Source organism: Corvus hawaiiensis, chromosome 1, assembly GCF_020740725.1.
Source record: "Corvus hawaiiensis isolate bCorHaw1 chromosome 1, bCorHaw1.pri.cur, whole genome shotgun sequence".
NCBI classification, from domain to species: Eukaryota; Metazoa; Chordata; class Aves; order Passeriformes; family Corvidae; genus Corvus; species Corvus hawaiiensis.
In genome coordinates, this window is record NC_063213.1 from 24,849,307 (window position 1) to 24,962,651 (window position 113,345).

General features: G+C 40.0%; 1 protein-coding gene and 1 long non-coding RNA gene across 9 annotated transcripts; one reads left to right on the forward strand and one right to left on the reverse strand.

The window, feature by feature from the left end:
- Nucleotides 1-4,746: 4,746 nt before the first annotated feature.
- Nucleotides 4,747-93,820, forward strand: NFX1 (nuclear transcription factor, X-box binding 1). 8 transcript variants are annotated; one of them, XM_048296887.1, is made up of 24 exons: nt 4,747-4,853; nt 14,399-15,448; nt 19,254-19,415; nt 43,531-43,608; nt 45,828-45,933; nt 49,480-49,551; nt 51,249-51,388; nt 52,346-52,445; nt 52,584-52,801; nt 53,563-53,660; nt 55,039-55,069; nt 56,221-56,303; nt 56,844-56,952; nt 62,140-62,259; nt 62,957-63,036; nt 63,371-63,601; nt 63,885-63,958; nt 66,545-66,646; nt 68,897-68,938; nt 69,319-69,417; nt 74,410-74,476; nt 81,362-81,507; nt 88,384-88,485; nt 89,980-93,820. In XM_048296887.1, the coding sequence occupies exons 1-24, from the start codon at nt 4,829-4,831 to the stop codon at nt 90,053-90,055; spliced, it is 3,411 nt and encodes a 1,136-aa protein (XP_048152844.1). In that variant the 5' UTR covers nt 4,747-4,828; the 3' UTR covers nt 90,056-93,820. The 8 variants fall into 8 exon arrangements, 7 of the variants coding, with proteins under 7 accessions (XP_048152844.1, XP_048152822.1, XP_048152834.1 ...); XM_048296865.1 differs by lacking the exon at nt 4,747-4,853 and adding an exon at nt 9,316-9,500; XR_007202217.1 differs by lacking the exons at nt 4,747-4,853; nt 81,362-81,507 and adding an exon at nt 9,316-9,500 and having other exon boundaries at nt 89,980-90,068.
- On the reverse strand, nt 83,869-88,384 carry LOC125322787. Its single transcript, XR_007202220.1, has 2 exons — nt 86,353-88,384; nt 83,869-83,979 (listed from the first exon to the last, which is right to left on the reverse strand). It is a non-coding gene; the product is annotated as an uncharacterized LOC125322787 (long non-coding RNA).
- Nucleotides 93,821-113,345: the final 19,525 nt, after the last annotated feature.

A 113,345-nucleotide genomic window follows, 5' to 3' on the forward strand; every position in this document is an offset into this window, starting at 1 on the left:
GAGGTGGTGCTTGCTGAAGGCTTCAAACCAAGGTGGAAGCTCTTGGGAGCCATGTGGGACTGGTCTGGTATCTCAGCAATGTGTAGAAAGGAACAGTTGCTGTAGGCCACCTATTTTTGTCTGGGTAAAAGGGCTATGTGGGGACTTCAGCACTTGTCTTCCATAAGCAGGAAAAATGCAGTTAGAACCTAGGACACCAGGACCAAAGGCAGGATCAGCTTGCGCTATGCACCTCAGAAATCAGAAGTGGGCACAGAATTTCAACATCTGAAAAGCCATGTCTGAGACTCCCATCTAGACTACTGCCTTTTTACTGACACTCAGATTTCTCAAACCAGACTGGCCATTCTGTCACTAGTACCACGTTATTAGTACCCTACCATTACGGTTTTCAGCTTCAAACTTGTTTGGTAGTTTAAGCACAGTTCAACTTCTTTTATTTTTACATTTTACTCTCTGCCACTGCTTCCTGGCCAGGACTCTAAATGATCTTTAATTCTATGTCACCTCTCAAAGTCCTTTCCCCATTCCTTTGTCCTCTGAGAATGAGGACCCAGGTTTGTGTATAATATTTATCAATTTATACACTGTCTTGGTGTTATCTCTACTTATTCTTTACTCCTTTCTTAGCAAAGTTTAATAATTTTGCTTTTTTCCACACTACTGAGCATAGATAAGACATTTTCATACAACTACCTGTCTTGTAACAGCTCAGGGCTCTTCCTTTTAAATGTGAAGGTAGGATGGTTTCTTCCCACATGCCCTGCTTTACACTGAGCTTCCCTAAATCCCATCTTTTTGCTCATGTACCCAGTATTCAAAGACTCTTCTGCTTACAGTTCTTCTCAGTCTGCTATTGCCTATATTTCCCTAAATAACACTGTACTGTCAGCAGACTCTGACACTGCCATTTCCAGATCCTTGAGAAATATGTTGCACAGATCAGGTTCCAAAACACTTCCTTGTGAGACTCTGTTGATGACCGCCTTTTCCTGTGAAAAAGGACTATTGACTGTCTTATTTCCTTTTATTCAGTTATTTACCCCTGCAATTATTTATTTCTTGGCAGTGTAAATTTTAAGAGCTTTTGATGACTGACCTCTCCAAATTCCTTCCAGAAATCCATGGTCAGTATTCCAGGATATATCTCCCTTAGCCATAAGGGATTAATAAATATTTCAGTAGGATTGTGAGGCAGTTCTTCCCTTTACAAAAGTCCTTATGACTCATCCCTATTACAACATCTTTATGCATATGCTCACCAATTTTAATCTATTTTACAGTTTCCACTAAATTGCCTGCTATGGACATCAGGACTGTACTTTTCAAGATATCTTATGGCATTCTTTTAAAATCAGCTTTCATGAGTCAGCTGTATCTGATACAACCCCGTCTTCTGCTACCAAATCAGTTTTATACTAGAGGTTTCTCAGGACAGTTTGTAGTTCACTCTTGAATTCTTTTAGAATTGCTGTTTATATACTGTCTGGTACTTGTGCTTTGTTATTAATAATTTTGCCTCTATGTTCCATAACCTATATGTTACATATGGAATCTTTCAAGACATAACCCCTAGTGAGTCCCCTCATAAAAAAAGAGCTGGCTTGGGAATCTCATCCATCTCTGCTGTAGTGAACACAGATGTAAAGAATTAATTTAGATTTTCTGTTATTTTCTTTGTATGCTCTTTTAAATTTCTTTCAATTTTCCTGGTGCTGCAGTCTGTCGGGCAGACAGCCAGTCTGAGCCCCTTCAGAGCCTGAAGTGTTTGAAAGGGGATTTATTATTAGATTTTATTCTTTAAGCAAGTTGTTCCTCAAATCCTTTTAAACTGTCTCATGGTACGGTTTACTTTTTATCTGTCACAAGTTTGGATTCTACTTTCAATTTTATGCCCAAATTTAGCTTTCGGAAGGATGCTTCTAAAAAGCTGACCCCAGCAACAGGCATTTTTTTAAAATGAAACCACATATTGGTGGATGACTTTTTTTTTTTTTTCCTTGTCCATAAGGGCTTTATGTAAGGAAGGAAAGAACAAAAGAGTGAGAGCATCACTGTGTGCTGCAATTGACTGTGCCTACAGCACCTTATAACCCCTCGCTTGCCTTCTAGAAGTGTACACAGTATTGTATTAAACTACTGCTCCTGGCTGCAGGGATTGTAAGCCCAATGGCATTTGGAAATACCTAGGACCAGCTTGTTTAAAAATCAGGAAGTCCAGGAAATACTTTGCACAAAAGGGTATTGTGTGTATGCAGGAGACTCATGCTGAACATCTAGACTTGCAGTTTATTGGCTGTAGTCCATTTCATCTTCCTCACCAGAATCTCCACATCATGACAACCTTGCTGTCTTCATGTCAAGGCATGTCCTGAGCAGTGACTGACCCCACCATGGGCTGACTGGTTCTTAGAAATGACTATACCATGATGCCAGTTCAGGAGTGAATGTGTTTCTGTTAGAGGTTTGTCCTCCTTGGCATGCATGCTGAAACAGACCTAGTCTAGGATTTCCCTTCCTTCTGCTTTCCTGCCTCATCTCCCCCTCTCCCTTGGAAGGCAAGGCTATTTACTGTCATCCCTGCTGCATATAGGAGAGACAACTGTAAGAGCCCTGAGTACATCTCTCCCATGTCCCTTCCCCCCACACCCTGGATGTTTGTCTGGATGAGCTCACACCAACTTCAAAGGGTGCCTGCCCCTTGTTCTTTCCCCCACTGCTTTAGAACACCTGCTCTTTTTCTTTCTGCCTGAACTATGTTGCACGTATGCTTGTGCTCTCTGATTTTTACCCACTGACTTGACTTTTGTCTTGAGCTGCACTGTCACTACAGGCTTGTATGGCAACCTGGCCTGCTGCCTGGACTGTTGGTGAACCTGCTTTGCTCTTCTTGCTCAAGCATTATAGAATTTGCTGACTCTTAGCTCCCAGCTCTACCTTCCACATGGAGCAGTCTGTCCCTGCTACATCCTGACAGTCGTATTGTTCAGATGAAAAGAAGCAGCCACTGAGCAAAGAAATGAGTCATAAATAGCAAAAGGATGGGAAGATAAATATTCAAGCGTGACAAAGTAGAAACAAAATAGATGTTTTACGAGATGGTGTAGGATACAGTGGGGAGATCCCTTCCACTATCCCTGAACAGAAAAGAAGAAATTATGAGAAAAGATAAAAAGGCTGTTTCGGCCAAAATAAAGAAGAAAAATAAAGTCACATGCCTGTAGAGAAATGCTGGGCAATTAAGTTAGGTTATCGGGAGTGGCTGGAATTGACCCAATGCAAATTTAAGACAGGAAAGGGGAAAAAAAAAAAGCAGAACTATTCAGATAAAAAGGGAAAAGGGAGAACAAAGGAAAACCTGTACAGACCTGATCATTAGCAATTATGCCGCAGAACATACATGAAAATCTCCTTAGTGCTTTCCAGGCAGTGACTGGTTTCTTGGTGATAACAAAAAAAAGAGTGTGAATACTGAAGTGGTAGTGGTGTGGTATTCATGAAAAGTGGTGTTGAAATTTTGTAGTAGTCCTATGTGAATATTATGGTCACATCTTTACAGTAGTGACAGAGAAGTCTGTGGGAACTAGAGGACTAAAGCAAGTTTCTTCACAGCAGCAGGAAAACCATACATCATCTCTGAAAGGATGCCACTGACACATACCTTTCTTTGCAACCTTAGACAATCACCATGTTCATATACAGCAAAGCACTTCAAACACACTCAAAATGCATGGCAAAACATGTACCATCTTCATAAGGCTGTTGCCATGCTGGTTTGCAAGCTTCCTTCGCAGCAATGGCAGGAGTCTGGGAGGCATTTCAGTAGCTGGTGTTTCTGCTATAAACCCACTTCTTCAAGGACTTTAAAGCCATGAACTTTGCCCACTATGAACAGTAGCACTATGAAGCAAGTGGAAATTTCACTAGGAGGGTGGGGTGTGGAGGTCAAAATGCAGACAGGCTGTGTGCAGCCATGCTCCTGAGGTGCCATTCTTCAGAGTTGCTGATGTTACGGAATTATGAACTTTCTCTGCAGTCTCTGTAAAGATCACCAGCTCTGTAAGGCCTCTGAGCTGTTCAGCAGATGTACCGTAACCATGGCACTACAAACCTCTGCAGGAAGGTGTGAATCATAAAATGGTTAAACACTGGTGCTGAAACCCGCAGTATGACGAATCATGCAGTTCTAAGGAGTATTTGTAGCTGGAGCATAAGATTTTTCTGCAGTACCAGCTGTAGTATGGAATTCTTGTGTGGGCTTTTTGTATGTCTCTGCCACCTCCTTCAAGCAGTGCTTGCAGGATGCAATAGATAGCCTGATGACACAACCCTGCTTTCTATCCTGTGCCTAGAGAAAGCACCTCTTTTATACATTGAGACAGAGGGACGAGCTGTCCTGTACCCACCCTCTTCCTGCTCTTGGCCCGCTCAGCCTGGCTCTGAAATGCTGGAGGCAAGCCGATTACCAAGAAGGTCAATTTACTGGCAGAGCTAGCATTTCTTTCTCGCTGTTAGCTTTTCTTTCTTCCAACTTTACAGCATCAAACAAGGCTCCCGATGTCCAGCTCCTTCCGGCGACTGGAGAAGCAGCGCTACTAGAAACGCAGCGCTACACAACCCAACGCTCCGGCCGCGCTCAGGAGCCCGCGCCCTCGCTGTCCCCCGCCCCCGGCTCCGCCCCTCCCGCCTCCTGTTGGGTTGCGCTCTCCCGCTCGCGGCTGCGGTGCGGCTGCGCGCGGAGAGACAGGCTCAGTTGGTGGCGCGTGCGCGAGTCTTGCGCGTGCGCGGCAGCTGGGACGCCGGACAGCGGAGTGTGGCTGGTGCTGGCATGGCGGAGGCGCGGCCCGGCGCAGGTGAGCGTGGCTGCCGCGCTGGGGGAGGGGGACTGAGGACGGGGAGCTACAGGATGGGGTGGGTGCAGTGAAGGGGAGGCGCAGTCATCACTCCCCAGCGATACGAGCAGGCAGAAAGTCGCACCGTGGCGGTCGCCGCCGAACGCTGGCTCGTCGTTGCGCGGGCTGCGGCACACCTGTTGCGGCTGCCCGGCCCCCGCCCGCCGCGACGTGGCGGCGCCTATGGCGCTCAAAATGGCTGGGCTCGCCTCTGCCGCAGGGCCCGCTAGGAAGAACTTTGCCCGAGGAGGAACGTGCGAGCCCCTGGTATGTGACAAACGAATGGTAACGCCAGAGAAAATAAATAAACAATATCTTGGTTACTGGAAAATCTGACTGCTCTCTGCCCACCCATGCCCTTGAAACCCAGGTTTCAGGCTGCCTGCACAGAGCAGTGACAATGACAACGTCTCAGGCCCACGAGCTACTGTAAAACCGTGGCTTTTTGAGGGGTCTCAGAGGGATCTCTGACTAGAAGTCTTGGACATGCAGGAGGTTACTGCTTAGAGCAGGTGCTACCTGCAGAGGGATCTAGGCAGGGGCTCACGGATGGAGAGCATCTTAGGTATACGACCTGGACAGGGATTGAGAGCAACATGCAAGAAAACACTTTTTCTTTTGTTTGTTTTGCCCTGCTTACTTGTATGATGCAGGTTCAGGTTAACTTTAGTGTTATTGGTTGTTGTTGCTGAGGAGTGAGGAGGAAACCTTTCAAGATCGGTATTTCAGCCTTGTGTTTAATGATTTGTCTTGTATTCCGGGTACTTAACAATAGAAGAACACTTACGTAATTATGTCATGAGTATGTGTCTAGAAATAACAGTGTTGCTGAGAGTAATTAATGACACTTAAGTTTTTTCATCAGGCCTCTTAATTTTATTGTAGTATAGGTAGACCTTCTCTGGTAATCAATGTCTTCATATTATTGAGGTCAACTGATGAGCTAACTAATTTCATTGTTCATAGAGTTGTTGGATTTCTGTCAGGGAGAATCCTGGACTTTTGTGTTTTGGGTAAAGAAGAAGGGATCATTCTCTACTTTTGCAGCCTCCTGATGTTAATTCAGATTAAGAATATCAACAGCCAATGTCCTTAATAGCATCCCCTGTTCTTGGCAGCCAGGCTATCATGATGGAAAAGTTATTTGAGTTCATTTTTTGGTGGTATGAGAATGGGTCCACAAACTGCCTTGTCAGAAGTGAAATGGCCTGAGACATAGCTTCAGTAAAGCTGGTGCAGTCAAATTTCTTCTTGTCTGTTTATCTTTCATGCTGTCAGGCTGCAGGTCAACTCTGATTGTGAAATCTTTTATACAGTATATGTGTATTGGAATAAAGAGTCTTAGGTGTACTGGGCTAGAAATTGCTTTACTGTAAAGCAGAAGATTAGTCTGGATGGGGCAGCATTTCTACACTTGCCTTACAATACTTAACACAGATATTGTTACTTGGCATTAAATTCTGGAGTTCATTCACTTTTGTGGTAACACTTACTGTTCTTTCAAGAAAAATCTCATAGGTAAGTTTTGAATTGTACCTGTGCAGTATTAGAATAGAAGCTGGGTTTTGCTCTGCAACTTCATGGACAGAGCAAGTGTCTGATTTTGAAAGCTTAAAATTGAAAGATGTTTCTGCTCTCAGAGTAGAACGGGGGGTCAAAGAGTGGCAGTTTTGGGTCACCGCAAATATGCTGCCCGTCCAGGATATTTTGTCAATAGTGAACAATTATTGTGACCCAGGAACTGATTATAAAAGAAAAAGGGGAAAAATATAAGCAGCAAGACAATTGTATAATAATTGTTCACATTGATGTATCTTTCTACTTTCTATCCCTGTGCACCTAGAAGGGACACGTGTATTATATTTAATAGCTCTTAATGGATTTTTTCCCATCTGTTGCTGTAATTGCTGTTGAATGTAGTTTTGTTTTTTTGCCATCACAATGACAGCTGCGTGTTATACATGGTGCAATGTATCATTAAGCTGAAGATAATCAGGGAATTGCTATAAAGTATTGAGTAGCCCACTGTAAGGGGGAAGAGGAAAGTGAAAACTTAAAATATATTTGTTTTTCTTAAGCAAAATCCATTCTGTAGTAGGTCCTTTTGTTAGGATGATGTAACTATTTATGACAAAATCCTACTTCCAGATTCTCTCCCATGTCGTCTTGAAATGGGATGATTAAAACTTCATGTTCCATTTAAAGCAGGGATGCACTGAATTGGACATAAAAGTGGACAATAGCATAAAAAGACAATAACACAGCACTGTGCACCAATATATACAGGGGACTAATTAGCTGGAAAATAGCTTTGCAGAAAAGGTGAGATGAGGCCACCCCTGCAGCACTGTGTCCAGTTCTGGGCTCCATGCATACAAGAAAGACATGTACCTACCGGACCGAGTCCAGGAAAGGGCCACAAAGACAATAAAGGAGTTGTAGCATCCCTCACATGAGGAGAGGTAGAGGGAGCTGGAACTGTTTAGTCGTAAGAAGTCTCAGAGTGATTTTAGTGCTGTGTACAAATACGAAAGGGTGGGAATAAAAAATACTGAACCAGAGTCTTCTTAGTGGTATTAAATTAAAGGACAAGTGGCTACAGGTACGTTCCAGCTGAACACAAGGAAAAGCCTTCTTACTGTGAGAATGGTAATACACCGGAACAGGTTGCTCAGAGAGGTCATGGCCTCTTTGTCCTTGGAGATACTCAAAACGCAGCTGGACACAGTTATGGGCAACTGACCCTTTTTGGGCAGGATTTTTGAACTAGATGATCTCTAGAAGTCTCAAAATGAGCCATTCTGTGATTCTATGGTAATGCTGATTTTGCATGTTATTTTCTAATTTAAATTTCTGGCAAGAGTTGTAGGAAGGGCGCATATCTTTTATTAGGTGAACTAATACAGTTGAAATTAACAATGAGTTTTGGGTATGCAGATTGTTTCACCTGGAAATGGGTTGCACTGCTTGAGTCCTTAAGCCTGAAACAATGTAACTCCTGTTTAGGAAGAAATTCCAACATTTTGTAAATCTGTGTCATTTTGAAAATGATAAAATGCTGTAGGTGATGTATAAAGTGATCAGAGAAGACAAAAAATACAAACTTGGTAGTCTGGTTTAAAGCTTCCAGTGCTTTGCAGAAAGCCTCAGATTTCCATAATGCACCATTCCTTTTTGGTTTGTTTTTGTTTCTTTGTGGTTTTTTTTCTTCTGGTTTTTTGGGTTGTTCTTCTTGTTGTACTGTTTAATACAGGCATTTTAAGACCTGCAAGGAGTGTCTTCCATGTAATTGCACTTTGTGTACAGCTGACTGAATCATCTCTTGTCTCGATATATGTAATGCTGACACAAAGAGATGGGTGTGTGCACATTCTACTGTCATCTATCTTTAGGTGAAAGAACAGGTTATTTGAATTGCTTTAAAACTGAAGATATCCATCCTGAAATTAGCTTTGTCTTATAGTGAGAGACAGTATATAAATAGAACATCTATTCATAGGCTATTCTGAGTTGAAAGGGACTCACAAGAGTCATTGGGTCAAATGCTTGACATCACACAGGGGAATCTAAAAGTTAAATCAGATATATAAGCACATTATTAAAACACTTCTTGAATACTGAAAAGCTTGGGGTCATGACCACTTCCCTTTAAAGCTTTTTCCAGTACTTGACCACCCTTTAATTGAAGGTTTTCCTGATACAATCCAATCTGACTTCTCTGTGACCAAGCTGTAAGCCATTCCATCGTGTCCTATCACTGGCCACTGGGGGGAAGAAATCAGCAACTCCCTCTCCACTTCCTCTCATGAGAAAACTGTAGGCAGCAAGAAGGTCACCCTTCATTCTCCTCCAAGCTCAACAAAGCTTGTATTTTCAGCTGCTCCTCATTATCCTTCAGTCCTTTCACCATCTTTGTTGCTTTCCTCTGGACACCTGATATTTTTATATCCTTCTTTCATTGTGGAGCCAAATACACAGTATTCAAGACACTACTTTTGCACACAGTCCAAGCAGTACTCAAGACACTATTTTTGCCTGGATTTATGGATATCTCATTAAAAGCAGTCAGTTAAAAGATATCTGAAGTCCATTCAGAAAGGTTGGTAATAATCAGTGTTGTTTGTTTCATTCCAGTTTTTTATTGATATGAAACTTCAGAAGGAAATCAGTTCTTCCTGTCTGGGAGATAAAGCTGAATTAATTTAAGAATAAAGAAGTACTAACTCTGATACCTAAGGGGCTATTCTATGGACTGTGTTATATTTTTTCTGATTGACTTCGTCAAGATATTTTTTTCTCTCTTATATTTGTTTTTAATTATGAACTTCACACTAATTAAAGTACATTATTTAATCTAATAAAAATCTAATTGAATGTAGCTTCCTGAAACTGTGAAACTGTTCTAAAATAAGTCACTTGGGCATAATGTCTTTAAGTGGCACCTTCAAATGTCATCCCTAAATGTATTCATAAAAAAAGTCACAGTTAGGTCACTTTGGAGTCTCTGCTCCAGGTTGAACAAATCCAAATCTCTTAGCCTTTCCTCACAGGTGATATGCTCCATCCTTCCATCCATCTTGGTGGCCTTCTCCAGACTCGCTTCAACAGGTCAGTGTCCTTCATGTGCTGGGGACCTCATAGCTGGATGCAGCACTCCAGGTGTGGAGTACTCAGAGCAGAGTAGACGGGATGAATCAACTCATTTGACCTGCTGGCCTTACTACTTTTAATGCAGCCCAGGATACAGTTGGGCTGTGAACACATGTTGGCAGGTCATGTCCAGCCTCTCCTTCACCAGCACCCCCAAGTCCTTCTCAGCAGGGCTGCTCTTGATCTGTTCATTCCCCAGCCTTTACTGATAACTGGGGATTGCCCTGACCCAGGTGCAGCACTTTGTGCTTTTGTCATGTTGAACCTCATGAGATTCCTGTGGGCCCACTTCTCAAGCTTGTCCAGGTCGCTTGGGATGTGTCCTGGGTTGCAGTGTATTCTATTACTATCCTCATGAGCTGTTGAAATCAGGCGGGGCAGTGTTTCCTTGCCTCCTCCCCACAGACTATCTTTCTGTTAATGGCCCATCATTGTCCTGCCGCATGACTCAGAGATAACTCCCTCCGGACTATCTTCTGTTAATGAGCCTAATCAACACTTGGCCTCATGACTCATCACCCCATTGTGAGATGCTCCACCCAGAGGGAGGAACCAAGCATCCCATTGTGGATATAATCTGAAACTCTGAACACCAGAGACAACCCCTTTTCCACTGGATTTCCAGAGGACAGGAGCTACACAGCCACCACTGGACTTTCTGAGGAAGAGCAGACCCTTTTTCTACAGGATCACTGCTTCAGAGGACTGCAGCCACCATTTTACCAGACTGCTACCACCACCCTGCCTAACAGGGACTCAGGTTGTATCTTGACTCTGTCAGTTTGAAACAGTGTTTTCTTTTAGTTTGGTTTTTTTTTTCCTTTTCTTTAATTTCCCCATTAAATTGTTATTCTGACTTGGTGTCTCCCACTGGTTTGTTTTTCAAACTAGTACATATTTTGGCATCCAGTCCTTCAGGGGCGTAAATTGCGTCACTCACCTTGGTGGCATTTGCAAATTTGCTGAGGGTACAATGTATCCCTTTGACTGTATAATTAATGAAGATATTAAATAACAGTGGTTGCAATACAGACCCCTGAGGGACACCACTTGTCACTGATGTCCATCAGGACTCTGAGCCTTTGGCCACTACTCTTTGGATGTGACTTTTCAACCAATTTCTTACCCGCCTAATAGTCCACCCAGCTCTCTGATTTAGAGAGCAGGATGTTGAGGGTGACCATGTCAAAGTCTTTACCGAAGTCCAGGTAAATAATATCTGCAGCCTTTCCCTTGTCCCCTTACGTAGTCACTCCATCATAGAAAGCCACTAGGTTGGTCGGGTGGAACTTGTCCTTGGTGAAGCTGTGCTGGCTGTCCCACATCACCTCCTTGTCCTCCATGTGCCTTAGCATAACTTCTAGAAGGGTCCGTTTCATGATGTTCTCAGATACAGAGGTGAGACAATATAGAAGTTGTATCTGAAGGTACTATGGTTTTCTATGTATTTTAATAGAAATACAGGCTGGAATTTAGCTTTGGAGGATCCCTTTTACTTTGAATTTTTGTATATGATTGTGTAAGCATGTCAGAGAGAATTTCAGCCGATGTTAGCTCCTTATTATTACACTTGGACTTTTATTTTGCAGTTTCTTGTCTTGGGAGACAGATCAGTTAGTAAAATTTACCACTCTGGAATTTTCTTCATCATGTAGAAGCTGACAGCAAGAATAGGAATCTTATTGATGTAAAAAGTCCTGTTGAATTATTCATATTTTGGAGGTGCTCTTAAATATCCAAGTTCTGTTTTTTCATTTTTTTCTTCATTCTTAATAGATTATTTGGAAAATGCTTTCAAAATATTACTTCCACAGTTACATCTCAAATCCTGGTTACACTTCTTGGAGGCCATATTCAAAGGTCAATCTGACTGTAATTCATCCATTCATTTTATGTACCGCATCTTATAACCAAAGAAACAGTGGTCTTTAAAAATAGACTATACTTTTTAGAGGCAAGCTGTGTGAGTTTTGCAAAACCTGTTTTTACTAAATTTTAGCTGTTCATCTGACTTCAAGTTTTAGAATATACAAAAGAAAACTTAAAACAGCTAATAAAATGGGTTGTTTCAAATAAGGTTTACGTGTAATTATAGGATTGCATTCTGTTTTCCAATCAAAATGTGTGAAACTTAAGTAGTCTATATTGAATGACCGCTGTTTACGTTATCATGTAAAATCATGGTTTATGATTGTACTGCTCTTTATTAGTGATAGAAAATAAACTGGCAAAATGCTGGGAAAACTGAAAGTGTTGTAGAAAGTAAAATGGACAACTTTACATTTGCAGTTCTTTGCACAGGGATACATATGCTGAAAAAAATAGAATGTTTGCAGTCCAGATTCTTTCATATGGATAAGTCTAATGTTGGTACTTACTAGGGTCTGCAGTCCTAATGATAGAATAGTTCAACTGGAAGGGACCTACAATGGTCATTGAATCCAGACCTGACCACAAATTGAAGCATATTAAGAGTGTTGTCCAATTGCCTCTTGGACACTGGCAGACATGGGGTATTGACCACCTGTCTGAAAAGCCTGTTCCAGGTTTTGACCACACTCTCAGCAAAGAAATACCTCCTTCACCTTGAGTCTGAACACCTCCCCACCCCCCCTGTGCCCCCCCCTCCTTGGGGGACACAGCTTTGAACCATTCCCACATGTCCTGGTACTGGGAAGAAGAGATCAGCACCTGCCTCTCTACTTCTTTTTCTCTTGAGTTAAGATTGATTCTTAACTCAGTCTTGCGCTGTTTTGAAGACCAGACTTCTATCTGGTCTTCTCATTCTGTTGTCTCAAAATCAGGTTAGTATTTCAGTTTAAAAAAACACAAACTATTTGTATTTGCCATTTGTATCTAGTTTATTTATAGCATATAATACTGTATAGAGTAGCACATAATATATAATATACTGTATTAATAATATATACTATCTTGTAATGTAACATTGTAATAATATATATGGATATAGCAAATATAGATAATAGTAAGTTATATACTATATAGATAATAGTAAATTATGTATATTATATAGATAATATATAATATAGTTTTTGCAAAGACAAAAAACCCCAAAGTGATTTCAACTGCTCTTTAAAAGCTGAAGTATGAATTAGGTTATGTGGTTAAAACATCCTTAAATGTAATTTTAAATTCTTAATTTTTATTAAGGTTAAAGCTTCACTTCCACAAAGTCATGTATTTTTTTCTTTGGCCAGCAACTTTCACATAGCAGCTATGACCATTCCTAGAGGTTTAAAAAACACGTATTTCATTTGAAAGCAAATTTAATTCGCTGGGGAAAAAAAGTATGTTAATGCCTTGAAATATTCTGGTTTCTTCTTCCCTTGAAAATGTTAATTTCCAATCTTTATTGAAAAAATAGTTAGTAGTTTGGGGACCTAGATAACATTAGTCTTTTGGAGAGTCTCTTGGCCTATGTACTAGTTTGAAAACAAACCAGTGGGAGACACCAAGTCAGAATAACAATTTAATGGAAATTAAAGAAAAGGGAAAAAAAACTAAAAGAAAACACTGTTTCAAACTGACAGAGTCAAGATACAACCTGAGTCCCTGTTAGGCAGGGTGGTGGTAGCAGTCTGGTAAAATGGTGGCTGCAGTCCTCTGAAGCAGTGATCCTGTAGAAAAAGGGTCTGCTCTTCCTCAGAAAGTCCAGTGGTGGCTGTGTAGCTCCTGTCCTCTGGAAATCCAGTGGAAAAGGGGTTGTCTCTGGTGTTCAGAGTTTCAGATTATATCCACAATGGGATGCTTGGTTCCTCCCTCTGGGTGGAGCATCTCACAATGGGGTGATGAGTCATGAGGCCAGGTGTTGATTAGGCTCATTAACAGAAGATAGTCCGGAGGGAGTTATCTCTGAGTCATGCGGCAGGACAATGATGGGCCATTAACAGCAAGATAGTCTGTGGGGAGGAGGCAAGGAAACACTGCCCCACCTGATTTCAACAGCTCATGAGGATGGTAATAGAATACACTGCAACCCAGGACAGCCTATGTCACGGCCTAAGTGCTTGATTATTGTTTTGAAATGTTGTGAACCAGGAATAAACTGCACTCGGCCCTACCATGTGAGGTAACCTACCCAACCAGTAAAACGGCCAGTACTTCAATGAGATTTTAGAAACTACTTTTTTACATTATTGCGTAAGACTTCACCAATCTGCCACAGCCAATTAAACTATTCCTGATATTCACCTAATAATTTCTGTTGCAGGCAGGCACTACTGGCACAATTTTACAGGAAACTGAGCAACACAGGATTTCTCTTTCTTTTGTCTAGAGACACAGAAATTACAGAAGACCTCTGATGTAGAAGCATGGTTCATGTTGATGGCGTCAGAAAAATAATTCTGCACCGCTGCCCTGGGCAGTCCCTGTATTATTTAATATGTCTATATGTAGAACAGTGTAATCAGAGTTGAGGCAAGTATTTACTACTGCTACTTTTAATTTATATTCAAAGTTTTGTATAATACTAAAATCTCAGATATAGACGTATTTAAAGGACCCCTTTTATTCAGGTTCTTGTATGTATGTAAACATGCTAGGAAAAACTTCAGATATTAAACACTGATTATCGCACTTCCGTCTCTTGTACTGCTTCAAAAGTTTTTCTTCACCTTTTATTTTTGTATTCTTAGCTGTGGGTCATCACAGTCCTTCCGTAAAGATGACTTCTACAAAGCACTGTATGATTCAGTTCTAGTTTCTGGACACTTGTTTGCAGTTGTTCTGTCAAGTGTGGGATTGATTGAACTTCTGGACCTTTGCATGCATGGTAATTTGGTCGAAAAGAAATATTTACTATTTTAAGTTTTATGAATTTTTTTATCTTTTAGGTACATTGAATTTCGGTCCTGATGCTGCTGATTCCATTCCTGGAGAAAGACAAGCTACAGATGTAAACTGGGTGAATAAAGATAGGAAAGACCCTAGCAGTAATCAGAATAGAAGTAATGTACCAATTCCTAGTCTGTCTTCTGAAAGAGGTACAGATTATGAACGCTCTTCCACAAAGCATCATGGCTTTTGTAATCCAGAAAGTCAGTATGGGAATTCTGAAGACTTCCATCAATATTTTGGTATGAGTAAAAGTTTGAAGAATCGCAGCTTGCAAAGCCAGAGATTGCACAGAATGAGAAATGATAGCACATGTGCTAGAAATAAGATAAGGCAAAGTACTACTGATGCTGCTGCAGGTCCAGGAATTTCAGATGCTGCAGTAGTACCTGGTAGAAGAGCACCTCCTAGAGGATACAGTGATTTTCTCTCCTCAGAGAGTGACAGGGAGGTACCTAATGCAGATAGCAGAGGGGCAAAGCCAAAGAAAACACATCTGATGCATACGTCTGGGAGAGGTTTCAGGGAAAAGGGAAAGCCGGCACATGACCGTGAAAAGAGAGTGAGCTCTAAACAGAAAGTAGAGCTGTTTGAAAATGTTCCGTCTTTGGATTTGACACAATCTGACTCTTCAGAATCATCTGTTGGAAAGGCATTCTGTGATGCACCTTTTGGAAGTGGGGATGAGCAAAAAGGCTACAATAATGTAAACAAAAGATATGCCCGGAAGCCTATGTGGAATAAACCTCCAGTAGAAAAGGAGTGTCAGAAAAGACATGATTCTCACCGTAGTAAAAATACAAAAGTAGGTAAGAAGTCTTCTGTTGCATATACTCCAAAAGATAAAAATGAAAGGAAGAAAGAACTCGCTGCTCACAAAAATGATGAAAACTTGACCAGTGAAATCAGACATCAGTTGTCTGAGTCTCTCAGGTTCAATGGAAGAAAGTTCCTGCTAAAGGGGGATCAAGTACCTTCACTTCATTTCAGCTGGACCCAGTACTGGAAAAAGCAAAGTGATGTACCAAAAAACAAAGAAACTCATACAGGTAAGTTTTGTAGACTTGTCCTGGACTCCTATATTAAAGATACGATCTCGAATAATTTAAACAGTCTTCATTTCAGCTACTGCCTTGAGTAGCTGAAGAGGCTTATTATTTCCTATTAAATTGGTACTGGTTTCAGAGGGTAGAATTAAATGTAAATGCATGATTTCTCAGTGGGAACATGTTCTGTAAGTTTACTAGGGGAGGACAGATTTTGTTTAAAAGTTTTTCTGTTTCACTACCAAACTACAAATGATGACGTAGTCGGGTACCATGTTAAAACATGTATGTTGTGGGAGTAAAATTCTGAGCATTCTGAACAATGCGACTTGAGAAGGACAGTGCTAACACTGATTTTTGCAGAATAAGTCTTCTCATGTTTTATGTAGAAATAGGAAAATGCCAGACAGGGAAACAGTATTCTATTCATAACTGAATTTTATGTGCTTTTTTCTGCACCTTTGATACTTTAAAGAACCTTTGAATGAAACAACACACACTTTCAAGATAATATTAGGAGGTAATATAAAAGCTGGTCTTTATTGGAGGCCTCCACGGGCAAATATGGAAAATGTCCACAAAAGCCCCTCCCCCCCCCCCGGGGTGCATACAGTTTTATAAGTTTAGTAAACTAGCATAATTGACAAAAATCACCAATTAGGAGCACAAGTGGTGATACAATTCCTCCCCCCAGTTCAAGCCCCTGCTAAATTATCCCACTTCAGATGGGACTGAACCTTGGTGAAAATGTGTCTACATTCAGCTCTCTACAGAGCTCCAAATATGTGTATAAAGAATACAGAGAATTATATAAAAGAAAAAAGACAAAAATCATCAGGAATCACCTTCTCAGCAGGTAATTAGAAATAGAGGCAATATCTGGATACTGGTTTTGGACGTTTAAGAATAGAAATGTGTACTGTTGACGATGTAAATCAGACCCATGATTTTTGGCTGAGTGAATTTTCTGCTGACTCATACCATTAGTGACTGAAAATATTAAATGGAAATCAGCTGAATCTCTTCAGTGCTATGATACTGGTTTTTGTTTCAACAACTTAGGTAGCTTATTCTTCCTGTTTCGCATAGGCTTAAGCACTTAAGTGTTAAGAGGCTTAAGTATTCAAAAGCAATAAGGAGAAACACCAAGAATTATATTTATTTGGTTTTTTACGAAGCATCTGAACCTTATCTTCTGCAGCACAGTGATAGAGATGGGTAGACTAGTTCCAGTTTGCTTAACTGTGATATCAAATCTGTTGAAGACTTTGTTTCTCAGCATCTCCTCTTTCACAGCTGAGAAAGTAATAGCGTAATCATGAATCATAAGATGCCTCTAGTTGGAAACCTTCTTTTCTTAGGAGGGTCAAGATCTTCCTTGATCCTCTCTAACCTAAATAAATTAACTGTCATGCTCCTGGGTTCTATTTGAATCATAAAATTGAAGATACCTCAGTCTTTTTCCCAGCATTATTTTTAAATGCAAAACATCACATGGAATAAGCAGGAAGATATGTAATAGTCTTTCACAGGGAACTTAGGGAACTTCCCCCTCCAAAATGGTAGTCTTTGCATGCCTTATTTGGAAGCTCTTTTGACAACACTGTCTGCCACTGTTTCCAGGGAACTAGGATTGTGGGTTTTTAACTACTTCTGGGACAGCTACAGTTTCTGAGTATGGTATAGCTTTAATCTTCTGGAGAAAGTAATTATATTTTACATGAGAATCTTCCTTTACAACAGATAATAATTATGGGATAACAAGTAGAAATTGCTGTTAATTCTAAATGTTGTGAGGCTTGATGCAGGAGGGCTAGAAAACAAACTCGAAAATCGTATTGAGGAGGGCAAACAATGTTAACACTTGTAAGTTTCCAGGCAGCCATGGGCTTGCTTGCAGTCACGTGTGGTACAAGCACATTTTGAATTGACAGTAATTTTTTTCTATCGTTTTCATTTTGTATTTCCTTCATTATGAATTTGAACTTTCCCTGTTGTTGCGATCCAGTCTAATCACAGAGGAGCAAAGAGAACTCTCTGGGAATAAAGCCGAATGGACTTGGGTTTGAATGTTCCCAAAAACGAGATTAAAACATGAACAAGGTTAGATGTTGATACCAAAAAATTGATATATTTTATTGAATAGTAAAAGAGGCAAAGAGAAAGGAAAAGAAAGAAAGAAATAGAACAAGGTGGGGGGAGGGCTGGGAGAGTGATAGAGACAGATTAAGTAGAAACATATCACCCCTCCATGGGTCCCAATGATGTCTTCTTGTTCCCCTCCCTCTGGTCTTCTTGGTGGTCAGGGTCCCCTGCTGAAAAGTATAGAACCCAATGGATTAATAATGGGCCAGGTGGGAACACCCAGGTGCCTCCCCTGAGGGGGGCAGGTTTAGCATTGTCCCCTGCAAAACTGAATCTGTTGCATCATGTTGCATCACGTGCAGTGCTCTCTGGTGCAGGGTCTGGGGACCCCTTGATGGGGGGCCTTTCATAGGTCATGACATCCCCTCTGCTGTGTCTCACATGGGTGTCCTGTAGAAGTGGCTTTCCTGGGGTACTGGGCCCCGCAGCTGGGCAAGTCTGCACAACAGAGGATGGGTGTTCGCTGCCTCTGACTAGAGGCTATGCCACACATCCAAAACTTCTCCTCCTCTCCCCTTTGGTGTAGGGTCTGTGCAAGCCTGGCAGCAGATAAACCCGGGACTATAACCTCCACCCTGAAGCTTCTGGACATCCCTGCCATGGATGCATGCTCTTCCAGTCTTATCCATCATTTCCCAGATGCTTTGAACAGTAGTGTCACTTTTCTTATCTCTATCCGTTAGGTGGTTTAACTCACAGTTGAGGGCCTCAGCCCAGGGGCCCCATTCAGGGTACAATGGTCTTCCATGCAGTTTTTGTTATACAATTTTATTATAATAGGCAAAAGTCCTTCATAAAAATGTTTGAGCCATAAACCATAGTAACATTTCAGTCTTTGGCATTTGTATTGATATTTGTATTGTAATCTTAAAATGGTACATTTTTACACTTCACACTTGTAGTTAATATATTTTAAAATCTGTGAACATTTTTAAGGTGTATTTGGTAGCCTTACCTTGGTGGATGAGAGTTAATCTGACAGAAATGAAGCTATGTGGTGCCTTTCTTATGGCTGCACATCTGTTTTCAGGCTGTTCTGACTTTAATGTGGGGTTCTTGCTTTATTTTCGAAGTACTTTTTTGCGTTCTTTCATATGGCTCAAAAGACCCTGTACTTTTGACTGTCATTCCCAGTAATCCTGCTCCTAAAATACTCACTTTATAAAGGGCTTATTCCCATAATCCAGGTCCTTCGCTGTTAATACTTGTTGTGTCATCTCCTTGGAATACTTAAGGATAGGAATTAAATGTAATCTTGGGAGAGATTTCTCTATTTAAGAGCTTTCATCTTTTTTGATTAAAGTGTATGCAAAGATAAATTTCCCATATAAAGTGGTGAGTAAAATCTCAAACTTCTGCCAATCTTAAAACTATTTAATTTAACTAACTAATTAATTCATAAGATCAGAATAATTGCTATTTGTCAAAGTGGAATTTACATTGCCACTTTAATAGGAATCTCATACTCCTTCCTGCTCTGAAGCTAAAGAAATGCCTAGCAAGTATCAAACTGGAATCTTCCAGGAGCAAACTAGCAACTTATTTATAGCCACAGAGGTAAAGTAAGGTCCGTTATAATTTAAATAAAATCTTGGAATTTAATTTGAGTTTTGTTTCTCGGCTAGCTGTTCTTTTATGCACAGGTAATATATTTTATTTGCAGGGTCATTGATTGAACAGCTGACCACAGAGAAGTATGAGTGCATGGTTTGCTGTGAGGTGGTCCGAATAGTAGCCCCAGTGTGGAGCTGTCAGAATTGTTACCATGTATTCCACCTGAATTGCATTAAGAAGTGGGCGCGATCACCAGCTTCACAAGCTGAAGGTTGGTATTGTCTCAAATTTTATTTATATATATATTCTATATTATGTATATGTATTGTATATATAATGTATATTATATATTTTTAAATATATACAATATCCAAATTCATGTGTTTCTTATGCAGTGAAAACTATTTAGAAGTCTTGTTTAAGATAACAATGTGATCCATTTCTGAGGCAAGGCAACAAAGTGTGTTGTTAAAGGGACCCCTGGGGGTGGATTAAAGCAAAACAACCCTAAATAACTGATAAAACAGCAAATTTTGTTGGAGCTGCTTTGAAACCTTACATGGAAAAACACTTAATGGTTCGAGAAGGGGTATTGTAGCCATTCTGAAGTGTGTGATCACCCTAAGAGAGGAAAATTGAAAAGACAAAAACAGAGAAGAAAAGAGAGATCTATCACCACTCATGGCTCATGAGGAGGGGTCTGGGTCCATCAGAGATGGGGGTGTGCATATGCATCAAAAATTGGGGGGTTTATAACCCTGATTCTTCTAGTAAACACCCCAGTACCTGCTCCAGGAGGAGTTCTGGGTATGCACAGTCTTCTTTCTGGAAGGTTCTAGAAGTCAGGCAATGTCCAACAGGGGGCTTGAGCGTATGTGTCTGGGCGTGCCTGGAAAAATTTTCTGCAATAAGGTTCTGAGTTCAGAGTTTTGTGGCTGCATGGTGATGGCTTGTGGTGCAGGAGGGAAATAGGCATTAAAAACCCCACTACTCTGCATCTGTAGTATCTGTTGCTTAACAGCGATTTCTCCTTTAGTTCAAAGTTTCTCTTTTAGTTAAACAAGCTTGTTTAAGACAGAATTTAGCCATAAGGTGCAAATGGTTCACTACAAGCAGTAAGCTGTAAACAAGTTTTAAATCAATTTTTTTGGGGGGTTCTGTGTATGCCTTATATAATCCTCATAACTCAATCCTTTCCAGTGTTCTAGCTGAAACTAATTTCCAGATTTGGATACATAAGATCATTCAATGAAATCAGTGCCTCAAGATGCAAAGCTCTGTGGCTGTGTTTTTACACACCAAGAAATGTCTCATCTCTCATCTGTGCTTTGCTGAGCAGTCAAGCAGAAGACATACTTTATGTGTTAGTTGTCTGCTTTTACTCAACCACTTCTTAGTTTGTTTCTCAGATAAAGTACTTCTGAAATCCATCCCTAATGCCATGCAATGAAAGGAAGTTCGGAGAAGATAGAAAGCTTCAGCCTTTGTCATCAGCTTAAACTGTTTCAGATTCCTTGTATTATACCACTTTTTGAAATTCTTAAATCAGTACATTATGCCCTTTGAGTGCTCTGATGTAAGCTAAGGCTGAATTGCAGCCACTGCTCAGTTCAGTTGTGTGGTGTAGACACACTCTGAAGACGATTATCCTGAAGTAGGCTTTATTTTTTTCTGTACCCTGCTTGTTCAGCATTTGCCATTCTCAGTCTCTGGGCAGACTGAGGAAATACAATGTCACCTACTTCCAAATGTTTGACAGAAGCTTGTACAGACAGTACAGTAAATCTCCTGCAGAAAGGTTTGGTTGCAAAGTTCTTTTTGCAGAAGATGCATAGTCAGACTTCTGGGTAGGGCTGGTGGTGAGCCCCAGTTCTCACTTGGCGAGTTTATTTCAAAGGGGCTTGAGGTACTACTTTACCCTGAGGTGGGCACACGGGAGAAGTGCAACAACATTCTCAGGAGGTTAAAAACCAAACTTTTTTGGAAAACTTTATAAGATCATAAAATTGGCAAGATTTAAAGCAACTCATTCAATCAAAATAAAGCAGTTTACTGAGCATCAACTTAGCAAATTACCCATCTGTCACGATCCGCTAATACAAGCAAGGGTCGTGATGGTTCGTTTATGGATCTGAGAGTGCAAAAGGACACAAGGGCTTTCAGTGTTAATCAGAACAGTGCACCTTTATTAAGTGCCCACAACACAGTAATGCGATGGAGGAGAGAAAGAGAGGGAGAGATAAAGAAAACAAAGTAAAAGAGTAGAGAGGAAGAACGGGGGTGGGAATAGCTACCAACAGATATAGCTACCAAAGTCCTTGTGGTCTTCTGCCAATAGATTCACCTTCTTTCTGTGGGGAGATCTCGTCTCAGTTATTTTAGAAAGTCCCTTTGTACTCCTTTTCAGAAGCGAGGGGCAACTGGCCAAGAGGTGGAGCAAATCTACAGCTGTTGTTCTGGGGCCCGTTGCTTTGGGAAACAGGTACAAGACAGGTGTACAGGACAGGTCATTCCTTTCTGCTTGAGCGCAGTCCTTCCCGCCTGGGCAGCAAGGATGGCGCAGTCCATTGTGACCTGCACTAATTTTCCTCAGGAATGCATACCAGTTCCCAGTGGGCACACCTGCAGGCAACACTTGGCAGACATCCCACCTCAGCCAGGCCAGGACTCCTGTGTTCAATCTCTGTCCTTGGCGATGATCGTGAGGCAGATGAGGGATCTTCAGACCATCTCTTACACCACCCCGTGACTCACGATTGTCATCAAGAGAGCTCCATCAGCACAATTTCATAGTGTTGTTGCGAAGTCTTCAGGACTCATCAATGTTGGTAGCATATCCCGGAAAAGGGTAGAAAAAAATAAGAAAAGAAAAGAGAAGGAAAAGAAAAGGAAAAAGAAGGAATAAGTAATTTTTAATTAAAATACACATGTAATTTTTTAATCAAAATGCACGTCTAACTTCTTACCACATCTTATCTTATTTTAATACTCGTGTAGTTCGTCTCGTGTCAATAACCTTAGGGGTGTTCACAGTGGATGGGATATTGACCAAATCGTGTACATCTATTATAGATGTCAATTGTGTTAACCGTTTCATCATTCTACAATTCATGATGTATAAGATTGCTGATAAAACCAATCAAAACTAAAATCAGGAGAACAATGATGGGATTACACAATTTGTTCGGGACACCTGTAGCAGTAGGTGACTACCCAAAAAGAGTATCCCACCACCCATGTTCAGCATCTTTCTTTACTCTTTCTAGAGCACGATGTATTTCTTTCACATTGTGATGAACAGTTGCCAAGATTTTCTGTCCGTTTTTCTTGATGTTTTCCAAAATTTCAATTAAATCTTGGTGAAGCAACAGTTACTTTACCAAAGTAAGGTTCATCCCAATGGGGGTAGGCAATAATTGGTGGATCAGTGTGTAATTGGACTGTAAAAGGTGATAAGAAGTAAGTGGGGCTAAATATGAAAAATCACATCCTATGATTTTAGTAAAGTTACAAACACAAAAATTTGAATGATTTTTAGTATCTACTACTAAATTTTCTCTAACTACCTTATCACATGCAGTTCTTAAGCATGCACATCCACTGCCTATATACACAAGCATTGTTTCAGGAATCTTGTTAGGATGAATTTCAAAATGACAGATTATTTTGTTCTGTATCCAAACAAATGTCTTGAGCTCTAACTGCATTACTTTCACAGATGAACCCTTGTTGTTCCCGGACAATACAAGTTTCCAAATTAACAGTTTGCCACTTCTCACCAATTTGACAGGTCCATTCTCTATGCTGGAAAGGGTAGAGAATAGCTCCATCATGGTTCAGCCCTAATGCAATGATAGGGAATATCGAATGCATTGAAGCATTACGTATGGTTAGTACAAAGGCTGTGGCTGTGTTTGTGATGGGATTGTAGGTAAAATTCACTAAGTTCCATCAGGATTGGAATTCTCTTTCAAAATCAGTGGCACCGTCCCAGATTATTTTCCGAATTTCAGTAGGAAAAGTGTCTTCTTTGCCTTCTCTTATAATTGAGGCAGCAACTGACTGCATCTGCAACTGAGCCTGGATGCAGCTGAGAGCCAAAGAAACGCTGTTTTGTGTAGCATCGAGCGTGTCAATTATCAATTTGTGGTCATTCACATTTACCTTTTCCCAATTTGGTAATATGTTTGATAACAACCACTGATGAGTTCCCAAGGCTAATAAGGATGACTGCAGTGGTTGTAATTTAGTCAGATCTCTAGTTGTAGCAGCCAATTTATTCATTAGTACTTCTGAATCACTACTATTTAAAATTCCCAGTCCTGTTCCCACAACACTGGTTATGTCTCTTTGCGTTCGTTTCTTAGAAGGGTTCCGCTTTCACAACCAGGTTGTCCACCCCTTGAAGGAAGTTTGCAGAAAAGGTGAACAAGCTGGCTGAATTTCTGAGACATTGTTTTGCATCAGCAATTTGGCTTGTTTAAGGGACCATGCCGGATTAAACAATATTTGTTGTTGGCCTGATTTCCTAATTATATATGGTCCAATTTCAAAAATTCTTGGGTTTAGCATAACCGGTGGTTGGGTGGTATGTATTGCAACATCGACTTTGAGTTCCCCCCAGTATTTTGTGTTGTTTTTACCACTCATGACTTTATGGGAAAATTGTACAGCACTTAAGTTTAGCCAACAATCTTGATTTTGAATTTCACAAAACAAAACACGGCCGTGAGGTCCAATGCTATAACTGTGTATAGGTTCGGAAAAAAATCAGCAATTAATCTACATCGTATTGTAACATCATCACCTCGGGCTACCATAAAGGGAGGGAAAACATTATTCTTCTCATCTAACACAAGGGGGGTATTTATAACATGGTATGTGACTACTACACTCAGTATGGGCTTTGCTACTGCGTTTATTTTGAATTTATAAGTCAAACCTTTCAGACTTGGTGATCTGCTGGGTTATTTCGCCAATTGCATGTTACATAGGTTGGTTTGGTTAAAGTAAAGTTATACCAGCAGTCAGTTAGTTCGTTTTTGCAAAGCTTCGTGATTTCGGCATTGTTGGTACTGGGGTCTAAGGTGTAGTTACCAACATTCTTCTGACAACAGCATAGGGTGAAAGGGGTTTGCTTGTCACACATCCACTGTCGCTGTTATCCCCCCAGAGAACGGCGAAATCGCGACATAGGCAGGTCAGATGATATGGCCAAAGCAGAGCTAAGACCTCATTTAATGAATTTCTCCTCTTTTATAGTGTAGTTCGCAATAAAGAAATTACATGATTGGCTTATTCACTCACCACCTCTCAAGGTGATAGGCTGAGCAGTAAGACACCCATTTCCAAATATTATTCTTACAAGACTGAAAACAATTCTACAGTTTCCACAACAACTTGCAAGTGCAAAAACGGTTTACATTCTTACAAACTGTTATCCATCCCGTTCTCATGAGAACGAAAGCTTCTCACAGAGGAGCTGTGAGATGCTGGATTTCTCTGTTTCTCAGCTAGAGCATGAGAAAGGAAAAACTTCACAAACTACAGAGCTGGAAAATTTCTCTGCTCCTGCCTTTTAGCATCCACACATCTGCTCTGTTGTAGGGCAGAGTTTGTCCATAGTGTTGGGGTACAAATCGCTTTTCCCATCTGGTTTCAGAAAATTTCTGCCGATTGCAATGGTGGAAGCTTTCTCGTAAAGAGATCCTTCTACTTTTCTGCATCCTACCTTAGTTTCTTCACCAATTGTTCCTTTTAGGATTCTAGTCCAATCCTTCAAGTCCCATGCCCATTCACTTGGACGGTATACCTCAGAGTCGTGCAGTACTACAGTGGCTAGGTTCAGGCAATGATCTCTGGGACAGGATCCTAGAGCACTAGTGTACCTAATGGTAGCTTCAGACCATGGCCACTCAGCTGGCTTTTGGCCCTGGCGTTGTGGTAGGATGCAGAAAAGTATCACTAGTCTTATCATGGTTTATGTGGTCTTCTTCATGTCCCTCGGAGTTCTTCTGTGAAAAGTAAACACAACAGAGTCTGCCACCAAAAGGCAGAAAATTAGAATGATGGAATTATGTAGCGTGTATGTATCCGATGCTCTCTCCCTAGGGCATCAGAGGCTACCCATGCATATTTATTCAAAGGGTTTTTTAGCACTAGTGGTACTTCTCCTACAGTAGGGAGGTCTACCAAAACAGGTTGTCCAGGGTAGTGCGCAGGATTCTTAGGATCATTTGGTCCCTGTAGTGAGGGAATTATGCTTGGAGCTGTTGGGCAAAAGGCAGTGATTTTGGGACACCTGTTTACCCCCCATCTATCATTCACACCTTTCATAGCTTCCCATAGCCAAACATCCCAGTTTCCTTCCTGTGGTTTTAAAAGTCATTTCAAAAGACCATTGGTCCTTTCTACAATCCTGTTAGCTTGAGGGTAATAAGGGGTGTGAAAAGTCCACTTTTTGCCCAATCCTGTACAACTTTGGCAGTAGAGTGAGACCCATTATCAGATTGAATTTCTTGTGGTTTTGGGAAAGTTCCAAACCATCCCTGCAATGTTTTAACAGTATTATCTCCTGTAGCTCTTTTAAAGGCATCGGCTTGGACTAACCCAGCTATTATCTCTACTCTTACCAGCGCAAAGTGTTTACCTCCTGACTTTTTAAAGGGGCTGATATAATCTACCTGCCAAGCATCCCATAAGCCTTTACCCTTTCTTAAATACAGAGGGTCATCTTCCAAAGGGTGTCTTTCTAGCCATCTGCGGCATTGTTCACAGGCTGATATGCCTGTTTTACACATTTCTCTGGTAACAGACCAACCGCGAGCAAGGGCTTCTTTGTACAAATCTTTTGCACCTGTGTGTTGTCTTTTTACATGCAACCGTTCTAAGAAGTGCTCCCAGTCCTCTGTAATTTGATCTTTTTTCACAGGACTTAGTCTTGCTAATTCATCAGCTTTATTGTTCCACTCTCCTGCTGGATTTCCATCTGTCTGGTGAGAGGCTACCCACCCCACGGCAAAATTCCCTTGATTTGCAGTATTTAGAATTTCTTGCCACTTTTGCCATACTGGGATTCTGTTAACTTCCCAATCATTTTGCTGCCAAAAAGGAAGCCACTCAGTGCATCCTTTAAACACAGCATAGGAATCGGTGTAGATACAGACAAGAGGAGTATTCTGTGCCTCACGTTGGAAAACACTCCAAACAGCTATCAGCTCACCAACTTCGGCACTGCCTTCCCCTCTCTGTGATAATTTATTCACCTGAGGAAGTGTGGAGGGCTACAGCCTTCTATTTCCACACCTTTCCTTGTCACTTGGCAAAAGCATCCGTAAACCAATGCTGACTGTTTGGGGGAAAAAGGAGAGGCTACTTTAATGACTGAGGCAGGTTTGTCCTGGCTGCTCCGCAAATTTTCAGTTTCTTGGATTGCCAGATTTTTTGCACCTCCTTCAGTTATTGAGAAGATGCTACAATCATGTTCAACCTGAGCATACCACTTCCTTACTGAGGCCCTCTGGGCCACCCCGTCAGGTGGCGGGATCCCAGTAGAGATTAATAACTTTGAAAGGGCCTCTCAAAACAATTGGTTGTTGTCATGCAATCTTCTTCACTTCTAGGAGAGCTAAGCTAACCACAAACAATCCTTTCTCCCAGGTAGTGTATCTTTTTCCAGCATCTTTGAAGCCATGGGAGTAAAAACCAACAGGCCTCATCGGACCCTCAGGACCCCGCTGCCATATGTGTACTTGTTGCAGTGGGGATTCTTGCAACACGTGTGTCAGACAACGAGGCCCGTGGAAAAGAATACGTGGACCGATTCTTGGTAGATATTTTCAGAGATGTTTATTTTTCCAGCCGCCTGGTCGGCAACCCTCCCAAGAACTGTAGCATTCACGGGACCAGAGGGTCCTTCCCAGTCAGGGGAACACAAAACAACCAATGGAGAACGAGGTTGACCAGGGAGTAGGGAAACCCCATAGGCCCTGCCTCTACCCCAGGGCCCCTCTCCCAGGACCACATGGCAGGGGGGAGGAACCCCAACACTTCATCCGTTTATTTTTAACAAAAAGAGATTTAAAACTTAACACTGAAAACAACTGGATAAACATCAGATAACAAGAACAGTTTCAAAACAAAACAAGCCATCCTCCTGAGTCTTTAAATGTCCAAACGGATATTTTTCTGGAATATCTTAAGGCTGACAGAAGGGAGACAGGACTCTCTGAGCATGCTTTGTGGGGAAACTGAGGCAGGAGGAGGTTTCTTCCATATGTACCTGTTGGAACGCTTAACAACAATAGTTAAATTCTTTCCCCACCCTCGTCATCCTCCACTCGGCATTGGAAAGGGATTTTTGGGGAAACAATTGGCAAAGGCATGGTCTTCTGAGGGAAACCATGGGTGAAAAAATGGATTGGGAATACACTGGGGATAATAGGATATAGGATAAAGGGGAAGGGTAGGATTAGGAAAGGGCAGCTGTATGGACTGCTTATAATGGGGATATAGTCTAACATGACTACAATTTTTAGGATATATACTGCCTTTCACAGAAATACCACAAGGCCCAGTGACATCTGCTGCTTGTAAACCTTTCCTTCCTTGGACAATCTTAAACTCTACTACTTCTCTATCTCCTAAGATTGGGATATATTTTTTGGGGTTATTTTTTGTAATGGCAGTACAATACACGAATATGTCTTCCTGGTTGTCATATCTCATTATAAAACCATAATTTTGTTCAACATTATACCATTTTACTATTCCTAAACCTTAGCTACAGTGATTTTTTCCCTTTTCCAAGTGGCTGCTGTTTTCTGTCTCGCTGTGTTTTTACTTTTGCTTGCTCCTGTGTTGGAACTGCCAGAGCTGCCGGGGCCGTCAGGGCTGCTCGTGCCTGCGTGCTCTCACTGCGGGGTTTTGGCTTCCCGGGGTTGCATTCGAGGCAGTGAGGGCTGGGCTGGGCTGCACCGCTCAGCCCCTCACGCGCCACTGCTGCTGCCACCTCTGGTTGCAGCTGTGCTGCCACTGCCTGGTGCTGTGCCCACGTCTTGGCCGGGCCTCTGAGCAACGGCCCCCCCGCGCCTTGCAAACGGCTCCATCCTGGCACGTGCCTGGGCTTCACACAGCTCCGCTCCGCTGCCATCGCCACCGGCTGCCGCCCATGGACTGCCCCTCTCATTCGGGCGTTCACGGGGCTCGCTCCACCACATGCTGCGCGGGGCCAGGCAGGCACCACCGGGTCGCGCCGCTTCCACTGCGCCTCGCTCTGCTGCCAACAGTGTATCTCACGCCGCTGCACCCGCGTGCAGGAACTGCCTCGCTGCTGCTCGGCGAGCGCTCGGCACACATGGCCTGGGTCGAATGGTCCCTGAGGCACGCTTCCCTTCACGAGGACACAGCTGACATTGTTCAACAGTCTTGGTAATTAAATAATATTCATGAAAATATTCGTCCATCAGCGTATATTCTGACTCAGGAATTAACTGTGTCCAAACAGTCTTCCAAAAGTCTTTGGTGAGAATCAAATCCCAAGAAACATAGAAAAAGTTCTTAAACAACCATGCCAGGAAGTGTTTCAGTTCCTTTTGAGCTTGAATTAAGCTAAAATTTATAAATCGTTGTTCAAGAATCTTTTCAAGTTTAAGATAAATATCCATATGCAGCTCTGAGGGCCATGAGTCTTTCCACGGTTCCTCCATAGTTTAGAGATGGAACTGCAAAACGAGAACAAGAAGAGAAATCCAGAGTTTACTCACAAATCACAGTCGCTGTCCCAAGGGATCAATGTGTTGCCAGCATTCTCCAACCATTTGTTGCAGTTGGGGATTCTTGCAACACGTGTATGTACTGACAACCCTGAGGAGGCAAATCCCCATTCCACCTGGAAAGGATCTGTAGGATGAATAGGGCCCAGGGCTTGGTGAGCTGTTGCTTCAAAAGCAGCAATTGCAGTGCTTCTTCCTGAGAAGCAGTCCATTCCCATTTTATCCCTTTTCTCAACAACTTATAAAGAGGTCTGGCAATTATGGGAAAATCTGGGATGTGTTTCTTCCAGAACACTAAAGCATGTTGGAGATCTTTTTTGGATTCAGGCATTTTAATCTGATCTAAAGAGGTTAGGGTATCAGGTGGGATACATGTCATACCTCCTTTCCACCAGATTCCCAAAAATTTCACTTCATGTGAAGGGTTTTGGGTTTTTCTGAGGGAATTTGCAAATCAAGGCTTTCCAAGTGGGATATTATATTCTGTTGGGTATCTCTCACTTCTTCTATTTCATCTCCTCCCACAAGGATATCATCAGTGTATTGATAAACAGCTACATTGTCAGCTTTGGGTATTTTTTCTAACTCTTGGGCTAAAGTGTGATGAGCCAGGGTGGGGAAATGTTTGTACCCTTGGGGAAGCCTTGTGAAAGTGTATTGCGTCCTTCCCATGTGAAAGCAAAATGGTCCATATCTTCTGGCTGTAAAGATATCATATAAAACATGTCTTTGACATCTATAGTTGCCATGATTGAATGAGCCTTTTCTTGAATCGATGTTATTAATTCTGCTAGATTTGGGACTGCTGCTGTAAGAGGGTCTGTGTTGGCATTCAGCCTGCAAAAATCTATTGTCAGCCTCCACTTCCCATTAGGATTTCGCACTGGCCACACCGGAGAATTGAAAGGAGAATGGGTATTAAGTATTACTCCTTGTTCTTGTAGCTCCTGTATCACTGGCTTGATACCCTCTTTGGCACCCAGGGGAAGGAGGTATTGTTTCACATTAGTTACTTTGCTGAATGGTAGGGAGGCTGTGGCTTGGAGCAGTCTGATGTTAAAACGTGGCGTGACAAAAGACCACAGAAGACCCTCTGAGTCCTCCCACTGCCTCCCAATGAGGGCATTCATCCCTAATAAATTGGTTGGAATATCTCCAGTCACCATATTAATAGAGAGTTGGTTTTCCTCTCCAGGCAAAGTGAGCTTGACTAAGGCCACATTCATAGATTCTGTTGTTCCCAAGGCATTTAAAACACAATATTGGTTCTTTGTTGGAACAATTCCACACCTCTGGGCATCTTTCTTTGTCAGAGCAGAAATTTGTGCCCCAGTGTCAATCAGAAAAGTTACAGGTGCCCGTTTAGGGCCTATAATAGCTGTGATCATTATATCTCCTGTTTTATTTTTAGTGAGCATTCTCAGGTATACCCATGCTCCGTTTCTTTGCTCACTTAAAAGAAACGGAGGGTCTAGTTTCCCTGGTTTTGAGGAAGAAGCTGTTTTGGCTCATTGCCTGGACTTTAAGGGAGAGGTGGCTTTGACTCACTGCCCAGATTCTGAGGGAGGAGGGGTGCACTGGGTTGAACTGACAGATTCGGTAGAATGGGTTTGGGGACTCGAGTGTGAAGAGCTAGCCAGAGTAACGACCCATGCACCAATACGATTTGAGCATCGTTCTCCCCTTTATTGTTTAACTATACAAGCTTATATCTACTTTGCAAAGATTCACGCCCAGTCCCTCTAGATGGCCCCTAATCCACGGGGGAGCCAACCAGTGTATAACTTTGCCAAGGACTTTCCAGGCTTACCTGCAGCCAGGTGTTTTCCAGGCTTGCCTGCAGCCAGGGGCCAGTTCAGGGGTTTTTCCTCAGCAACCCTGGGTTGTCCAATTTTTCCAGTGGTATCGTATGCCCCTGTTCCACAAGGAATCCCTCTACACATCCCCCATTTTCTTTTTGGGCAACCCAGGCCTGGTCGATGATCTTTCGCAGCCCCACTTTAAGGCAAGAAAAAATGTACCCAAATACTGTTAAGCCTATTATAACTACAAATAGCAATCAGCAGCCTTCTACTACCAAGGTACGCAGCCATCCAGTGATACCCAGACCCTTAAGCCAATCTCCAGTAGGGTCGTGTACTATTTTGAAAACAAACCAGTGGGAGACACCAAGTCAGAATAACAATTTAATGGAAAATTAAAGAAAAGGAAAAAAAAACTGAAAGAAAACACTGGTTCAAACTGACAGAGTCAAGATACAACCTGAGTCCCTGTTAGGCAGGGTGGTGGTAGCAGTCTGGTAGAATGGTGGCTGCAGTCCTCTGAAGCAGTGATCCTGTAGTAAAGGTGTCTGCTCTTCCTCAGAAAGTCCAGTGGTGGCTGTGTAGCTCCTGCCCTCTGGAAATCCAGTGGAAAAGGGGTTGTCTCTGGTGTTCAGAGTTTCAGATTATATCCACAATGGGATGCTTGGTTCCTCCCTCTGGGTGGAGCATCTCACAATGGGGTGATGAGTCATGAGGCCAGGTGTTGATTAGGCTCATTAACAGAAGATAGTCCGGAGGGAGTTATCTCTGAGTCATGCGGCAGGACAATGATGGGCCATTAACAGCAAGATAGTCTGTGGGGAGGAGGCAAGGAAACACTGCCCCACCTGATTTCAACAGCTCATGAGGATGGTAATAGAATACACTGCAACCCAGGACAGGTTGTCTGTCTCCTGAAGGTTGTGCAGGCCCCTCTGGAGGTCAGAGAGGTGCTTGTGAATTGAGACAGAGTGGTCAGAAAAATTCATGCAGCACATACCTTGGAAATCTTCACAGCCGTGGCCGTGGGCTAATAGTAGAAAATCAGTGGCTGCCCGATTTTGTAATACTGCATGCCTAACAGGAGTAACATCTGCACTTAGCTCATCAAGAATCTGCGAAGTTATGTTTAGTTCATCCCTCGCCCAGCAAGCAAGTTTGTGTAATGTTGCGTGCACCCTAGCTGTTGAAGCACCAGATAAAAACATAGATGCTAGCCAAATTCTATGACTCCAAAAGACGGGCTCTTCAGTCCTTTCACATTTGAGCTCATGGACTGAATGCCGCACCCTGGTTTCAGTGCGGTGGGTGATACTTAAGAGTTGATGCAGGTTTGGATGGAACAAGGTGAGTTTCCCTAAGTAGCACAGTCCCCATGTGGGCTGGCGGGAACCCCATTCCACGCGCGGTCCTCACATATTAAGAACGTACCACCGGGGAGGTGTTTCGGGGCTTGACCCATGAGGTTGATTTGGTAGTAAATTGCTTCGGACTCGTAATTTCTCAGAAACCAGTCTGCAAGAGGGTCAACAGTGGCCCAAAGGCGCCTATTTAACATTTAATTGACTGGTAGTGGGCAGCTCGAATGTCATGTAACCATCCCCAGTTTGGTTTGTGGAACCCAGTAGATCTAACTCTTCTGGTGTCCCCATAGTGACATTGATGCTTTTCAAGAATGCAGCTTGCTAGCAGGCACGCGGCTGCGCAGGCTTGAGTCTGATCAGCCCTGAACAAGTGCCATTGCCTGTGGCATTGCCTGTCAGTGAGCTGTTGTCTAGCATCCCTCGGAAGGCTTGCGGGTTAAAATATGGGACCCCAATTAAGCAGGTGCGAAATGGGTCCCCTGGCATGGCCAGGCTCAGAGACAGAGTCTTGCCCCGTTAAATTAGCTAGGGTGACCCACATGTTTTGTCTCTTTTGGATTGTTGGCAACATTGTGTGGGACCCGGTTAGGATGCTTACGAGAAGCAAACCTCTCAGAATGTTTGCGGGCCCAGCGCTGCTTTGTCGCTTCCCAGCGTTTGGGGGCCACCACATGCTGCCATGGGACATGAATCTGTGTGCTACACTCTCGCCCTAACACTGCCACACTCCGTACTGCCTTCACTCAGTCTAAATGGGCAGACAGCCGATCGAAGATGTCCACCAATGCCCTTGTCTCAAGACAGTCAAAAACAATTCCCCACTCTACCTCTGTGTCTGGTGCTATACCCAAGAATTTACGCAACTCCCCTTCTTGGTTCTGCCTTCGATCACAGTCCGCACAAGGTGGGCATGTTTACCACCTGCTTTCTAACGTTAGCTTGTGTATCCAGAGGGTCCGCTGACAACCACCGCAAGTCACTAGCAACCACCCAGGGCAGCCGCTACATTCGTCACAGGGTCTCGCTATTTCCCCCACACAGAGAGTGGTGGACCTGGCAAGTTCTCAGCCCCCTCACTCAGCCACGTCTGCAGCCTCTCCCAAGGCTTCTCGGGACAGGGGTCCCAGAGTTCCAGCTGTTGTAGTAGTGGCATTACTTTCCTCAGGAGCCGACGCTGACTGTGCCTTCCCGCTTTGGGGTCCTGCATGCGTAGCACGGCACCACTTGCTGGGCACCCACAGTGGTCCCTCTGGGGAGGAAACACACATATATCCTTGGCCATTAAATAGCACTGGGCTGGGACCTTCCCACAAACCCATTCGAGGGTTACGGTACAAAACACTTATTCCTGGAAGAGCTTTCTTGATTCCCTTACAAACCGTCTGATGATGGATTGCCACTGGAGGTTCCTCCCTATCCCTGGCCAGAGAGAGGAAGTTCAATGTAAACAGCACTTTGCTTAGCTGTTTACTTGGTTCCATCTCTTCCCCCTTCTGTTGGCCCAGATATTCTTTTAGTGTATGATGGGCTCTCTCTACCACTGCCTGACTGGTGGGTGAGTGTGGGATCCCCATGATATGTTCTACCCCCCACTGCTGCATAAATCTGGCTAGGCAACCTGGTTTTACTGGCCCATTGTCCGTTTTGATCTTTTTGGGTACCCCCATTACTGCAAAGCAAGAGAGCAGATGCCACTCCACGTGCAATGCCTTCTCTCCTGTCTGAGCAGTAGCCCACAGGAAGTGTGAAAAAGTGTCAATTGTTACATGGACATAGCGCTGTAGGCTGAACTCAGGGATGTGAGTGACATCCATTTTCAAACCCTTGGGGTTAACTCCCATACCCAACCCCGGGCCGTGATGGCTACAGCGGGGACAAGCCCGCACTATGCCTTTCGCTTCTATCAGCAGGATCCTAAACTGTCTCTGCAGGGATTTTGCGTTTTGGTGGAACAAATCATGGCTACATCTGGCTTGCTCAAAAATGCTCGCAGGCGGGAGATGCACTATGGGGGCACAGGTCACCGCCTCGTCTGCACGGGCATTGCCCTCTCCCAACCTGATGTTCCACTGGTGGCTCTGAATGTGCAGGATACAGTAGGGGTGTGTCCGTTGTCACAGGGTATGCTTCAATGTGATAAGCAGTCTGCCCAAATGTTCATTGTTAGTATGCCAGATTTCTGCATCATGAATCCGTTGGGCTACTCCAACGACATACAGGGAATCGCTGACTACATTCACCAATTCCTTCAACCACTGTTGTAAGGCCCATATCATGGTGTGCAGTTCAAGTGTTTTGCAGGCTGTCGGCCGGTTCTCCTGCTATGACATGAGTCTTCCAGTGGTTGTTCTCTTTCCACACACAGGCGGCCTGCTTTGTCTTCCTCCCCACATCCATGAACACTGTGCACCCTAGTACCAGTCGTTCTACATTCAGCAGGCGGTCCAGCCACTCATAGCACCCCAGCAGCTGTGCCAGCCTTCCCTGTGGGCGCTTGTTATGGACCACACTGGTGAATCCGAGCAGAGCTTCTTGCAGTGCCTCCACATGGCATAGCATCCACTCCAGGTCCCCTGTCCAGACCGGTATATTGATGTCCTCTGCCTCCCTGCTGTCCAACTCCACCAGTCGGTTGCGACTCTTTCAGATTAAAAGTGCTACCATCTCTACCCTGGACTGCAGTCTGAAGCGTGGCTGAGTCGGCGGGAAGATCCATTTGAGAATCCGGATGTCCACCCCCTTTTTCTTTTGCCATTGGTGGATGATGGCATGTGAACCTGCTGTGCCGATCAGAGTGATGAGGATGGCAAGTGGGACTCCTTCTTCTCTGCGTGACACCCATGCGTGCTGCAGCTTATCTGCGACCTTGGCAAGAGCTGCTGCTTGGTCCAGGGAGCATTCTCGAGGTTCGGCAGCGTTCGTCCTGTGCAGCCATGGCAGGAAGGGGGCAAGGTCGGCGTTCGTGATTCCCGCGACTCCGCAGACCCATTGCAGATCTCCTAGCAGATCTCCTAGCAGCCGTTGTGCATCATGGAGCGTGGAGATTTCTGTGTTTAGCTCGATCTTTTGGGGCCTAATTTGCGATTCTGATAAGAGCCAGCCTAGATACTTCCATGGTGCAGTCCGCTGGATCTTCTGGGGGGTGATCTCTAATCCATCTCATGCAGTTGCTCTCTGACCCATTGCATCTCTTTATCTGGGAACTCTTTAGCAGTAGCTATCAGGATGTCATCCATGTACTGGTAGATGAGTGCTTCTGCGTAGCATCGTCGAATGGACATAGTGCCCAGTCAACATATAGCTGACACAGTGTGGGAGAATTTTTCATCCCCTGGGGTAGGACAACCCACTCGTAGCGCTTAGTAGGCTCACTGCAATTCTTTGTGGGCACTGTAAAGGCAAAACGTTCTGTGTCCTTTGGATGCAGTGGGATTGTGAAAAAGCAGTCTTTTAAGTCAATTACAGTGATTTGCCATCCCGCTGGAATCACTGTAGGAGCCGGTAGCCCAGGTTGCAGTGCCCCCATAGTTTGAATGCACGCATTCACTTGTCGAAGGTCATGAAGGAGGCGCCATTTTCCTGACTTCTTTGGGATCACAAAGATGGAGGGGTTCTATGGGCTAACCAAAGGCTTGATGTGTCCTGCCGCTAGCTGTTCTGTAACAAGCTGTTCTACTATCTTCAGCCTTTTGTCCGTTACTGGCCACTGCTCAACCCAGACTGGATCATCTGTTAACCAGGTGAGAGCCCATATGGGCGGCTGATCGGCAGTGGCCGTCAGCATAAATGCTGGTCTGTGGTGAGCACGAGGCCTAGCTGCACAAGGATGTCACGTCCGATCAGGCCTTGCAGGGTCTGAGGCAGCTTCATAACATAGGGGCGACGCACAATGGTTTGATTGTCCTCAAACTCTAGGGTAATTGGGTTTGCACTTACTTGGGGGATTTGTGTTCCCCCCACCTCTACCAGCGTGGCTGCTGGTTTTTCCAGTCCCCAACCAGGTGGCCATACCGCCTGGTTAATTATGGTAACGTTGGCCCCTGTGTTGAAAAGGAGCTGTATTTTGATGGCTCTGCCCCCCTTCACAGGATCACTTCCTGCTGAGATCTGTGGGCCAGGTTCATTGTCCAAAACATGTCGAACCCAGAGGACCCAAAAGTGTGGTCTCCACAGACACTGTTGTTGCTGGTTCCCCCGTTGGTCATTAGGGGAATGGGGACGATTTGGGCAATGTGACTGCCCTGCGGGATAGTCATGGGTGGTTGCATCACGTAAGCCATGATCTTAATTTCACCAGTGTAGTCGGCGTCGATAACTCCAGGGAGCACCACTACTCCCTGCCGGCTGGTTGATGACCGCCCCACGAGTAGGCCACCCAAACAAGGGCTGTCTGATGACGGGGGGGCCTTGGCTGTGGTTGGGATCAGGGTGACCTGGCGGTTCATCAGCGTGACTTCTATTGAGGTTGCCACGTCCACGCCGAGGCTCCCTCGGGTGGCTGGCTGGTTCTGTTGAAGGAAACCACCGGGGTTGCACTCGACTCGTGGATCTTTGGGGCGCTCACTTGTGTCCTGACGCATGGCCCCACCGTGCTGCACTGGCCATTTCCCACACGGTGGCATGCTATGGTGGCATGGGTGCTGGAATTGCAGTTGTGGCACCACACTGTTTTCCAGCAAGTGCGCCTCAGGTGCCCCTCTTCACCGCATCAGAAACAGGCTACTCTGCCTGTCTGGGGACCAGGAGGTGGGCCAGCGGCCTTTGCCCCCTTTTTTCTTTCCTCCCCTCCGGTCAGTGCTGCGGCGATGACTTGTCCCTGTTTTTGCGGGACATTCTGCAGCGTTGCGGTAAAGGCAGCTGTTTGAGACGACTGCTCCGCATGGCTAGCACGCACGAGCATCTCGTCTACTCCTGCTCCCTGGGGCAGTGTGGCAAGAATTATCTTAGTTTGCCTATTAGCATTTTCAAAGGCAAGGGTCCGGAACATTTGTTCTTGGAGCTCTTCAGAGAGCTCAGTTGCATCCTTCAAGGCTGCTGACAGACGGTCAATGAACTGACCATATGGCTCCGACAGCCCCTGTCGGACTGCTGCGTATGGAGGAGACTTCTTCTTTTCGAGTACTGACCACGAGGCTTTGTGGGCAAGAGTCTATGACAACTGATGAATTATTATGGGCATGGTCAGTTGCATCACCGTCTCTCCAAAAGCCCCACTCCCAGTTAGCGTGTCAGCTTGGATCACATACAGTGGGTCTTGTGTATCACCTTGGTGTTTGCTAGCTTCCTCTTGTACTAGCCACTTCCACATTTGCTCCCAGAGCAGGAACTGTGAAGGGGTTAACAACAATTGTGCGATGCTGATGCAATCATTCGGACGCAGGACATCTGCTGTAAATATAAACTGCAGGATGCTCCGTGTAGCTTCGGACCGTAAGCCGTGCATGGTGACCGTTTGCTTTGCTTGGTGCAAGATCTTCCAGTCATGGAGTTCCCACCTTGCGGTGTCCCCCTGTATCAGTACAGGGCAGGCTAGCCCTTCAATAATCTCCTTCAATAATTGCGTTATGGACATCTCCATTCCATCTCCTTCACAATGGATCAGTCCTCACCGTCGGGGCTGATGGAGGCGATGGCTGCACCTCCTCTTGCGGGAAGGGAGAGGCCGTAGGCACTGCGCCCGGTTGTCCCGACGGGAACTCTGGTGGCTGTCTTGACCAGTGGGTCCACGGGACACCACAGTGCTGATGGTGTGGTTTCGCAGACCTTAGACTCCAGCGTGTCCTGACGTGTAGACAATTCAGCGAGCTTCTTCATTAATTCATGCATCATCTCTTGGTGCTTCTCTTCCTCTTGGGGCTGACCCCCGGCAGCCCTGGCTGGGTCTGGCTCTGTGGGTGACAAAGTCTCAGAGGCTGCTTCGCAGTCAGACAATGATCCGCTGTCCAGCAGAGGGGGGTGGCGTGCTGCCGTTTTTGGCCGGGAGATAGGACCACTCGCTTCCCGTATGCTCGTCTACGCCCCGCCCCCAGAGTCGGGAGCCTGAACTTTCGCCTTTGCGACCATTTCTCCCTCAGACTTCTGAGGGGTAACTTCCTTCCCCGTCGCGTCCAGCAGCTCCCACAGCAAGCGTACGGGTGCTGTTGTTCCCTTCACCGGTCAACCCGCAGTCAGCCCAAAGAATTGCGCAACCCTGGACTCCGCCCTGGCCTCCGGCTGCTGCTCCATGAGACCCTCACCTCTTTCCTTCCCGGAGCTGCCACCCCCCAGGGCTTCCATGGCTGCCGTGGCCACCTTCCTCTCTGTTTTCATTTCTGCGAGAGTATTAGTCACAGCTCTCCACGTTAATCCCAGAGCTTTTACTTCTTTACCTTCCTTTCCACCCTCAATTGTGGACAGCCACAGTCTGTTTCCAGCTTCCCACCACTCTTCTGTCGAGAACAAAGGCGAAGTGCATTTCAAAAACCCATTGGAGTCATGTGAAAAATGACAGCTGGTTTGGCCAAGGCAAGTGAAGAAGTCTCCTGATTATCTCTGGGGAGTCATAAGGCATTGCTCTCTTCTTGGTCTGCTTGCTTTGTGGTGTGTTAAGGAACCGTCCCAGTCCTCCCATTCATGAGACCCTCTAGCAGTCATACTCTCAGCACCAGAGAGTTTCTCAGCTGGACCAAAGCCCCTTCACAGTGGACAGCTGCAGTGAGCCAGTGGGTGCTTCACTTGACTCCCTACTGTGCAGAAAATCACGCTGTGAAAAGCCAGTGTCCATAAAGACGGAGTCCTGCAAATTTATTCGAATGAAGGGAGAGAGTCCACTAGGCCATACCCCATGGGATCTCTTGAGTTTTTAGAGGATGCAGCCTCCTTTTAAACTCCCAGCTGCCGTTTTTTCCCAAAATTCAGAAGTTCAAGCTGTGCTTGGCTCTGCAACAAACTTGGGCGGCTTGATGTTTGTAATGATCCCCACACCCATTCTTCCAGAACATGATTGGTCCTTTCAGATTGAGTCACATGTGAAGAAGTTAATACCCGTTTCTTATATCATTAGTGAAGACCCCCACACCCATTCTTCGAGATCGAGTCATTTGTGAAGACATTAACACACATTTTTCCCATCATTATTTCTACAATTGTAGGTTGTCTGCAGCACTCAGAACTAGAGCATGGATTTTTATTGTATCTTGAAGATGTCCTGGTCAGGAGGAGGAGCTATGCTGGGCATCACTTTGCCATCTTGTGGAAAGATTCTTTCTTATAAGGAAGAAAGCATTTTACTAAAATTTTGAATTATGTCTTGAAGGAATGTGACCTTAAGGTATCACATACCTAAGGTCAATCTGACAAAAATACCTACACTGCACACAAGATCTTTGCTTATAAAGGGGAAATTGTTGTCGCTTGCCCCCTTCCTTTTTTTACTTCTTTTAAAAACTGGTGGTTAAGTGGTGTTTAACTTGTGCCCTTAAATTGATAGAACAAAAATTTAAGTAATTTTGTCCCTTCTTTGTAGAGAAGATAGTTTTACTGGTATTTCCATTTTGACTGGAAGGATTGGAGATATTTGAGTTATTACAACTGTCTCTTTCTATTCTGCCCTTGGTCTCCACTTCCAAGTGGGCTAGTGATCTGTACCAGTCAAATGCTGGCCTCTAACACAGCACTTCTAAACGTCTGAGTTTCAGTGGTCAGAATAGAAATTACCAAAAATTTTGAAAAATAGTTTCAAGTAAGGAATCTTTTTATCCAAGAAGGAAGGAGAGGATAGCAATTGCGAAAACAATCTCTAGTAAAAGGGAATGAGGTGTGTTGATTCTGCTTAGATGACTGTCCTTTTGGTGTCTTTGGAATTCTGCCTACTTCACTCCTGTTCATGAGAAGACTCATGAAAGTGGATTGTTCTTTCTGTAGGATCATCCTCATTCTCACTTTCTTTAGTAATCAGGATTTGTAAGGAGTGCTTACAGGACCACTTCTTACAAATGTCAGGCGTCATTCTACTATCATTCTATGCTACTGTAATTGCACCTGAATCCTGGAATAAAACTTCTATTGCTTCTAATTTTGGATGAAGGCAACCATGCTTATCCCTTGGGGGTGAACATATATTAAAGCAAAGATAATCAATGATGATGAAGAAGAAAATGTGTCTTGCAGGAGGTTCCTATTTTATGGGGACCTTCACTATACTCTAGAGAAACTGCTTCTTGTAGAGGACTGGGCATCCAGCTCCAGGGGAGTTGTTGATAGGAGAGGTCTTCTGCTGGCCTCCTGAAGCTTTCAGGGTAGACTTATCTTCACAGCTTTTGAAAACATAGCATGGAATAAGAATGAAAGAAATTGTTAATGCAGTACTTAAGTATAATGTACTGTACTATACTGTAATCCCACAAGGAATCCCATAGTATTTAGTATGCTGGCTTTAGGAGGAGCCACATAAGTTGTTTCCAGTTTTGTCAGCAAATACGCCTTTTAGTCGTCTGCTGCCAGTTTTTGCCTGTAGCTTTCAATACTTCTCTCTGAGATGCTTCTTCTGAGATCCTTCAGTTTCTAGCAGTCAAAACAAAAAAAGTCTTAGGAAATACAGATTGGTCTTGACCATAAATGGGGAAGTATATGCCTTGTGCCACTGTCCTACAGCTGCTCAGCCCATAATAGTAGAGATCTCTGCAGCAGTCTTGGTGGCACAGTAATATGAGCTGGGATAAAGAGGGCTTGTCGGGGTTTGACACTGACTAGAAGCCAGGCACCCATGAAAAGCTATTCACTCATTTTCCTCTGCTATAGCTAAGCAGGGGAGGGGAAAAAATGAAGGCCTCATGGCTGAGGTAAGGATTAGGGGAAAAACACTCTAAGGCAAAACTGGTTCACAACTTAAACAGTATAAAGAATATTTATTATTAACCAAATTAAAAGTAAAAAAGGTAATGAGAGCTAAAATAAACCTTTAGAACACTTACTTTTCTTCCCAGCCCCTCCCTCTTTCCCTCTGACTGCGCAAGGAGACAAAACTTGAGGTTTTTGGTCAGTTGTTCACTTCCTAGAAATCTGTCCTCAGTATGCTTAGGGAAAAGAGTTTCTTTCTTCTGCTGTGCCATGGGATCCTTCCCACAGGAGACAGTTCTCTGCAAATTTTCTAGCATGGTCTTAATTTTCAGGAATAGCAGCCCTGCCCGACCTGCTGTAACATGAGTCCCTCCATTGAATGGTGCAGCCGTCCCAAAACTGAACATCATGAGTCGTTTTAGTTCATGGGGTTTAGTCTTTTAAGGAGAAGCTGTTCTAGTTCGGAAGCAAGGGCTCTCTCTGTCTCTGGAAGAAAGGGTCTTCTCTCTCTCTTCGAGTTCCTCACTAGATTACAGCTTTTCAGCATCCACGTGCTCCAGCGCGGGCACTGTTCCTCATGGGCTGCAAGTGGATCTCTGCATCCCCCCATGCACTTCATGAATTACAGGGAAGCAATTTGTTGTATCATAGTCCTCACCACGGCTTGCAGAAGAATCTCAGTTCCAACGCCTGAAGCACTTCTCCCTCCTTCTTTTGCACTGACCTTAGTGTCCCCATGTTGTTCTCCTCCCTCACCTTTGCCTTTTCTCTGACTCGGGAGAGAATTGGCATCCGTTCTCAAGTTCTGTCAATTGAAAAGTTTTTACAGAGTTCTACAACGCTGAAAGGTTGATCCTGTCTGGGCTTCGCATCGGGGAACTGCTTGCCATGCCTCTTGCTGCTGGCCACATGGTCCCCGCCGGCACCACACGGGCCATGCTGGCCACCAGCTCCACTCAGCACCTCTCCTCATGGGGGGCACCAAAAAATGAGAAGTTGCTGCTGCCCCTGCTCTTCTGTCCACAGCATGGCTGGTTACAAGTGGCTGAGCAAGTAAAGTTCATTGCAAGCTATGCTGAGATGGCAGCGGCCGTGCCGCCCTGGCCGTGCAGTTTTGGCCGCGACCCCGCCCCTGGCCACATGGGTGCTCCTGGCACTGATCCTGGCCACATGGTCTTGGCTGCATGGCTGCTCGTGTTGCCGGGATGACCCCCCGGTGACGCGGCCCCAACCGCCGTACCGGGAAGGGCCCCGGCAGCCGCTTCTCCACCCCTTGGAGGGGAGGAAGAAGAAGAGCTTCCTGCGTTTTTTGGGGTTTTTTTCTTTCTTAAATATGTCGTCAGAGAGCCGTTGCCAACTTCTCTAATTGGGCTAGCAACTTGCCCATTGTCAGAGCCTTCAGCAATTGGCTCTGTGCTGGACATAGTAGAAGCTTCAAGCAGCTTCTGCCCCCACCAAAAACCAGGCTGTTAAACCAACACAGGGGTATGAATAGGCATTAAATACTGAAAAGAATAGCAATGCATTAGGTTTGCATTTCTAAACTGTCAAGACAGTCTGTAATTTGGGTCATTTCAGTTTGTGAAAATAATTTTAATTGTGCATTATGATGGTTAACATAAGAAGTGTTCAACCCAATTGAAGGTGAACTGAGGTGTGCCTGTCATTGCACTGCAATTGTCTTGTCATAGGTATAGTTTCCTGTTTGCAATCCCTTCTGCTTTCATAACATGAAATTATCATGAATCTTGGTCAGATTTCTTAATAGTGAAGAATAGTTCTAAAATAACAGTTTTATTAATTTACCAGCACTGAATTGATTGAGAGAAAGTGTTAATCAGGGTTTTTTTTTTAATATCTATATATCAATATAAAAATATATATCTCTTCTCTATGACCCCTTTTGTGTTCAGTAGTGCTCTCAGACTCATACTCTTAATAGCAAGATGTGTACTGAATTGGGGAAAAATGTTCATTAATGTCACTTTTCTTACACTTTACTGTTCTTCCTTTACTGCTAACCAGGACCCTCCTGAAACACAGAAACAAGAGAACTACTATATAATAAAATAACAACTTGAAGAATAATGTCCTGATATCTAGGTATTATCAACTTTAAATAAATAAATTAGATTATTCTGGTTTATATAACACTGGTTTATTCTGGATGTGAGGCAACACTAAACTGGTCTTCTACAAAACACATAAACTCAGGAGAGGATAGTGAAAAGGAAAGTACAGGTGGTGCTTTTGTGTGAGGTAATTATGTTTTCCTCACCAATTTCCCTCTCTTAACACTTTTTTCTCAGTTTAGATATGGTGCAGACTGTCTATACTCTAGCTGTATGTCTTATAACAGGGCATATGATAATAGAAAAATTGGAATTTTAACATTTGGCTTTGCTTCAATAAAAAGTTGGAGCCTTTTCAAATGAAATACCATGGCTGTGTTGATGTTGATACTGTATAAAATGTATTTTTATTAACCTGTTTTTTCACTGCCTCTGAGTAAGTAGAAAACTTAATTTATTTGCAGCTGTGGTAAGAAACAGAGCAGAAGAATTTATTCTAGGCTTGCAGATTAGGTCTTTTATTTATTTCAAGTCTTTTTAATATTTTTTTATCTACAGATGGCAATAGCGGTTGGAGATGTCCAGCTTGTCAGAATGCTTCTGTGCAAGTTCCTAAAACTTACACTTGTTTCTGTGGTGAGTTTCTCACTTGCTTTTGCAAAGAAAAACAGTTTTGTCATTATGATTCTATTTTGTTAATATGAATTTCAATATTGGTGCTTGTTTGCTTACATACCTGGAACTCCATTTTTTTTAAATTCTATTGACACTGGAAGGTGGCTGCACAGAGAATCACACATATGCCACTTGAAAAATAAAAAGAAAGAAATACTAAGTCCCACATGGTAAATATTTTCATATCATTATGTAAAAATAGTGACTTTTATGAAATAATGATAGATTTTGGCTGGTATCTTGAAAGCTTTCTTTCTGTAGAAGGAATGGAATAACCTGCATGTGTTATGTCTTTCTTTGTGGCAGGATACACCAAAATAATATACAACTTAAGGATACAGCTGCCTAAACCTTTAAATTGATACAGCAATTTTGTGATTTATGTTGTTCAGGGACACATCGAGCTTAAATAGGAAATAATATTCAGGCTTTTCAGACTTCTATGTAGATAAGTGTTTAATAAAAAGGTAAATGGCATGAGTACAGCATTCACCAAGCCATAAATATAAAACAAAAAGGAGATATTAATTATTTTACTTAATTGCATAGGTGTCAATAAGTTTTGTTTGGAATCTACACTTCTGTAATCTGTATTGTTTAAATCAGAGTCACTGGAAACTTTCACCTCACTTTCTAGAAAATAGAATGTTCTGAAGTTGAGACAGAAACTTTGTCAGTAAACTTGCCATAAAAGAGAGAGATTTGCTAAAATAGGAGAGTTTTATCATTTTACCTAAATGTGTCAGTGAATCAGTTAGAAACAGTGCAATGCAGTTAAGGCAGAGTTTTTGTATGACAGTTGTGAAATCTTATGAGTATAGGGATAATAATTCCGTTAGAATGAACTGACCATGAATGTAAATTAGACCAAATGAAAATTAGACTTTTTAAGACAAGACATCTCTCTGTTAAACAGAAAGAAATTCTCCTGAGCCTAAAGACCGTTTCATGGTTTAGGAGATCTATAGTAAGAACCTTAAATTGTCTGCAGAATTATTACTTGCGGAGCACCATGGAGTAACATAAGAGTTTAATCTTCTGTAGATAATTTTACATTAATGATACTTAATTTGGACATCATCAGTTGCTTATGCAAAGCTATCTTATATTTGATGCAAGGTGCTAATTATGTACTGAATTTGGTTAAGTGTGATTTTTTTTTCACACTTTCATGAGGAAATTCTGAGCTTATTTTTCTTCTGAAGCTTCTGATTTTTGGGACTTTCCTGGGTATTCAATTAGTTTAATTGAAACTCAGGTGAATAAGTGCTATCTGTAGCATTTATTCATATTTTCCTAACTTAATACTTGTAGAATATACATAGGTATATTAAAGAGTTAAAATTATGTAATTATGTCACCAAAAATGTATTTTCTTGCTGCTTTTGATTGTCACAACTCAAATTTGTAACACTGGCTCAGTTGCTTGACTGTTAATTTAATTCCTCGCTGGCCAAGAGAGTGTTAATGACGGCAGCTAACCTTAACCCTGATGATCATCTCATGCACTTAGAGCTGTGGGATTTGACGGTAGCATCTCAGATTAGTTAGAATATGGTTTAGTACTTATCTGAAATACAGAATACTTGAAGCTAACATACCTCTTGTTTAAGACTTCTGCTTTATTCATGAAAATTCATCCACTTTTAATATTTAGATTAGTGTAGAGTCTGCTTCTTTTTATAGAAGTGACTTTCATAATTTGCCCACTCATTTAATTCCCTATTCCCCATTACCATACCAGGTAGATCATACTTTCTGGGAGTCGTATCTTTTTACTTTTTCCTTTTTTTTTCTCTCTGCTGCGTTGAGACAGCAAGGGAGTTTCACCCTTCAGTTTTCTTAGGTACTGTGCAGCCTGACCAACTATAGGGGGCTTTTAGTTTTCATGTATTTTATCAGTTTAATTTAATGTAAAGTATCAGCTACCTGCATGTCTGCTGATTGAGAGTACAGAAGGAAAGACTCTTCTGGAGCTTGGTCTTCCAATGGTACATTCTTTTAAAGAAGTTGAGTATATATCAGTACAGAAAAATGTAAACATTTGTGTAATTTTTTTGTCAAAGAAGACTACTTGCCAGTATTTAAAATACCACTTTTTCTCTTTGGTATGATATTTTTCACAAATGCAGTCTGGTACTCAAAGCAATAAATATCTTTTTGTCTTTGACGTGGTTTAGGTAAGGTGCATAATCCTGAATGGAATAGAAATGAAATCCCACATAGCTGTGGGGAACTTTGTGGAAAGAAGAGGCAGTGTTTGGACTGCCCGCATCTTTGTAACATGTAAGTAAATGTCTATCATATAAGCATTGAAACGATTTAGAGAAAATTTCTAAAGACTGTATTTGCTTATTTTTTTGACTCCAGGATATGCTTAGAGATTTAGAACCTATAGAGGTTTATAGTTGAGTTGAAGGAAATGGAGGCTATTTGTGTTTGTATGTGTAAAGTGAGTTCATATGAGAGCATGAACAGGAGGTCTACAAGAGTTGTAGCAATATTTCTGTCATATTTTAGGAACTGAACGAGCTGTCTGACTTGGTTTCAAGAATTTTCATTGAAGTAGAGAAATAATAGTGTCTGAAAGTAACTCTGAACAAGTTCAGTGGTCCACCAGATGTTTTAGGTGCTGCTATTCATGTAATAATGTGTGAGTATCTTAATTTGAGATCAGTGGTACGTGGTTAAACTGAAAGACGACTTCTTTCCTTTGTTTCTTTTTCTTTTTTTTCGCTTGTAAACTATTGAGGGTAAAAGGGTATTTGCATTTCTTTATTTGTTGAGACCATCAGATAGTTTATCCAGAATCCCTCATGGAGATTTTAATCAGTATATATAATTCAGATTTGTTTTGCTAACATTTATTGGTATAATTCAGTGAAGAGAGGCAAAGGAGAGCACCTCTGTTTCCAGTTTTGGATGTTTTACATTAGATTTTTTTTAGTAGTGTAGTAGCATTGCTAAGATTAACACCATTATATGATCTTTTTCAATGTATAAATATGCTTGCTAGTCAGAAACGTAACTTATATTTTGTTACATAGCTTCAATTTCCATGTATAGAAGTTGGTCCTTAATATCTGTTCATGTTTCTGGTTTTGGAAATTTTTAATAGAAGCAGTTGTTTCTGTTCTTGGTACACAGTCAAAAACTTCAGTCATTCCAACAAATATATTGTCATCTGGCACTTATTCCAAGATTTGCTAAAGCTCGGAACTTTACTAGAACTTTACTCTGAACTTTTTATTTAATAATTTCAAATATATTGTAACATTTTACTGAATGTCAGAATAATTCTTTAATACTTCTTTCCCATACATGAAAATGTTGTATTAGATTTCTTTTCTATACTAGATCTGATTTATATTTATGTATTATGTATTTATGCACAAAGATTTGTATTATATTTCATGTAAGTGTCATAGGTGTTTTCTTAATTTATAGAATGATGCTAGATCAGATCAACTTTTCAGACTATACTTGATGTAGCTGATACCCTGAACAGAACTCTGATTCTCTTGGAGACCAGCTGCAGGCCTTCATCTTGGGAGGCATATGTTCATGGACATATTTTTTGCCCAATCAGAAATAAGCAGACTTCTTAATCACTTTGAGAACTTCCTGACTGCAAACTTCTGTGTGTGTCTCTGTGCTGAATGAAATTTGAATTTTAGTCTTAACTGCTGTTGTATGGGTCAAGTATATCCTAGAACTGTAGCCATACTGTAGCTTCTGCCTAAACTAAATTGTACCAGAGATTTTAGCACGTGTATAGGTAGGGATGCATAGAGAATACTTAGTTCTAAAGTCAGAAGTTTGATTTCAAAGCATTAGTTTTTGCATTACTACAATTTTTCTATTCATATTAACAAGAGGTCAGAAAACTGTCTCAGAAACACACATTGTCAAAACTTTGAGAAGTCTGAAAATTAATTGTGCGATGCTGTTCTAACAAAAGGCATCTTGCTATAACACTCTAGTCTACTATTACCGTTATTTACAACTTTAAAATATTTGTGATCAGTATAAATTGCTGTTGTGTGATACAGTATCATCAGAAAGTGTGCCAGGAATGGGGTTATGGAAGAAACCTTAACATTGCTTGAATATGAGAGTGTTGAGAGAAATAATAGACCAGGTAAAAAACTTGACAAGACTTCTGAAGATGGTGGGCCTTCTCACTTTTCCAAATTATGACCTAGATCATAGTATTTTGAATTTATATCTACTTTAATCTGATTGCTAAGTTTAGAAGTTGGCATCCAGCCTTTAGAATCCTACATGGATCCGTGAGAATTAAAGTCAAGATAGTGAAATATATAGTGCAGTCCTTTTACAAGAGGTTTTCTTGTAAGATTGGTTATCTTGTATGTTGCAGAAAGCATGTTAATTCTCATTGTCTGAAGTCTGAAGTTCCACAATACAGTTTTAATTAATTCCGCAGTTTTGCTTTCTTCCTGCTTTCCTGTGTACCCATCCAGTTCTGCTTTTTTCCCTCCATTTCTTTGTGCCTGCTCTGGTGCTTTTCCAGCTCTTCACTGTGTCATAAAACTGACCTATCAAAAGATGGAGGGTTGTAGTGGTTTTGGTAATTTGTTTTTTGGATTTGCTTTATGTGATGGGGGGTTTTTCATTGTTTTGAATTCATTTATTGTGCAATTGCTTGGCTTTACTGTTAGAGCTGGCATAGGTTGAGTGATAGATTAGGCCTTATTGTCAGCTGGGAGGAGCAGTAGAGGAAGAAAGGAAGACAGACCACTGTTGACGAACTGAGGCATGACTCAACTATATAGCGTATGACTGTAGTAACTGGTGTACTAATTAGTACTTGTAGTTACTGTCCTTGAGGAATTTAGTAGTTACCATGTAACTGGGTAGTCTGTGTTTATGGGCTTTTCTGGTGTTTCTGGGTTTTTTCTTTTTCTTTGGCTAGGATGTCTATGCTGGTCAGTCCTGGCCAATAATAATTGCTCCAAATGAGAGCTACTGTTTTTACAAATGAAAGGAACTGGGAGCTGGCTGAGCAAGAGTGCAGACAAAATAGTTAAGTATAATTTCACAAACCTGGGCTTGTCTGTACCCAACTAAGGTCTTACATGCAGATAGGGAATATCTCGTGTTTCTTGAAGTAGGAGGTAAGATCTGGTAATCATGTAATGGACTGGAATTGATGACACTCACAGGAAACTTCTCTTGATGGTAAGAAAAAAAACGGAGGCAGACTTGCTGTGTCTCCCATGTGTTACCTTACAGGAAGAGGAGCAACACCTCTTACTGGTGGCACTAGAACTGCTGAGTTCAAAGATAAAACCACCAGCTCAAAGGAAGAAATTAACAGAGAAAGTTTTATCTTTAATGTGTTTAAGATCACCAAGGAAATAAATACATTAATAGTTTGGACATAAGATGATTGTTTTGGTTATTATCAATGATGAGCACAGTTGAGTTGATGCATGTTTGCTGGTGAAATGGTGAAATGCAAAATATCAAATGTGTCAGTAGCATAGTTGATTTGTTAATAGTACAGTTAACTTGACAGCAGCAGTACAGTTGGTACTGTACAGTTGGTACTGCTGTACAGCAGTACAGCAGTACAGACAGACAGGAGTACAGTTTTTCCTTCAACATTAGTGATCTTTGAGACTGATACAACTGTCATAATCAAATAATTTTTTCTTGTGTTAAGACTGCTTCCATACCCTGCAGGAGTGAGTGTAGGAGTCCTGTATAATGTTCTGATAATGCACTTAGGGTTGGGTTATGCTGGATTGTGTCTCTGGGAGTGTAATAAAGCTAAATTTAACTTTGCTTTTTTGACTTACTTTTAAGTCTGTGCCACCCAGGACCTTGCCCTTCGTGCCCAGCCTTTGTGACAAAAACTTGTGAATGTGGACAAACAAGGTGAGAGTGCTTCCACTATGCAAACAAATTTTAGTTATTATAAACAAACAAAAGAACAGTTTAAAATTTTATATATTAATTTTTTTCTTTCTTGCAGTTTATTCAAAATATGCTGAACAAAGTTCAATCTGAGCATTAACTTTTATTTGTGGTTAAAATAATTTGGAGAATTCTATATTTTGAAAAAATGCAGTTACTTTCAATTTATCACGAAAGAAAGTCAAAATAACAAACAAAGACTTGTCAGTTTATGATACATGTAGCTGAATTGTCTGAGCAGTCTGTGAACTGGTTCGATTTTGAAATCCTGTACTAGTATTTATTCATTTTATTTGCTAGAAGACTCAGAAAAAGTACTAGAAAAAGGTTCACATCTTTTCTGTCTGAGTAGAATGAGGTCTTGAATTACTTAATTCCAGAAATAATTTCAAAAATAACACATGCTTTTCTCAGAAACTGTACAGAGAAGTCTGTAGTGTATTCCAGACTTGAAGGCTATCTCTTCCTTGCATGTTTGGTGCATATAGTGTCATTGCCAACAGCAGTATGGGGTACTACCTATACTATGTGTGATCTCTTATAATCAGTTGGCCTGAATCTTTAGAATCCCTTTTTCTATTTACCTAGAACTGATTCTGTGTAATAAATTGTTTGCCTAAGCTTGTTCACAGAACCAAAACAAACATAAACCAATTTCAGTGTTAGCATTCTTGCTCTGGAAAAAAGATTTTTCAGACTTTCACAATTATTTGTCAGTTTGAATCTAGTAGTACACAATTTTTCAGAAGAAGGTACTGCAATTTCTGTGGCAGTATTTGTAGGTAAAAGCACTTTGTCTTCAGCAGAAAAACGGATTGGTTGTATATTACTGAATTATATCTTCCGTAGTAATATCACCTCTTTATTGTTTTGGGGGGTTGTTTTTTTGTTTGGGTTTTGTTTGTTTTGTTGTTGTTTTTCTGACTCCTTCTTTCATTTAAAAGTTTAATAGATGCAAAACTTCGTTTTGTTATTTTTTCCAGATGTTACCTACTTCACCAGATTACTGGTTTTTGTGATACTACACTTGATACTTAAAACTTGCTTCAAAATAGCATTATTTCATATGTACTGTATAAGCATCCAGGGTATATGGCATGGCATCACTGATGTTAGGATGTTTTAAAATTACTATTTCAAATAGACCTTTTACAGCCATTGTATGAGCCATCCAGAGTTGAAAAAATAGGAGAATTGATTTTGTCCCATTTTTTGACAATTTAATTAAAAACTCAGTTATTTTCATAGACTACTGACCCACTGTTAAGGCCCATATCCCTATCTTCATTGTGCTCAATGGATTTAGGATTGTTTAAGTCTTCAGAAAGATGTCTGGATTAGAAATATCTGCTTTTCTGACAATGCATACATGAGTTTATACATCAGGTTCCAAGTTTTAGTGTCACCTTGGGTTGTTTTCCCCTATTTTCACCCCAGGAAAAATTCTGTAGACTAACTGCTGTGATAGGTGTTTTACTTTAGTGAGGTGGAAGAGGGGAAGCAAGGGAAAAACTAGTGTTATTTCCTGAAGACTTTCATTAGTAAATTATGGTGCCTTTTGAAGACTTCGGCATTTTACTGAAAATGTATTTCCCTTTTTATTAAATACTGTGTAGATGTCAAGGTAGCTGACAGGCTATGGTGTCATTTCTCTGCAGTCATTCAGTTCGCTGTGGCCAATCAACAAAAATTCATTGTTCTAATGTATGTGGAAATACTTTAAACTGTGGAAAGCACAGCTGTACTCAAGTGTGCCATGCAGGAAAATGTTCACCTTGCCAGTTAACAGTACAACAAGGTAAGTACTGAAATGCTTTACGGGTATCCACCCTATACAATTAAAACAAGAGGGTGAAAAAAACCAGTACCAAGAGGCAAGTGCCAGTTTTTACTTAACACAACCAAAATCTATCGTTGGAATCCTGCCACGATGATTAGGCTGTTGGAGCATGTGCCTTATTAGGACAGGCTGGTGATACTGGACTTCGTTAGCTTGAGAAGGCTGAGTAGTGGCATTTCAGTAGCTAATAGGTAGTTTAAGAAGGCAGAGATAGGCTGTGCATATGTGAACGATCAAAGACAATGGGCTTAAATTCCTTGTAACTAGCTGTAAGGAAAACATCTTTTCTTGGGGGTTTTCAAGACCCAACTGAATAAAACACTGAGTAATGTGGTCTGATCTCATTGCTTTTAGGTAAGGGCTTGGACTAACTAATCCTTTCTTACCTGAATTGTCCTCTGATCCTACTGATCATAGTATACTACACTGATCCTACTATAATTATAAGAATTAATTAGACAGTACATGGAAGAAGAATAGAAAAAGGTATAGGAAAACACATTACAACAAGCTTCTCTTGATTTCTGTTAAAATTTTCTAAATTTGATCTTGAATGGAAATTAAATTAACTATGTATGCCAGTATATAAATAATTTTATAGAACAGTTTATACAGAAAACGGCAAGTTAATTTTCTCAACTTTTAAGGTAATAATTAACTTATATATACTGCTTTAATAAATAAACTTTTTGTGCACATAGTACTGCTTTATCAAAAGAAATAATGCTGGAATTCCAACTTACGTAGGACAAAAACCCTTCATTGATGAAGTAAATCTAAAGAGGAGCAACTTCTTTATTCTTCTAAAAATTGACTTTAAAACTTTTTCACTTTTTATCTTTTTATATTTGCTGGAGGTGTTTTGTCACTGATACTCTCTTGTGTTGTTTTCTATGGGATATTGCTTTCTTTCAGTGTGTTACTGTGGAAGCAACTTTAAAGAAGTATTGTGTGGATCAAAGGAAGAATTCTCTGACGGTTTTGGGAGTTTCTCATGTCAGAATATATGTGGCAAGTAAGGTCACTATAACTTACGCTTTTAAAAAGAAAAAGGTCGTTCTATTCACAATGATTTATTGTAGTACTCTTGGGATAATTCCCCTTTTAATTTTTTTCTTGTTTTCTCTTTTGTTTCTTCTACATTTTTTTCCAGAAAATTAAATTGTGGGAGGCACAACTGTAAGCAAGTATGCCATCCTCAGCCTTGCCAGCTCTGTCCACGACTTCCACAAGTTGTATATCGTTGTCCCTGTGGTCAGACTCCTCTCAGCAAGTTACTTGAACTAGGATGTGTTGAACGTAAAATTTGCACAGATCCTATCCCATCATGCGGAAAAACATGTGGCAAACCTCTTTCCTGTGGTAGCTATGGTAATTAGAAATTTCTGTATCAGAGTATTTGAAGTATCTCATAGTGTCACTGAAATTCACCGGAAGTCAGGTGAATAGAACTCCTTTACATCAACGTAGCATTGAGAAGCAGGCATTCTTTATTGCGGCGCCAGATGCGGGGGGATAGCTCCACCTAGCGTGCATTCTGATTCTCTGCAAGTGCGTTTCGTACGTACCTTAATTACATACATCTGCATCACAATTTGCAGAAATCTCGTACATATTATAATTGCTCATTACCATAAAACCCTCCTCCTGGCTCAGGCTTTTTATGGTCTTATTTTGGCTGTGGTTGCATTCCTAAGCCAAATGTACTACCCTCCCCCCCCTCCCCCCTGCCTCCAAAGTCCCTTTATCTTCCTTCTGTCCCTGCTCGGTAAGCAGATCCTGCCCACCCTGTTCCTTTTGTTAAAAGTACACAGACACAGTCCTTGTTCTTAGATTAACCCTTCAATATCAATAGTTTTAAAAACAAAACAAAAAACCATGGTCTTTAAATGTTTAATTTCAAGAAATAAATATTTTATTAGCTATTTTGAGTTTTAACCAAAATGAGTGTAAAAACCACTGCAGGTTGTGCAGTCTGGCTGTTTGTTCATAATAATGAAATCAGGAATAAAAATCGGGAAATAAAACTGCACATAAGCTTAGTATCTTTGACCAGTGATGTTCCTGATAAATATGAAGTTCCAGGTCATAGACTTTTTTTATTCTTAATATTTGTATTTTCATTTTGCTAGAGTTCATTCATACATGTGAAAGCCTTTGCCATGAAGGAGACTGTAGACCATGTTCTCACACATCAAATATTTATTGTAGGTGTGGCTTCAAAAAAAAGGTGAGTGTGTAACCATGGAAACAGGTAATCCTTACTGCTTTTTAAAGCTGTGGAGAAAAAGGAGCTGAAGAAGCATAAGAAGTGCTGTGCTCCTCAGTTGCAAGAGCCACATTGTATACTAACTGATAGATGGTAACTAGATTATACTGTGAAGTGGTAACATGCTATTTACTATGAAAGCAATTTTAAAAGTATTATGGCAGAGCTTGCACTGAGTTCTATTAGTGTAAATAGTCTGCAAAATCCTGTATTACTCTGGAGTATTTATATAGCACAAGGAATGGTAGTTTGCCAAGAGTAAACTGAGAGAAGAAAGGCAGCCTAATGAAAACTTCATAGCAATAGCTTGTAGACTCCTGTAGAAGTTTTCGTAGAGACTATGTTGTTACTGATTTCCATTCTTTGTACATTTATATAATGTTTTGTTATTTAGTAATTATTATATTTTTATATTATATCAGCTATTGTTATTTAGTAATTATTATATTTTTGAACTATGCTACTTTCTGTAATCATAGCTTTGAAATTTTTGGCTACTATCACAGTTATATTTTTCTGACCTGTTATATATCATCTGCAAGTAGAGATGGCTTCTGAGTATATGAGTCTGTAGGTGCATAGAAATGACTGAGAGTTTACTAGAAGTTGGAACAGTTTTCTCCTACAAGTTTGCTGAAAGTAGTTATGAGGTAAAAGGCTTTACATTGCATTTTGAGTCCTGAAATAAAGTAGTGAGGTTTTGGGTTTAGTTCATGAAGTTTCTCACACACCTGAAAGATGCTTCTTAAAAAAGAGTGAACTACACCGATAACTTAAATCAGTCATGAAAAATGTGATAGTCAGAAATGTCAGGTTAGAATATAAAGGTGTGGTGAAGGGTTAAAATGTCAATAATATTATTTTCATCCATCACATTTTATTTTCATATTGAGGTCTTTAGGTATAACTTTGTATAGCATAACATTTGGCTTCTTCTTTATTCTTTTCTTCCATTCTTCTGTCAGACTTGCAATTTTGACAGTTGGTCAAAGCACAAATTTATGCACTCTTGTCAGTATCCTCTGGGAAAGCTCTATTGGTTTCCATTATGCAAATTTCTGGTTTCTTGGGACAAGCCTGATTCTCTCTGTTTACAGTGACAGTTTACAGTGGAGAATACAAAACTACATTTTTAAAAAATTTTTATTGAATCTTTGAGGAACAAATGTTGTGTTAAAAGATTTGAGGATATTTTTTTCCAGTTTTTATTTTACTTTTGAATACAGATGTGTTATACACATGGAAACTGAGTATGCTTCTTTCATGTGACCAAGTGTTTTCTAGATAAGTATGTTTCAGTTGTGTAATTTAATCTAATGGCTCCCTGTTTGCTTCCTAGGAAATCCCATGTGCTCTTCTCAGAAATAAAGGTACAAGGTTATGATACATATATAATGTAAAACTGTTTTTAAAACTATACACAGCTCGTAGTAATTTGGGGTTTGATTGACAAAGTTGGCAAACAGCTGATCTGTACTGCATCTTTTATCCATACTTCCATGCCAAATTGGTTATTTCTGCTGCTCATTCATGGTGCTGGTCATGCTGCTATGTTTGGGAAAAGGTTTGAAATAAACATCTTTAGTTTTCATTCATCTTCTGTGTAAGGAAAGACTTCTTCATATTTGATCTGAAAGATTTCAGACAATGTCTGTTTTATTTTGAACAGTTTCTTATGCCACCTGCCATATTCAAAAGGTTGTCCTCCCCCTCCTGCTCCCCCCATCATCCTATATAACTTTGGTCAACTTGCACAGCTCAGATTCAGTGTAATGGTTTTAATCTGCTCTTGCCTGTGTTTCTGGGGAAATACAAGCTTTGATTCTGCTTCACATTGTATGGTGCTGATCTTTGCAGCTGGTCATTGCATCTGACCTTGGCAGAGTTCCCGTTTGATGCTTCTTGGTATTCTGGATGTAACATCTCAAAATTCCCCTCAGTGAAACCTTTACTTGATTGACCCCTATCATACTGAGGTGTTTATTTACAAGATATATAAGGAAGTAATATGCATATTTCCTAATTTGAGCTTTTGTCTATGAAGACTTTGCTCTTAATGGAGTCCAGAAGTGATTCCTTTTGTTAGCTGTGTATGGTAATAAGGATGTTCTTTGTTAGCAGTAGTTTTATGAGCATACAGCAGTAGTTGTTTTTAGCTGACTTTTACTGCCCCACCAGTTCAAGCAGTCTTAAATTGGATGTTTGTGGTACTCCAGTGTATCAGAATATCCTGTTTTCTTTGTTCTATTGTGTGAAAATAAACTTGCTTCATGTATTCTGCTTTCCAAAATCCTTTTGAACAAGGGTTTCTTTAAAGAAAGGCAAGTGCCCACATGGGGAATTAGTGAGGGCAAACAAGTAATTTAAGTTTGCTTGCTGGCTTACCCTGTGTTAGTCTCTCCTAGACCATGCCCTGCAACAGCCTTAGCATAATACTGTGATTGCAGCTTTTGTTCTGAGCATAAGCAAAGACCTAAAAGTTAGGACTTTTGGGACGCTTTTTTTTTTATGTTTTTAATAGCTGCTATTACATTCATGTGTGACAAGCGGTGCAACAAGAAAAGATCATGTGGACGACACAAGTGTAATGAAGTTTGCTGTGTGGTAAGTGTACATGTGGTTTTTTAAAATTGTTTGATGTGATGTGTGTTTGATTTTGGTTGTGATGTTAACGGTCTTTTTTTCTTTTGTATCTTTCCATTTTTGTGCATCTTCATTCTCTATTTGCAGTATTGGTCATGCTCAAAAAGTTTGTGTGTGTGCATTTATTTTGCAAGTTTTGTTTTGTAGTTGTCATTATAAATGTAAAACTGCGTTTCAGCCTAAATGCAGTTCAATCAGTGTAAAGGTGCTTTTTGTCAATGCAGTGATTCCAGGGAGAATGGAGAGGGAAAGCATATTACTTAACAGAAGAAGCATAAACTATGTAGCTGTGTCTGTAACAGAAGTCTTAACAGAATCTGCTTTAAAAATTGTGTATCCATACAGTGATGGAAAAACTGTAGAGATCTGGCCTAAGCTGTTGTTTGCACTATACAGTTTTGTCAGTCTATTATTAGAAGTAGATTGTGACCTCAAAGAGAAAAAAATAACCAATAGCGTTTATAGTTCAATTCTGCTTTTTCTTTTTTTGCCTTCTCTTAGGACACAGAACATAAGTGTTCTTTGGTTTGTGGTCGTAAACTCAACTGTGGGCTTCATAGATGTGAAGAACCCTGCCATCGGGGCAGTTGTCAAACATGCTGGCAAACAAGTGAGTTATGTGCAAAAGTACTTAATTGTTATTTATTATAGAAATACATTTATATCTCTGTCTGACTCTGACCAGTTAATGTGATCTATTTCACATTGGTGAAAAGGAGAAAGACAAGGTGGTGTAGATTGTAAGGATACTGTTTACAGCTCAAAGTGTCTTAGCTGCAGTAGTACATGTGTCTCTCCTATATTGTATGCACATGGATATAGTCAAAGACCTCCACTTTATGGAGACCAACTTTTCATGGAAACATCCTGGAAAAGAGAAGGTGCTGGAGCCTCTGAAGCTCACTGTACTTGAAACAGCATTGTAGTCTGTCTTAATAGCCTATGAGTATGATGTGCATGTTGACTGTACCTCTCATTAGAAAAATAAATATTTGTCTGTCCGAACATTTCTCTTTACAAAGCAAAATAGTCATCTTAATGTCTCAGGGGTCCTGGTAGTAACTTCTGGTCTAGTTGAGTCAGAATGCAGAGATTTTTCTGAGCAGTTGTTTTTCTTCACTGAATTCCATGGGTTTAATAATTAAGGTAATTAAAATTCTCCATATTGCTGCAATATTTTTGAGGATTGTATTTCACTCTCAGATTAAAGGAGACCTAAGGATTGCCTCCATTGTTGAATGTGATACAATCTAGTGGTTAATGTTCCCTGCTGAAATTTTTCTGAATACAGGAAAAGCAGCTACCTACTTCAGGAACTAGATTATCATGGTAGTTTAGCTTAAATCTCTGTGTCCATGAAGTTTCCAATTCTGAATCTGTCCAGAGATAAATCAATTAAGCAGTGTCTTTAAAGATGTCTCGCTTTCTCTGGATGCTGCTAGTTGAGATTTCAGATGCATGCATTGTAGGATTCTATATGATTCTGACCCTGTAGTTGATGTGAGTCCTTCTCAGCACTCAGAAGGCCATTCTTGACTCTGATTCAGCTGTCTAGCCAGCACTTTGCAGTTGGCTTATATTAGCCATGATATCAAATGCCATGGCATGGTCAGCTGTAAGTCATTTCCCTACTCATTAGATTGGATTTCTTGCCCCTGCTTTCATCTCCACTACTGTTTTTGCTAGGAATGGTGAGGACTGACATCAAGATATAATACCGGAGTGCATCTACACCTCTGTGTGCTTCCCAGGTACTTTACTTTTCCAGTGTATTTCCTCAGTGCTGATAAGTGTGGTCCCTTTCTGTGCCAGGGTCTCTTTATGCATACCCCATCTACTTCAAGACAGGAATACATCTCTTGGGGAAAATAAAAAATGTCAGCATTAGAGACAGTGCATTTAAAAAAAAAAGTTTTCAGATACTGTATTGCTGCCCTTTGGATCAGACGTTTCTGCACTCTGTCCCCATTATCCTGATTAGTGCAAGTAAGGGACTTCTCATTATAATATTCTTCACCTATAACTTCTCATCAATATAAAGCAACTAGTGTGGCTGTCTAACATTCAGGTCTTCCAGAGACCTTGGTGCCTGGTCTTTCGTCTTGTTGGACTAAGGAAGATTTGTAGCTTTGAAGCATAGAGTATTATAGGTTGTTTCAAGACCTGTAGTGAGGGACAATAAAGCCCTACTCTTTCCCATGCTTCCTTTCCACAGAAAGTCCATGGACATTCTGAATCTTTTCTACTTTTGCTTTCTGCTTCTTCCTTCTAACCCATAACATTTTGTTCTCCCTAGCATTCTTATTTGCTGGAATTTGTTGTAATTTAGTCTCCTTAGACAAAAATTGCAATTCTTTTTACTAACTGCTGTACTTCAAAATACATGGGCAAATGAGTAGGATCTGGCCTGAGATTTAACTGATGAAACAGATCATAAAAAATAACCAGACTTGAGAAGTTTCTGAACACAGCAAAAACATTGAAAAGCTGAAAAAAGTTTCGAATAGGAAATTTCACATCTATTCCTCACCCATAAGGGTGAGAGATGTCTGAGCTTCACAAGTAATTGGAGATGGGAGGTACAGGGAATCTTTTAGGGGGCGGAATTTCTCAAGGCCAACAGAACTCTGGTAGTTGTGTGATGCTGGTATAACCACACTAATGATAGCAGAAATAGCAGATTTGGGTACAGATGTAGCTGAACTTGGGACCAGTGGGTGTAGTGGGTTTGCATCCAGGTTTTGGAAGCAAGGGACTGCAGGATTGGCTTCTGTGAGAAGCTGCTAGAAGCTTCCCCTATGTCCAGCAGAGTCAATGCCGGCTGGTTCCAAGATGAATCCACCACTGGCCAAGGCCAAGCCAATAAGGAATGACAGTAACATCTTAAATACGTGATAACATATTTAAACAGTAAGAAAGGTTATTGAACAGATATAATTGCAGCCGGAGAGAAGAGGAGGCAACTATGCAGACACTTAAGATCAATGAAAAAGGAGGGGGAGAAGGTGCTCAGGTACTGAAGCATAGCAACTATTGGGGAAGACCATGGTGAAGCAGCTGTGCCCCTGCACCCCATGGAGGTCAACAGGGATACAGAGATCTACCTGCAGCCTACAGAGGAACCCCATGCTGGAGCAGGTGGATGCCTGAAAGAGGCTGTGAACTGGTGGGAGTCCTGTGCTGGAGCAGGCTCCTGGGAGGGACCTGCAGACCTGTGGAGAGAGGACCTTGCACTAGAGCAGGTTCCCTGATAGAGCCTGTGACTCTCTGGGGGGACCGCATTGGAGCAGGCTTTGCCTGAAGGACAGCACCCTATGGAACAGTGACCCACACTGGAGCAGTTTGTGGAGAACTGTTGCATGTGGGACTGACTCATGTTGGAGAAATTAATGGAGAGCTCCCCATGGGAGGACCCAGCTCTGGAGCAGGGAAGGACTCTTCTCCCTGAGCAGCAACAGGAATGTGTGATCAAATGCCAGAACAATGTGTGATCAACTGCCCCATTCCCTGACCCCTGCGCCACTGGTGGGCAGGAGGTAGAACCTGGGAAAGAGGGAAGGGTGGGGGAAAGGTGTTTTTAAGATTTATTTTACTTCTCAATATCCTGCTCTGATTTTATTAGAAATAAATTCAGTTAGTATCCCCAAGTTGAGTCTGTTTTGCCTGTGATTATATTTGATGAGTGACCTCTCCTGGTCCTTATCTCAAGTCATGAACTGTTCGTTATATTTTCTTTCCTCTGTCTGTGGAAAGGAGTGATAGAGCAGCTTTGGTGAGTGCAGGGCATCCAGCCAGTTCAAGTGACTTTAATGGGGAAAAAAATACTTTGTTAGGTTATTTGGGAGGAATCAAGGTGGATGCATGGACAAACGAGTGAAGATAAAAAATAAAAAGACGCCATTTGGACAAATGAAGCTGTTGGTCAACTTATGTGATAGAGATCTGTGCACTTCGTGTCCACTGTCTATACTGTCATAGTTAAGTTTTAATATCTTTCCACGTAGTCCCATTCTCTGTTCAGTGTGTTAGAGTTCTTGAGTGCCAGCAGCTGGAAGCTTGGCTGCATATCATGAGAGCCCATAGTCTTTATGCTAGCAACTGAGAGACCAGGTTGATGTATCCTATGTGCGAGCAGCTGGAGAATGGGATCGTAAATTATAGGCACCCCTTGATCTGGGTGCCAGCAGATGGAAAGATGAGAGTTTGCGCGCAGTTTTCTAACAAGCTTGCTTCAAAGCTGGATTAAATAGCTAGTAGGAGGAGATCTGCCTCTGGAAATACCCAAGGTTTTCAGCCAGTGACTGGGAAAGGAGTCTGTCCAGGCATGGATATTAGACAGAGCCTTTGCTAGTATTTCAGATTCATGAATGTGGTGCGCATGTGAATTTGGAGTGAATTGTGTATACGTGTGTGTGTGTGTGTGTGTGTGTGTCTTGTGTGTGTGTGTGTCTTCACTAATAAGCTTCTGTCCTGATGAGCTTAAGAGAAAGAAGAGGACTTAGCTATTGGTATTCCTCTTTACATAAATGTTGTTACTCAGCTGGCTTTGTGTTACTCTGTTATCTGGTCATCTTATTGCCATGTATTTATTGTGTGTCTCGTCTCTCTGGAATGTGTGTTGAGTCTTGCTCTAGCCTGGACCTACATATTGATCTAGCAGCCATCAATATCTATAGAAGTGGGACAGTAGGAACATTTGGGTGTTTAGAGTTCAACAGGTTTTGCTTTGGTAGACGAGGAAGGAAGAATCCGGTGATTCCTGAGTTAGAGAACTTGATGAATTCAGAAGCTTCCTTAACATTCATCTTCCCTTCAGGTTAGAATTGTTGGTTTGTATTTTTGTTGCCCCTTTATTCTCTTACCTCCTCCACCATTTGCTGTTGTTCTCCCTGATCCACTACCTCTTTATTCTTTTATAGACCAATCATATTCTCTTTTTGTTCTCAGATCTCTTTCTATACGATGTCAAATGTTTTCTTAGTGTTCTGTTTTTCTAAACATTTATCTGTTCGAACTGTAGTTTGCATTGCAATCAGTCTGCCAGTTTCTTTATAGTCTGAAAAAAAGCAGTGAATTATATTATTTTTTGTGCAGTTTTCATTGGGGTGGTGTATGTCAGTAGTTCTATTACTTTGTTTATCACTGAGATTTGGATCTTTTAAGAGTTTAAAACTTGTTTCCCAAACACAGAAGATAAAAAAAGCACTCAGAATAAAATGGGTGCTGCCTAAGACAGAACTTCCAAAACATACAAAGTTGGATTTGAAGTATGTGGACAGGTTCATAAGATGCTTATGAGGATCCATGTTATACTAAATACCATAAAAAAGACTTGCTGTCTTTTGATAATTTTCTTTGGAATCTTTATGGTACTATATTCAGGGCTTGGCAAAATGACAGAATCTAAACACTGGTCTGAAAAAGTGATGTCGGGAAGTTTGGAACACAAAATTTCAGTGATGGGCCTTCTGGAAGGGAATTCAACCTCTCCTTTTTTAAATCAAAGGTAGAACAGCAAAGCTTTCAACTTGATATGAGCATTTTGCTGGCTCTGGTTCAAAATGTTGATGTGAAAGAACCACTCTAAAAGCAAAGCATAATTCCTAATGAAGTCATCAGAGTCTAGTTTTCTTGTAGGAGCCATGAAAGCTAATAAATTCACTAATTTCAAATACTAGTGCGTAATATAAAAAAAACAAAGCTGAAGTAAAACATTTGCATGTTGTGTAAAGATTTCTCATAGAGGAAGCATGCAAATACATGCAGCCACTAGGATATATTTGACTTTTTTTTTCAGGTTTTGATGAGTTAACTTGTTATTGTGGTGAATCTGTGATTTACCCCCCCGTTCCCTGTGGCACTCAGCCACCAGAGTGTAAAAAGACATGCACCAGGCCACATGACTGTGATCATCCAGGTGAGTTAAGCCATTGCATTTTGAGTGGGTTTTTTGGCGTTTTGTTATTGTTGTTTGTTCGGGTTTTTTGGTTGGTTGGTTTTGTTGTGTGGTTGTTTTTGTTCTTTTTATTTTAATTTGGGGTTCTTCTAATCAAAATGTAGAAAAGTATGCATATGTCTATTTGAAAATAGATTTCCAAGGGTCTACACTAAAAAGCCAACCAGCTAAAAACTTGCCATGAGTACTACTAGTGGTACTTCTCACTGGTAAAAAGCACTGGCGTTTTTTCTTATTGTTATTAATAGTCACAACACATTAAATGCTGTATTCCAAAGATCAAGTGCTCTATTGAAACAGTAGGATAAACTAGTGAACAGTTAGTTTCTATGTTCCTTGGAATTACACTGGCTGATCACAAAATAAATAGCGTGGGTCCAACAGTTTCTGACAAATTTTGCCTGAGTGTACAACCCTACTCACAAGTTAGAAAATTACGTGCTATTTAATTTAGAAATTATAGAGAATATTCACTTAAACACTTGGCATCATAATTTTTTAAGAATATATTATTCTTGTGTGAAGCATCATCCTTCCCATAAATTGTGTAGTTTTGAAATGTAAACTCATGTTTAATAGTCTTTACTGTCTCCTTTAAGGCATTCAACTGAAGTATGCTAATAAAACTGTTACGACTTTTATATTTCTGTGACTGCAGTGTACCATTCATGTCACAGTGAGGAGAAATGTCCCCCCTGTACCTATCTCACTCAGAAATGGTGTATGGGCAAGCATGAAGTAAGTCTGGAGAATTAATATTTTTGAATACTAAACAGTTTTTTAGGACTGTAGGCTTAGATTTTTGTGGCTTCTTTGGAATGGAATATTTTACTGGAGTTGGAGTTTAATGTGATTAAATTGGAGAAGTAAATCTTTTATTCCAAATGCATTCAAACCAACTGCTGTATTGGGCTATAGTATAAAGCAAAACTCATTCTTTGACCTAAGACCTTTTAGTATTAAGATGCTTATGTGGGCAGTGCCAAATGAAGGTGTGAACAGTAAAAGCACTTTGAGACTTCCATTGATAATTTTTACTGTTAGTTGTCATCTTTTTCCTTTCCTCTTTCAGCTGCGAAGTAATATTCCTTGTCATCTCACTGACATTTCCTGTGGACTTCGCTGCAATCAAATGTTAAAATGTGGAATGCACAAATGTAAACGAATCTGTCATAAAGGAGAATGTCTTATAGATGAAGAGTGTAAACAGCCATGTATTATTCCAAGGCTATATTGTAATCATCCATGTATGGCTCCATGTCATCCTTCTTCACCCTGCCCGTCAATATCCTGCTGTGCAAAGGTTAGATACCCAAAGAAAATTCACTGCAAAGTCACAGGTGAATTGTATGGTTTAATTATCAGCCAGTAACAGTTGTGACATGTTTGTATATTGATAGCATGACATTTTTTCTGTAAACTTAAAATATGGATTTTTTAAAAATAAAACTATTCATCAGTTTTAGTTAGCCATTATTCCACTAAAATGGGACTTTTAAAATTAATAAATTTATATCCTTCACACCCCTCCATGGCCATAAAAAGACAAAACTTTTAAAAAGCTGTTCACTTGTGTGATATGGCAGGTTGATCTTCAATGTGAATGTGGAAGAAGAAAGGAGAGTATGATTTGCTCAGAAGCATCCAATACATATCAAAGGTTGGTACAGTAATAATTTTTTCAATTCCTTACTGGACTTACTGCTTCGCAGTTTGATTAAATTGCAGACTTGACTAAATATATTTAGTTCACAAGCTTTTTCATGTTTTTCGTACTTTGACATACGGTGGTTTTGGGGGGTTTTTTGGTACTTCCTTGAGCTTTCATACCAGCCATGCTGCATTAGAACACATTTCTCTTTTTTCTGTTGTTAATCTAACTGTGGTGGTGTGTCAAAGCTTGACTCTCCCGTATGTGGGCCTCTCTTCTACCCACACTGAGCAATTAGGTACAGATGAATTTGTCAAGTCCAGATGCAGGCTCCTGAATGTATTTGATTGCAGTCCATGTGTGACTTGCTCTCTGAGTTTCCAATCGTGTGTGTTGGAACCTAGTCAGTAGAGATGGTGGATGCTAAAGAGTGATTTAAAGTAATTCTGAAATAGATAAATTTAGGCAGGAGAGCTTTGGCATCTAAATCTTGGGGTTTAATATGCAAACTGAGCCCTACCCAACTCTATTGCAATAGTCTCCAGACCCTATTTCTAGACTTACTTCTCTTTCTCATATGCAAGAGAGCAAGGAATGGACAAGGAAAAGAAGAAAAGTGGGGCTTTGGAACTTTTGAAATTAATATAACAAAACAGTAATAATAATCAATTTAAAAAATCTTATTCTGTGACTATGATTGAAAGGGAGTGAAAAAAGTTAATCTGGAGAGTTCTGCTTTGTATCCTAGTTGTGAGGTGACTAACAAAAGTCAGAGATTTTTCCTGCTGTTCAAAGAAAGCTACTTAATGATGGTTTTATTTGGAACTGGTATCTGTGGGCCTTTTTTTTTATCCTAGTCCAACTTAGGGTATGCTGTTTTGTTTCTGCTGTATGCTGTCCGTATTCAAGTTCTGACAGAAGATAGCTTAGCTTAGGTACTTAATATTACCTAATGAAAACAAGGTGAAAAATGTGCTAATTAGAAACAATTATGAACAGCTGTAGTCAATACTAAGATGAATGCAAGATACATGTACAGAAGTTTGGTATTTTGATATTTTCATCACTATGAATGCAAATCAGAAGACTGACTCAACTCTGAAATACCAGTTTCAATTGAGAAATGCTTGTCATTAATTATAAGTTCAAAAGATAACATAGTCCAGATTTTTGAATACTCCAGCTACAAGTCCAGATTTTTGAAGGCTGTTACTTCTCTGCTGTTTTATAGCTCAGGCACTGCAATAATATTCATTCAAGGAAAATGGTTCTTTGAAGCCAATGAGTGTTCTTGCACGCGTAAGGTGAATACATACATATTTATTTCTCTAATCAGAGCCCAAATCAAGAGGAAGGGAAAGAAACTGTTCTGTTTAAACCAAGTGTTTGTATCAGTTAAAATGTGTTCATATGTGCAGACAAATTACTCTTGCCTTGTGATAGTAACAGAACCAGCATTTAGTGCCAGCTAAGTTTGAAAACTCCAGCAGTTCAGGTACCTGAAAGATTAAGATATTCTGATTTTGTGGATATAAGTTTGGCTTTTTTTCCTACCTATCACCACACCAAAACAACAGCAACAAAAACCATATTTAAAAAAAAGCAACAAAATAAAGGTCAGCAAATTAATCAAGTATCCAGATTTTCTCAGAAAGGTTAGAGAAATGATGAAACAGCTTTGGGCTTTGTCAGTGAATGTTGGAGAAAGAATGCCCAAGGGAACAGGAAATATATGTGCTTTATCTATTGCCATATCTGTACATATGGTACAAATGATGATGTGCTATCATCTCATGTCCCATTACCTAGACTTTGGCATCACCTGATAAATATGATGGTGCCTCTCAGTGATTTCTTTGTTTTATGTAATATGATTAGTCTTCTTCCTGATAGGTGGTAGGTTCTTTGAATGTGATGCAAAACATACAGAGATAAACATATAGAACAAAACGTATCGTTTTATCTGCATGTAACAGAAAAAGATAGTTCAAGAGGATACAATATTTCATTTTTAGGAGTTTGTGGGATATTTCCCTGAAAAATTCCTGTGTGTTTTAGTTACACAAATCTTAGCAAGCAAAGGAGACCGGAAAGACTTGTTATTGAAGGGAGTTAGGAAGAATCTTTATGAAGAAAATAGTAATGATCTCAGTAGGCATTTTGTCCTTTCCTTGTGGATTGTGTTAACTGTATTTTGTAAGCAAATTTCTAAGTACTTAATAAATTCACTTTACAGATTTTAGTTGCACAGAGTTAAGGAAGAATAAGATAAAAGGATAGTTAAAGCTGTTTTGTCAGCTGTAGTTTGTATATTAAGCAAGTGAGGAGAAAAAGTATTTGGCTTGCATAATTTCAACTTGCATAAGAAGCATGTCCATTTGTTAGTGTTACTCTTAGCTGAGGGAGATGAGAATAAACTCTTGATTTATATAACTAGATTAGACTCTTAAAACTCAGTGATGTAGAACTCAAGTTCCATTCTGTAATCTGATGAGAAAATGATCGGTCTGTCTTACTTCTAAATCTGCACCCTTATATACCTTTTCAGAAGTTTATGTGTTGCCTCAAATGAAGTCTAATGCTCTTCTTTTTCAGAATAGCTGCTATATCTATAGCAACTAAGTTAACAGATCTACAGCTTGGGGATTCAGTGGAAATCAGTAGGCTTATTACGAAAAAAGAAATGAAGCAGGCCAGGTAAGGAGATATATGTAGTAAAGTATTTGAAGCCCTTGTGTGTACCTGAAGCATAGGTGACATGCATAATACATAATATGGTGATAAAAAAGTCAGCTGTAGTACTAGGAAGACTTACAGTCTTCCTATGCAGCCTGACTACTTCAGCAAAACTGCTAAAAAAGTATTTTGCAGTTCCGTGGTGGTTTGTGGTTTTGCTTTCATGTAGGATGAGTTCTCTCTCATTGTCTGGTTGTTATTATAATTAAGTGTGGAACAATACAACTGTGGTTTCAGAGTTTTTTTCTACTCAGCCAACTTGTTGGAGTTCCTCTGGATTTTTTTTCAGTTCTAGACAGGACAATAGCTATTATCTTCTGTTTCACCATCAAGTGTTCCTTTCTGGATTATTGATATGCTATATTTTCTCCTAGTCATCATCTTACTATTTACAATATTTTTGTATTACCCTTTTTAGAATTTTTTACGTTTGCATTTCAGTTTGATTGCTGCTTTGGTGTTCTGATCCTGGTTGGCACCACAAACCTGATTTTAATTTTGTGGCATAAGATAGGTGATTTTCTTTTTGTGATGTTCCTCAGGATTGAAATAAGCTTGTCCTTTTACTTTTGGTGTCATTTCTTTATGGACTTGTCAATTTTCTCCAACATCCTTCTGTCAGAAAACTTACTGAAATCTTTGCCCTTAGAGTTCCTGATCTCTGGTTTTAGTTTATTTCTATTACCATGTCTTCTTTTTTATATTGAATTTTATTATTTCAGAGTATGTCTATTACTTGTGTTAAAATCTGATGTTCCTTTATATTGTGTAAAGTCAAAATAGTGACATTTCCCATATAGTTGCTTCATGACTTCTGTATCAAAAGCTAGTGCCAGCATACTTCAAGAAATTTTGCTACTGTGTTGTAGTCACTAACACATCCCTTTCTGTGTGGACAGACACTGTCCTTTCTTTGAACAGTTGAAATTAGCGGAGATGACTTTTCTTTGTACAAGTCTTTCCTAATATGATATCTAAACTGTGGTAGGTAGCCTTTATTCAAGGACTGTCAGAGGAAGTATTCTCCCTTCTCTCTTTTTGTCTACCGAATACTGGGGCAGGGGGAAAAGAGACAGTGGTACATAGAATATTTAGTCTAAAATTTCTAGTTTATTGTCAAACTCCTGTGTTTTCAAAGTAGTGTACAAATCTACTTCATTCATTTACAATAAAAGAATGTTTTCTGCAAGCTGCAGGGATTTTCTTTTTGTTTCACTCTCTTGTCCTGTCTGTAGACATTTTATACTTTAGCTTAGATTTCTTATTAGGGCTTGGGATTTTTCTTGTGACAAATTTGATCAGACCTAGAGTAGCTTCTCTAAATTGGCTACGTTCCTCTTTTAGAGGAGGAGAAAATAATTCTTCAAGCAAATGACTTTAAACAGTACCAGGTCGATCTTAAGAGTGCAAGTATGTTCATTTTCTTCTGTCTCCTTCAAGAAAGTCATCAGAAGTTCTGGATCTTGGAACTATTTGTCTCCAAAGATAATACATGCCACTGAATAAACCAGTTTGAACCTGTTTCCCCTGTAGAATTTCTTTTTTTTAATGTAAGTAACTATTATAAAGAGAATTAATTAACTTAAGCAGTCTAACGCGAAGAAGTTTGTAACTGCCGCTGAAATTCTGGGGAACTCCTGATTCTTCTCAACATTTTAATCCCTCAAAATAAAATTATGAAATACCTTTCAAAGACAAGACAGAAAACTGAAATTCATAACTCTGCTGACACTAGAAATTAGGAATTCAGTGGAAATACTGATGTTTATGGTTCATCACAATCCTCCATATACATGTCTAACTTTCCTCTTTTCCCTGACTGTTAATTTTTTCTGATTCATACGAGTAAGTGACATCTTCCATTGCTGATTCCCAGTCCTTCCTAGCATCCCTTCAGTGCTCCTATCAACTTCATTCTTCTCTCAAATGATAAAATTTGCCAATAAACATCTAGTTCAGAAGCTTTTTTCCTCAGTTCCTGTACGACTTTGGTAATTGCTATTCCTGTTCAAGACCAGGAGAAGGGATTGGCTCCTCAAAGATCTTTGTTGCTTCTTTATTTTTAGCTCTACTATTTGTTCTAATACAATAAACTATTCGCACACACTCTTTTTACTTCTTTAGACTTGATAATATGACACCAGCAAGCTACACCTTGAAAAGTATGAGTAGCAGCAGTGATTCCAATTGTATTTTTCTTTCGTAATTCAGGTTGCAGTGCGATGAGGAATGCTTAGCTCTTCAGAGGAACAGGTGGGCAATTAACTTGCTTGCTTTTTTTAATTTTTTTTTTTAACAGAAGTAGTCTAGATTTGGAAAGTTAATGCCATGTGGATAAGAAATTATTTTCTGCATGACCTAGAGAACAGATAAGTGTGGAGATGATTCCTGTTACGAAGATCTATATTGAGTGATCAGAAATCTTGCTAGAATATTCTAGTTCTAAATGAGTAGTTTGAAATGTGCAGACCATATCTTTTGCAAGCTATTTATTTGTATTAGTAACCTGTAACTTTATTCTTTGATGACATGTATGGAAGGTTGGGATTTATATGGGGTTGGGGTTTTTTTTTGTTGTTTGCTTACGTTTTTGTTTATATTTTGGGGTTTTTTCCTCCTACCGTCAAATTTAGGCGCCTTGCTGAAGCTCTTGAAATAGATGATAATTCTGATCCTTTTAATATCCGTTCTTCTGGACCAAAGTACAGTGACCTTTTAAAAGAAGATGCAAGGTATGTGTTCTAATGATGGCAGGAGTCATAAGTCAACAGTGTTGAGAGCAAGATGGGAAATGCAGAACAGTTCTATTTACTCTTCTAAAAATAACTGCCTTGGCAGTAGATGGCCAAGGAGGCAAAGGAATTGATGTGCACTTCTCAAGACCTCCAAAATGGTATGTAAACGAAAAGTATAATATAATGAAAAGTATATATAAAGTATATAAAGTATATATAATGAAAAGTAAAAAGTGCCTGACAGATTGCTTTTTTCTGTAACCAGAAAAGGACCAGATTTAGAATGGGAACATCATTTTACACCATTCTAACTATGAATCAGTACCTGTACTTCTCACATCTCTACTGCTTTTACACAGAATCAGCTTTCACCTCAGTGCTCCTTATAAATATTTCAAAACAAAGACAAAAATGATGGCAAAATAATGAAATATGCTCTCATAGACTGCTGTTCTTTCCACCAGTCTCATTTACTTTTTTGCCTTACTGCTTTTATTTTAAAAATAAAGAAATGGAATTAATAAAACATTGGATGCAGAGCAAAGCCTATGCCAGTGTGACTGCATAGAGCATTGCTAGACTGAGGCACCCTAAAATGAGACAATGTGAAATCAAGGTAATACCAAAATCATCACATCAATAAATACTTTGCAATCTGGAATGACAGGGAGGGATCAGACAAATTTTTAAAAAGATGTTTAGATTATATGTCATCTAAGAGTTTTTACTCCTGTATGAGTTTGTAGGCATGACGTTGGTTTTTACCAGGTCTAAGTTTTTTAGAACAGCTTAATATGTTTTATTCTTGCTCCAGTACTCTAATGCTGCATAAATATCATGGTTTTGTAAGGATGTTTGCTGCTTGAAAATCCTTTATTTAATTTGTTGATATGTTGAGATAAGTGAAAATTTTACATAAGCAACCACTCAGAATTTAAAAGTTACATCTTCTTTGCTTCCAACTGATGAGGCTACTGTAAAATAGGAGCTGAATGTTTTCATTGTGGAGCTACTGGTTTTTTTATTAGTATTTGCGCTTAGAAGTGCTATTTTATAAGGACTATTATCTTAGTTGTGTATAGAGTATGTTTTCCTTTACTTTTTTCAGAAAACACCACACACACTTTCAGTACAATAAGTGAAAATTTTGCATTGTGTGTGTAGTCTACTGTGGTTTTTTGGATTACAATTCTATCTTGTCTTTCTGCCAGCCACTACCCATAGTGCAATGTTCGTCTTTCATGAACAGAACTGACCATGGTCGTGCACTATATTGCCGATGGTCAAACAGAGACCTTAAAAAGTAGCCTTAATGCTTCCACACTCCTCCTCATTCTTGCAGTGATTTTAATTGTGTTTCCTTTGTAGCCACTTTACACTGGTAATTTACAATAAACTAATACACCAGTGCTATTCTTACTGATTCATAGCTAAAGCAAAAGTTTTTGTTAGTCCTCAAGTCAATTACTTTGTGCATTGAATTACTGGATTTCATTTATCTAGTTTTAAAGATAAATGAGTTTCTCCTTATAGTAATGTATAGTAACTCTTCACAGGAGCAGCAGTCTGCAATTTGTGAATCTATGGCTTTATGAATTTACTTCCTTGACTACTTGTGATGATCTTTTATCTCAGTAGTCTAGCAGAAGATTTGTCTTTCCATTATGATGGCAGGATCCAGAAATTGTGTTGTTGCCTTACCCTGGTCTTAAAATTAAGAACCAAACATGGTTTAAGGGAAAAGGGGTTTTTAACTTCGGTATTTATTTAAGGATCGTTAAGGTGCACCACTTCGTCCAGGTGGAACACGCCAAAATGCACACACATGATAGATTGCGTATACAATTTACAGACCTTGCAAATTAGCTGATCTATCAAAGATTACCCAATGAGAGGCTCAAATGAACCCCCCATCCTGAGGAATCCCCCCCTGGATGGACCTATCTTAGTTTACAGGATGTTCTAGGGAAGACCTTGGTTTCTCAGGGTGGCATAAGGCTTTCTGGCCTCCAGCTGCAAGGCCTCCAGGATGTTTGGTCTCCTGGCTTAACGGAATATTGGGTCTAAGCTGTTATAAGACTTAAGGAATTACAAGTTTTAGTTGGGGGGGGGGGGGGGGTTTGTCCCAGGTGCAGGGGAACCAGCCAGAGTCACGACATGAACGCTGATACGATTTGAGCATCGTACTCCCGTTTTATTGTTTACTTACACCAAGTTATACTTTTCAAAGTTCACGCCCCTTTCCCATGAGAAAGCCTCTAAGCAGCAGGGGAGCTGACCAGTGTATACCTTTTCCCAAGACTGTTCAAGGCTGCCGGCTAGCAGGTGCCTTGCAAGCCTGAGGCCCCTTCTGCAACAGCCCTGGGATGCCCAAGCTCTCCTGGGATATCGTATGTCCCCGTTCCACAAGGAATTCCTCTACAACAAGTATGCATGCTAAAAGCACTGGGGATACATAAAAGCTATGTAAAAGGGTATATAAAAGGTATATATAAAAAAAGGAAAAAATCATCATGGCATCAGTATCTGTTACAGTATGGTTTTCAGATGGTTCAACATTCTGAATAATTTCTGACAGATTAATTTATTCTTGCTTGAGTGCATCACTCCACTAATGCAGGAGTTCAGGGCTTGTGGCTTTCTGCAGAGCGTAAGTTATGTACAGGATCTTAGAATGATTGAAAAACTCAACAGTTGCCTCCCTGTGCATTCAGAGTCACTGCCTCAAGAAGGCAGCAGCTGCCAAAGTCATTACTAGAATGCCATGTTATCTTCTTTAGGCAATTAATTGGTCTGTGTAGCTGATATATTGTCAAGAGCTGAAAGAAATGCATACGTAAAAATGAAGAAAACTTGAGAAAGCTGTAAGAACTCCTGAGGATTTTGAGGTGTAGTCTTTAATGACAGAACCCTGAAGCTCCCAAAATGCAGTGCAACTCCAGGTAACAGGAAGAAGATAAGCGAGTGTAAGCATGCCAAGATAATATGTCTCCTTTGTAGGACAGTGACAGGAGAAGGGGGCACCAGGAATAGCATGGAAGTGCTGATGCATGCTGATCTTGCTGATGTGTTTGTCAGGATCTGATAAGGAGTCAAAAGAAGTCTTTCCACCATATAGCTTTACATGAGGAGATACTCTGCTGCCAAGGGGTATCCATCTTGTAGCATGGAGATGACTACCAACTGAGCACAGATCAGGGGGTACAGATCCACTGGCTGGACACCTCAGCACTGACCTTTTAAGAAGCTCCAGAAATATATACACATAGAGTAAACAAATGCTCAGGTTGATCTGTTGACATGAAGTTGGAGAATAGACTGGCACAAGTATCAGTGTCCAACTGGACATGGATGATGTTGAGGCTGTTGTTTGATGAATTAAGACTACTGGAGTAAGAGAGAATATCTGATGTATCTACCCACCTGGAGCTACACAGAAAATAATTTTCTTGTTTTGTCACTGGCTGTGCAAGACCCCACTGTATGCACTATGAATATCTGTGGTTTTATAGGCTCCTGAGGGGCTTTTTTTATTTTTATGTATCCCTCAGTGTGTTAGCTGGTTCCTTAGTACGCTTTTAAATATTATACATCAGATCCTTGTGGACCCTCTCACTGGGTAGTTGATACATTTTTTTCTTAACTGCCATGATCACTTCACCTTGAAATTTGGGTGTTCATGGTTGGTATTCTGTGTAGTTCATGCTTTCTAACCCTCTAAATCCTGAAGATGTTGGTGGTTTTGGTTGGGTTTTTTGTTGTTGGATTGGGGTTTTTTTTGTTTGTGGATTGGGGTTTTTTTGAACTTGAAATTATTTCTGCAATATTCTTTCCAAAGCCTCATACTACATGAGCTGACTCTGTATTTCACACTGTAGGTGTCTGGAGGCCCCTTTCTTTTTAGCTCTACCAGTTCATGTCCTTTTTCCAATTCTCCCAGTGTTAAACTCTACTGAAGACCCAGGAATTCTCATAGCTACATGCAGTGTCCATGTACTGTTGCTAGACCTTGAAGGTTTACCAGTGATGGGCTAAGTCCATTTTATCTGATCAAGTGATGTTGGTAGCTGAGCTATTCAATGTTGTTGTTTTGCACATTTGTTTGAGACCCCTTGGTCTTTTGATGATGCATTCACTTCAGCATCCAGAACTTTGGTAGGTCATCTGCCAGAGATAGTTGTGCTTGCTTTGGCAGGCACTTCTTGACTAGCTAAATTCTGACATCATTCACAAAGTGGTACTGTGTTGATATGGAATAGTGCCTGGTTTTTGAAGAATTATTTACTACTAACCAGCTTTGAGATATGAAATCTTCAGGTAGCCTTTTTTCCCCATGGGGATGGTAGCCTAAAAAATAGCAGCCTTCCTTTTAAAGCTGGTTTACCTGCTTATTTAAGAACAGAGCACAAAGTTTGCCCATAAGTGAAAGACTTGAAGTACTGTGATGAAGCTAGTTACAAAAAAATCCTTCAAACAAATCCTTAGTATCTCACATCAAGAATGTTTTGTTTGCTTGCAAGTAGCCTTATGCTGCTTCATGCATTCTTAATAATTTGTTGTGCTAGGCAAGCTGAAGACCAAAATCAGTGAACTTTTCCTCTGTCTTGGAAAAGAGCTCCACTCTGTTTACCCTGTTCCCATTTTTGTGTCTCATCATATATTGTAATTAAGTAAATTAATGACAAGTAACTTAAAAACACCAAAATGGCAACTTTAACATCTACATTATTCATTTGAAAATGTAGAATTGGATTGTCAGACAGTAGAGCCATGTCACAGCATTTTATTCTGGGTTCCAGTTGTTGAAGGGGAAATAATTATTTTTGTAATAGTGATGACATTCTAACAGTCTTTTAATGTGAATGAAGCTTCTGCTTCCGTCAGTTGTGTTCTTTACTTTTGTTCTTGTTGAAAAATACTACAAAATATGAAGATACTATATCTTTGTACGCTCTCTTGCCCTGTTCACCTAGAATGCTGTTTTTGCAGGAAGGATATAAAATTTGTCAGTGACATTGAGAAGGAAATGAGAATGCTTGTGGAAGCTGTGAATAAGGTCAGTATTCAGATACTCTGTATAGATTCTTAGAACTGGTTTCGTTTGGGGGGAGTTTGATATTACTAAACTTTATTAATACTCATAGTTATGAGTTGACACCAGATCTGTTTGCGTTCCAATATAATGCACAGTTTAATTGTAAAAAGAACAAAATTTTTAGGAGACCTAGTAGTTCAGGATCACTTTGGTGCCAAACCTTGCTTAAGGATTAAAGCAGTGCTAGGCGTTAATGCACCAATGGATGATCATCAATTTTTGGTTCTTCATTAATAAAATATTGTCAAAGATGATGTTTAAACATTCAGACTTTGAGGAGGAAAGCCTAGGTACTTCTTATCCCTGCAGTGGAACTTGCTCACGAATTTTTTTATACCTTCCTATATTTGCCAGTGTATGAGGTTGTCCTCCTTCTATAAAAAAACCTGGATTCATTCACAGTGTTTGAGAGACTCCAGTATACTTAGAGAGGCTGATACCACAGACATAATCATATGTTTTTCAGTGATACCACCTTCAGGTCTGCCAGGTTAGCTTGCTGCTGCTCCATGAAAGACCCAGTATATGTGGTTCAAAGGACCATGTAAACTATATTATTCTCAGTTGCCTTTAGCTCAAGAAGGACCTAATCTACTGTAGAAAGCGTAATTTTGATCCCCCTAGGCCCTAAGGACAGTTATTTAACTTTATTCCTTAAAAAAATTATGGAGAATGTTTCTTAAACAATGTTGGTGATTGTCCATCTGTCTAGTGTTCTTGCCCGTTGTTTTCATCATTAGAATGAAAGACTAAAAATAAGTCAATCTGTGTCTAGTTACTAAAGAACAGGTAAAGTTGGAAGGGACCCAGTTGGGTCATCCAGTCCAACCTCCCAGCTCAAGAAGGGTCATCCTAGAGCATATTGCATGATTGCATCCAGACAGTTCTGGAGTATCTCCAGTGAGGGAGACTCCACAACCTCTCTGGACAATCTGTTTCAGTGCTCAGTCACCTGCACAGTAAAGAAGTTCTTTCTCATATTCATGTGGATCTTCCTGTGCATCAGTTTCTGCCTGATGCCTCTTTTCCCGTTGGTTGGCACTATTAAGAAGAGCCTGGCTCCATCCTCCTGACACTCCATCTTCAGATACTTATTGACAAAAAAAACTAATAATAAATAGAATCTTATCTGTCATCTCATCTTGAGGTACAATAGGCCCAACTCTCTCAGCCTATCCTCATGAGATGGTCCAGTCCCCTATCATCTTTGTAGCCCTCTGCTGGACTTGCTTCAGGACCTCCATTTCTCTCTTGTACCGAGGAGCCCGGTACTGGACATTCCAGCATTCCAGGTGAGGCCTCATGAGGGCTGAGTAGAGGGGCAGGATCACCTCTCATGACCTCCTGATCACACTCTTCCTAGTGCACCATGTCATTGGCTTTGTGCCACAAGGGCACAATGCTGTCTCATGGACAGCTTGCTGCCTATCAGCATCTCCAGATCCTTGTCTGAAGATCTGCTTTCCACCAGCCTATACTGGTGCATGAGGTTCTTCCTCCCTGAGTGCAGGTCTCTGTACTTGCCCTTAAAGAATTTCTGAAAATTCCTCTCTGCCCATCCCTCCAGCCTGTTGAGATCCTTCTGAAGGGCTGCGCACTGCTCTGGGATGTTGGCCACACCTCACAGCTTTGGGTCGTCAGTGAATTTGCTGGGGAGGCATCTGCCCTTTTATCCAAGTCGCTGATGTGTAAGTTAAAACAATATTAGAGCCAGTACTGATCACTGGGCAACACCGCTAGTTACAGGCCTCCAACTCGACTCTCTGCCACTGATCACAACCCTCTGAGATCTGCTGTTCAGACAGTTCTCAATACACCTCACTGTCCACTCATCCACATGGCACTTCCTGAGTTAAACTATGAGGATGTCACAGGACACAGTGTCAAAAATCTTCCTAAAAGCCAGGTAGACAATATTCAGTGCTCTTGCCTTATCTAGCCAGGGGATAGACAGTTGTTTTATCATACAGTTAGATTGGTTAAGCATGATTTTCCTTTGGTGAATCCATACTGACTAATCCTGATCACCTTCTTGTCATCCCACGATGACCTTGAGGGTGAACCATTCCCCATCACCTCTCCAGAGACTGTGAGACTGTGCATTGGTTTTACAATGCCTGGTTTTTGGTGGTAGGGGGGCCACAGAGGTGGCTTCTGTGAGAAGCTGCAAGAATCTTCCACCATGTCTGGCAGAGCCAGTCCCTGATGGCTCTGAAGAGGGACATGCCACTGGCCAAAGCTGGACCAATTGGAAATGATACTAATGCCTCTGTGATAACATATTTAAGAAGAAATCAAAACAAAGGTGGTGGCGCAGTTTTAATTCCAGTTGGAGAAGAGGAGGAGGTGAGAGTATGTGAGGGAAACAACATGGAGACACCAAGGTCAGTGGAGAAGGAGGGGCAGGATCCAGGCACCAGAGCTGAGTTTCCTCTACAGGCCATGGTGATGACCATGATGAAGTAGGCAGCCCTGCAGCCCATGGAGTTCCATAGGGGATGCAGAGATCCATCCACAGCCCATGGGGGAGGTGGCCACACCAGAGCAGGTGGATGCCTGGAAGAGGCTGTGGTCCTGTGGGAGACCTGGTGGAGAGAGGGGGCCCCTGCATCCAAGGTGGAGCAGCCTGTCCTTGGAGGACTGCAACCTGTGGAAGAGTGACCCACGCCTCAGTTTTGGGAGGACTGTTTGCCTGTGGGAGGAATTCACATTGCAGCAGTTTTGGGAGGACCGCTGCTTGTGAGATTGGAACCATGCGGAGTTCGTGGAGAACTGTCTCCTGTGGGAAGGGACTCCACAGTCTCACAGGTGAATGACTTCTCTTCCTGAGCCAAGTGGAAGAAGAGCTTGGGTGATGAACTGACCAAAACCCCTACTCCCTATGCTGTCAGTGGGAAGGAGGGAGCGGTTGGGGAAAAAAGCCTTCTCATTATCCTGCTCTGATTTTGTTAGTAATAAATTGACTTTCTAAGTCGAGCCTGGTTTGCCCTTGGAGTGCTTTCTCTCAGTCCTTATCTCAGCTCATGAGCCTTTGTTAAATTTTCACTCTTCTACCCAGCTGTAGCAGGGGAGGGTAAGTGAGTGACTTTCATGGGTGCCTGGCATTTAGCCAGTGTCAAACCATGACAGACTGGCTGGCCCGTAGTTCCTCAGAGTCCTTCTTGCCCTTTAAGAAAGACTGGGGTGATGTTTGCTTTCTTTAAGTTTTCATGCACCTCTCCTAACCGCCATGACCTTTCAAAGATGATTGTAAGGAGCCTCGCTGTAATGTCCACCAGCTCTCTCAGCACTCAGGGATGCATCCCATCAGAGCCCATGGACTTCAGATATCAAGTTTGCCTAGGTGTTCTCTAACCCCAGTCCTAGACCAACAGAAACTTCCTTCCAACATTCTTTTACCCTGGTTTCCTGAGTCAGAGATTCTTGAGGGTTTGTCAGTGAGACTGATGCAAAGATGTTCACATACTCCATCTTCTCTGTGTCCTCTCTTACTAGGTTCCCCCCTCTGTTTGGTAATAGGCCCACATTATCCTTACTTTTCCTTTTGTTATTGATGTATTTGAAGCCTTTCTTTCTGTCCGTGACATCCTTGGCCAGATGTAATTCCAGATGGGCCTTGGCCTTCATTGTCTCATTTCTACTTACTCTTACAACTTATTTATGTTCATTTCAAGTGGCCTGACACTGCTTCAGTCTCCTGTGTATTTCCTGTTTCAGTATTAACAGGAGTTCCTAGTTCATTTGTCTCTTGCCCCTGTGCTCAATTTCTTGTTCATTGGGGTGCAGATTATGCTAATTATACTCAGGTCCCTCCAACCTCAGACACTTGGAAGCAGGTGCATAGAATAATTGTTTGTTATCTGTATGTTTTACCTAAGAATAATTCGCCTAGTGTTGTGTTACCTGTGGTTATCCTATTTTGCATATTCCTTTATACATTACCTTTATCATACATACTTATATATACAAGTATGTACACATACGTCTTTCTATATATAATTGCATATACCAAATATATGCTTATACTAATATCAAACCAAGATATGTAATTACTTTTAAAAAGAGGCAACCACAGGTCTTACATTTGCGATTAGTGACATCAAACATGCCAGAACAAGAATACCAGAGAGCTCAAGAACATCTCCAGTGCTTTACTTCCCAGTGCAAACCATTTGTTGAATAGTGATTGTACAAAGCAGAGAAATGGTGTCTGTTAAGGAGCATCTGCATTGGAGAAGAGAAGGAAAATATGAAAAGAAACCACATCTCAGTCATTTCCTTGTCTGACCTAAGGGGAGAACTACCCAGTGTACCCAGCTTTTATCATGATTAGGATGAACCATGTAGGGTCACATGACGGTTCAGTATCTCAAGGATCAGTTCTGTACCATCCTACCCATCAGGCTGTAGGGAATTGCTATTCCATAAAGGTATGAGAAGCTCCCAGAAAGCTCCCCAAAATCAAGTTAGATTTCAAAAGGGAGGAGGTTTCCCAGGGATTGAGGTGAAGCTGACCAGCCTGTAGTTCCATGTGTCCTCCTAGCCTGTCCTGAAGCTAGAAGTGACAGCATGTGTGGAGGCCATGCTCCGACTCTCCTTTCCTTCAAAATTGTGGTATGTATGGTGTAAAAGGGAATATTTCCCATGCACTATAAAGTTAATTTGCACTTGTACTCAGTTTTTCTTGCATAACTTTTCTTTCTATTTCTGTTGAAGTCTCAGATGCTTTCTTTTCTCTCTTGTGAGAGTCGTGTTTCATCTTGCAACCCACAGGTTTATGTAGCTAAAGATTGAATTAATATGTGTGACATGGCGTTATGCAGAGACCGGTTTTAGTTGTTCTTCTGCCATAATCCTCAAGTCCTCTTTATGCTTGAGTCTGTGTTTGGTTGTTTATTATGATTCCTAAATACTCTCTGACTAAATATGTGTCTTGTTTTCTTTGTTTCTAGATGTGAAACTTTACTTGTATTAAAAGTATTTTGCATGCTAATCTATCAAGCATTCATGTAGCTCTGCCTGCATCAGTACTATGTCTTTGATACTGATTACTGTTACTTAGGCTTACTCATTTTACATCTACTTTTTTATTTTTTTGCATTGTCCCTTTGGAGATGCCCACTTCAGTTTAACTGGAGAAATGAGTAATAAAAAGGATTTTGATACTTAAAAGTTTTAACATTAACATGATTCACCTCTCTCTGTTGTATATGACTTTCCTTGCCTCATAAACATCTCTGGCCTACACTAATCAATATATACTCTGTCTAGCACAGCAGAGTTTTCATGGTTGATATATGTAAGCAGAAAAGACAGAGAACATGTATATCCAGCTCTGCCTTCATAGGGACAAGAATTGTGATGTTTTTCGGAGCATGGAACCATCACCACTTTTTTAAACGAAGCATACTAGTCATCATAAATAGGTACAGAATCTGTAGAGTTCTTCAAATTCTTTTGTCTATGCTGGAAGTGTTGTAATAGCTGGGAGGTTTATTACTGTTAATTGCAAAGGAAAGATAATATTCTGTCAGCATGTGATTATCCTGAAGACTTCCGAAAATGGTTGACCACAGTTTCTGGTCCAGTTTCTATTTGTAACTTAGCAATTTTATAATCTAGGAGGAGATAGATACTAACGCACTATTTTCAGGATAGCTGCAACGTACCTCTGGTGACATGTGGTTTTTACATTAATTTTGGTGGCTGACCTTTTGTAAATCCACACTGATTGTTCCCAGGTATTTTTCTCCTCCATGTACCTAAAAACAGATTTGAATTTTAGCTAATCAGCCAATAGTTCTTGGGTTCTTTTTGTTTGTTTGTATATAGTTGCAACAATTACCTTTCTCTAGTCATTGGGTTCCTACCCCATTCTTACAATCTTTCAGAGGTGATGGAGAAGTGGGATATCATCCTGGTCTCTCAGTGACCTTAAATGCACTGCCTACAGTCCTAGGAAGTTCTGTAGGTTGGGATTTCTCCAGAAGTCCCTGACTCGAACTTATTCTACTACAGGTAGTTAGTTTTTCCCTTTGAATCTTTTCTGTTGACCCAGAAACCTAGAAGACTTCACTGGTGATAATGAAGGCAAAATCTGAAGCAGTGTCCTGAATCTGTGAAAGCAGACCAAAGCACTGAGTGACTCATCCTTATATGCATTTGTTGTCAAAAGTTGATCCAACCCATTAAGGATATGGGCTCATAGGGCCTTGATTTTTTGTTTGTTCTTTTACTGTTGATTTAATAATCAGTGTTGAATCAACATTACCAGTCTCGTTAACTGATTAAAACTAGAACTTTGGGGTTTTATTGAATAAAGAATCTACTGATGCCATTACATGAGGAACTTGCAGATAAATAGCTTCTTTGGTAGAGGGAAGTGATTGATAAATTTGACATCTTTGTAGCTATCTACAATATGTACATTGTGAAGCCAGTCTGCAAAATAAAATTAGATCTGATGTGAACTTGGCAGATCATTTTGAAAGATACAAATTCAGATAAAAATAATTTTGTATTGTTTTTTGGGATCTAAGTAGAATGAATGTAATCAGGATTTGTATTTCCAACTTAAAAGATATCCCTATGTGGATGTGTGTATACTTTGAGGTGCTGGACACAATAGAGAACATACAATTTAAGTTTGGGAAATTAAATTAATATTTTCAGATGAGCTTTCTGTCAATACTGAGGTCTTAGCAATTTGTGGTATTGATTTTGTCATAGCAGCAAAATTTTAGAGGTAGAAACACTTTTTTTTGCTGTTTTCTTCCCCTTGGCTCCTCTAAAGGAAAACTTCACCTTTTTTTTTTCTTCTTTCTTAACCTCTTCTGTTGAATTCAGGGCAAGCATACAAAGAAGAGTCATTGTTACCCACCAATGAACAGAGATCACCGCAGAATCATCCATGAATTAGCTCAGGTTTATGGCATTGAAAGTGTGAGCTATGACAACGAACCAAAGCGCAATGTTGTTATCACTGCAGTGAAGTATGTAATTTATTGTTGTTTTCAAATCTTTACAGTATAGTTTAAATAATTGGATGGTTTTTTATCACTTACCAGAATGAGTTTATTTACAATGCAATTTGCAAAATGCAGCAATTTCCAGTAGAAATTTTTTTTTAAAGCAGTTTTTGAATTGTTAGTTTCATGGGTTCATTTCCACTACTTAAGTAAATCTTCAGAGAAGAAAACACAATTAGAAATAAAAAAAGCTAAGAAAATATTTTGCAAGATTGTTTTCCATTCATCATAGCAGTAACTTTTTGTCATCAGCTAAATTTGATAGAGGTATCAGAAATAAAATACATAATAAAATTTTATGAAAACTAATTACTGGTTTGAGAAATCATACTTTAAATTTACACTACCTTTGAAAAAATATGGTTATTGTAACATATTTCTCCATCTATCTGAAGCTGTCACAGTGTATACTCCCTCTTCAGTTAATGGACAAAGAGGGAGCTGGAATTACTGCAAATTGAAGAGATTTCGTAGCAAAAATGAAAATTTTTGGAGAACACTCACAAAAGGCAGTTATAGTAGAGAAGAAAATGAAGGGAATATAGCTAGGGGAAAAGCAAGCTGACTGCACTAGAGACATAGTATGGGAAGGCTTCAGGTATCAGGGCTTCATTGACCATGCTCCTTACTCAGCAGCATATTTAGTTTTGTGCTGTCAAATTGTGATTATTTGACAACCAATTGTTTTAAACTGTAAATATTGACTGCAGTTGTAAGAAATCTGTCATCTTCCGTGCTATTAGAGTGCCATGAGCTACTCCTTAACTTGTTCATCAGTTGGTAGCTTAGCTACAATCTTGGTTTCTTCCAAGAGAGATGGAACATTACTTTGATCTTACAACGTATGATACTTTTTGTTTCAAGTAAAGGAAGATGAACAAAGTGTTCATATTTGAAAAAGCTTATTTTAAAAAAAAAGAAAGAAATTAGGGGGCAGGATGAGAAATTAGTGAAGAGAATAAAAGGAGCAGGGCAGATGATTATGCTTCAAAAGCAAAGGCAAGTCCTGCAACTTGAGAATGGGAGGCCTTCCTCTATGGTTTTAGGAGAGATTGCACACTTGCTTCTACTCTTGCTCCTTGTGTTCTTCAGGGAATAGCATACTGTGCAGAATGCACATGCTTCTTTTTCATCACTGCCGCTCTTAAAAGACACTTGAGTGGTGTACTGAGACTGTTCTTCAGCTGCACACCAATATTTCTTAAATTAATGGATTCATCCAGAACTCCTTTTAATTTTCTTTTTATCTGCCACTTCTTCAAGATATAAAAAACATTGTAGCCTCAGATGAGGAATAGCTCAAGTTGCAGAATGATATTTTTGTGTATTTCACAATGGCTTCTTCAACTCCCAGAGCTTGTAATCACCAGAAAGTCAAAATGGTTTTGTTTCATTCTGTCTCAGCAATGCCTTCGGATTTCTATCATGGGCTCCTCCATGTATAAATAAATGAAAATCATTCAGACAAGAAGACCATTCCTTCTCTTCACACTCCACCATTGTGTCATTCAAATGGTAGCATCGCTATTACAGGTAGGTTAGAAGAGTGAGAAAGTCCCATTGCTAAGAAAGCCTCTTTCAACCAGGCTTCGTCCTCTTCCAGAGATCTAGGGGCACACTTCATAAACCTGCTTTGCTCTCAGCCTCTGCCTCCATCACCATCAGTAAAAGTTGATCATATTTGCTGCATTAGAGTCACTCATGTATGGCATTACCCATATATAACCACAGAGATCATTCCCAGTTTTGACTGTTAACCTTGATCTGAATTACAGTTCTGGTGTCATTTGAAGTGTAAGACCCGTAGTGAATCCTTGTAAGTGCCTTTCTCTGTGCTTACCTGTTGGTCATCTTTGCAGTCACCATCTTTTCAACAGTTGCAGTACCAGATTCTTTCTGAACTATGTTCAGAGGTAATGGATAATGTCCAGACTGTTATGATGAAAAGAGTAAAGCTTCCTTTCCAAGTAGACACTTGTGTTTCGCTGTACCTGTCAGTGGTTTTTTGAAGTTTTTTACTCAGATGAGTAAAACTTTTCTCCTTCTCTAAATAACTCTGGATTCCAGAGCCTGTTAAAGGGGTGTCTGCTTGTTTTTATGTAGTGACCACTGTGTAAGCAGCTTGTATGGACTTGAGACATCCTGGAAGTGATTTTGAGGGCAGTCATCCCTGTAAGACCCATCCTCTTCCTGTTACTTCCAGGAAGAACATTAGGGTCAGTTTCTCCTCATTAACAAGGGGACTTCTCAAGAAGGTGACAAGGTCCTGCATGGTTCTCAGTGAGAAAGCCACATGCTGCCACAGTCTCATTGACATGTCCTTTGTTTTTTTTTTTTTTACCCAGGGTTTTATTTCCTTTTGATGAGGTCAGTCTGGAAATGGCTCAGAAATGGTTACATAGATGTAGGTTATACAAGATCAGCAGGATCAAAGACCTAAAGAATTAAAACCCCTGTAACCACATGGAACACCCTTATCATTATAGTTGCATCGCAGAAAGAAAAAACTGCACATCCCAGTGGCAGGGTTGAGAGGAAAGTATATGTTCTGAGGAAATAACATTATCCTTTGACTTCTTTAAGTTTTTCTGGGCATGTTTCAGTACTTGAACTCTAGGTACAAATTCATTTTACTTAACTATCTCTGCAGCCTTTCTGGTATCTAAAATAAATTCAGATTCAATTTGACAGAAATTATGATGACTACATAAAGGTACTCTTGTTTATTTAAGAGCTTTTTTTCCACCCTTCACTGTCTAAGAATTTCATCTTCTGCCATGAGGCAAAAGCTAACTTTCTCTGTACCCCCTTTTGCAATCACAAAGGCCTATTGTAAGGCAATGCCTCTCGACATCTGCAACTTCTAAGAATGTTAAAGCAATTTAAGTACAAATAATGCTATAAGGTCACCAGCCAAGGTGGTTTTAACAGCAGTCCTGCTTCAGAAAAAAAGCTGCATCTTTTTCTTATTGTTTTTTTCTTAAACATTGACATTGTTTGCCCTGAGAATAGTGTATGTTGCTTCTGGAAAGCTTAGGCATAGACTATATGAAGTTTAAACAATATGGGGATTATTTAAGAGCCATTTGCTTCATTATTCCACCTCAACTGTTATCAGTTTTTGGAGACATTTTTCACAAAAATCTGCTCTGTCTGAAATATGATGGCACATTATTGCAAGACTACATGGAATTAGTCTGGACAGAGTAGTGGACAAGGAATTTTGTAGTATTTCATACCAAAACAGATCAATGCTGATCCATCCTATAGTTAACAAAAATTGAGCTTGCAGTCTTGAAGAAGATAAATTGAGTCATGATTTCCACATTCCGGTTTTATACAACAGGCCATCCTGTCAGCACTAGCACTGCCTTAAAATCAGCAGATAATTTATGTTCAAGCTTCTCCCTGTACTGCTGTTAAAAATGTGTCATCTCAACTTTTTTGCTTGAGGCAGGCACTTGGCTTTTTTTTTCCTTACTTTGAGAATAAGTTAATGAAACGAAGAATAGCAACTTTCATATCAAAATGTCCAAAATACTTGCAGAGCTTTTTGTGTTCATATCAACAGTTCTTTTACAACTGATGATAGATAACCATGGCTGGTTAGGTAGGGTCTGCTTTCTTTCTTATTTCCAGTAATTAAGTAATCAAAGTTTGTTTTTTTTTCCCATTGTACATCTCTTTAGTTGAATTCAATTGTTTGGGGTTTTTCCACATGGACTAAATGTGGGCTGTTTCATCTCTTTTTTTCCTCTTTAACCAATCAGTGTGCCACCAAGGTATACAGAAAGTGGTGTTCATTTTGCTGGAATGTAAATTTATAGATTTTTGTCTCTAAATCTCCTGTGGTTTCATGACATACCAATTTGCTGTTTATCTCTTCTGCTTTTTTTTGAGGAATGTTAAATTTTCTCAAAGCTATAACAGGTCTAGGCCTTGATGTAACCAAAGTAGATTTTGTTCCAGGATCATCTCTAATTGTTCACAAGGCTTTGATCCCTCCTAATTTTTAAAGGTATGCTAGATTAACCCTCTACATCCTGGGAACATTTAACTTTAGAGCAGAACTGCTGATTGACATTCTTGAAATGCAGGACCATTCTCTTTTTTCAGTAAGATTTCTTTTTTTTTAGCTAATTAGTAGAAATCAGTGCACATGTATTCTTCGAAGTGTTGTGTTTCTGACATTTCAGAGCTCTCATTTATTTTCTTCTTTTTTTACTGTACAAGCAAGATTTAGTCTGATGTTCTAGAGTAAGGACAGACACTTTAGTTGTTGAAGGCCTTTCTAGCCTTTCTTTTTTTTGCTTAATTACCTCCAGGCAATTTGCTTTCCATGTTTTTGCGCATCACAGTTGATAAAAATGAAAGAGGACAACAGAATACCCTCCCATCTACCACTGTTGTCTTTTTCCAGTTAGAACTCTACCGTTGAGATGTGAGTGAAATGGCAGTGGGAGCATTTGGCTTTATATGTCAGGCTTAGAGCTAAAGGACTTCTTAACCACTTTAGACAAGAGAGGAAAATTAGCTGTTCTCAACTGATAGGACTGTAATATACTTGTTGTTAGAGTGTACATGTAAACATAATATAACCTTGAAAAAATTACAGTCATTGGCAAGTAACTTCTTTTCCAGATAATGAAAACTTTCACTGTTGGGGAGATGGGGGTGCTTTTTAAATTGGTGACATATGTTTGTAAGATTTTGTAGTTCATTTGAATAGACTGTCAGTACTCAGTTTAAAACAATACTGAAAGGAGCTCAGGGATCATCACGTAATATTTTAGTGGACTTTTGACTTACCTTGAAAGTGTTGTGGAGTTTTTCATCTGTGTTGCCACAATATCACAAAAATTTGCCCTTAAATACAAACTGATAGAAACAAGACATTACGAAATAAAAAAGATAAATATGATGGAAATAAGACAAATACATAATTTTTGTAAGCTCTGAAATAGAACTGGCGTTCATCTGTGTACTGTTGTGAGATTTCAACTGCTTAAAGCTCTCAGGGAAATGGGGAGAAAGTATGAATTACCAAGAATGTGACAAAGCATGGAACTCAACACGTGCACATTTCTGGAATTATAACAATGCACAACACATTGCTTTGCAGCATTTCTGCTATTCAGTGTGTAATTTTGAAAGAAACAAGATGCATGTGTTGGTATTCATTGAGTAGAAATTTAATTAGCAAACACAGAGAATCTCGTGATCTAGAGGAGTTTATTTAGAAATGCATAAATAAAGTAATTAAGGAGGAAATATTATTTAGTACTTGACATAGAATCATGTAGGTTGGGAAAAGACCCTTAAGATCATTGAATCCAATTGTACTACCAAGTCTGCCCTTAAACCAAGTCCCCAAACACCATATCTACACATCTTTTAAATACCTCCAGGGATGGTGACAGCCACTTCCCTGGGCAGCCTGTTCCAATGCTTGGCAGTTCTCTCAGTGAAGAACTTTTTGCTAATACCCGATAAAAACCATTCAGGAATGCAGTTTGATTAGTGTACAAGAAGTAGTTTGGTCTGAAAATGTCAGTAGCATGGGTTTAGAAGAAGGTGCAGGAAGGGTAAGAAATTGACCTTGATGAGGTTTAAGAATTTTAATTTATTCATCTTATCTGCTCCCAGATAAGATGAAAAAGAAACTGTTAATGGGAAAGCTCTTTCAGTCTTGCAGTTAAATCATCCAAGTGAAATAGGACAAACTCGTTCTTGAAAGTAGCTCATGAATTTAGAGGAAATTTTAAGACATCTCCACAATCTATTAGAGATACAGTGTGTTTGGTAATGATTTGGATTGGTTTTTTTAGTTAGATGCCTTTTTGGAACAATCTTTCTATGACTTTTTTTTCCTGGGTGTTGGGGGTTGTTTCTTTCAGACTTTTTTTTTTTTTTTTTAATATATCCTTCCTCTTTCTCCAGCCATTGCAGCCTTTGGGCATAGACTGCCAACTGAAGTTGAGTGTGATTCAAAGCTTAGAACATATAAGTATACATGCTAAAGTACACTGTTCTCCTATACTGGAGAACATACTGCCCTGTGACTATAGCCATGGGGTGACCCTTACACTTCAGATGGGACAGGCACAAGTGTGATGCTTCATTGTGTGGTGGCAATCACATAATAGATTGTAATTAGTGTGGAGGACAGAAGCTGATTTTTTAATTTCCCCACTCTAATGAATAATGTTTTTTTTCTGATCTGATTCACCTGGAATTGCTTACAAGGAAGAGGCAGTTGTTGTTTGGGAGAGTGCTGCTTAGCAGGGTGCTGTGATCAACAAGTTTAACATGATTTACTGCCAGAGTTTGAGAAGATGCTTCCAAAACTTTAGGTAATATGTTGTAGAGATTCAGTGAACCGTGTTCTCATGCTGCTGAGTTAAGCTATTAAGTTGTTCCTTCTGATTTATATCTTGTTCTTTAAAAGAACAGATATGTTGCCCTTGAGTATAAGTATTCCGGTTTTGGTATTTTAACAGTTGATCATTTAATGCACTTCATAGTAGAAAGGATTTGTGGACCTGACATGCAGAAAAGGAGTTTGGGTACCAATGCTCAAATCTAGTAAGCTGCTTCTGCATCTTTTATAGACAGAAGTGAAGAGACATTTAGAATACTGGATATCTTCTTTGTAATGAGAATGTATTTTTTGCAGTGTTGGTCTCCATGGTTGGAAAATTAAGTATTTGAATAGATGATTTAAGAATGCAAGTATGAACTCTGACACCAAAACTGCTACTTACAAATATTACTCATTCCCAACTTCTTAATGAATATGATTTCCTATTGAATTAAGTAACCTTTCTTTTATTTCTTTAGAGGGAAATCGGTTTGTCCAAGCAATACCTTAACTTCTGTGCTAGATAAAGAAATGCAGAGCAGGCCTGCACCTCCTCTTCCTCATTACAAACAAACAGATAAGTAAGGAATTTGGATTTAAAACCATATTCTTCAGTTTTGTTCTGAGTTCCCCAAGGAACATGTTCCTAAGCTTCAACTTTATACACCGTTTCTTCTTTTTTCTTAACCCACACACAGCTTTGGAGCTTGCAGCATGCACTGAGATGTTCTTTCCACAGAAGCAAGCCTGAAATTAAGTGATACAAAAACATAGGATTGACTGTGTGTTATAGGGGTAGTAGTATAACAAATATTATGGGGTTTTAAAATTATTTTTTAATAAATATTACATGATTGGGAAGAGAGTGCTGTTTTGGAGGTTTGGGGATTCCCTTTTTTTTTTACCTTTAACCAAGAGTAGTGTCTTACTGGCATAAAATTATTTATTTGGACAGATACTAAATGTATTTTTTTGTGTGGATATGACTACACAGTTGATTAAAAGTGAACTACCATTTTTATCAGATAGTGAGTATTACTGAAGGTGGGATATATAAGACATCTTGGTCAATAGTCCTAAAAGGACAGTCTTTACATTGTATGACCTGCCAGCTTCACATACCTGTAGTTATCTCACAGTTATGATTTTTTTTTTTTTTAATGGATGGCTTATTATTTTTTCAGGTTTACCTTTCAAAAGTGTTTTCTTCCCAAGTTTTTCCCAGATTAGCATCTGAAATCATGTTCAAGTACCTTTTACAGAAGGGGACTGCTTAATGTTGCAGTAGCTACTGTTGGTAGATGCTGCTGGAATACAAAGTAGGCTGTTCTGAGAAAATTTAAATTGTTTCAGAGCTAAGCATCTAGAGCAAAATACATTTCCAAAAGGATTGCTTAAGGTGTAATTCAATGTCAGTTTTAAACAGGTTGTTACTCTTCGTTTCCACTTCTGTGGGATTGCTGTCTTCAGTGACCCTAATTAATGACAAGGAGTTATGTAGCAAAATTAAATAAAGGACTTTAGCCATTTATTTTTCATTTCTAGAAGTAAAGTTTCTTTAGAAGTTCTTAATTCTACAAAACCTTGTGAAAGATCTCATACTGTCTTACTGAAAAAAATCTTTAGTGTTTGAATTCGCTATTACCATATTTTTTTTGTTACTCTTGCTTTTGAAATCAAGTGGATTTATCATCAGCTCAGTTCAACAGTATTTCTTTTGCTGTTTCTTTTAAGAGGGCATTTTGGACATTTAATCTTCAGTACAGTATCATTTTTTTAATAAATATTAGTGGTAAACTACATTTTCTAGTAAAACCCCAAAACAAATTCTGTCGATTCAGACACATGTCGATGTACATTAATTTAATCAAGCATATGTTTTTGTCAAAATTCAGTTAACAAAGGCTTTCTGGAGCATTAAGGTACTCCAACTAAAACTTAATTTAGAAGTGCATGCTATTGACCGATGCAATGTGTATGTGCACATTGAGACATTACAGGAGTTTGTGATTCAGTTTACTTTGTATCTTGTTTTACATGCATGTGAGTAATATCTAATATTTTTATAATTTCAGGAGTAGTGGAAACAGTGGTTTATCCAAACCATTAAAGGAAGAGCCAGTAATTGACTACTTTGATGTCCAGGACTGAAGTGATTGATGGTGAATCATTCAGATGAATCAGAATCACATAGATTATGATACAGAAGCTTAGAGGTGAAAATGCTAAGTTATTGTGTGAGGTGCTTTTTGATTATCTGTCAAATGATCAGTTGTTCAATATATTCATAATTTGACATCTAAAGTTAGATTGATAAGCTAGTTTAAAAAGTTAAGCATTTCAACAGTTTATGTAACTGCATAATACCTAATAGTGGTATAGCTTTTTAAATCTGGGTTTGGTGCAATTTTGTATCTAATGTGCTGTCAGAATAATGTAGATTTTCATTGATGACTTTGAAGCAAGAGAACTGGTGGTAAACAAATATATTTTTGGAATATTAAGAACAACAATAAATCTCAAATATTTATTTTGACATATATCACACAAGTTAAAATGGACTAGAAATAATACATGATAAAAACACTGGTTGGGATATTCTTAAGTATTTTCATGTTTTATTAATTCATTTTTGGTTTAATGTGGTAAATTTGAGAATTTGAGTTATACTTCTACATGGAAAGAAATATAAAATTTATGTGTGAATATATACATAAATGCCTATTAAGAGCAGAGACTTGCTTTGGAATCTGAAGAACCAGTATTTGGGGAAGGTGGGGAATTGAGACTTACTCTAATTTATCTCAAATTTGGTATGTTAAAAAAAGAAAAGAAAAACAAGCAAAAACAAAGAAAAAAACCCAAAGCAAACAACAACAAAACCAACTCCACAACATGAGATTACTACTACTACTATGTTTTTATTCAAGACCTTGAACAAAATCAGACATTACATATTATTTTGGTGTTCTGTGCATGGTTTTATTGCGGTTTATTTTTTTTTTTTCTGTACTGTGCAAGCTTAAGATAAATGCGTGAAGTTTGGTTTAAGTATGTTATGTATTTGGAATAATACTTGTAACAGTTATAAGACCATCTGCCTGAACTACTTGGCAATGGAAGATCTTTGTTTTATGGGAAATACCATTAGCAAAATGGGAGGGCAGTTTAAACACTGAAAGACACCAGAGTGGTCTCATGATGGTGAATTGTTTCCAGATCTTGATTTAAGATAGCTGAGTAGCTCTCTGGGAGAGGAGATTGTAGGTCTGATCAGAAGAGGTGGTACAGCTCTGAATTTGAGTAATACCTGTTCTCCTGAGGAGAAGGTTTTTTGTATTAATAGCTTTGGGAACTCTGACACTGAGGTACTCTGGTTCTTGTTGCTTGAGGCTGCAACAATGTAGCAGTAGAGGTGAGTCCCCTGTACAGCATCAGAGGCTGATGCTAAAAAGGGGCTCACTATGTTGTAGTGTGAGATTCATTGCCAAAAAACGGAAGGCATTTACTCATGCTTAGATTCACTTAGAGTTATCATATGACCCTGAGCCTTAACTATGAAGCATTCCATGGCTACATTTCAATTGAGCAGCTCATGAAACATGGAACAAGTAGAAAACTCACAGACCATATCTGTCCCCCCAAATGTTTTGAAAATAAAATGCATGCTATTATTGTATATTTTCATAGGAGTTTATTATTTCACGTTTTAAAAGATGCAGTCTTAAATGTTACTAAACATTTGAAGTGTTTCAGGTAAAACAGGTACCTTCAAGAGTGTTCAGGCTTTTAATTTGTATGTAGTGATTTTAATTTGTTTTACTTTTTTGTCTAAGACTTTGTGAACAGAAATGAAAAATAAATCAGTATGTCTTACATTGCCCTTAATTTCTTAAGCAAATTATGGTTTAATTCTACAAGGTGTACTGCTAAGATCAGCTGAAGAAATAAGTTACTTAGCACCTTTCCAGGAATGTATTTCCTCAATCCCTTCCTTGTGAGGACTGTATCTGTACCAGTGCTTGCAGACAAATGCTGACTCAATGTGGCCAAAAAAAGGCTATTTCTGGTTTTGAAACTCAGAGCTATGTTAATATAGCACTGATTTCAAGCTTGTAAGACCTCTAGGAAGAATGTACATAGTTACGTTGCAAAGGTAGGTTCCACACAGGAGCTGGCAACACATGTCCAGTGAACTGAGTCAGGTGCTTGTATGCTGGAGCACACACAGTTGGTTTACTATAGGTAGACCTAACATTACAGAAAACCAAAGTGGTTTAGTTGATAAGAAATGGAATAAAGGTGCAGCCTACTAACTTTTCACAGTTTCACATGAATATAGCCAAACCCATCACATTTGCACCTCTGATTTGAAATTTAAAACCTAAAAGGTTTTCATAGCATTATTTTCAGCTCTGTTTAGTGGAATTCTTATCAGATTATGGCATTAACATAAAAATGAGAGCTTTGGTGTGACGCACTTCAGCAATCAAGTTGCCACTGCTTGTAATAAGAAAATGAGGGTAATCTCAGTTTCTCAGGCTAAGATTAATAATTATTACTGAATCTGTTCATACTGAGAAGTCATACTTCTTATCACTTGCCTCTTAACTACATGAATGTTAAAACATTTTTATAGATCTGTATGTTACACATCTCTAAATCATGGCTATTGGAGCATACCTGTAGTTACGAAGAAATTCGTAAGTACTGAATCTTTTTTTTAAATGCATTTTAATAATTTGGTTAAAAATATGATACCATATGTTTGCCATGAAAGTAATTTTCCCCTGGAACTCAGCTACATAGCCTTAAGAAAGAATTCAGTAAGGCTAACAGTGGTGCTGTTCTCTCTGTTTTTGTTTGCTTTTGCTGCAATCTTTGACTTTCATATGGTATAGTCATAAGGCTGGAGTTTTGATATATGTGATAACTTAGCTTCATATTGCACGTGTGCTTCGTGGAAATACTTTTCAAATAGCTATTTTTTAAATCTGAGCTGGCCTTTACACCTTTTATCTAATAGAAAAATAAGTAGGTAAAAGAAATCTTTGCATCCGTGAAGTCAGTGACAAAAATAATTTTGACATCACTGTAACTATGACTTCAGCTTTGATATGCTAGCAATTTTCCACAGCCCTAAGAATAATAATTTCCTGTAAATATATTTACCTTTCAGTAAGCATCTTCTGAAATAAGTTATGTGATACCAGTTGGAATCCATGCAACTTCATGAAGTGCTTTTAAAACTGTGTTTAAAATAGGCAGGTAGTTTGGCATTTGGGCTGTGCTGTTGCCTTTCTGTATAGTTTAACATATTTAACGTGCTCTGAATATTCAGTATTTGGGTTTAACCTAAAATTGTATAAGATGCATAAGTAGACTTCAATATCACTGTTTCTGTGGCAGTTTTTACAGTATCTGCTTCATAATGAAATGAGCAAAATAAAATTTTTCTACAACGCTTGTTATTTGTTGAAAAATTCATATTTAACTTGATTTTTTCAAGTTACTGATGTAAAATTACTTTCTTTATAAACCCAAAATAAATCTTAATTTAAAGTTCAGTGCTTTGGAATTGTTTGCAAACTTCATCTTGGTGTTCAAGGGTTGGAAGACTGAGACATCACAGAGAAACAAGAGTAAAAATTTAAATGGACATTTGGGAAGACTTTTCCCTCAAATTTTTATATAAAAGGTGTGATTTCCTGGATCTGAAGTGATTTTTAAATGAATGCTGTGTGGAGAATGAAGCACGTAAAGAGGACTCCCCAGGAAATGGAGAGTATGCTGCCTTCTCGGAATTCAGAACTACAGGAGAGATGATTCTGGATAGAAATGTACATTTTGGTTATATGAAAAACCCTTTATTATGTCAGCCTAAATGCTACTTGGCAATAAAATGTATGATTTTAACTTATGGTCCCTTTATTGTTGTTTGTTCACCATTCAGTTGTAACGGTGACTGTAAGGCAGATGGGGGGAGGGGAAGTGAGGACTAATGTAACTTTAAAGTCCCTGTGGGCTTTAGATACAACAAATTCAGGATGATAAGTGGGGGGTGGAGAGATGATGTAAAAATTTTGCCATCACAGTTCAGTAAGTGACGGGAAGATTCAAAGAACAAGCAGTCTGAAAATCAGAAGTTTGAAATAATTTGAACTGCCTGCTCCCGAAACTTTTAAACCTGGTCATGCATTTTCAGCAAAAGCCTGACCTGGTATTTCAGATGAAGTGCAAGATGGCTCATAGAAATTCAGAAAGTGATCTGAGATTGAAGAATCTTGAAAGACAGATGAAAACCTTTTATCTTGCTATGTCAACTGTCTCTAAGTTTGGACGTCCATTTCATGTATTTTTGTAAGATGAGGATGGCATGTTGCGAGTATACAAGCATTGGAAAATGTGTTACCTAGAAATCTTTGCCTGAAAAAAAACACTTGCACTTCAGTTAGGTCTGTCATGGACTAGGGGGAGACCAAATAAGTCTTCTTATCAGTGTGTGCAAATGGCAGCAGAAGAGACAATCAGTTTTGTTTTCTGAACCCTTTTCCATGTTTGGAAATAGGCTTAGATGGATACTATTGTTCAAATGTTGGGTTTCAAGTATTTTAGCCTTTGTAGATAGTGAATTCCCAGCAGAAGCTATCATATTTAACAAATGCTGTCCTCGTCCTTTACTAAAATGCTGAATTCCTAAGATGGTTGATGTGCAAATTTTTATGTCTATATACTTGTTACTTAACCATAAACCAGAATATTAGAGCCATTAGAAAGGGTATATATAGAGAGGCTGTATTTTGGATGCTCCCTGAGCTTTAGACCAGGTTTCTTAGTCTTTGTCATCTCAAGATTTTTGAAGGAGGTAGTGCAGTGTCTTGAGCAGATGGAGAGACCGTGTTGATACTGTCCTGCAAGAAGCAAGGTCCCAGAAGGATCCTGGGAATCTCTTGGTATTATCCATTGAGGTGCTGTTTCAAGCACTGTATTTTTATTATGTTTTTAAGTCAGGGTGTCTAATTTAAAGCTTCCATGGAAAATGCATGTCTCCTCCACAGCAGAAAATTATTTTTACCACTGAAAGAATCTTTTTAAGAGCACAGATCAAAGTATATCACCTTTCTGGTATTTCAGGCAATCCTCTTAACATTTTAGGTGCCATTATGAACTACTGTTGCCTTCTTTGGAGTTCTTTTCAGTAAAAGGAAGTAGGAGCAAAATGTGGCTGTTATGTCGAGTTCTGCTATGCTTGGCCTTCCCAACTTCACTTTCTGTGGAATGTTCAGAATCTATCCCCTAGTAAATGGTTCGGTTTTCTAATGGATCTAATGTGTGCTTACTCCAGTATCCAATCATCTTGCTACATTCACATTTATTCCCTTAAAGTGTAGAAAATGTATTCTACTCAGAGAACTAGAGGACTTAATTTGTAAGGAGATGTAAGAAACTAAACTAAAAACATCAGCATAGAGAAAAATTTATCTTAATAGAACACTTTTTATATGCTAGTCAAAAGGCTGTCTTTCAAAATGTGTTTGGTCAGTAAGCCAACATGTTTTACTAGGGAGTGTTATCAGAGACTGAACTAGTTCATGCCTCAAACATTGATATAAAAGAGTTTTGCCCATTATAGCAAAAACTGTATAAAGAAGACCACCCCCCTCCCCTCCCCAAAGGATGCCTGACTAGAACTTCGGACTGAAAGTCAAACTGCTGAGATTAGATAAAGGGAAAACCCATTCTTCAATCACCTGAAACAAACAAGTAAACAAGGAAAAGAATGTGAGCCAAACCCAGCAGCTGTGCTAAGAATCATCTCTGGCTTGCTTTGGGGTGGGGGATGCTGTAGTCCACAGACCCATTTGCTGGGAGCCAGTTTGCACAGATTTTCCCCCCAAATGGGGTGGGGTGAGGAAGTTTCGGTGTGTCATAACCTCTGCTCAGGGGCAGTGAAACCATCCTCCTTTACACAAACTGGCTGTGGAGCCCCCAACCCTGGGAAGGCCACATCCACGGGACATTCATGTGAGCAGCAGCTGAGGGGGTGCCTTAATCCATCAAAGATCCCCCGAAGTGCCCCCACCAGAGTAATTCCTGAATCCTTGCACCACGGGACTGCACATGATGCAATAAACCCAGAGTCTGTTGTAAGAGACGATGGCAAACTTCCCCCTCCCAGGGAGGTGCCTGGGTTTTCCTACCTAGCCTGAACGTATATAAACCCATCGGATTCTATGCTTTTTGGGGGAACCTTCACCACCAAGAGGACCAGCTGGAGAGGATCAACGGAACATCACTGGGATCCACGGAGTGGTGATATTTTCCTTATTCTGTCCCTGTCACTCTTTCTGTCCCCCCCACCTATTTTCGATTTCTTTCTTTCTCTCTCTCTCATATTTGCTTTCAAATAAAACCCATACTATTGTCACTGGCATTGGCACCTTTATTTGGGCGGAGGCATTTCTAAGAACTTTAGTAACTGGATCTTGACAAGAGTTACTTATATATCTAAGTTCCAGGAAGTAAAAGCTGTGGTGAAAACTGTTGGATGTTGGATAGTCACCTATCAAACAGTACAGTCAGGAAAGTACATTCTCTCCATTTAAGGCACCTAGACAGCCCATTTTTTTTTTAACAAAGAATTCAAGGAATTTTCAGAATTTACTGGTTACCCAGTAAGTTAGATACCTCTTATTAAGAAACACTGTTTCAGGAAGTGTTAATTATTATCTTCAGTCACTGCAATAACTACTGACTCAGGCTGATGTTTAAATTCAGTATGTTGGCATCAAATAAATAGGTGCCAAAGTTTCTAGTTAAGTGTGATTGCTTAGGAAAGACAGTTCAGCAGCTTCAAGCAAAGTCTTCTGCAATTTTAATTATATTCTATTGTAGTCGGCAGTGATTAAACAGGTATTGGATTGAAGTATCAATTAAATCATTAATTTTTATATAAGGTGTATTTTTGATAACTTCATTAGTCATTTAAGGAGTGTATGTCTTGGCTGTCAGCTGACAGTCACTTACTGAGTAATGTACTTACTAAGAATTTATAAAGCCTCATATGAAGTTAATTTTTTATTCCATGGTTTTCCTAGCTTTTTCAAGTCCTGGCCATGGGAAATTATTTTAATCTTCAGCCTAAATGTATACAAGGCCATGCACGTGGAATGAAATAACCTGATGCAACTGTACAGGCTGGAGCATAGACAGGTTGTCTTACATAGCAGCTTTATGCAAGAAGACCTGGGTGCCTGGGGATCCTGGTAGACAGTGAGCTAACCGTGAGTAAGTGCAGTGCACCCTTGTGGCAAAACCAGCCATATTCTCTGCCCTGGATTATTAAGCACAAACACAGCAGGTCGAAGGAAATCACTGCTCTCTATTCAGCATTTGTGAGATGACTTGTGTAATACTGGGTCCAGCTGCAGGCTCCCCAGTACAAGGAAGACCTTGGCTGAAACAAGTCAAACATCAAGTTTGTCAGGAGGCAGGAGTACATGATGTGACATAATGGAGAGGTTGAAGGCGCTGGATTTGTTCAGCCTCAGAAGGGGATACTGACATCTTATTGATGTCCATAAATACCTAATGGGATGTATGGAGAAGAGAGAGCCAGAGTGTATGGTGAAAGGGTGAGAGGAAATAGAAGTTGAAACATGAGAAATCTTGAGTTGATACACACTTTTACAGGGAAGGTGGTAAAATACAGGATGAGTTTACTCAGATATATTACAGAATTGACTTCTGTGAAGACATTAAGAACTCAATTATATGAGATCCTGAACAACCTTCTTTAACTGGACATGTTTGGAGCAGGAAATTGGACTACATCACCTCCATGAAGTCTCTTCCAACAAATATGATCCTAAAATTCATGGCCAACTTAAACCAGCTATGCTTTTGACTCAGTTTTTTCCTTGAGCTTTAGCAGTTCTTTTTCTACATACAGTGTTAGCTGCCAAAGGTGTGTGTACAGATGCATTAATAAAGTTCTCTCCATGTCTTTGCTGGGTTGTCTTGATCTCCCTGAGTTCCCTTTTAAACAAGCTGTTGATTCTCTTTATCATCTTAGTCTTTTTATTCACCTTTTCGAATGTAGCATACAGTCTCCAGAAATTATTGGCTATATTCTATTAATATGCTAATATCTGTGCTACCTTTTGTCTTTTTCAAGAAGGTCATGATTTGTTAACTGATAAAAGAGGTAATTCTGCAGTCACACTGAAGTGTTCAATGCTAATAGCTCCTTGATGGTTGTTTTGTTCCAAATTTGGTATCTCCTAATCTTCTGTTGTTGTTTATTCTGATACAGCTTTTGTACTCTTCTAATGTTTACCATTCAGTAGTATTTACACATTTATGGGTAAAATATCTTCTGGTAGAACAGAAAGGAGTGAATGAAGGAAAATCAAATGTTCATGTTTTCCTAGGACCTTATAAGCTGTATATGCAATGTTGTAACTCTGTTTTGATAAGGCTGTAATTTTTCAGTTACTACAATGTTTGCAAATTCAGAATGTTATAGTTAAATTCAAATATTAATTTTGGGGATAACACTAAGAGCAAATTTTAACATTTATTCATTCTAAGTGAACGAAAAAATTATTTTAGTGCTTCATAACATTTCTTTTGCATCAAAGAATGTATAAAATGGAAATAATTTATAAACACATTGTCTTGAAGAGAGAGCTCTTGGTATTCTGAAATTAATAAAGCATTATTTAAGTGTTACCTGATACTTAATTCCTTAATGAGGACATGCTTTTAATGGCCAAACAGTTTCTGGCATCAAAAACTCACTGAAGCAAGGTCAGTTTATTCTGTTGAATGGACATCTTATATCAAGAAGTTATAAAAAGGCTTGTTTTCAGAAGCAAAAGGATTTGCAAAATAGTGTAGTGACAGATGTGTTCCTCTTCACATTAATATAAACTAAAAACTGCTACCCTGTAAAATATTTTTCAAAACAATATCCAGGTCTATAAATTGAAAATATAATTACATGAAAGAAATTACTATCAATAAAAACTACTTTATAACTATGCACATTTAGAGCTAAGACTTTCCCTTTTTTCTGCTACTGTTACAACTGAAGAGTGCAATTTTGGAATTATTCCATAGCGCACTGGCTCTAATCAGTTAGTGATTCCTCTTTGGTTGTTCAGTTCAAATTCAGTCCACCAGTAATGTTAGTAATGTTCTTTACTTGCTCTAGGTATTAGACTCCCTGATTGTTACTAGGTAGGAAGTTCAGCCATTGCAGGTGCAGAGTGAGAGTATGGGCCCATATGACTCTGTTCCAGGAGTAGTTTTAAGAAAACAGATTGGGCAGGAGAGAGAAAAATACATGGACTCAGGTCATGACTGGTGGTTTTAATTTCAGAGTTCCTGGAAGATTGTATTATACCTGGCAGTCTTTTGTCATACAGATTACCAAAAAAGATGGAGAACACTGGAAGGGTATGGTAATGATTGATTTCTTTATGCTTGTAGATATGAAGGTAGTAAACTGTATATGAATGACACTGAAATCTGCTCTGGAATCATATGCATGGTACTGTTGAGCTTGGCTTCCCCAAGATGGGTCTAAGGGTATAAGATGGCCAGGAAAAAGCAGTTTTGGATAAGGGAGAAAACAAGCAGGGAGGGTAGCATATGTTCTCAGGAACAAAGGCATTGTCATTCCTGCAGCCCAGGAGGTCATGAGGTATTCAGAGAAGGTAGTGACATGGAATGCAGGAAATGTTGCTCTGGTGTTTTCTGCTAAAAGGGCAGAAAATCAGGCTTTGCTCTGTTTCTGGGAAGAAATAGTTTCACGATGATGAGAAGAGAGCAGGACAAAGTGAGGAAGGGGATGCATAGGCAATAGTATTCCTGAGCGTACTGCAGCCAAGACAATCACCAACAATACATTTCAAAAACAGATTAAGCTGACCTAGGCATTTGGCAAGTGTGGGCAGACATTCTGGTGGCACACGGAGGGACACAATTGCTTGAAATAAGAATGAGAGATTTAGGCAAGCATGAGCTAATGACTGATGACTTCAATGAATGGAGAAATATAGGTGAGTTATGCTTGAAGTTCATGATTGCACCAAAGGTGAAGAAGTTTTGCATGGTAGGCAGTGGGGAGAGGGGAGAGATTGGGATGATCTGTTCCTGCAGACTCTTTACATGATGTTTGTTACACTCTGATGAGGCACGATTGGTGAAACCTCCCTCCCTTGCCAAATGTAAGGTGGACACTCAACCACAGTCTGGCCTGCTTTAAAGTGTAAGCTAAATCACAGAGGAGTGGATGGGAATGCAATACACTGACAATTCAGGGGATTTTAGAAGTTCATTTTGCATTGGGCTCTGAGTTCTGACAGATTAGCCCAGGAGAAGCACAAAGTGCTTCTTGGGTCAAGTACCAGAAGGCTTCCTGTTTTAAGGTGGACAATGTGTCAGGTAATAGCGTGGAGTTACAACCTATCAAGAAACAGGGAAAAAAAATCGTCATTTAGTGGGAAAATTTTGTTCATGCTTAAGACCAAAGAGTATTAGGGAGACCAGTGAATTCTGGTTGATTATCACTTGTCATCTCACTGTAGATACAAATTTCATTCTATTCTTTTAGAGCAGCCAGAGATGACAGGATGGATCCTCTGTTATGCTCTGTGAGATACTGTTCCTTTCACTTAATATCTTCATTCATACATCCCTGTGGTTATAGAACATTGCTTACAAAAGAAAGTAACTTAGTATTTTGACTACTATTGATAAACCCCATGTGATTTTAATCTATTGAGATTTAAGTTCTAAGGCCAGGCACAGTGGTTGCTCAACAGCTTGTGCAGTTTTCAATGCAGATGAGCCCAATGCTAGTATTAACAAATTCAAAAGACTGCTCATGTTGTGGATTGTCCTAATGACTTTCTATTTGTTGTGCAGCACAGTAGAATTGTGGCTGGACTTCTGATATTTACAGGGCAACAGAAAAGAAGACAAGTAGTATTGTTTGAATACACAGGGAGGGGAACCCCAGGACGAATTCCTCACTCTTATTACTGGAATGACATTTGCACTCAATTAGCAATCCTACTAAATTCTTTCATTTTGCTGCCATGGGTAGTAACCCTATGTGTAGTATATGCTACAACAGTGGTCATCTTGGGGCTAAAAAGCCCCACTGTCACAGAAGGAGAGCTGTATGTTTTACAGAAGTCCTTATGAGACATGAGTGGGCAGTCTGAGCCCGAAGGGCTTTTCATAAAAGACCACATGAGCCAGGCCATGAACTGAATTTCAGGTTTCATTCTGAGAGTGTTGGTTGTGGGAAAGCACCCTTTACACACAGCTGTGGGGGAGATGACAACTTGTAGGACTGATAATACTTGTGCTGGAAGCTTGTGATTTTTTTTATGTTTAAAATGAAAAACAGAAGACTAAGAATTAAATAAATACTGTACTATTAGACCATAATTACTAATTATCACAGCATAATTACTGTGGAAGCAGCAAAACCAAGGCTCTGGGTTGCAGACTACAGACACATGGTATTGAGACCACGGTTACGACTGAAAAACCAAGGATGCCAAAAAAATAGTGGGGTTTTTGCAGAGCTGAAGACCATGGTTGTTACTGGGTGTGGAGGACTAGCAGGCAAGGTAGAAGGCATAAAAATGCTGGTGTTGCAAATACTTTTGGCCCACCAAAATATATAACTCTGTTACAACAAAGACTTGCTCATTAGTTAAGGCTAAAAAAATCTGCATCTTTCAAGAGAGCGTTAATGGCAACTGCAAGTCCCACAAGTGTAAACTGTAAACTTTCTGAGTCTGCTGGGCAGTGGACATGTGTCCTTACAGGAAAGGAGTTCCTGGAAGGAACACCCTGGATACTGTGCTCGTCTTATAGAACAGGGGGCTATACCCATTGTGAACAAATTCACAATGACTATGCCTACCAGGAGAGGCCACATACAGCACACACTAGTTCTGATGGGGTATTTAAAAGCTCAGTGTTACTTTTACACCCAAATGTACCAGAGGAGGTAGAGCAGGAGGCATCTATGGAGGATGTGCAGCAATGTTTATGATACATCCAGGTGTTTGGAGCTAGGCAATATGTAGAAGAATACAGATTTGTACATTTAGGCTGTCATTTAGGTATCATTATTGGAGTTATATGAAATGTTTTAACCACTCATGCCAGCTGTTCAAACATGGTGATTATGTTCAGCTTCATCTTGAAGCTGTCAACATGTACAATGTTCCATATTCTTCCGCTACTAATTTAAGCAATATGAAAGCAGAGAGAATTTTAGACTGCATCAGTACCTCTCCTACAGAGTTAATGAGTTGTGGTTTTGATCAGATTTTCCTCTTGGCTATCATCACTGTAAAAGCAGTTGGAAGTATAGGACACAGAACTGTAGTTCACCTGCCATTTTAACCATAGACAAAAAGAGGTACTGTTTAATTGAGCTAAATAATGGTAACAATAATCTTTGTTTTGCTGAGAGTCTCACAGGACTTACAGAAGTGAGGGATCAGATGTACATATGTTAATGGGTGCAAAAGAACTGCCTCACAGATTGGGGTGATCTGTGCATAGGATTGTCATATTGATTGAGATCTCCTTGCCTGAAGACCCTCTGCATGTTACATCACAGGGGGAAAAGTGTTGGGGTATTTTTAAGCCAAACAATCACCATGGATATCCCAAGACCTCCTTCCTCCTTTCGCAAGATCAAAATTATCACAGGGTTAGGGATATCAGAAACTTACTTAGAGCAGAAAATGTTGGTGCTCTATTTGTATTACCGGTGGTAACTGTCTATAAAGACATATTGCCAGCTCTGCTTATCACATGACTCTGCAGTTAATGTGAATGTGAAACTAACTTGCCCAAGCTGCAGACTGATGTCTAGGAATGTTTGCAGAAACACAAGGCCCTGGCTATTAAAAAACAAACTGTTAACTTGGCTATGATTTTTTCATGAGAAATGCAAAGTTTGCGTGGAAAACATCAAAGATAAAAAGGCTAAAAAAGTGAAATGTCATGGATGGATCTGTAATCTAAACAAAACCTGTGCTTCATCCCCATGTCAAAAGAAACAAGGGGCAGGGAAGTGCTGTTTTTGACGACATAGAGTGTATGCAGAAAAATGGGACTTCCACCCCTTATTTAGAACCATTTACATCATACTCAGGTCCCACACTATTCCATACAACCTCATTAACCACCTTCCCCTTCCCATTCTTTGATATAATACACAGATATTGTTCCCTTAGTCTATAGACAACCCCTGCAAAATGTCTATAAAATGTGTTCAAAATGTCTGTTGAATTCATTTAGTCCATTACATTGGGCTCTATTTCTTGCTGCTTGTTACTGGGCACCAAAGCCAGCTCAGGTAAAGTCACGCTTCCTGTAAGGCTTCTCCTCCATTGGCTCAGGTGGTTTCTACTGTACTAATTCCTGTACCACACAATTCAAAACATAGTTTACAACAATTTAAAGGTATATCCATTACAATCTCCATCCCTAGTCCTTTTGGGCCAGGTTATAGTGTCTAACATTGCAATTAACTCCTTCTCTTGTCCCCTGCCTGGCTAACAACAGAGGGTTCCCGCCAGAGTCCACTTTTAGTGTAGTCCACATCACAGTCTGTATGGGCTGCAGGAGACAGCTGCTTCACCATGGTCTCCATCATGGGCTGTGAGGGACTCTCTGCTGCCCCTGCTCCGGTGTGGGGCCACACCCATGGGAGACAGTCCTCGAACTTCTCCAGTGTGGGTCCTTTCCATGGGCTCCAGTTCTTTGCTAACTGCTCCAGTGGGACCCCTCATAAGGTCACAAGTCTTGCCAGCAAACCTGCTTCAATCACAGCATCTCATGGGGTACAGCCTTCTTCAGGCATTCACCTGCTCCAGCATAGGGTCCTCCATGGGCTGCAGGTGGGTCTCTGCTCCATCATTTCATGCCATAGTCCATTCAGCTCAAATTCACACTGGAATTTTGACCAGTACCACAGCACAGAAACAGCAGCAACACACTGGCCATCTTCTAGCCCAGGCACATCACCAGGGCTGTTATCAAAATGTTCCCAGGCAGAGTACAGGGAGGTGACAAGCAGTACAGCAATACAGCAAGCAGCAAAAGCAAAAAACAACCACTAATGAGCACTAGACTAATATAAAGTCATGCAAGGGAGCCAGATGGCAAGCACAGGAGTCTGCTGATTACTAGCTAAACAGCACTAATAGCTATGAATTCAATTTAGCATATCCCAGTCAAATCTGTCATTATCTTGAACCCTTTTTGCCCCACATTGGGTGCCCAAAAGGACTGTTATGGTTCAACCCCAGCCAGCAACCAAGCCTCACACAGCTGTTCACTCACTCCCCTACCAGTGGGATCAGGGAGAGAATGGGACAGGTAAAAGCTAGAAAACTCATGTGTTGAGATAAAGACAGTTTAATAGAGAAAGCAAAAGCCACGTACGCAAGCAAAACAAAACAAGGGATTAATTCACTGCTTTCCAAGGGCAGGCAGATGTTCAGCCATCTCCAGGAGAGCAGGGCCCCATGATGCATAATAGCTACTTGGGAAGACAAATATCATCACTCTAAACATCCCCCTCTCCTCCTTCTCCCCCTACTTTATATAAAAATCATGATGCCATGTGGTCTGGAATGTCCCTTTGGTCAGTTTGAGTCACCTGTCCTGGCTGTGTCTCCTCCCAGTTTCCCATGCACTTCCAACTTCCTTGCCAGCATGGCAGTATGAAAAGCAGAAAAGGTCTTGGCTCTGTGTAAGCACTGCTTAGCAATAACAAAAATATCATCACTGAATTCAGCATAAATCTAAAACATAGTCCCATACCAGACACTGAAAAAAGTTGTCTATCCCAGCTAAAGCAGCACATAAGACATGTGCTTTCATACCCATGTTAAAAGAAACTAGAGGCAGGAAAGTGCTATGGTTTTGATGATACAAAGTGTATGCAGAGAAGTGGCATATATGTTCCAAATTATACTTTTGCAATGGAGTTAGCAGCAGGACCACAGTAGGATGCTGTCTGCTCTGCCTCTGCCCCTCTCTAGCCCAGCTTCTAGTCTGCTAAGAAACTTGCAAACTTCTTAGCCAGCACCAAAGTGCCCATGGTCCCCACCTATACATATTCCCAAAGTAGGCATTTTTGTTCTGTTTTTCCATTTTAGTGTGCAGTGTGGCCTGTATCTTGCTGCCCCAGGAGCTGCCATGGTCATCCTGGCAGCTTGCATCAGGGTACACAGGGTCTCCTGATCAGACTCATAGGAGTAGCCTCTTTGCATGGGGCAGAGCTTGCTTGGGGATTTCTTAGCGGCCTTTTAAGACTGGGGCATAGTCCTCCTGCATGTTCTAACTTGCTAGTGTTTTTAAGGTTAGGGGGTTAGGGTATGTTTTTAAGATTAGGGGGACTACCCTCCTAGATTTCTATTATTACTGCTAATATTACACTAATTGAACAGTGTAAAATATGTAGACAGTGGTCTTGCAACAGTGTCACCAAAAGAATTGTGGAATCTGCACATTTCAGGAATACCAGAGGAAAGGCATAGGTGTAACCTTGCAACTCTTCTCTGTTTCTTCCCTGCCCTCACTAGGTTCAATGCTGCATCCATTTCCTGGCTTTTCCAGGTTTGCCAGTCTCTCAGCTAGAGAGAAAGTCACTCATTTCTGTCCATTCAAGCCTAAATATGTGCTATATAATTATGATAATTGGTTCCTCCCAGTCTAATTCTGTGTAATCTTTCTTGCGGACAGTTTATTTCACCTATGCTCTTTTATCCCATTGTAAGACTATGTCTTCTTCACAGTGTTTGTGTTTGAAGTGGGATCTTTTAGTGGTTTCTGAGCTAATTGTGCAATTTTTGACTCCTTTCTCTGGTATGACTTGCTGTCACCTGTTTCCCTGGGTTTGACAAGATGAACAATCATCTCTGACTAAAGAGGTATTCCAGTCTCCTTATTCAAATCCTACAAGAATTATAACTAGATTCTATATCAGGGTGTGTATATACACACTTTACACAGTATACACACACTTTATGAATTATAAATTATATACATTATATATATATTATATATATTATATATCAGGTAAATAAGTCTACAGTAGCAGTAATTTTATGTATTTAAGCCCTTACTATTTAAAGGAAAAATGTATTCTTACAGGCAACAGAATGTATAGGACATCTTTTATAGAACTTAGGACATCTTTTCTCTCCAGATATATGGGGTTTTTTATGTAGCAGAGTGATGAAAGTTAGCACATCCTAGTTCAAAATTACACATAATTTCCTTGACTGGAGCCATTTTCTTGTCTTCAAACCAGGTCATATTTCCTGAAGAGTTACAAGGCTTTTCTCAGCCCACAGCCTTTTCATACAGTTTTCCAAATTTCCACTTAGACAGCTCAAAGTGTAATGTTTTTAAGGATGCTACAACTCAAATTAGGACTTTCCTTTCCATTACAGCATAAGCTTTATTCCTATAAGGCAGAACTAGCTGATGTTGAGAGCTTATCTCTAAAGAAAAGCTGCAAGAAGAAGTTGTGGTAGAGATGTAGACAGTTTTTCTAAAATCAATTAGCATTTCTTAGTCAGTTAGCTTGCAGCACACAGTCTCTAGATAAGTGTGATCGAAGTCCACGTAGCAGGCACAACCTAACCTGTTCTCCTGAGATCCACCACGATAGTGTGTGTCACTGAACTACAGTTAAATTTTTTTTTAAATCTCTTCTAAAGCCTGGTGCTTGTTCCTATGCTCTTTGGTCACCAAAAGATGCCATTTCAGCACCAGTTGCTTCTCTGCTTCAAACCTGGGTGGAAAATTTCCCTTGGTTCTTAGTTGGAAAGATGCTATTTAAGCATGCTTTACTTCCTCAGGCTATTCTGAGAGATATTGTCCAACTGTATTCCACTGGGTGATAGTATACAACAGTATGGAGACGCTGAGGCACTGACTGAAAAAAAAAAATGCACAGAGATTACGTATTCCCAAATATTGTGAAAATTATGATTTTTAATAAACTGTAAATCTAATACAGATACAAGTTTTTACACTTATTTAGTTGAACACGGTTCCACAAAGAGAATAAAGTTATGCTAGTTAGTATTTCAGCATGACAAGCTGTATCATAATTTTAGTCAATATTCAAATTTGAAACTGTAACTGTAGCTATTATTGTTTACAGAAAGATTAGAAGTTTTCTGTTGGTTTGCAAGATCATTATGTTGGCTAGTTTCCCTGATATAAAAAAGATATTTGGTCTCTTTATTGAGAAATAATTGGTCAGAATCAGCTTGTTTGTGTAGACTCACTTCACTTCAGACAAAGCAAAGAAGGTCCTAATTTTGCCCATGTCCTCTGAGGGTCCTCATTCAGCAGACGTATTAAAGAATATGCCATTTAACAGTCACTAGTCAGTTAATTAAAAACAGAAGGTGAAGCGCCTAGTTTTAGCATAATAACATGCTATTTGGAGTACTCTGGGAAGATTCTAAGTATTTATTGCCTAAAGGGATTCAACTGTGCTATTTGTCGTGTCCCAAAATAATATCCTTAATGAGCATGCAAGAAACTACTCCCCACCCTTTCTACTGAAAATGTAATACGGTCCAGCAGAGAACTCACTCTCCCAAGGAGTGAATATCAGGGATCCATACCATGTTGCTGCTCAGTGATGAGGACTCTCACTGGGCAGAGGGGCTCCTAGCATTGAGTTGAGCATAATTTCCCTTTGGAAGAAAAGCAATGTAATTGGATTATGCAGGGGTTTTTTCTGCCAAGTACTCTCTGTTCAGCAGAATAATAAAACACAGTTAAAGCAAAGTCATATTAAAGCAAAAATAATATTAACTTCTATTGTATCATCTTAGTGTTTTTTATACCTGCCACTCATTTGACAAAGTATTGTTCTTTAAGGAACTCTTTACATTTTCCTATTATGATTCTATGTTCTCCTCACTTATTTGGAATTATGAAACTAGTTTCACAATTCATTTTAGTCTTGGCAATGATTAACCAAAGTGTTTATGTTGCAAGTCAGCTCAACTGTGTCTGCTAGCAGATGCCATTGAGAGGATGGAGAGGGTATTCATTTTGTCAGAGAACAGCTTTAAGAGATAAAATTGTTTTAAATACTTTAATGATGTTTTCCCTCCCTCAGTCGTGGTTCACCAACAGAGGAACAGGTGTATGTGAAAGTCATGCTGGTGTGAGCAAACTTATTTATTTCCTGCTTCAGCCTGTAGAGAGGTTTGCACCATAAAAGTGGTTTATTTCACCACTTCCGTAACTAATAAAACTTGCTCCAGCTGGCACAGACTCTGCAAGTCAGAAAAATCGACTATGCATACTCTAAGGGTGCATCTCCACAGTTTTGGCATCTTTTCCACACAATAACCTCTGAGCTCAAGGAGTACGTGAAACAGTATGTCAAGTGGACAGAGAGGGAAAGGATGGAAAAGTTAATTCTGCAGGTGATGTTGAACAATGCAACAAGAAAGAACAGAAATTAGGGCTCACAGAGTTCTAAGCAGTGCTGTTATAGGCACCATAACACAGGCTTAGCCTTTTTCATAGTGAGAGATGACTCTCATTCTGTTTTATCACCAGGAAAGATGGAACCGGTTTTTATTAATATTCTGTTAGTGTTTCCTGTATCGCATGGCAGACTACAGAACCTAGGTTTCATGATGTCCCCATAGCACACAATACTGACCCAGTGAGGCAAAAGTACACAAGAGAGAGCAGAAGTAGAGACTGGAGGCAACAGATATTTTACCAAGCTTTCTAGTTTCCTTCCATTTTTCTGCTCTGTTAAAAAGCAAATTCTATTGTACCTAGTTGATGTGGGATAGTGGTTGCATTTTTACAAAATCAGAAAGAAGTGTTTGAAGAACCTTTGGAGGTCATTTAGTGCAGGCTCTTACACTAAGGGCGAACTTCAAGGGTAGAGTAAGGTATTCAGGACCTCGTTCAGAAGAACATCAAGGAACATTCAGGCCTGTCTGCTCCCTTTGGGAGAGAAGCCAAACCACAATAACAAAAGCTAGTACAATAGGAGATTCTCCAGCCACTGGTTCCACAGTGCCCAAGTGAGACAAGCAGGCCAGGCTCTGGATAACAAAGTTCATGGTGAAGCAGAGCTGTGATAGAACTTAAGGCAAGTACATCTATGCCATAGATCACATAGGGACAGAAGGCCGAGGCCTGAATTTAAAGGGAGTCCCTTGATCCAGGGACAGAGAATGTGAAGTTAGAAATGTCTCAGGTGAGGCTGGTCAGCGCAACTTTGGCCTATTAGTACATTTAGGGTCTTTGAGAACAAGTTTTTGATATCTCTAAGATGGAGAAGGATAGAAACAATAGCTTTCTTTGCTAAGTTTCTTCATAAATGAAGATACTAAATCACATAAGTTCACTCTTCAAATAGAGGAAATTCAGCTCTGCTGGTTGGAACAAATCAATCTGAAGTTGCGAAAGAAATTTGCCTACTGTGGCCCTTTCAAAAATCCTGCTGGACAATTAACATCATATGGCATTCCTGGAGTTAAAATACATAATATGGTTTCTTTGCATCTATTTTTTCTGTAACTTCTAATCATTGATTTTTGGTACCGGTCCTTGGGACAACCTTTATCCCTTACCTTTTGGGGAGTTTGTCAGCTTGTCTGCCTGCTACCTTGCACTTTGGAAACTTCCTCTGTCAACCACTGTAAGTTAGTGTCTAGAAAGGCAGAATGCCTATTCCAGGTGTCAGTGTCAGAGAGGTCCATGTATACACCTCTTTGCTTTGTTGTTTATCCATCTCATCTTTACAACAAAATAGACAATATGCAGGTTTTCACAGAGTCAACTGAGGCCACAAATTTAAGAAATGCAGCTATCTGTCACAGCACCTTGGGGGTCTGCCCAACCTCATGGACTAAAAAGCACCATAAACTATCACCATGTAAACTTATGACAGGCCCAACTCAGTCTGAAGATTTCTACAAAGTTCAGCCATGACCTTTTTTGCTTTAGCAAACCAATACAACTCTTGAGTTTCACTCTTTTTACAGAAGCCACAGGAATATACTGTGAAAGAAAAAATTGTCATGCAAAGCCTGCCCATGAGCCAACAGCATTGCTCTGTTAGCAACTCAAGTACCATCAAGTATGTGCATTTAATGAAAAGTGACTCAGTAAAGGATTTAAAAGCAAATCTCAATCTCGTTAGAAACCCCTGTTGTGGTATCAGCACCTGCTGTGGTGTATCATTACTCAGTAAACATGCTGGCATTGTAAATATATGTGACACCCCTAGTTTCCCCAGCCTTCGGTTAGCAAAGATTTGTATATCTGCTGAATGGAGAAATAGTTGTTGAATCCAGTTGTGTTCCGAGCCTTTTATAAGTAAAAATACTTGCCACTAGTTTTGCAAATATTGTTCAATAATTATATATACATGGGTGGTTTTGTGATGGTATCCTAACATGCTTCATACTGTAGCAGATACAACTTCCTAAATAACCCAGCAAAGGATCCTCCAGAGTGTTCTCTTATCAATGTGTTTATTATTTATATGAGGAGTCAACCATGCTGCTTGATGTTATTTTTCAGTAGCATTCTACCTTTGTACCAGTTTGTGTTCTTCTATCAGCATGCTCTAACCCTGGAAGACTGAACCAATTTCTTTAATAATGGAGAGATTATCCAGCGTTTCTGGAGCTGCTGCTGGGTATTCCATATTCACAAAACAGTGTGAATACACCACTATGGTCTTGTTCAACCTGCCTAAAAAGTAACAGCTCACTACCTGAATTGACTGTGTTGGCAATGACTAATTTAATCAGGTTTTCATAGAATTCTATTTCCATGTGCTCTGAATGCAAGACAGACATGCAATCTGATACTTAGCTTCAGGTGTCTTGATCACCATAGATATGAAAAGGCATTGCAGCATCTCTGCAGAAATGCTCTAGGCATGAACACTTGGGCAATTAACACTCTCTAGCTCTCACAAAGTTAGTCCATTGCAATGTGCTAAGATGAACTTGTGTTCTAGATGACAGAAATAAGAGACTGTAAGGAATCAGGTAATGGGAGGTTATGATGCCCTTCTTCTCTCATTGAGGAGGCACAAGTAGGTAACAAACTAAGTCAGAACAGTACCACTTGGCATGGTGCACGGGACTCTGAAAAATGCTTGTTAGACAGCAAATAAAAAGCACAGTGCGGATGGCTTGCATTTTAGTCACAATAAAAGACACAAATTCCTGAAGAGTTAGGAAGAACAGGCAAAGGTCAAACTGAAAAGGTGTCAGTCTCAATTTGGGTTACACTGTATCCTTTTTGGAATTACTTCTTCCCAAGATGAAATTTCCTTGCAGTCCTGATCCTCAGATGTATTTATGACTACATTATAAAGCCTTTAGCTTTTCAATTCAGATTACAAATGTTTTCTGCCATTACTTACTGCAATCATTGTGACCCACAGACTTAACTAGAAAATCTAAATGGCTGATGAAAAAAGCATCTGAGAAAATCCTAATCTTCCCTGTCTTATGCTTTATTTTCTTTCTGCTTCTGCTAACAGCTTGAGATCTTCCTGAAAGCAGTTTTGAAATATATGGGAAGTATATGCAGTTAATTCCATAGAAATTTCCAACCAATTTTCCATTGGTACCAAACCAAATGCCTTGGCTATTTTTCATGTGGACTTTAACTGTTCAGACACATTATCTTGTCCCCCAAAATATACGGATCATGATAATCTTTCCTCAAAACAAAATTATCATTAAGCCAGTTAGTTCAACTTTCCTGAGCCACTCTTTCTTCTTTTTAAGTATTGATAACTCAATATTAACAAGGACAGTCATTCCCTTTCTTGGAATTTTCCATTTTTCAAGATTTCTAAAGATTTTGAGGTTTCTAAAAATGCAACATTCCTGAGTCCAAGAAGTCAGTGGCTAGTTTATTTTCAGTTTCACATGCATAAACTGCATTAGTCCTGATGACTTGAAAAAGTGTAATATTAGTGATTTTTGTCAGTCACAGACTGTTAGATGTTCTTCTTTCCTTCTTTGCTATTTCTGACTTTACTTTTTTCTGTGACAATTTTCTTTTCTTTCTAGTGATTTACTTCTAATATCTTAATAAGATCAAAGATAGTACAAGTTTTTAAGGTATTGGTGTCTTAGAGACATCATTAACTTAGTTAGACAGACATCTTGTTTTAAATCACAACCTTATTGTTAGCATTAATTTTATCCTTTTACTATTCTTGGTATATGAACTAGTTTCTTTACACAGATCCTCATGTGTTCCAGTTTTTAGTTTATTTTTAGGGGGGTACTATAGAATATTCATCAAAATCCATTTTTTGTTAACAAGAGGAATGACTTCTAAAGGTCCATCTGGATATATCTGTTTGAATTGGTGCTGTCCTGCTGCGTTCTTATCTTTCCAAAGAGAAGGATGGTGATGGTGCAGAGCTCTGTGTTTTCAGGGAATGTCACAAACTGAAAGCTTTTCCCAATTTTTTTTTTTTTAACAAAACACTCACATAATGTTATGATTTCATCATTGTGCTTTTTAGACACAGATTTATATAATGTCTTAATCTTATTCTACTTTGCTCTTTTTTATTTCTTATTCCAAGAAGCATACCATCAGAGTAGTCTGTTGGTAGATCTTGCATATATCCCAACACTACTTATCTCATGCTATTTCAAAGGAAATGACAAATAAATGTAAGAAGTGAGTTACTTTTCCCAGTCAAAGGTCCTCATTGTGCAATAACTTTTATAGAGGTTCAAAACCCACAGCTGTCACCTTACAGGTTGTCCCTGTAATGGGGGACAACCCACAAGCCCATATGAATTTACCCTATTTGCTCCACTGAACTGTGCCTATTTTTCATCAGATGGTTCTCCATGGTTATGACAGAGGAAACAGAAGAGAGCTGGAAGAGGAAGTGCTGCCTCTGATCATTAAAAAGTGGTTTAGCCCAAAACTCTTTCTTTGGCTCTTAGCTATTTGAAACAAAAAAATAATTGTATCAGGTTGGAGTAAAATGAAGGCTGCAGTCCTATTTCTCTCCACTCAACCTTTTGTGCATGCAGTATGACACAGTTTTCATTTTTACGGTACATGAGTTTCCTTCAATAGGCTTGTCAAGGCACCAGGTGGATGTTCCTTTAAAAATGATCAGCTATTGAAAATTTTCTTCTCAATGCTCATGTATGATCCCATACCTAATACACTGCATGCTTGTCCTGGGGTGACGTTATGAAGCCGCTTTATTCCTTAACCGTCCGCTCAATGCCCAAGGACGCTGTGCCTTTAAGATGGACCCGGGGACGGGCCCAGAGCCACGGACCAAGGGGCCAGTTGAACGGTTCGGCCCAAGGGCTCG

What these genes read in the sequence shown, in the direction of transcription:
- NFX1 (XM_048296865.1), top strand. Translation starts at nt 9,341, where the DNA reads ATGTCATCCCTAAATGTATTCATAAAAAAAGTCACAGTTAGGTCACTT. An exon ending in TGTCAGAATATATGTGGCAA is followed by an intron (nt 52,446 to 52,583) that starts GTAAGGTCACTA and finishes ATTTTTTTCCAG; the next exon opens with AAAATTAAATTGTGGGAGGC. An exon ending in CATTACAAACAAACAGATAA is followed by an intron (nt 88,486 to 89,979) that starts GTAAGGAATTTG and finishes TTATAATTTCAG; the next exon opens with GAGTAGTGGAAACAGTGGTT.